This window comes from Anopheles marshallii, chromosome 2 (assembly GCF_943734725.1).
Source record: "Anopheles marshallii chromosome 2, idAnoMarsDA_429_01, whole genome shotgun sequence".
Classification (NCBI taxonomy): Eukaryota; Metazoa; Arthropoda; class Insecta; order Diptera; family Culicidae; genus Anopheles; species Anopheles marshallii.
The window spans coordinates 74,132,165-74,256,836 of record NC_071326.1 but is presented as its reverse complement, the minus strand read 5'-3'; the positions used below and the strand labels follow the sequence as shown (position 1 = coordinate 74,256,836).

Sequence of the window (124,672 nt, the reverse complement as noted above, 5' to 3'; positions counted from 1 at the left end):
GGAGGGAGTTAGGCACGCAAACCAAGAGAAACTTCTTCTCAAAAACCGGATGATGGATTTCCACGTTTTTCACCTGGTCTGGCCGTAAGACATTGTGCAAAAAGGGGAAGGCTGTACCGGAAATATCCGGCCAATGCATGGTGAACGGCTTTTCGGAAAAGTTTTTCGCTTTCGAGGGCTTTTAAAAATGGCTACCGAACCGTAGAGTTGCCACCGTAGAGGTTCGTGCGAGGTTTTGAGGCTGACTTCGGGCTCACCGGAACCGTAGCCTGGATGTGGTTAGAGGCATTAAAGAAAATGGCAGAATTGTAAGACCGAGCATAGTAAGAGGGGATAAGTGAATGGGTGTTAATGTTCGCTAAAGTGTTAGAGCACCCACGCCCCCCAACCGCGCTCCATCGTGCTGGAGACCCTTGTGGCCGCTCGTCAAATCTTAAAATCCATCCAAGTTTTTTCTCTGTTCCGTTTTTTGTTCCATTCACCAGAAGGAAAAGTGGAAATAAAGGAAGATTCCCGTGGGCCAATCGCTTGCTCGGCCGGCACCAACCGGAGACAAAAGTTTATTTCTCGGAGAAAATGATGAATCTTTGATTAAAAACACTAAAGTGCCTTATCTACGAATAGATCGAGAATGCTTTTGTCGCACCCCGAAAGCGGTGATTGGTGCGGGGAATCATGCGGAGAACTGGAGGGAGAAACTGCTTTTTTTACGGTGGAGATAAAAATCATTTCAATGGCTTGGGTGTTAGTGGTGATGCTTTCGAGCACTTTGTGCTTCGTGTTTTGCTGTCTTTAGTTGCTTAAAACAAGAACAGCTATTTTCAAACGATACAAACACAATAAAATGCTTGCTGATTGGTTTGATTATTTCCGTTGTCGCCAGGCAAATTGTATCGTTTTGCTGCTGCCACGCGAAGGAAACACATTTTCCGACCCATTTGTAAACCATAAGCTAGTCCCATCCGGGCGTCATAAGCCGTAAATCAAACATTTGGCTGCATCGCTAGTGCGGAACTCATCTCCTTGCCCTCCCATTGATCTCCTCTCAAAAACCCACCCACCCCTCCATCCGAGAGTCCAGTAGGGTATGCCATCGATAGGAAACAGTGGACGACTGTTTAATTGCGTCAACATTTGAACACATTTGTGTCCGGTAGACTCGCTCTGTACATAGGAAAACGAACAAATATCGTAAAACTGTCCCCATTCCTCATCGCTCCCAGAACGTAAGGCACCAGCAGATTTTTTTGTGTCCCCGAATGGACGTCCCCATTCCAGCACACTAGAAACATACGCGTAACTAGCCGTCTCTCGTAGCCGTAGCGTATTGCAACCGTGATCCATCCCGATCGAATGGTGGTAGATTGTAAATATTGATTGTAGCGCTAGGCGCCATTGGAACGTTCGATGGGGAGCGAGAATACTAAAAAAAAGAAACTGAACTAGACAGATCATGCAAAGTAGAAGAGGAGAAAGAGGAAGAAATAAACATGCAAATCGAATCTTAACTAAGCGAAATGCAAGGAGATAAAAGTCTTATACATAGTGCGAAGGAAACCCCGTCTAGCCGGTGTAAACGTAAACTTGTGTAAAATGTAACAGCCAATAGAAATAAATGAAGATACTAACGATTGGTTTTGATGTACGGGACGGTGAAACAACACTTACGAGAATATCACTTCGTCCGTGGTGGAAGAAAGTGGGTAAGTATATTAAATGATTAAGTAAATTTGATTATTTGCTATTTGAGAAACATCTGAAAACTGATTCCTGACTTCTAATTCATGTGCCGGTAGATGCCAAACATATCTGTTTTCATGCTTTTTACTTAAAAAATAGTTTAACAATTCGAAAACTTCACAAATTAAACCAAAGTCAAGAAGTCGTGAATACACTCCCAGTTCAATATAAAAGGTAATATTCATTTGAAATAAAAGCTAAAATGACAAATGACCAAAATTAAAGTGCTTTTAGAATAAGTGGTGGACAACGGATTTACTAAATATAATAAATGTTTTAAATTTCGCATGAATATTAACGAAATATAGCAAATGAAGTACTACGACAAGTGAATGAACAGTTGCAAACCGAAAACCAACTCAAACACACGCGAACAAAATCTCCTCCTTATTTAACGGATAGTGTAGATTTTACATAGGTCTTTTACGTTGTGCTCAATTCACGCATTCGTCCTCATTTACCTCATATTATTTGAAAGATAAGAAAATCTTTCATACTTCCCATCACAGGAGCCAACAGCGAGCCCTAGACGTTACAAATTTCCTTTTTGAGTTACGAATTGCATACTTTTAGGCGTTTATGCGTGTAACATAATGCCCGTTTAATAATGCGTTTGGGAAATATTTTACAGTTTCAGTTTAAACTAATGTATTATTTAAAAGAAATATTTAATGATAAGCTATATTACCCATTAAATTCATACTGTAAAAGTTTATGTTAAAATTAATATTTTACACCCCGAACCTGATACCGTTCCCCAATGCATAAATAATTACTCCCGGAAGGAATTGAAAAAAAAAACATTTTACTTCATATCGTCTAGAACGTGAGCAGATTTTCCATCCTATCACCATGTTTTACCATTTTTATTGCGATCTTACCATCCGCGAATTTGCGCCGATGAAATAAAACGCGGGTTCGACACGAAAAAAAAGGATTTTTGTGATGTTCGGGTAAGGTTTCCACGGTCTCTGGTACCCTCGCACTGATGTTCCCGCTCACTACCAAGGTGAAGCAATATGGTCATCATCTATCGACACGTTCTGTACCGGCTGCCGGCCTGCCATCGATCGAAAATGCTCCGATTACGAGCGTCGGTGCGTTGTGGGGTTTCGAAAAACTTCCTAATGACATTCATTTCGTGTGTCGGGAAAACGAGGCACCCGGCCCATAAAATGGGATGTATCTATTAAATCCTCTCGGTGCTCGTATTCAACCAGCCCCCATCTACTGGGGCCATTCATCGGCCTCGGGGGCTACGACGATGATGGAGGTAATTTTGATGCCGTCCTGCCCTTATATTCCGCCCACCCAATCGAAAGCTCGTCACAAATCGTACAGCAGGCGCGTTCCTGGTGGGTTGATTAGCCCATCGGCTAACCGGTCAACCGCGCACGATGGCGAAGGATCTGAATGGCAAATAAAACCCCCGCCCATAGTGGTGGGAAAAAAAACGAGAAAACCCCATGCAGATTATCCTGCAGCCTATAATTTATGGTTTGCAAATTACGTCCCGTGTAATTAAAGCTGGGGGCCGTGGGTAAGCACTAGCCGTGCTACCGTTGCACACGCTAATAGGTATGGAAAATGAGGCAAATAAAGCACAGCTTCTAACACCTCGAAACCTGGTGATTTGCCTTTTTTTTTTTTAGTTAAACGAGTGTTGGGTTGGTGTTTGAGAGGGATAAAGCGAGAACCTAAACGGTTGAGATGAGATTTTTGATGGCGCGCTTAAGGTACGGTTAGGGTTTTTCGGTGCGCTAGAGAAAGCAAACCCGGATGCATCATCTCAGGTTTTTGGGCAATGTTCCATTATTTCCGGCTTCCGTGGGATGACCGGCTGGCAACGCTATGTGCAATGTTGACGGAGAGGCAGAACATCACCGCAGCATGTCAGGGCAAGTACAGCGGGCGAGCAAGTGCAATGATTGTACTTGGTTTTATTCACATAATAAAATCCACTCCACGGCACAGCCGAGGCCCGGTATGCGTGGAAGCGTAAGATTACCGGTGATAAAATGAATTTTATGTACGCTAATAACTGTAAATAAATACTTCCCGCCCACATTGCTGGGCACCGGAGCACACGCTGGGCTGAAACATGACCGGGGGAAACTGTGTTCCTGTAAAATTTTACATAAAATTGCATCAACAGAAAAAAATACTCCCCACTCCGATGGTTGCGATCCTGCACCTGATCGAGTTACCGGCACGAAAGCAGTACCGATACCGAGCACTCGGTAGCTCAGTGTTCAATAATTAGATAAATTATGCCAATAAAAATTAATAATTGATTGCCCATTTCCAGTGGCGACAACCATGCCCCCGAAAAAGGTAGCAACAATTTAAGCAACCGGATATCGGACAAACCCGAAAACAACCAACATCCAATCCAATGCCTACTGCGCCACACACATACTGTGACCTGTTTTGCTCCAACAAAGCACAAAGGACGATTGCTTTCGGTTAATCAGAAATAATTTCAATTGATGTAATGGTAATAATTAAAGAACGAGCTTTTGCTGTTTTCGTTGTGGATTGGCTGTGTTTGTTTTTACCTATTAACCTCCATTGACCTCTTTTTCGGAGGGGTCCTTCGGTGTACAATATCATATTACATTTATCGAAATCGTTTGTTTCGCCCGTGTTTTTTTTTCGTGTTCAGGTTCAATACAATTATCCATATTGTTTGTGACCGGTTTGGGGGACAGTGTTGTAAATATTTGATGCACATTTCAGCGACCACATTATCGCTGTTTGATCCTTGTGAGCTGCTTGGTTTTTTATTCCTGAACGCCCCAACCCTCCCTCCTCCCATCCACCAAAATGAATTAACAATTATTGCCAATGATCGGTAAAATCGACTGCCGAAACGACTGTTTTGTTGCAAAGTTGCACACCTACAATGAATTGGCGTATTTTCGGTGTGAGTGATGACGTTTTCGTATTGTTTCGAGTGGCTAAATAATCGATTACGATTGTTTTCATCTCGATAGTTTTTGTGATCAAACGTATGCCAATCAATCTATTCATGTGCATAAAGTGTTATTTTGTTCAATATTTCATCGTAAATTGGTTCAGTTTATTCGTGATTAACTCGTTTTTGTAACAATCGTGTGTTACAGGGAGCATTAAACCGATTATCAGATGCTGAAACCGTATTCCACATTAATCTCTTATTGGTCGACAACAGCAGATATCATGGGATATCTCAATGGCAGTTTCGGCTTTAGGGATTTATAAGTATCATTGCAGGTGCTTTTGGATTAAAAGAATTCTACGTAGTTAATTATGCAAAAAAAAATTAACACAATACACGTACATACTTTAAAGGTTCACGCTATGCAGGACGCCTTCTAATGTAAAATTTTTTGCTTTATCTGACTTTTTATTGATTATTTTATATTTTACTTCAGTTATTCTTAATTTTGAATGGATTTTGTAGATTGAATTACTATTCGATCTTACATTGGTTTTGTAATTGAATTGCTTTGAATAGCATTAGAATATATTTTGTGTTTACTGAGAAAAGCGTGAGGTAATAACTCAATGTAAGTGAACTTGAAAACTTTTCGTTACAAAAATATAAAAAAAGAGTGAAAAGTGGTAGGAATTATTACATTATAAAGTATCCGATGTATAAGATATATAAGAGAACCATGTAACATATACAGGTAGCCACCAAGATATCTATACGAGAATTCGGCGATAGCCCAATTTGACTGATGTTGATTAACTCAAGCACAAACATTAAAATTTGGGTGATAAGGTTTTATATGCGATGCTTTTTACTATTTATTTACTGTATTTTTGTATTTTATATTGTACTATACTAGTAGTATTTATGTGTAAACTGGTGAGTATTTTTTGCGCAAGACAGAAAGTCCTTTTTATTCTTTTAAAGTATAAATGATATTGCACTCGCGTTTTGCAGTTTCTGCTGGAGGATTAATGTACATCGAAAAACTATGGTTTATGTTAGGGCTATCACAATTTTACAATTTTCATGCATAATAAGAAAAAAATAGTTAATAACATCAAAAGTTTTTATTAAATGTTCAGAAACGGAACAACGCTGTATTTAATGATACCATTGCAGGCAAACTCCTCTGAAGAATCTATTTGTGGGCAAGAAGCTCTGAAGAAGAACCACTATAAAAGAGAAAACCACAAACATAAAGGTTGATATTGTTTCAAGGGTGACATTGTAAAATGGTTGGAAATTTCGGAAAACATCCTGTTGATTAGAAGTTTTTGAATAGCATTGCTTTCCAATAGGTAATTAAACACACAAAAACACTAAAAATTAACGAAATTGAACGTAAATAATATACATCACACATCAGAACAGATCACATTTAGCAAACGTGCGAAAAAGTTGTTAATTCTGAAAAGAAAATGATACTTTCCATCTAAGAAGATTGGCAGATAGTGCATAATTACACTGAAGATTTTGGCTTTTTAGTTGACACTCAGAAAACTTCATTCAACAATCATCAAATTCAGAACATTCTGGGCTGGTGTTAAGGTTTATATGTTGGAGAAATTTAATTAAAGGAACACGCATTTAGTTCTGCATTTCCCACACAATACTATTGTGATTGAGTGTCCTTTGATATCTGTACCATTTCATTGCTATCGATGTCCCGTGTTTTACGTTTCTTAAGAAATTCACATAAATTCTTGCATGGCAGGGAAAATGCATGACATCTAGCTTACCAGAAGCACCTAATTCATTCCGGATGTTCCACGGACGAGCTTCATCCATGAACCGGGGTTCCGGAAAAGACCTCTACGACATACGGTTGCTTATCGCTGAGAGTCACGGGAATGCACGCAATCGCTCAGGAAACCCGGCAGGGGATTGATAAACCAAACCGAATCCCCCGAATTCCCTGTGGACACTCCCAAGGTACAGAGCGGCGCGGCTGAAATGATTGTTTTATGAAATTTTACGATGTTTATCTTCCGAACCATTCGTACCGTGTCCCGCTGGCCAGGTCCAAAATTCCACCGAAGGTACGCGAGGCTTTCTCCAACATTTCTGCTGGACGGTTTCACCGTTTTCCCTGTATCTCTCCTTTTCCCTCTGTTGCTTTCCTGTCCCAGCAGACCACCGGAGGGCAACCGATGATGGGCGGCGGTGTCGGCGGGTCCCCAGTTTTAACCTTTCTAACCGTTGTAAAAGTCAACGAAAATCAACGGAAAACAAGCGGGTCGTCGCCTTGTAACGCTTCAGCGGAAACTCAATTTTTCCGACCTACGAGCGGAATAACAAGCGGACCAAGCCATAAAACAACAAACCAAACCCTATGGTGCGCCTAGCAAACACCAATATCCGTTGTTAGGCTTTCAAGCTTCAAGATGGGCTCTTATCGTCTGGCATGATACGGCTAGCCGACAGAGTTGGCGAGCAAGAGAGAGAGAGAGAGCTGCTCTCCAATGGGAATCGAAAAGGATGATGGTGTTCTGGGTGTATGTTATGTGACTCCATCCAGTCTTTAAGTATGGGAAATGCTTTTTCGTGCTTCACGAACGCCTTTGGTGGGTATGGGTGAAAAATTTTACCACCCATAAATCATACCGAGTCCCCCGTTTATGAAGTCGTGTAGGATGACAGCGGCAAAAGTTGAGCACCTTTATCATCATCCCGATCGTAGCAAGCGTGTACCGGTACCTCAATCACATCGCCTACTCGTTCGGTGGTATCGTTGCTGTAGCACCAGTCGACCCATTATTCAAATTCCGTTGTTTTATTGAGGGACATCTTTGAAAGCACAGTTCATTCACAATATGTGCTGAAAATTTGTATAAAAATGTGCATAAATAAACGGTCCAAATATGGTCCAATTTTGAAAAAATTAAACCAATCGGAACTACATGTTGGGCAATTAAAAACTGGAGATAAACACATAACGATAGCTTGACAGCATGACTAGCGCAATCAGTACTCCGCTCGCAGCTCAGGTTGAACATTCCGATTTCAGCAAATCCTTCTGCTATCAATCAGAATGTATTAGCCTCAGAAAGCAAAACAAAACAACAACCCGTCCACGTCTAAGCCAGCGCATAAACAAATCATGAGTTGATTAATTTATTCCCGATACGCTGAAAAATCCTATCAACGATTCTGAATCGCTTTTCGAATTAACACTACCCACACCGTTTGCAGCGACGTTGCGAACCACACGGCACAATCCCGGGAGCCGGATTTGAGCGAACGTGTGGAGTGCGCCAATAAAAAACACGAAACACCACGCAACATAACCTTGTCACAACGGGCCTTTTATTTTGCCCGTGTCGGTGCATAATTCAGCTCGCGTGCCCGTATCAAATATTTAAGTTCAATCATACACCAACTACTTCCGGGTTTTCACTTCCACGGCACCATATCGCGTAAGTGCTGCAATATGTTTCGAGCGGGAAATAATTTATGGAAACGTTTTGCTTTTGCAGTAAAAAAAAAGGATTTTGTTTGTTGGTACGTTTGTGCACCGTGCTTACAGTTTCCGGAGTTTGTAAGCAAGTAAAACTGACATTTTGCAGGTTTAACAGAAATCTCCATCTTTTGAAGGAAAAAAATACAGAAAACATCCGGAAAAATTTAGCTATTAATTAAAAGCAAAACTTGATAAAACATTAGAAAAAGCTAAACATGAGTATGTGGTTCGCTTGCCTAGATTTAGGCGTTGAGATTGTGCCAGGGTTAAGACTTGCAATTCAAACCGTTATAAAAATCGTTATAAAATCTTTGTATTTATTTATGAGATAAATGTTTTGCAATGTTTTAGATGTCGTAACGACATGATTTTTTTCCAAATAATGATTATTACACAAACCAATGTGCTATTTCCTAAAACAACTCATCACATTTTTAATATATTTATTAATTATTAAAATTTATTAAATTATTAAATTTATAAATTTATTTATTTAATGCATTTAGTACCTAAATATACTTAAACAGTTAAAATTGATTATATTTCACTAGATTTTTCCTTTGCTTTACATGTTTACATCTCCATATATATAGCTTATTATTGTTAAACCTGCTTTAATTTGCCAATTGAAAATATATGCATGAGTCACTTTAAATTACGTGTGTTTTATTCGTTCAATAAAATCCACAGTCAAGATTGCTAAAAAAACCCCAATCTCGACTCCAAGCAGAAGATAAAAAACAAATTCTTGCGTCCCGCCTGGGCGACCGAATGACAAAGTTTGATTGGTTTTTGTTTGTGCATGTCAACTGAAATAATTACTCTTCAGATACGACCATTTAATCCCCAATCAATCGATCCCTTCAAAACAATAACTGATATTACTCGACATTCTTGAGCTGTATGTACACGAGAGTCACACGAAATCGCACACTTTGCATGTGAAATCGATACTTGTGATTTAATATTTAACAGTGGTTTTATTTTGCCAAAGCAATGGAAATGCTGACTTGTATGCTTTATAATTTAAAATAAGTATGTTTTACAACGCTGGGTTTGTCAGCCATTTTCTCAAACTTCGGACCTTGGAGCATTCGTTTTAATATTTTTATTTTTCAAAGTCCATTATTCAGGAATATAGAAAACGTAAGCTTTAATAACTCCGATAGCGATACATTTGCATGACCACTTTCTCCACATGCCCTTTTTTCTGCGGATCCGAAGTGGAGTGTCTTCAGCAAGAGCAAGGTAGAACCAACCGGAAAAGTGACCAACATTCGAAATCACCTTAGCGAACCGTGGTCTGTTGCTGCGGTACGACCGGATACCGCTTTCCCAGCACAAACGGTTGCAAGAAACCCGGGTTTCCTTGCCGTTCCGTACCGGCGAGGGCCCGTCACGTTCGCACAACCGGAACCGAGCAATAAATGTCACTACAAATACAGACACCAATATGTGACTGCGGAAGCAACCGAGGTGTAAGGAAGACGCACTGAAGCAACTTTCGCCCATCGAGCGGAAGGAAACGACGATTAAGGCGACCGCCTCGTCGAAGGCGCATAAGCCGATGGCAAATAAAATCGTTTTCTGATATATGACGCCATTATTCATTTTTATGAGGTCGTCCGAGCCCGCGCACCACACGACATCCGGGGGGAGGGCACGGGATGGGATTCTTGGACTTGGCTGCTGTTGGCCCGGGAAGACCGCCCGGTCACATTCGCCGGAACGCACAACCGCACAACTCCGGTTTGCGAATGCTGAAGCAGCAGTCTTGAGCGTGCTGGGTTTCCTTCGCGCTTCTCCCTCCGAGTGGCATCCCTGTGTCCCGGGAACGGTGAGTGGTTTTGTCACGATTCCGTGCCGAAACCACCCGTTGGCGTTGTGGCGAAAGTCACTCCACGCGCGAGTGAAACCGTGCAACCAGTCGTCGCCGTGGAAGGGGTTTTTGCGGTGCATCTGTGCCGTACCTGTGCTGTGGTACGTGATTCGATGCAGGCCACAAATTGAGTGGTGTAAGATTACCTGTGCGCATACGCTCGCCTCATTTCGTCATTTCGCGTCGAGCCATCGGATCATTTACATTCCGGCCAGGTGTGTTTTGAAGCAGGCACTTGGGATTGTACCAGCATCCGAAATGGTGCTTTTGGAATTGCGGTGGTAAACATGCCAATAGTACCGATTACAATTGCATGAGATTTTATTGCAAGTCCTGCTCGGAATTCGATAGAAAGTGTGTTTGAGTTTTTCTTCAATACACACATGTTACTCGCGCATCGAAAAATTATCCATTCCAGCAGTTCTTGTAAGTGTCATTTAAACATTAGTAAAAGATGTACACAGTCGAACCATAAAACTCCCGTGAAAACTCTCGACTTTTTCAATAGATGGTTACATAAATTTAAACATCGAGCTTAATTATTTCTTAATTATTTAAAAACATTTGTTTTTAAAATCCGTATAGTTTTACTTACATATCAGATGTTTGGCCTGCTGTAGATGTAGTCATCTAAATCATCCACGACGACACGCTGGCAAGGCCTACTACGCCTCTTTTGTCCATGTGGACGACCTAAAAGGATTTTACGGGGTGGGTTGTCCGGTGTCATTCTCATGACATGGCCAACCCACCGGAGACTGGCAAGTCTAATCTGCTGTACGAAAGAGCGTTCTTCATAAAGCTTGTCTTTGTAGCGGCCTTTTCATTGTCAATAATCCTTCCGAGCATCTTCTTCTCGAACGCGACTAAGAAGGGTTTGAACAAAGTTTACATAACAGGGGCGTATGTAAGAACTGGAACTATATAAGTTCTGCATACTTCCAGCTTCGTACGTCACGACAGGTGTTTTGAGTAGAGAAGTGTCCTTAGACTGTAGCCTGATCGGTTGGCGGCCAGCACCCTAGCGCTGAACTCAACAACAATGATATTGTCGGTGCTGTATTTTGACTTAAAGTAGGAGAAATTTTAAACTAATTCAAACGTGTGTTCATCGATTTCTAAAAGTTGTTCCATTTGTAACATGAACAGGGTGTCTAGTAAATCGTAAAATATGCTTACATTACAATAAACACACAGGCATCCTCGTTCTGTCAATGAAAAGTTCCGGTTAGAAACAAAAGCATCTAATACAATAATAAATACATACAGATACCTCAAAGTCAATAGAATAAAATACGTACAAGTTTCTATTTCAAATTGCTGTGATAAAGTCCCCAAGCTCTAGACTAGAACGGTCAATATTTCTGAGTTTGAAGGCAATATTGAGGATTAACATCTAACTTACATAACTTACTATTTAGGCTTAACCTCCTTGAAAACTAACAAGAATAATGATCATCCAGTTATTTTTCTATTGCTATTGTAATATTATATAATGTACTAAGCATTGGAATAAATCCTTCTATGTTGGGACATATACATTATATTGTTGATATGGAACATTAGTTTTTTTTAAAAGGTAGAAAAAAATGTTAAAATTAGTGGAAAAAACCCTTATTATCTTCAAATACAATTGTTTAAAGTTTTTACGTATGTGTTTTATGCTTGTATTTATGTTTTATTGTAACAAATTTGGTGTACTGTTTTCTTCTACTACTCAACGATTATAAATAATCATGAAAGCTATGTTAAGTTTTTTTTTGCTTGATTTTATATGAATATAAATAAAGCCATTCAATACTCGTTGCATCTTAAATTTATTGATAACAATTGTTTATGCTTAATGTTTACTTTATCACAGTGCGTATCGTTTCATCCGTTAGTCTCTGCTCGAGTGAGCCATTTCGTTCTATCGCCTAGTGCCCACTCCTAAACAGCTTGACCACCCGTTTGATGAGCTTGACAACAACTCGATAAACGACTTTTAGCGGTTTGCGTCTCCGGGACAGCTGCCGGTCAGCGGTCACAGCACTGGTGCAGCTGCGTATCCTAACGGAATGACCTAACAAGGATAGTAAAATGGAACGAAAATCGTTACTCTCTATGATGGTCTGTTTTGTTTGCTCATTGCTGCTTGTGTTGCCAACCTGCCACCCCTCTGTTCGGACTCCCCTGCCCCTGCACAACCACAACCCCGGGGCCGGGGCTGAAGTTGAGTAAGTGCTCGGATTTAAGATCCGACCAAGGATGGGTATGTTTTATGATAATTTACAAAACTCACCAGCACAACCAGGCAGCACTCCCCGCCTTTGGTACGAAACGGAAACGTTTCGGGTCCGTTTGCCGTTTGCCGGTCATCCATAAACGTGATGGGGGTTTTTCCTTTACCACCCTGGCGGTAGGAATCTCCTTCAATTTTACTCGTTCCTGGGCTATTCCGGAGCGAACTTATTACCACATTAAAGTCAACCAACTCTCATCGACGTTTTTATTTTATAACTTGTCGTGCGTTTCCACGGAGGCTGAGAGTCTGGGAGAGGGTTGTTTTTTCACAGATAGATCCTTGAGTGTGCGCGTGTGTGTGTGTTTTTATACCCCACAAACAAGGGGTGGTCCAAAAAAGTGCCACAAGAAACGCACGTCGTAAGAGTTGTCGCTGTTGACGTACACCGACCATAAAGACGTTTAATGGTATCGTTCCCCGATGTTCATTCGATTCTTGCACAGGCGTGTGTCACTAAATAACACGCAAAAATTACCGGTTGCCTGCCAAAGGATTGAAAAGGAACCCGGGGCGAATGAGAATGAAATGGTTTTACACGGCGCCGGGAAAAAGCTCGGTATCATCTAAAACCAAGCGTACCATTTCGACGTCTGCCGGTATTTGGACAATGGCGGGAAAATGGATACAGTTTCATCCCGGTTGCCCGGTTGCTGGGAAAATAATTCTTAATGGTTTGCGGTGCGGTCTCGGCCAGGCGGACCAGTTGCCGAAGGTAACCGGTTCCCTGAAATGCTTTTGTCAGGCGCTACGAATGAAACGAGAGCGAGTGGAGAATGCAATCAACAGGGAACATGGGGTTTATGTTTGTCGACTTCTGTCGCTCCTGCTGCCGGCAGCGGTTTTAATAAGAATGATTAATAATTGATCAGGAAGCATCTGTCACGCTGCGTTACGATTCGATTGTGTGCGATCGTGTTTTATGGTGCTGCAGGAACGCCATTTTCTTCGCCAGTTTATCGCCAGTGGAACGGGTCGGTTTGATACACATTTGTATTTGGAAGCGCTAGTGAGATCGTTGAAAATGTCGTTCGAGTGTCTTGAAGTGAGGCAAGAAAACACCGAACTAAACGCTTGAATGCTAAAAGTTCGTTGCACTGACAAAAAGAAACGTATAACACTGAATGATTTTTATACGTCTCAATGTCATAATTTTTAAACTTTTATGAAAATTAAAAAAGCATTTATAGTTAGTAGAACCTTCTAAGAATATTCAACTAGAGACCAGGATGTTTATGAAGGAAATGTTTCATCTGACAGTCTACTGACAACAGTGCCGACAAACAAGTAAAATTATTTATTGGGAAAGCACAGTAACACCAGTCGCCATGACAACGGACACAACATTTGGGATAAGGGAAACATGTTAGAACAGTTCAGAGTTTCTCTTTAATTTTTTTAAAACCCAGCGTTGGGACATTACTCAGTTGTGGATTGCGTTTGTGAATTTCAATTCGCCCAAAAATTGTTTGACTGTACATAGGTCATGAGAAGTGGCTTTACAATTGCGATTAAATAACTTCAAACGGTGTAGTCATTTCGAGATATTCTCATCTATATTTGCTACCAGAATTGTTGAGTATGGTTATCAATTTCTTGGATATTCCAAGGTCAAAAACTAGTATAAAGTGAAACAATGGAACCATTTATGGAATTTCACATATCTCAGGATGTGACCATACGAAGTAGGTAAGTTTCGTCTGTTGGGGTTTGATTTTCACACGTTCTTATCAATTCTTCAGTAGTGGGAATGATATCGACATCATTCGTATTTACCTAAACTGTTCCACGAGTCCTTAATCTTTTTTAAAGCTTAATGCGTACATGTTTGGTAGAGGTTTCAGTCTTAATTGGGTCCTATCTTTGGAGCCGAGAATCAACCGGCGGCGACCTTAAGGGTATGCAAAAGTTTCCTACAGGACACGAAGGACACACAAACACATCCGATAGTCCTGAGTCATGGACAATGTTGGCGGAAAACACCAACTGTCTGGTGGAGATATGTTGTCTAGCGGAGATATCCTGACATTAGTGAAGGTTCAATGTTGAGTCATGACACCAATCATACTTAATTGGTGCAGGCGTTAAGAAATACATTAAACCCGCCTGCTAGATCACGCGTAGTGTGTAAACTCCAGATTACGACAAACATTATAAGGTCATCATTTTGTGTCGGGTTTCCAGGAAAAGCATTACGTGAGCACGACATACTTAACCTTGAGCAGGTCAAAAAGAAGAAGTGGAAGAGAAAATGTGCTGTGCATGTCACAATGTTAAAAGAATTTTCCAATTTCCTTGTTTATTACTAAACAATCCACCACACTCACCATTCGCTTATAGAACACTCCTTGCAAAGGCATCTCCGTTCCAGCAATTACCCTACGTTAAAGTAATGTCTCTCCTTCAAAATAGAACTATTTGCTCATCGCATAACGCTTTAATGCAACGTTCGCATCAACGTTTCAAGTCAATTTAAGCGTCCCCTTTATCGCCCATCCTTACACTTGCTTGTATCAACTTTTAAAAAAGTGAATCATCGTTAACAGTGTTATTATAGCTGAAACTACTACCCACGTGCAACACCATTTCCGGCTTCCGATTTGCATCTATATTTCTACGGCTCGGTAGGAGTGGAGAAAATGCACCTTCCGATCTGTTACCCGTACAACCCCAAAACCACATCAAAAACAATAAAGCGTAACCGAGTTACTTGCCCGAAAACTCATGTTTTTGACAAACTTGTCGACAAATGTTTCTTTAAGGTGCAAGTTTTATGTGCAAAAAAAAGCCCTGCTGGCAGCTGGTGCTGGGATCGAAAAGCAAAACAAAACAAAAAACATAAACACCCCACCCCATTCACCGTATGAAACGGTCCCGGCGCAATGCTTTCCGTGCACTTTTGCCACGAGTAACGCAAAGGAACACACGGACGAAACTTTCGACCCGGCCCGGCACTGGCAACGAGCTACTTTAGAAGGTAACGACACTCCCCAGCGGCTGGTAAGTGGATGGAAGTAAGCGAGAGCAAAAAGCGGAAAGGAAATACGAGGGCAAAGGGAAGTTGTTTTAGTGCCGGTGCATTATGCACCGGTGGTAGCACCGGGGGCCACCACTAACGCCGCTGCATTGTGACATAAATCAAAAATGCAAATGACTTCAGTGCCGGTGGGCCGCTACTCAAATCATGGGAATGATGATTGCAACGGCCATCGTCATGTTTCTGCCGAGCTTGTGACGTCTGCCGATGGTGGTCCGGTCGTAAGCGGAGGCAAGGAACGAATCAAACCCACCGAAGATCCCGAGATAAGCTAGCTGCTATGCTAGCGGCTGGTAACGAGTGGAAGTACGTTACAAAACAGAACGGTGCAAGGAATAACGCAAAAAAAAACAACCTACTTTAAAAACATCCGCTCGATCCATCGCACAATCCGGAAGTGCAGTCCGGAACCCATTGTCCGGAGTACAAGTAGTTTTTTTACCCTCTTTTATGCATACACTCCGGCCCCGGCGTGTAACAAGTCCTCTTTGTCGATGGTTTGGTCGAGCCCGCACTGGGATGGTCCGGACTCCCAAAGCGTAAACGGAATCGAAATTGCTGCCGCGAAGCACAAAACACAATCATAATCGCTCATACCACGTGGCAGTGTAGTGCTGCAAGGGTGGATGTTGCGATATCGAGGTGGAGCCATTTATGCTTTACCTGCATCTGATGCACCCTGTCTGTTCGGGTAGCAGTTCCGCTACCAACCAAGTACACCTCCTGTGCCTGTTTCAGGCGGAGAGTAGATGGAGTTTTTCCTTATTCCCATGGTGAGTGACATAGGGACTAGACACATACACACACACGTCGCTTTTACAGCTCTAAAATGAGCCATCTGTGCCAACCGGGTTTTTCGGGGGGAGGGAGCAAGGATAGCATCAGATGAGCATCAGCCCCGAAAGAGGTGACTTTAAAATGATGTTAAATTTAAGCAAACATCCTTCATCAACCTCAAAGCTCAACTCTCTTACTCGCATTCCCATCGTTCCCAGAATGCCCCCTTAACCCTGCGTCGACCCGTTGCTCCGAGCCCGAGCCAAAATCCTTGCGCCGGCTATGGTACTCTGGGTGTGAGTCTGGTGTGATAGAGCTACCGTACCGTGTGGCGTGATGGAACGGCAAAAGTTATAAACATGCCTGACATAATCATAAATAATGAGTGTAGCATTATGCTGGGAGTGATATTTGTACCCCACACCAGGCATCGATACTGACCCATGACTGCTGGTGGGAAAAGAAGCAGGGAAGGGACAGGCCAAAAAGGGAACGCAGATGAGCCACCAGATTGTTCTCGGTGAACAATCCGCTCAAATGCCGTAGTGTGGCGTGGCGTGGCCTTTTCAAATACAATAAACTAGAGCTGCAGTTACGAGTGACAGTTTGGCAGAACGTTAAACAAGCAGCTGCCTACCGGAGATGACGGGCATGAGTTTCAGATTCCTTCCCTTCCGCAGTCCCCAATTTGGCTAGCCTCACACCGGGCAGGAAGAAAAGATGACTACCCACTCTCTCCCACGGGGGAATTGACTTTTGGGTGGGTTCGGTTGAAAACATGAAACATCATCGTCGTTTCAGGCGGCGGGTAAGTGTTGCCGGTCGGTTACAAAACCGAAATGGTACATGATTACCTAATCGGAGATTGTTGTACCCGAGGGAATTGATTTCCCCGATGCTTTTCCGAGTCCAGCAAACCCGGGCATGCCCGGCTTATCAGCCGTATGGTAAGGTTTTCGAAGCAGCTTGTCGCTCGATCACGACAAAAGTGAATTATGGTCGCAATGGTGAAAGAAAACTGTGTCACGTTCTGTCCGGAAACAGCTTAAAACAAGACATCCACATAAGAATCTACAAGGGTGAGGAGTCTGGTTGTTTTTTTTTTGTTTATAGCACAAGGTTCTCTGCTTTTTTGTTTGTTATTGTGGTACGAGAAATTATGAGAACCTTGGGAACGATTAATGGATGCGGTAGAATGGATCAACAGTGGCACACCGAGTGGATAATTGTGATAAGGTGCGGTCAGCTATGTACAGCAATTATTTACATTTGAATATTAGGCGGTGTCAATGTTCGACTTACATTGCGGCTTTGAGATGAAATGGTTAAGATGAAACCTTTTCCGGATTCTTTGTACTTCGAACTGGATTATTGATGGTGGCAGTGAAATCTTTCAACCGTTCTAAAAAATTTGCAATTAAAATTGATGTCAGTATAAAACTATCTTAACTGATATATTGGATGAGTTTTCTAGCATCGGGTCCATAAAGACTAAGTGCAGAAATAGTGTTGAAGAAATGCTTATTTAAAAAAATTAAAAATCAATCAAAAATCAGGATTTTTTGGATTTGATGTGGTATGAACTTCGATTTGTGTTCAATGTTGAGTTGAATATTAAATACTAATATTGAGATTTACAGGATGCTGATGCCAAGTTGACTTAGAATCTGTCAAATAATTCTGTCTGTCTGTCATAATTTATGAGTTTTACTGATATTGAACATTTACTGGATGTCTTAGAAGTCCTTTTGATACATTGAAACAGAACAAATGATTGGGGATAGCATAAGCTTTATGTTTTGAAATATTAAATAGTTGCTCGAAAATCCAAACAACATTGTGGAATAGTTAAAGCGCAAAATGTTTTAAAATATGTAGAAATTTACAAGAAAAACTGTAAAAAAACTGAAGCTCTGCAAACATTCGAACTGGCCCGGTACTGGTTTTTAGCAAACGTATGATCACCCTGAAAATAAAACTGATCTGGAGTAATGCAAAGTTTCGGTGTTACTCCACACATTGTCGAATTTGCAAGGAGTGTTCCGGAGTAGCCTAGCGTAACCGGAGTTCGCTTCAGTAGTCATGAATCGTTCAAAATAGACGGATCCGTCCTGAAAAGTCTGAAAAAAATCGGAAAGGCCTAAACCATCTCAAAGGCCCGAGTGACCTAAAGGTTATCAGAGCACTCGGTTGAGAAATTTTTCTTTAAGCCAAACCCAATTTTTCAGCCCTGGAGTTCGTGAAGAATGCAATCCGGATTTCACTTCGTTTGTTACTTATTTTTATATTTTTTTATGTATCGCTGTGTTAAAACATGGGGAGTAATTTCTTGTCTACTACTAACTAAATGCCGAAACTAATCAACTTAATTTTCATCTAGACAGTGTTAGATTTAGATAATTTATTGCTTGAACTCGAAGCTCCTGTATTATAAAATAAAATGTACCATTTAAATAACCGTTCAATAATCACTGCACATCAGAGAGCGATGGTTTATGATAAATCCTGGTCCGATATGATACTAATTTACTTTATCCACCCAGTACATGGATTAAAACATGTCAGTGTTCATAAATCTTTTTACGGTTGAATATTCCGGCGCAAATTTGTTTGCATATTTTTAACCCACCCTGTTTTACATCCCGAATTCCTGTACGGTACGGTAGACAGTATTCCAGGCGTGATGGATGTGCCGGTTGCTCCCCTTCCCAAAATGCACATCCCTTCACCTGATGCCACCTGATCTGGCTAGGTAAGATTTTCCCAAACTGGTGAAGGAATTTTCTCAAGCCAATCCCTTTTCCCAGTTAAAGGGAAAGTTTCTTCGGAGGACTGCGGATGGATAGATAGTCCCGAACGCTTTTTGGCCTCTGTCTGTTTTTATAAACCCCCCCGATCGAAGGACCTTTCTCTTAGCACCCGAGCGCCATTGCCAACCTCCCGTGGCGTCTAATCTCCTTAGCTCTGGCAAGCAAATCTCTTAATTCTCTCGCTCGCCCGAACGCTGCTCCTGGTTCTGCCACCACGCCGACGTCGTTCGTTTCCGTCATGCATAAATTATGGATAATAATTAAACTTAATTATACGGCAGCATTAAAACAATTTTCGAAACTATAAAACATCAACGAATAAATTTTCACTGGTACGAAAATTTGCCCACCCTGCCGGGAAACTATGTTCCCCCTGTAGTCGGTGTCGTTGTAGGCGACGGTACCGTTTTCTCACCGGACCTACCACATCTCCTTGAAGTACGAGTAGGCAAAGGTAGACGAGCACGGGAGTTGGGAGTTCGGAAGCGGTCCCAGAGGTTAGCGGATTGTCTTGGTTGCCGTTTTCCCATCGGCTCGCCCTTCCTGCACAATGAAGACGGATGTTACCGGTGTTTACCGGTTTTGAGGTGAGATCCGGTCGGGTTTCGGAGGTGTTAGCCAGCATATGTACCGTACCTTGACTAGAGTGTGTGAGAGTGTGAAATTTTACCCGTGTGTTGGGTGCATCTTCCCGTGGCTGCTTTGCCGTTATAGCACCAAACGAGCGGAAACGAATGCTGCGGGCATCGGCTTATGAAGTGAATATTCTTGGGAATTTAGACTCGATTGCGAAACTTTCGAAAGCACCAAATTACGAGCACCGATACCGAACAACCAAGCACTCCCGCACCCGGTCCGGGAGGGAATTAATTTACGATGACTTCGAACGGATATGATGGAGTTTATTGCAAAAGTTACCACCGCTGCATCATCCACTGGTCCTTGGTTTGCTGGAAAAGCGCCTTAAAATTAGCGCCTTATCCACATATATGCATGCATCTTGCAAAGTTATCGGAAGATCTCAATTTCCCGAGGAATTCAACGGTCCAGAAGAGAATCGGAGGGTTAGGTTAGCAATGCCGGTGCATCGACGCATAAATATATGCAAACTAATAAACTTGTCTGCTACGTCTGTGCACGTTCGCATCGTTGCGCGTTGTCAAAAAAGGGTGCCTGTTAGGAAAAGTTTTCCCGCACAACTAATGGACACACGCGCGCTCGCAAATCGCACAGCCGGTTTGTGGTGACACGCTGCAATTGCAATTTCACATTGACAGTCTACCGCTAAAGACGTTGCAGCATGACAAAAGGTTGAGTTTTTAGAAAACAAAAGGGAGGTACCACCCATCGCTGATTTACAGTCCATCCACTGTATGGGTTTGCTTGGGGAAAGAAGACTGATTCACACACACACTCACACACTCATAAAGGCACTGAGACATATGCTCCTCTACCTTAAAGTGGGTGTGAAAGATATATTAGCGCTGGTGAAGATTTATTGACGCTCCGGACGCAACAACTGGCCCAACGAAAAAGATGTTTCACTTTGCCGAAATAACACCCACCCTGTCCGGGCATTTTAAAGGGACCGGAGACAAGCGTTTCAAAGTCGGTGCTAATGTCAGCTGGATGGTGTTCTTGTCATTGTCAAGCATTAATTTTCTACCAAATACCGGCAGAGTGAAACAATACTGAGATGTAGTGAAAAATGGACGACAAGAACCAGCGAATAATAATAAAGAAAACACTAACGAAGATTCTACGTGAACTCACTCAGCCGAGTCGTATTAGAAATACTTTGTTACCTAAGGTAAGAGAATTATTGCTCTTAGCTTTGTAGGAAGAAAACTCTTTGTCTTTTCACCTCATGAAATGCTTTAATAGTTACAGGAGCTTCACTGTGTATGACCAGGGAAAGCTTTAAAGCAAATAATGGGTTTTTGTCATTATTTTGTGTTGTTTTATGCTTTTCTACCGTAACGTATACGTGCGTGCGTGAAGTGCGTAATTTGGCAAAAAAAACTAAATTTATAAATACCTACTGCTATCGCTGAACAATTATTAACCAAAGAATATTTAAACAGTGCTCAAACAAATTTGACAAAACAATAAGCATATCCCGATAACATCCTTATCGGGCTGCCCGATAACATCCTTATCGGGCTGCCCGATAACATCCTTATCGGGCTGCCCGATAACATCCTTATCGGGCTGCCCGATAACATCCTTATCGGGCTGCCCGATAACATCCTTATCGGGCTGCCCGATAACATCCTTATCGGGCTGCCCGATAACATCCTTATCGGGCTGCCCGATAACATCCTTATCGGGCTACCCGATAACATCCTTATCGGGCTGCCCGATAACATCCTTATCGGGCTGCCCGATAACATCCTTATCGGGCTGCCCGATAACATCCTTATCGGGCTGCCCGATAACATCCTTATCGGGCTGCCCGATAACATCCTTATCGGGCTGCCCGATAACATCCTTATCGGGCTGCCCGATAACATCCTTATCGGGCTGCCCGATAACATCCTTATCGGGCTGCCCGATAACATCCTTATCGGGCTGCCCGATAACATCCTTATCGGGCTGCCCGATAACATCCTTATCAGGCTGCCCAATAGCAATCCTCCGATAAGGATGTTATCGAGCTCCTTTAAACGACGGTAGAAACACCCACTCAACACTGAAAAATGCATATTGACACCATTAGCATACAAGCGTTTGGCCAACAACTGTAACTTGCCTCGTGGGATCGTTGCCATTGGCCCAAACAAAGCTAGAATTTCGATACGGTCTGACCAACGGTGCCTGACACCACCGTAAACGGTCAACGCTCAACCATTAGCATGCATCAGCGTGGTGCAATATTATTGCGTAGCACGACCCATTGCAAACAGTTCTACGTCTGATTTTTTTTCATCCAGCATTTTCTCTCGCTATGCCTTAAGAAATGAATAAATCTCAGCATCACATTAAGCATCCTTCTGAAAAATGGATCAATTGAGCAACCAATAAGCTACGACAATCCAGCATGGGCGCGCACGAGCCAAAGCTAATGGTGTAACATATACCGCACAATAAACAACAACACCGATCACTCCAGGGTTGGGTTTGATGGAGACATGAGCAACACACATCCGACACACCGACACACATAGAAACATCTTAAAAATGTACATTTATCCTGGCTCCAGCTTTCTCAAGTCACGCTATCATTCCCGAACCAAAAAAAAAAAACTGACAGACGAAAAACGCCCCCAATCCAAAATTCAACGTTTATGCCCCAAAAAAAAAAAAATCCCGAACCGCCCGGCACGGTTGGGTGCCGCAACAACAAATTCTTCTTTCTACCGTGGCCCCAGGCTTTCACGGCTGGCAGATGAAGAAAAATGTTGACGATTATTAATCACAAAATGTATTTTCATCCGCGTGTTAGCATGTGGCACTTTATTTCCACTCTTAGCCCCGGGGAAAGAACGGTTCGCACGGTACGACGACGTTGTCTCTTACGCTGCTGGAGCTAGATCTATCTTAGATTTACCCCGTGCTTGTATCCTACCCCAAGATATCCCCCCTTTTCCTTCCCCTCTCCTATCCCTCCAACCGCCAACACCACCCGGGGGTTGTTCTTAGTGGGGTTGTTCATTCATTATTCTCTCTGTCAGACATGTTCCGGTTTTGTTTGGGACCCGCCGGTCTCTCATATGCGGGCGAATGGCGGGACAGGACCAAAGAAAAAAAAAACCCCCCGCTCGAAATGCTTTACATTCTCCTTCGCACATTTTTCCTGCACCATCTCGGGGCCGGGCAGAGTGCACATTTTTCCCGAGCTTTTCATCACCAGCCAGCACAACATAAGCGTGAGTTAAACGCTTTGACTCCGCACGAACCATAAGCCGGCGTGTGCGGGCAGGAACCGGGCCAAGATTTACCGTACCAGGCGGAGTGCGCGCGTCAAGCCACGGCTGGGGCATGGCTGTATTCTGTAGAATTTTGATTTATTTCTCAACGGTGACAAATTTTGTACGATGCGGTGAAATGGAAATGTGTGTAAGCGGCTCACGGTGCCATCTTCGCCGTGGCTCGTAACGGGAAGGCATGCGAGAGCATCCTTCTGCTGATGGTAGTTTACTAGAAAATTTACGACAAATTGTTAACGCTTTGCTATTTTCATTAATGCGCAACATTATACCCCGGATGGATGGAACCGAACGAAGAGCCAAAAATAAAATGGGACCAGAAGAAAAAAAAAGACACATCAACCGAGCCTCGATCGAAAAGGAAAGTTAACAGTTTTCGAACGTGGGCAAGGACAAGAAATGCTAACCTATGCAGTTTTAGCAGAATATCCCATTGCAAAGCGGGTTCGGTTGGTTTGGGGATGAAATATTACACCACCATTCTGGTTCAGCATTGATGAATGTATTACCGCACCAATCCGACCCGAAAGAAAGTAAGCGAAAACACATCAAACTTCTATTGCAACTTTTAGTAGGAAATATATTATTTTACAGTTTTGTTGTGCAGTGCTTTTAATTGCTTCGAACTGGATAGAAATAACCTCAATCGGTTTGCCATTTGCATTAATGGGAAGGATCAATGATGACCCGAGCTTAAAAGATTAACATGTTTAATCTGGTTGTGATATTAAAATGTTGCTACTGGTACGAACGTATATTTAATATTACAATTAAAACCTCCATTTTTAGCACATAGCAATGAGTACATAGCTTTGCCGCTAGCTATGAATATCACTATGCTTTTTGATCCTTTCTATTTGGTGGTAAAAAGCCACCAAGAGACGTGTACATCAAACAGAAACATAATACTGGGAATAGTCTTGCAATGAAACGCTGAGCTTTCATTGGAAATGTATTTATTAGTAAAACACTATGATGTATGATCGAAATTTCGCGACAAATATTTGCTTGCTTCATGATTTAAATAACTTACCTGGGATTTAATATTTGAAGTTTCCTTTTTCTATATCCAATTTAATCGAGTTATTTGCAGAATGCTTCTAGTGTTGAAACAAAGAACTGCAAGTGACAGAAAATGCCAACTCGAGCTCAAAAAGTGAAGTGATAGACAGTAAAAAAATACGCGGAAAAACAGTAGTGCAAAAAGTCAGTCGCAACCGATGAAATGATGCCATTTAACAAAATACATATAAATTACTCGGTCTAAAATTACATATGGATGGAACAGATGGAATTTCTGAATATTGTCGAGAACTACAAGAAGGGTTTTACTGTTTCGAAGAAGGTTATCACCCCTATCGCTTGGGTAGAGTATTTTTCCTACAAATGAATAGTATTTGGTTTCCATTTATTTCATTCGAATTACTAAATATTCCCGACAGACTGTGTGGTAGTCTCTAACAGGGGAATTCCATCTAAAGTCAGGTATCGGTCATCGTAGAAAACTATCGTGTTTCAAAGAGATGTTGCAGATATTCACTGCCGTCCTGCATCAAAACCAGCTTCATTGGAAGGAAATTGAGATGAAGAGCAGACCTACCCTTAGTGTGGGCGTTGATTCATTCTAAAATAAAAGGTTTATCATTTCGTCATAAATCTTCACTTCCGAAAATCGATACAGTTATTTAGAAATTTCTCCGCATTGGACTGCAACAAAGACAAAACAAAGATCAATTATTTTTAAACAAACTCTGTAGACGTTCTCTCATATTTGTTTACCTGTTTGCGGTTTTGATGCAATCCATGCTTGTTACAGCCTAAAGTTAGGCAATCTTCTGTACACGATATTTGGTACTTGGGTCAAACTAGCGAGGTGGACCGAAGTAGATTTATTAGTGTTAGTTTTAGTTGGTAACCAATATATTGTAGGCATTTAGAAATATAAGTTCTCTTCCGCTTTAACCGTCGTACGAGTCGAATGTGTCCCTCACCGCTAACAGTTTCATAAACAATGCCTATCAGTAGTAAATGGCACCCTAAATAAATGAGTGCACAACAACCCAATACGTCCGTCTCCCAATATGTTCTTCTCTCAATCTGGAAGAAATGATCTTCCAGAGCTATGCATGATCATGAAAGCAAGATCTTTGTAAGAGTCTCCAAAGTTTGCTGACCAAACCACGGTTGTCACTCGACATTGCCTAACAGGCTTTCGAGGGTTCATTTTCTTATATTCACGACTTGGTTGGTCAAAATTAATTTTATTTCGTTTTATTTATTTTTTATCTTTTTATTGAGCTTGACTAATACAATACAATAATCATTTAACTTATTTTACATTTTACATTTTTGTTTGTTTTGTATTACACACAGATGCATACAAATGGATCTTCAAATCGACACAAGAACTCGCCTTTGCCTTAATTATCACGAGCACATTTCAATAAAACTAAATTACAACAATCAATTTTTCAACTTTATAATCACTGTCAAACAAACGATTAAACAAATTGCATGTACTGTCCGATTGCACTACACCAACACTCCATCGCACCGCCGGCACTCACATTTCACGCTACTGCTAAGAATAATTGTTTTCCATCAGGCCGATCGGGCCGGTACAGCAGTCGCGGGGGCCAATATTTTATCCCTGGAAAATGTTCGTTTCCTTTATCTTCTCACGAATGTTTGTTTGCCACCCACTTTGCGTTACTGCTTCGCGTTTGCGAATCATCAGCGATAAATTAATTTTTCTTCGGGCCCAACACACACAAAAAAAAACCCGCTCCGTCCAGCCGATCACGGTCGGAAAGTTCATCCATTTGCAGGAAAGCCAACAAGGAAAACAATCACCGAAAGGAACTCGCCTTTCTTTTGGTACCACACAACACACGCGCTCGTCTACGTCGCAAGGGTACCTGCGAGTAATTTCACGGTGACGTAATTTATGATTCGCATAACTTACATTTCCGGCCGTGCAAAACGGGCGTACGACGAGTCACCGCGGGAAATACCGGAAATTGAAGTAGAGGGAAAAGAAACACAAGAAGAGCGAAAGCGGCCGGAGCAAGAAACGTGCCAACGGAAGTGGAAAGATTTTTTTCACCCCCACAGCTGCCGGTGCGTTGTTCTGGCTTTTTTTCCCCCCGTCCAAGAAGTTGCTCGACGGTTTGCGGGTTTTGTGGGGCCAAAGTGGAGTGAGTTCCGGTTTTCTTATTTGCTGCCGCATTCACCTGGGTTCCATCAATTAAAAATTGAACAAAGCATCACCACGAAGCCACGACGGTTTCGGCATCGATCCCATCCCGAGCAAAAAGGGATGGGATACTTATTTCCCAAGGAAAAAGCACACGAGCTAGCGAGAATACCGAAAAAAAATAATACCCCCTTGATTGGAACAGATGATACAGAACACGAACAAAAAAGCTGAGCCTTGTCCCGGTACGCACGACAATGGGTCGAAAAATTGGTTCCCAACGGTGGAGTGACGCAGGTGGGCACTACGGAAGGTACGGCGATGACCAGGGTTGCGGGAACTTACCCGGAAACCGGAAACGAAAACTTCAATATTGTAAAAGCGATCACTACGACTACGGGTATCGTTGCGTTAGTTCAAAAACTTTTTCCCAACCGCTTCGTCCTCGTGTGTTATCCTTTTTTCCAACCAGCACCGTACTGCCAGTGTCGATAAAGCTCATACGCAAGAAGACGGTAGCACAGCTTGCCGGTGCCACAGTTGGGTAACTTGCCTCGTAGGTTCTTCCGTCTCCTTTTTTTTTATTTCGGAAAAGCAGCTCTACGATACCATTTAAGCAGTTTTCCACCGGCGTAGGTTTTGTTAAAAAGAATGTCGATGGACCTCTTTCAATAGATACGGTGCGGTGGATTGGCGGGACCGGGTAGGAAACGCTGGTCTGAATGGCCACTAGGACAAAGAATGCTTTGGCAGGGCGTATGCGTATGTTTGAGTAAAAGTTAGTCAGTCGAGCCGTTACTCTATCCGGACCCTATGTTCGACCGCGATCGACGCACCCAGAGCCTTGGGCAATTGTGTACCGTGGGTAGGCGAGACAGAGGACGGAAATGCACATGTATCGGGGTAGTAGGGGAACAGGTCGGGCTTTGGTGCAGACGGTTCCTTTACAACCGTGTGCCACAACATCTCTCGGAAGATGGAGTATGTACCGACAAACACATGCCCTTGGTTCCGGCGCTGAATGTCCTAGCTTTGCCGAGCGCATTTCAGCGCTTGCAGTTGCTCGAATTCAGTGGCAAGTGGCACACAAAAAAGTGACTTCCAAACTTCGACAAAGCAGCGTATCAGAGAGATAAGAAAAACAACAAACGAAACGAGGGAGCAACGGGAGCGATACAAAGAATGTAGTGGAAGTGTGGCGGATACCGAAAAAAAAACTTACTGACCAAACGTTAGCAACGCTTTTCATTGCCCGATTCCGTAAGTGAAACGGACGAACTTCATAACTTTGATAGAGCGCCCACCGAAAAACCTCCAAACTACCACCACGCGACATGGCATGGCGAAGATGACTGGACGGCGGGGAGTAAAAATGATGCGAGTAAAATTCTTGTGGAGAATAAAAGCCCATTCATAGGCAAAGAAGGTCACCCGAGGAAGCAGCTTCCCGGGGTACTGAATGCGTCCTTTACGAAGTACAAGAAGAAAGAAGTACAATCAACCAAAAAAAAAGGCACCATCTCAAACCAGCTTGAGGAATCCTTTCCCGTACACAGAAAAATAGAGTCCCCCACCCAGACATTGGGAAGTCGAAATCCGGAAGCGAACCTGCATTTGGCACTCCGTTACGGACAGTACCCGATTTTTTCGTCCCGAGGTTGTACAGAAGGCGCAACGGTGTGAAAAAGGTGATTGGAAGGATAGGAAAGCGAGCATGAGAAGGAAGGGAAGGGAAGTAGAGAAACTTTTTCAAATAAATTTGAAGAAAATTGTTTTTGGCATAAACCCTCAAATAGAGCTGCACCGGAAAGGGGTTTAGTGTGTGTGAGTGTGAGAGTGAAGGCAGCCTAAACCCGAAACGACGGATGAGTAGTAAAAAGCCGGTAAGAATTCTTAAGAAAACTCCCCAAACTCCTAGCACATTCCATTCGTATGTATATGACGAGGTCCAGGCGAGCAAAATGGTAAAACTTTTTTTTCCCTTCCTCCCGACGCTATTGAAAATGTGTGTGATTCAATTGGGACGAGCGTAGAAAAATTAACCTCACACAAATAGACAACACCAACAAAAAAGGAGAGGATCGCTGGTTTATTTCACGCAGGACTAAACAAGGAAAGAAAAGCGGATGTGCAAATAGGACGAATGATCGATGAAGAAAGGAAAGGTTTGAAAGCAATTCCACAACAATAACACAAAAAAAAACACAGGAAGACAAAAGAAAGACAAAGAAAGCACAAAACGAGCAAAGATAATGAAAACGACAAAATCGAAATCAACATAGACAAACTAAATCAACTGCCAACGACTTCGGCACGCAGCGGTCCTGGTTGGCGGAAGTCACAAAAATCCTTCCCCAGTAAATTAATCCTGCACACGGAATGAAAAATTATACTCGCTTTCTCCGAAGGAAAAAATAATTCCTTAGAAATTAAGAAAAAAAAAGCAAACCCGAACTGGCAGAAAGTTTGATTTCCTCCACACTTTTCTTATGCCGCCGACACTCCATGCCCTTGCTCCTGGACAGCAATTATTTTAAAATAATTCCCACCACCGCAAGTAATCCCAACGCGTTCAAACATAATTAAAAACGACGATGATTTGCCGGCTGGTGTTGGTTGGCGTGGAAGATAATGACGGCATCGGTGCGGGGTGGAAGCGGCCGGTGTGACATTAGTGTTCAACCTTCCCCGTTGTCCGGCCCTGTTGGTTGCGGAGGTTTTTGTGAAGTTCGAAAGCAATTTCGGTGAATCTAACTAACAGCTACTAATTAAACCGAGTGATTATTTCACCGTCAGTGCGATTAGAGGGGTTCGATAATTGAAGATGAAGATTTTAATAAAATCGAACTACGATTTTGATTATGCTGAAGCACATCAAACATTTAGGAAGGAACAGCAAACACTAATGTTGCGGAAGAATCATCAATAGCGAATTCTTTCGATCGTATTGTGCTTCGAATTGGTTGTCGGTTTGTGATGAGTGTCATGCAACTTCGTTCAATGCTTTGGCGACAATCCAAGAGACAAACAGCTCATGGACGATACAAACCGAATCGTTAAAAATGCTAAATTGCTTTCCCTACACGAATGTTACACGCATGTTAAGATACGTGATGGAGTACTACCATCAATATACGCTTCAAAGGTATTCGGTAGGGACCATTCCCTTGGAAACATTAAGTCAGAATTGTACAAAGAAACGCACTTAGACGAGTGAGTACGGTTACTTGAAGGTTGCTTTATTGATTGTTTTACCCAATCTTCAGGTTTACACTAATTAAGTTTTAAATTATGTGATTGTTTCGGGTATGACAGGTGTAGATATGTCATGTCTGAACTATTCAGAAGCTTCCTCTGGTTGATATACGACGTTATTACAAGCGCGTCTGCCACTGGATCTTCTTCAGAAAAGACTTACTCCGAGTAGGACTCTATCCTGCACTGGCTGTCTCAGTCGGGATTCTAGGAACATAGAACTTTCATCTTGAATGTCGCATCGGGTAAATACGCCCTGTCCTGTTATAGCGGATTCATTAAATTTTAAATCTCCTACTGACCAAACTTTCCACAATCGATCTATTAGGATCTTTCAAAATTTTATCAAGGTCAGTAATGTGCTTATAGCAGTGCGTTTACAGATTAAAAGTACTGTCTGCGCCCTTCGCTGCATAAAATATCTTCAATCAGTGGGGACTTTTTCGTATTTTGCTAGTCGATATGGTCGTTAAATTATATATTGGAAGCTAAAACTGAGGACGACTTGAGCGAATTAAATGCACTGTGGACTTATTCTTATAATTTAACTACCTCAGTATGCCCTGGGCAGTCAAAGACTGTGTGATTTTTATATAGTGCTACAGAACTCGGCAATGAATCAAACCCTTCATTCGTAACACACAGCGACAAAAAAGCTTCCGATAGGCCACGGATCATATTTCCTCTGGCTGTATTATCAATGACAGTAAACAAAACTTATTCAAATGGTTGACTACTACCAATCGGCAGTTTCTTTTTCACATGCAAGTTTTTCCTGCTAAAATCAGAATTCATTTTCGAAATATCAAGATGGTTTTGATGTATTTGATGTATCCTTTACAAAAACCATGCGCGATAGCTAAAGCACCTTGAGACCTATGTAACCTTCTTTACGAGTCCCTTCCTGAGCTATTTAACGGCCTACACCTAAATCATGCATCACAAGTTCTCTCGTCTTGTGCGTCTTTCGGAGTTGTGTTATTTAGTTACCAAGAACTTCCTTTCTTATGTTAGCTCTGTGTCTGTCGGGACTGTGTTATTTAGTTACCAAGAACTTCCTTTCTTATGTTAGGTACTTCGATGATGAAAGAATGCCAACTCTTAAGCATATTTTTACGGACGCCATCAGATCGAATAGGGTTTAATCGTAGACCTAAAAGCGAATGCCGCTTATATAAAACGTTCGAGAACCTATAGAGAGTGTTCAACACAAGCAAAATATTGCTTACCATATTTAAGCTTAACCGGTTTGCATTCAGCTTTGACTTTCATTTTTGATTCTTAAACACTACGATCAGCCATTTATGGATTCTCACAGATCGCTAGAACAGCTGACAAGCATTGAACAAGCAGCATACAGCATTTCGGAACTGTATTTTTTATCTACAAATAAAGTACTCTTCACTTCAAACGATCATTAGCCCAAACTTCGAATTGATACCAATAATTCAAAGCTCACATCAAACACCATCTAGCAAATGGTATGAGCATAATTAATTACCCACCACACACTCCATCAACAACTACTAAGCAACAGAAGAGCAAGCACGACGACAAAAAAAAACCATTCCTTTGCACGCATCAACACTTGAAACCCATAAAGCACTGGACGCGGTCAAGGCACGGTGCGACTTGCTTGCAGGGCGGGAAAATTTCTCATTTCGTCCGTAAATTTATTACAAAACTTGTATAATCCTTGACCCTTTCCGGGTGTCCGCATTCGCATTCGTACGCCTTCTGCTGTCACTGTTCTATTCATCTTGCGTACTGTGCCGTGCGCTGCGCGCTATAAAACATAGCACCGATGCGAACGCTTTGCCTCCAACTGGTGCGATGGTGAGATGAGCAAAAGTAATGCAAAAAATATTAAAAACCACAGGAAAAGAAATGAAGAACTCTTCCACACATTTACACAAACCGCACAAACATGCTTTGCCTCCCGAGGTTCACGGGGGAAAAAATAATATTAGAAGTGGACAAGTTTACGCAAAAGACATTTTTCTAGTGCATTGAATAGAAAATGGGTTCACTTCTTGTTTTTTTGTGCGTTCTCTCTCGCATGTGTGTGTGTGTGTTTTTCCCCAACCTAAAGGGACTTTCCTGGACTGAATCTTCACCACCGGCAACATTGAAGCCCGGTCGGTCTGCATCCCTTCTGCCGGATGAAATATCACCTACATTTGAATGGGAATATTACACTAGTTTTACCCGCTGAAAGCCCGGGAGTTGTTCCGCGTTCCGGGGCAAGCAGATGGTACCATCTTTATGATTTGTATTTCTTTTTTCCCCCCCAACCGCTCTGTCCCGCTCTCTCGGTTAGTTTTCTCTCGGTACATTCCTTGTGTAAAGGATGCAAAAAACCACAAGTGTAAACCGTGCCACTTCAATCTTCACACTCCACGGCTTCCCAGCCCGGAGTTGCTGGAATTGCTGGCAGAGTAGGAAATTATGCTTTAATGCAAGTACGCTCTGCTAATTAAGTTCATGCAATGCGGCACCTCGCGTGCATCGCAGTTTGTGTGAAGCGTTGGCGTCAAAGCGCATTGTGACATTACGGGGAGGGTAAGTGGAGTTCCATTTTTCCAACCGGTGCGCTACAACGTTCCATTTCCTGCAGCTACAGCATTCCCGGCGCTAATGCCGAATGCTTCACACTCCGGAATGCGATGGTGAGAACAAAAAGAGCAAGGGAAGGAAAAATCTTTTATAGCAAAATATTAAAATAAACCAAATCTAATGTACCCGCTAGGAGAAGAGTTAAAGAAAACTTTGAGAGGGAGAGAGAGAAAAAAAACCTCCCCCGGCCCCGTCCAACATTCACACAAAAAAGGTTTTGTGCCGTAGCGCAATGAAAGATCGTTTGGGCGATAGGAAATGAGCTTTCGACCTACGGCGAAAATGAAATGTCATCAGAATAAAACTTTTCTTCGAGATCGCCCTTCCATTTTTCCCACCCCCCCGGTCGGGCACGGTAGGGTTGGTAAGGTGGTTTTTTGAAAAATTTGATTTTTCCACACCAACACTTCCACGAGCACGGGACATTCAACCAACCAAACCAAACCAACAACCAGTCGCATTAGTTGCGCCTGGCCGGGAACCGACGGTTCCCAGTGCATTTCGGAACTGTGCACAGTTGGCACTCGCAGTTGGAGAGCGAATAGGAACAAAAAAAGAAAAACCCGGACGAGACTTCACCGTTTTCTCGCAATACTTTCCGCAAACGCCTCCAGAAGGGTGCTTGTTGCTAGGCGGAAGTCCTTCTGCGAGTAGGTGCAGTTCACTTGTCACAAGTGCAAAACCTCCGAACCAGCTGATGCCGTGTAATGTGCTCTCCGCTCCGTATTGCCGATAGGTAAAGCGCAAGAACTCGGTGAGTGTGGGGATATATGCACCCGACAAAATGCACTTACACGGGTTTGCACACAACAGAAGACGTAGAAAGTTGGGAGGTATTACGACCAATAAAAAAAAAACACACACACACATTGTAAGGAAAATGGGCAAAAAGGCACCACATTCCGGATGAAAATCACTCCATTCGTTATACGACCAACCGTCACCTTTCGTTCGGTCGTTGCGTTTCCTACTCGTCCGCCCCTTCCCTCTCGTCTAGATCCAGGATTTGAATTTTCTTGAGCCGCTTCATATCGCTTTTCGCCTATTTTTTGTCCCCAATTTCTTCGAAAACTCCTTACTGCATCGCTCAAATTTTTCCTGCATGGCAGCGCTTCAAAGCCAAGAATTTTTGCCTGATTCAATAAAACATTCTACGCTCGGGCGTTCTCCCTTTTCCGAGTCTGTGAGCCGAGAAATTCGTCAGCGAACGGTTCGTGTTCCGACAACCGGCAGCCCCGCATATTACTCGGCATCCCCCTGTTACTATCCCGCACTTAGAACAATCCCTCCCCCCGAACGCCAACCCACCACCCCGAGATGGGTTGTGTCCAATCAAAATGGCATCATAGTTTGCTAGTGAACAGTGATCAAATAAGCATACAAACAGGCAAACAAGCGAGCACAAATATGGGCTGCTGGTACTGCTGCTTTTGCACTGTGTCTCCGGGTTCCCACATTGAGAAATGCTAGCAATACGCGTAGGACACTGTTCCGCCGGCTACAACAAAGCGGAGTCGAGTGGGAAAGCAGCAACGTTTGGGTAAATATTTGTCCGTTACACTCCGGGGAGTCATGCAGAAGGAGGCAGCTGTGCACTGCACTGGCGAGCTTTCCTTCTTAGATGTAGAAAAGTGTAACTCGTTAAGAAGATGCAACTTCTGAAGAAGGACAATAAAATGGAGGTAAACAATGCGACATTTTCGGTCGCTGATCAACCCTGGGCAAGATACGTGAGGCTTGGCCGTGTGGTGCCAACGGAAAATTTGCATCTTTTCTGCATCTCATCGATAAAGGCAAAAGGGCTAAGCAGAGATTTGGATTCCAGTCTTAACGTTGTCCAAAACGCTTACTCTTCCTTTTGTTGGTGAATTTTAAAACATGCGTTTCAGGGTTGCTTTGAACCCTGCGTTACTGCAGTTAAATCGCTCTTGATCGTTAGCATTCGTTTTGCGGTTATATCCTTAGCCGCGTTGGTTCGCACACTAATGCACTGGACTGCACAGCTGCAGCACCTGACACACGGTTGACACGGAAAATGTTTTGTAACACCCACTTGGTCCCCAACGGTACGGTACTTAGCCGTACGGAAATTGTCCAATTAATCGTGCCCACTCGACAATGCTGAGGCCCACCTGTACCGATGACCAACCGAAAACAGCCCCCCACCCCGGGTGGAATGGCCCAGATGAAAAGTCGAGTTGACTTTTAGACCCTAAACCTAAAACCCCGGTAAACCGACACGCGAAGGAAAAGGGTTTCGAGTGGTGTACCTTTTTCCGTTTGTTCAACAACGACAAGTCTAACATGAAAAAAAGGCACACAACACAAACAGGAACGTTAATACTAACAAGCAACATCATCGCGCGGGAGTGTTGGATCCCCGGTTACGGCCCGAGTGACACCAGGTGTTTATAACAAATGGTAGCGAAAATGATTAATCGTTCCCGGGCTTTTACCCCGGGAGTCTGTGGTGGCCGGTGGGTCCGTTTCTGGTTTTTACCGAAACCGGGAGTTCTCCCAGTAGCCTGGGCAGCTCATTTGCGATTGCCGTGTGCTCGTTGGATTGCATTCGCTGTTTTGTGCACGACCTGGTGCTTTTATTGTGTTTTGCAACACACAACAGCAAAAAAAAAGCCCCCGTACCCATACCCATTCCGGGATAATTTGCTGTTTTACGAGATGCAGCGAGAGCAACAGTGGCATGGCTTTGTTCGAAACATTAACGATTATTATTACCAAACACCGGGGGCACGGTAATGATGTTAAATTATGGTGTTCTTTAACGGGTCAGTGGTCGATCAGGCGACCAGATGTAGTCTTCGGTTGGTCCCATCAAGCCATCTACCAAGGCTTAGGAAGATGTTATGTTGGTTGTTACGAGGCAAAGCTACATGCAGCTTCTTGATGTAGATGGGAGATGATTTACGATGGTAGGATTAGCACGAAAGAGTAATAATATTTGATTTAAATGTTGTATTATTTAAATGAAACTAGGGAAAACAAATTATTTTATGAAATATTTTATAAATTATTTAAGGCAGGTTATCATGTTCACTTTTTCATTAACAGGTTTCATTTTCTGAACATCTAAATATTTTAAGTACGAATGTAATGTTATCTGATTATCCGTCCACATGTTCATATTCAGTCCAGAAACCTACAAGGCCGTAATACCAAGAAGAAAAAGAAGGCAATTAAATATTTATAGCTTTCTTTTCTAAGTCAATTCTGGACTACAATAAAACATTGCTCCATAATTTTAATATACCTTTTAAACTGATACAACAACAGTGCATTCAACAACAAAACTTCCCCTTCGTTCTGTGGCGCATGCGTGATTTTTGTCTAATGCTTTACGCGAATTCCAACAGATGGCGCTGAACAGCAGCTGGTGGTAGTCCAGGATAGGTTTGAATAATGCCAACGGTTTTTTTAAAGGATACAAGGATTTTTTATTTGATTGATCACCAATGCAAAGAAAATAATATCATTGTTGAGACTTTTGATTTGGTTAGGAAGGCTTTTCAGCTTTACAAGAAAACTTTACCATAATTTTTAAACATTTTATTCAGTGTATCACTATTACGAGTTTTAACTGTGTTATAGTCGACTATCAGGTAATTCCAAAAGGACGATAGGAATTAGATCAGAAGAAAGAAATAATAAAGTAAGGGTTAAGGGAAAGAAAAGAAGAAAAGAACATTAAAGAAGTACATAATAATGAAGTAAACTCTTTGATTTAAAATTCAATGTTAATGAACAGCTTTGAGAAAAATGAGAAAAGGGCACATCGTATAAACGGAAAGGCAAAAATCATAATCTAAAATATCTTCAAGGTCAATTTATGCTTGGTTTTACTATGACTCATCCGATTCGATATTTATTTACGTACTGGAACAAATTGCTGACCAGACAATTGGAACCGATGATGAATGGTTTTACGCATCGTGTCTGTGTGTAATAAATAAACTCCAAATTTCTATCAACTCTGAAACATGCACTTATATTTCCCCGGCGAAGATTACTGTTTCAATCTTTATTTTATTCTTACGTGAATGTTTCTTGCCCATCGTTCAAACTGGTTTAAATATGCAACCCCATTATGGAGCTGATCGGACCATACATTACGTTAGACGCTGGCGCACTGTTAGCATTGCTAATTCATAACAATTGTACAAACCATATATAAACAATCAATTACCGCATCGAATCCAACGGTTGTCGCAATGGCAAGCGAATGAGATTATGCGTACGAGCGGGTTGTCGCACCACCAGTCCACCAGTGCTGTCGGTATCCGTCGCGTCCATCGAAACAATTTCTCAACCATCTTTCCGGTACATTTCCGTCAAAGAACGCATAAAACTGTCATACATTCGATCATAAATTTCAATTTCAAACCCGAACCACTGACGCGGTCCGGGTACGGGAACGGGACCGGGTCGGTCATGGGGAAGCAAGCTCGATACGCTCCATATCAGCTGGAACAACTATTTCTCCTACGCATTTGCTTCGAATTATCCCGCACGTCAAAACAAATCATCCTCCCGTAATCGGAGGGGTAAAAATGGTCGCCTCACAACGAGCACCAAACGCGCACGGGCCCGAGGTTTTTCGAACGGTTTCGTCGGAGTTCATGCCAACCCCACGGACCGGACGGTAAAGGAAATTCGCAACGTCGCTAGCTGTTGGGTTTTTTTGGGGAGGGGAGAAAAAAAAATCACTCTCGCAAGGGTGCAAAATTGAAAAGCCAGAGCTGACATTTCTGATTTTGTGCATCGTCGTCAGGCCGTCGTACCGTCTTTCCGTCAGCCCCGTCCGAGCTGCCATTCAACGTCACACAGCCCAACGCCGTCCTTGACGCAATGAAGGACAGGACGACGTTCTCCTTCAGCCAGAATGGAAAGGCCATTGCGCTGCACTTTCCCTTTTGTTCTCCTTCCTCCAGGTCGGCTGCCGCTTGTGTGTGTTTCTTGTTGTTATACCGTTTACCACTCCGTGATTCATTAATGTTTTAATACTTCCCTTTCACTGCCAGGAACGCTTGCTATATTTGCTTTCCATTTCATTCACTTCATTTCGTGAGGTTCATTTTTCTTACGGATGCTCGTGCTGTTTTTTCCGCTATTTTGTCTTGGTTTCCCATCCCATCGGTACGGTAGCATTTTCTTGGCACTATCCTTTTTTATTTTCTTGTTTGGCAGTTTGGTTGCATTCAACGCCAAGAACACATTGGAATTCCTTTTCCTTTCAGGTTGTTGGTTCATGGTTGGAAGCTGTTAAAGCATGGTTAGAAGAAACATCCTTCCAGTTTCTTTTTTTAGTGCTGTTGCGCATCAATGCCTCAAAAATTTATGGTTTGCTTAAATTCTTGGGCGAATCACTCGGAAGCCTTAGTCATCGTTGAGGAATCAGCAGGGGCTGTGGATTTAATAAAGTGAATGCAATTTCGTAATTGCTTGGTTACAATTATTTATGTCCTGTTGTATTGAAGTATTTGATGTTTCCGGCAAAAAATAAAATCTTTCTACGGCATATTATGTTTCCGTCCGATGTATGCATTGACGAAACGTGACTTGAAACTAAAGATAATAAATTATGTAAATAGAGTAAATTTGTTTCTCTTCTCTTTTGTAATTACGCAATTATGCAAGTCGAAGAAAAAATAAGTATTCTATTGTTAAAGTCAAGCAAATGTTAAATATTGTACAATAAATTCCAAGTTTCTCTTACAACTGAATAGTAAATACTCCGAATGAAAAAAAAGAAAATTTGCAAAAAAATAACGATATATCTCCTTCCTTGATGTATCATATGTCAAAGAGTAAGAAACACATGTAAAAAAAAACATACATACAAAACAAATGATGTAACGGATTCAATAGTTATGTCTAGCCATAATTAATCATCGAAGTAGAAGTAAAAAATGACAAACAAATACAAATGTTTCGTCCCTTTTCATTACTTTTCTGAACCAGATACACTAAAACACACATGTGTAACAGAGCATGCAGAAGACTTCATACTTCTATTTTGCAAACAAACAAGAAAACTGTCCATAAGCGTATGAACCATCCGGAACCTAATCCATCATGATTTGTTCGATAATTGTAGTCACATAAACGCTTAGCGAAACAAGGTAAACAATTTATCATTGCTTACGCCGAAAAAAAAGGTAAAAAAGGGAGAAAATATGAGCAGAAAGCACCCGAAACCGTTTGCCAAAATTCACCCTCTAAACAGTCGGGCATGAGCGTGCCAACCCTACTGTGGCTCCATTACGGTTGTGTGAAGGATCCGTTTCATACGGCCCGAAACGGTCCAGCCTCTTAGGCCGCTTGCTGTACGCTGGATAGATTCAATTGCAACAAATCACCCAAGTACATACAAGCCATCCACACAAGCCGGGCCGCCACTGGGCGACCCGTTTCGGCGTCCCTTCGGATGCCTAGGGGAATATTTATTTTCGATTTCCCTATTGTCGTCCCTCGGGGGACGTGTTTGGAAGCGAAGAAAAAACGGAACACTCCGCCCTTATATCTGGTAAAACGGCTGGATCGGAGAATAAGAAAACATGGGACGTCCCACCGTGTGCCCGTGAATGGTATTATTTTTCGATTATTCAATTTTCAAGTAGCTTGTTGAACACGCTGTTTATTTTCCGTGTAACTTCCCTGACGGGATTAAGTCTCGGTGAAAGTGTGTACATATTTTTCATCCCTTTGCATTATTTTTGCTTCGCTTTTTGTTCTTCCTTATCGTTTCCGCTTTAGAAGAGTCCTTGTTCTTCCCGGTTGAGGTCCGTCGTGTTTCGTTCTTTATCGTCCTGTCCGGCACATAGTTCCTTCACCCACATTTCGACAAACCATCAGAAAAGGTCGTATGGGCACCGCATCAAACATGTTGAACACAACCCACCACCCTAGAGCTGACCCCTCCATAGAAAAGGCGTCACATTTGGTGGTTATTTGATTTTTATGTAAATCGACCAAATTGTCGCCAGACGCGCTTGCACCGCGTCTGCAGTTCACGGGGTGGGTGTTACCCTTGTTTGGGCCCGACGAGTTTTCGCTTCTGGCCCGAAGAAAATTACAACCGAAATTGATTTTTCACGCCTCATGAAGATGCAAGATAAACATCCATTTGTTTGAAGCGGGCCACAAATCAGAGCACCGTAGCTAAAAAGCCAAAGCGAAGTTTTGCTTGCTGGGTGATCGAAGGGGTATAAGAGGAAAGGATGGGTGGTTGGAAGAAAGGCAAGGAACATTTTATGACGCCCTGATTTATTGTACGAATGTATTGAACTCATTAGCAAGATAGCAAAACATGGCTCTGCTAGGATAGGATCTTTCGCTGAGTTGCTTGATAACAGGCAATAAATATGAAATAGATACTTGGGGACGATTTATGCAATCGAAATGAAATATGAGTAAAAACAACGGAAAATAGAAGAATTTAAAATCATTCTCTATTTTTCTTAAACACTAAACACAAACGAAATAAACAGCTGAATGTTGAGAACAGAATAACAAAATGTCGAAGGAAAGATCATCTCACTAGTGTTTTTCAACTTCAGAGAATCATCGTTCTATTCGTCTCATATTAAACATAGTATCAAACCCCAAATTAATTTTTAAATTTGATATTTTTGAATTGTGGTAAAAGTAGTAAGTTAAAGCAGCTAGTGTGTACAATAACATCAGAACCGATGTTCCATTCTTATTTGGAACGGAGCTAGGATTCGCTCACTCTTACAGATCCTACCCATCACCGGTACATGAACTATAAATATGCGTATTACTTGGTTTTCTCGAGCATATTACAAAATATAAAGATCAGTGTAATAGAGTGTTGTTCACCCGTTACTACAAAATGCTATGATCTGGAACTGAAGGATTTAGCTTCAATGTGTAAAAGCCACTTTCAAGTATATCCAGCACAGACTCTCCTGCACTGTAATACGCGCTGCCTTCTCGGTCACCTTTTAGTCTACTTAAACCTAATGAAGTTCGGGTAATGTTTATAAAAACAGAAAATGTTTGGCCTGATGTTTAGGAGTAACAGTCAATCTGCAAGCTCCTCAAAATTCCTCGACGACTTCGTCTACTAATGGATGACTATAAGCAGCTAATTTTAACTAATCCAACTAGCTATGGATCGATTGTAGATCTTCTAACATCAATGTCCACAGTTTTCATTGAAATTTGTCATCTTTTTGACTTCCATACGTCATACGTAGACTTAACGTCATCTTTGGAATCGTTGATATCCTTCAAATCCCATCCACCTATCCATTAGTTTACTTAATTTCAAACTATATTAGTAAAATGTTCCATAGCAGCTTTAAATTGTACAAAAAAGCACACATTATGCAATAGATAATTCACATATAACGTGAACATTACAACGAGAATTTTGTATGGTGTCTAATTACGGCCGAAAAAATCAAGTTCAATGAACCCCTTAAGCCGTAACCATCTTAAGCGATCGTATCTAGCATACAAAATGCCATCCCACGGCAACTTCGCTGTGAACAGCGGCTTTAATCGCCATTCCGCTCCACAATAACATTCTACGTAAAGTATCGTTTTTATCGCACCATTAGTGCATGAACAGTTACATAAACTTGGGTCGCTAAAGCATCGCTAACCAACCGATTCTCGCATACCCTTCAATATTTGGGGAAAGAAATTACCCCGAAAAACGAATGGCAAAACTTTCGCCAAATCTCGTTGCTATCTCCCTCCCAGTTCTCGGTACATGCCGCCCTGATAGTCGAGTGCCGTCGCTCGAGGCACGATAATTAATAAACCATCCTCAAACCACACAACCACCGGCAACCCATTAACATATGTTCGACACGTGGCTAATTGAGCGACGCGGCAAAACGTAAAAACCGGCCGGTATCTCTGGAGAAAAGTTTCAGCACCGGCCGATGAGCGGTTCTGATAGCGCAAATGAGGACATCGGTATCTGCATGAGGATGTGCTCGATGTGTGTGTGTGTGTGTTTTTTTTCCTCTGCCGTTTGCATGGCACCGCATTAACGTTGGGTTGAATTATCGTTAGCGTAAGGATTCGTTCCCACATGGCGCAATCATCGTTTGCAACGTGTGTGTTTTTTCTTCTTTCCCACTCTCAGACGTTCACCCAAAAATGAACTTCAACCCGTATGTTCACTCCCTTTCGATTAAAGGGTTGACCTTCTGTGCTAGGGTTAACCAATTCACAAAAAAAAAGAAAACAGTACCGGATCTGTGCTAAATAAATCTTCTCAAAAACCACACACACAAAAAAGGGGAAACCAAAAAACGAGTCAACAGCTTTGATTGGTACGGCAAAAGGCAGGACTACTGCTGGAATTGCTTCCCAGCAAATCACTCGTACGGATGGACTTACTCGCATTGAGCTCTAAAATCATTGGAAAAATATATGTAAAGAAGAAAAACCTAAATCCGCATCGCTTTCCACCACCGGGCGCAACTTAACTCCAGGGCGAAAGAGAGTGAACAAACATCCACGACCAGTGGCAAATCCAAATCCACCCAGCCATTTTGGTCCAGCGTCTCTATCTGCCCGCGGTAATGGTAAACAAAGCTTGGAATTTAAATTCTCACTGATTTATTGGGCAAATATGTCGCCATTTAGCAGGACCTTTACCATCCTCTTCTGGGTGGCTGTTATTGCCCCACCCGAGCTGCCACCCTCCTTCTCATACCCCCTGGAGAGGTGAATCGTATCGTTTTGCGGTCACTCCTCTTTGCCGTTTTTTTGTGTTTTTACTCCGTCCCTTTTCCCCCAACTCCCAATGGTTTGGATGGTAATTTTCATCACAATACCGCTTCTTCCAGGTTCGGGGTACCCCGGCTATCCTTTCTAGTGGACACTTGCAACATCCCACTGGTAAGGGAAGCAAACAAAACCAACAGCCGCAATTGAGAGTTTGAAAAAGAACCACACAATGTAGCACGGAATAGAAACAAAACGACACAAAAAATGTCCACATTTTGCCTCTTTCTGCTTCATTTGGCAATTCTTGAGGTCATCCTTGCAGTGGCTTAACTCAGTAGGGTGGAAAGATATCGCATCGAATGCAACTGTGGTGCCCTTGTTTCTACCCTTACCCAAGGGTGACCCAGGACGGTAAGTGTATATTATCTGTTGACAAATGATGGGCTATCTAGTGCAGTAGGAAACACCATTTGCGCTCCGTGCCCCGGTTTCGATGGTAAAGCCACCAAAATGGGATACTGGCTGCAGGTCCAGATTCTGTTTTTCCCTGGTATTTACCCTTCGAATATTCCTCGTGTTCGACCGGTGGCGTGGGGCAAACCGGGAAGCAAATGAAACGGAACGAGAAATATTAATTTACCAACTTTCCAAACTGCCCGTTACTGAACTATGGTGGACAATTTTCCCGCTTCCGTTGGGATTTGACGGCCAGTTTAGCTATATTGCTGCAGTTTCCGTACGTTTTAGGGTGTACACAAAAGGGGTGGAATATGCACTTGTTACGATAATGGAATGGGGAGTAGTTGGTTATGCAATATAGGGAGGAAATGAAAGGCATTAAGGGTGAACTATCAGCAACGTAGCGATGGAAGTAGTGATTGAGAAAATTATCTGATTCCAAACGCAATTAAACGAGTAAATGCAACATAGCAATAAATAATGATCATTTGCTTTGCTTCGTGCCGTATTCTGGTACATTTATCAATACGAAGCTGGTACGAAGTGTCTTGAAATATCCCAAAACAAATCAGATCAAATGGCAGCAAACTAGACTAGATGGATCCTCGGCAACATCTGGGTTGAAACGCTTTTTCAAATTTAGTATTCATGCGTATATCATGCGACTTTTTGGAAAACGATACAGAACAACATTAAAAATAAGTGAAATTATACTAAGCTTAGTATGTTTACTACGTCGTTTTCCGAGAAAAACTTTCCAGTTTTTCTTTTTTTTCTGGCAGAATTGTTCATCAAACATTTCAAAAAAGAATTTTAAAATTTCATAGCATTGTTAAGCATATTAAAACATAGCTACAATTTGACCAAATCCAAGTGCAAAATTTCACAACTATCTACATTTTACAATTCGCATAAATCGAGTTTCACATAAGTGGGGAAAATATTGTATTTTAAATCTCATTTCATTAGTTAGATTCACTTTTAACGAATGAGAAATAATGTGTGCTTCTCAATTGCAAGATAGCTTAAAATACAAGCTGTCAAAATAAAAAGCGTTTGCGCTGTATTTCATTTGCATGATTTTGTCACTTAATGATATATCAGCTATTTTAAACTGACTGCCAGTGCTGAAATGGTTCAGAGAAATGTTCAGATAAGCGAGATCAATTGTTGTCAATTACATTTTATTATTGAAGAAAGCTTTTTTTTCTAAGATATTCAATTTTGAATGGAAATTCTCAGCTGTTTTGATGCAACTGTAATAGAGTCTGAAAGTTTCTCCCTGACATCCTTCCATTCAGGTGTCACTTATCTCAATCATGAAAATGTACATTAAGCTGAATCAAAAATTGTTTATCAGATCTTCCGCAATAATACTTCGGTGCAATAGTGTTATCGTCTTTTTTGTTGTGAATGTCAAACTCATCTCATTGGAATGCTTGGATGAGTTTTCTAAAATAAAGGTGAGTTTAAATCTTGGAGATCAATTTAGGATTATAATCCTTTTAGAACGAAAAATATTGGCATACGGCCTTAAAACTTTCCATCAAGGCTCTACGGTTTTCATTTTTTTACATACTTCAACAATTTGAGAGGTATTATAACAGTTCTGACCTGTAAAGACTCCCCACAATTAAACCACCAGGCGTCCCCATGTGAACGCGTGAGGTTTATTTAAAAAAAAGTCTTTATTTTAGTGGTAAGCCTAAATCCACAAGGCATAATAAGAGCTGAACAATTACTAAGGCACAACAAGCTTAATTGTAAACTCGAAAATCTACTTACCTACAAACTACCATTCTGTTCTCTATTAACTCTTCATCTATTTGAAACGTTAAGTTATAGTTTAATCCTCGGTATACGTCAAAACAAACTTTATCCCATGTGTTTATCTACACACACACACACACGCAATGCTTCGAAGTTGTATGTTCCCACACCTCTTGTTGTGGGTGTGTGTGATTTTAAAACGTTAACATCCTTCATCTTTACCCTTATGAAGCTGTTCTCAAAACAACTCTCGCACACACATACAGGGTACCGGGCAGCAAGATCAAAGCAGCCAACGCATCTCCGCTGCGAAAGGCTTGTTTATGTGCTGAATTCCAAAGAAAAACGAACTATTACGTCGATTAAAACTTCAACAATGTAGGCACTTTGAGCTTCAACTTTCACCATGGCAACCGAAAAGCTTCGGGTGCCGTTCCCGTCAGTTCATCGCTGCGAAAAAGTGTGTACCACCACCGGAGTGTATAACAAAGCGAAGGAAATAAGAAGTGTACAAAAACAACAACAATAGATAGGAACTAAGCGTTAGAAGAAGGATAACTTCACTAAAAGTTGGTGTACTTGTACGTCAGGATGCAAAGACCATCCACACATACCCACGTACGCTGGGTAGAAGACTTTTCGCACAAGACATTGTGTGTGCTTTGAAGGTGTTTGTTTGGCGGCGTGTGTGTTTGAGTCAGCACGGCTTGCGCGAACGTCTCAACACGCTCGTCCTCATAACCGTCCGGAAGTGAAGCGTTTTGTTCGCCAGTCACGTTTAGCTTCCGGTGCTTTGCGAACTTCCGACATTTTGCCGCGTGCACACACTCTGGTGCCCGGATTTTTTGCCCACATCCCCTCCCCTCCCGAAACGCCCAAACATCCGCGATCCCATAAACACCATAAACATTGGGCGGTTATGCTATTTTGCAGCCGGGGCCCAGGGTTTGGTTTGGGTTCGGTTTCGGCACATTCGCTGCTCACTGCTCTGGCTTATCAAAGGCCAAACGGCAGTAAAATGCAGCCCTGCGGTGTATGTGTGTGTGTATGTGTCGGAAAACTGAATTGCAAAGAAAAGTGTGGCGAGTTTTTGGAAGTCTTCAGAACCGCGAACCGTGTTGCTGGTGGGGTTGGCAGTATTCTTTTATTTTTTCCGTCGCTGATGATGATGCTGTGAGTAAGGTAACGCTTCCCCTTCGTTGCGTTGGGCTCGAACCCAACCAATTGATGTGTGCACAAGTGTCTTCGAAAAAGAAACCGAACTTGTCGAAACCATCGTGCACATCCTCACACGTTTGCTCGTCCCTCACCATCGGCGTAATGTTTTTATTTTGCTCGATTTTCCGTTTTTCCCCAACCCCAATCGACCGGTTATCATATCGGGCCACCAGCTTCCGTGTGTGTGTTTTTTTTTGTTATCCATATTCGAAATTGGAACATGCCGTATTGGCATGCTCGGATGGGTATTTGTTCGGGACAGTGGTAAAGGGTGCAGGCCACATAAAAACGTAGCACGGTGCATGAATGATTTTGGTAGAAATGCAAGCCTTCTGGAGGATTGTGTTTGAACGATTTGGAAGAAAATATGAAAAAGGAGGAAAAAGGAAAGCAAAAATAGGAAGAACTTACTCAGATAGTTAGCAAATACACTACTGGAAATAAAAAAAAAACTTCTCGGAAATAAAAGCAATATAAAGATCTTCGATTATTGAGCGAAAAAAAAAAATTCTTGCAAGTTCAAAATATTGTTGATTCTCACAGTACCAAAACACGTTGAACTCTTAACTTAATGAGTTTACACTTAACAGCAGTTCCCATGTTCATTTTTAGTATTCCGCCATACACCTTATCAGATCTCTCTTAAACTCTCTTAAATTTTATTAAAATAATACCGGCAGCTGCATTAAAATATCCCTAGAAAAACTTGATCTTTAATGATGATGATAAATATTCTCTTATATTCTCTCGTTAGTTAAAACAGAACTAGCAGAGCATAGCACCAAACCTAAATCAGTCGCTAAATTCGTTTTCGGTCAAATTGAAAGTTCTTCTGTCTTTTATCAAGCAAAGCATTCGTACACTGGAAGTACCATCTTGACATAGAACCTTTGCACAACGACCAACCTACGATTTATCAAACATTAAACCCTTTCAAATCTGTTTCCAACGATAACGACGCATCTGTTTATGCTAATGAAATAATTTAATCGTTTATCGTTATTTAATCGTTAAATAATTATTTTATCGTTACAATAACTACCGCATTATTTAAATTTCAACAATGTTATAAAATGAGACTTAATATTAAATATGTGTTGAAAACTAAACATAAATTAAAAGCATTTACAAAAGGAGGTTAAACTATTATAACTCTTAAATCACCTCATTGCTACTAATTTCACCTGCACCACAGTAGAGATAAAGCAGTTCTACCTTTATTGCCAGCACTGTTGCACCATACAATTTTCTCCAGCGCCAGTGGCAATGAGCGGCATCGCGACTTTGCAAGCTCAGTGCACCGTGCGGAATTCCTTTATGTCGAACAATGAGCAACGAACAGCGAACTCGTACGTACCCTGAACCGACAGTGGGAAGTTTCGTGTTTTTCGTGCCATTCTTTTTTTCTATTTGCTCTCTTGATTTTTAGCTTTTTGCCATAGTTTTGTGCCGATGTTGGTGTTTTCTTTTTTTGCCAAAACGCTTGAGATGATTTTTGCCACTGGATCAACCAGCAAGATCGATGGATGAGCATGTATATCTGTCTGCTTTTTTTATTGGGTAATTCCGTTCGTTGACGCGTGATATAAGGTACCGAAATCCAAACGGGACAGATTCTGCGACGGAATAACCACAACATGCCAATGTCTTCCATTGACGCATCGTTTCGCACCGGAAATCATTGCTAAATGGGAAAAAACACAGCTGCCCCGGCACAATACATAATCCGACCGGTTAATGTCTGTTGCAAAAGGTGGGCAAAAGACTGAAACAACGCAAAGAAAGGACTAATGTATCAGCAGGTTGCGACAAACACAATCGTCCGCCTGCTTCTTCGCCGCTTACCTGCTCTGGGGAGTATTTTGGCGCACATTTGTTTACCTTTCATTTTTGTTCGCGCTAATAGGTGCGCCCAAGCATGTTTTTCGCTCGTACGCTCGTATCGTCATTATGCACCCTGGTGTCTTGCACATGATCCGGCATTGTCTTAAGACATTTCAATGGAAGCTTGGCATTGCGCGACGACCATGCCACTCATAAGCTTTCATAAATGATTAAGGTGCAAAGCTGTCGGTGTGAGTTTTAGGACCCGGGCCCGATGTCCTTTGCTCGGTTTTGCGTGCGTTTTGTTGGTGGGTGTGTACAGTGACGACCCATTCCGGGACCGGGTGTTGACGACAGCTGGTGTGAAGATTATTCAAATAATACCCGGCACACAGCGTGCAAGGCCACACCGGGCCATACGGAAATGGTACATACACATACGGCGCTGTTTCAGTCCGTGCCATACCGGTGGGAGCTGCTCACTATTGCTCCCCTGATGATGATGATGTTGCTTGTGATTGTTGTGTGCTAGGAAGTGCGAATAGTGTGTAGAAAAAAATGTACAGTTTTTTTTTATCCTATTTGCTAAGTGTAACTTTAACGTAAAGCGTACGCTTATGCATATTCAAAACCGTGACAAACAAAGACAAATAGGAGGACAAAAGAGAGTTTTACTTAAATACACTCTTCTCGAATGCATCGTCAGCATGTTCATGTTCGCATTGTTGCTCATTAATGTCAAAATCCTCATCTTATAAATGGTCTCTCTTTTTACTATTGCCTTTCCACTACACTTGTAACATTATAATTTCTTTTTATTGTTTTTGTTCTCTTGAACATTCACTTCTTATTCGTGAAGTTCAGACAAAAAATCAAATCAAATCAAAATAAATGTAATCAAATAAATGTACAGCAAAGTAAGTAAATGATTAATTAAATTGATTCATAAATAAGAAATGAAACAAACATTCAAACTGAATGGCTATTAATAGAAATAAACAAATAAATACCTAACTACCAAAAAAGCAGTTGAATATCAAAATCAAACAAACAAAAAGGTGATAAATTTTCACAAAATCACTGAAGCACTAAAAGCACAAAGGAATCATATGAAGTGGTCCATTTTTAAGTTTTAAACAATATTATTATTATTTAAATAGTCCTGCTGTTGTATCACCGCTAGCCTGTGCCGATCGCTCGATGTTGAATCACCTTTAGCAACGTTTTACTACAGGTAAAACTATCATATTGCTGAAGTGTTCATTATACTAGCATACACTTTATAAATCATGCACAGTCCACCTGTTTGTCAGTTTCCCTCTTGCCATCCCGGGCACAACACTTTGCAAGCAAACTGGATGAAAAATTCATCCCATCCCTGCAACCTTATTTTCACACCCTTACCGATACGATGCGCCATTTTGCCGTGATTTGGCGATGCAGCAGGACACAGGACCTACTGCTCCCGAGAGGATGAAAGCGACCGGTTTCCATTTTCATCCGAACTTTCCATCGGTACCAGGCAAACAATAAACATCCCTCTCCGGTTCTTACCATGACTCTGTATCTGTGATCCAAGAGGAGTCCTTCCAGAGTTTTCCTGCAATCTCAAGAAAATGGTCTTAATTTGTACAATTTTACACTCATCTCCCCGGTGGTACACTTTTCTGCATTAAAGAGGCAAAGAAAAGCGAGACAGTACACAACAGCCACATAAATCCTGCACGTTTCCGGACGCTAGCGGACACCTTCGGCGGTTTGGTGGTTAGCGTGATGAGCTCGTATTTTTTCACACCCGCCTCTACGAAAGTGCAAACGACCCCACCGGCCTACGGGATGGTGTGTGGGTGTTTGCAAAATGTTTTCCCACAGCCCATTCGCCAATGTCACGACACACTTCGGACACTGGCAGTGACTGGATACATGGAACCCACACGGTTTGCCATCGGCGCTCACCAGCGTGTAGCGTGGGGCGAAGATAATCACAATCATCTTGCTGCTAGTATCCTGCAGGCCGACAACTTCTCGGAAGCACGCCGTTTTTGCTAAGCGGAAATGGTATTCAAGATGTTGTTCCCAAAATGTTCATAGCCAACCGTGTACGCCTTCACGTGCGGTACGACCAGACGTCGTATCATGCACTCATGCTTGCTGGTGATGCTCGCGGTAAAGCGACTACAGAAGGATCGGGCAAACGGGCGAGAGCAATAGCAGCTAGAGGAAAGAAAATAGAAGAATAACACACTTTCCCCTTCCGATTCTGAGTGTGAAAGCATCCGAAATAGGATTAGGCAATATTCATGAGGATGAACTTGGATGTAATCCGCTTAAATTCCGCACACGACACAAACAATTCGATCGCAAAGGCAATCGGCGAAGCTGATGGAACGATGTTGTACAACGATTTGCTTCCAGTGATGATGTTTACCGATCGATCTGTTTAAATGGCAGTTGAAGTGGTTGTTCGCGTTTTACGTCCATGTGTCCCAAAACTCACCAACGTAACCGCATACATTGTAAAGCGGCTCGTCGTATGCATCGCGTACACGATTAGGCCCACGGTGCCCGGTGTCTGATGGATGCGATGCTTAAATGGCATTCCTTTAAAGCTCACCGCAATGGTGACAGACCGGCCCGTGCCCGGCACGGATCGATAATGATTTGAATAATTGATTGCAAAACTTCTACTGTCGTGAGTCACACACCACGGCTAGCGACACGCGTTGCATGCCAGCCACCCGGCAAAAGGTGCTTTAACAACAGTGACGAGTGTCGGAAAAACTTCCGGCCATTCCAGCAACTTGCAATTATCGGTCGATGTAAATCATATTAATTAGTCACCGGCGCTATGTTGCATCGGGTGCCACTGTCCCGAGTGCCTTAACAGCCCTCTTCAGGAAGTCCAGCAATGTTGGTTGGTGCAAGTGTGAATCGTCACCGAACGTTCCGGCTACCGGGAAGGATGTGAGTTCCGCAGTGGCTGAGATTGAGGCTCGCCGTCCTCCCCCCATTCAAGCCTTTTTTATTCCTTACCATGTGTTTGGCCAGGTCTCTTGGGTGACTCCATTAAATCCCTCCACTCAACCGACACGGGTGAAAATTATCGTCACGAGCTGTGCCAACTTCCTTGCTCCGGGAAACTGCTGCCACTGTTGCTCCTTTCATCGAACCCGGGACTTGCGTGTAAACCAATGAGAAATTGTTCATGTACCGAAGACCGAGCGTAATTAATTTAGATTGATGTGCGGAAATTAGAACGATACAGGTGCAGAACGCTTCGCAAGGCAGTTGTTTCACCTTCCTTGCAGATGCAGAGCACCATTTCCGTTGGCTTCAAGCAGCACCGATGTTTGTTTGAGTTCGGTTGCATGGTGAGCTTTAACATTGCATTATCTCATGAAAGAATCTTTGAAGAATCATTAATAACCAGCTTATTTTTCATTCCGTATTAATTAACCGACAAATTATATGCTATTTTCAATATATATTCTTTTGTATATTTGATTACGTTGATTTTACATGATGGTTCATTCATTTCCTTTGATTATCGTGATCATTAACATGTCTGGATCATTATGCAATTCCCATCGATAGCTCGAAACAGGTTTTAATTTAGTTAAAACTATATAACTAAATTACTTGGTTATTTTGATCCCGTATCTATATTAATTCTCTTTACAATCTGTCACATTCATTAGTTTTTTTAGCTTTTATTTTGATTAAAATCCTTGTAGCTTAGTTACTTCTATTGGGTTATACGTTGCTAGATGCGCTTCTTCGTTAGCTATGTATGTAATAAAATCCATTATTTATTAAATTATTGTATTATAGTATTTTACCTTTTTTTTATGTCATGATTTATTTTGACGATTTTACTTTCAGCTTTTCATTGAAATAATTTGTTTTAAAGCCTTTTTGATTTTACCCCTGCTCTTCTTCCTTTTCCTCTTCGTTATCGTTTATTCATGTTTTGTTCTTTTATACTTTTTCTCACCTTACTATTTCGTTTTTTTTTCTTATGATCCTTGTTTACGGTTGTTCTTAATATTTTTTTGTCAAATTTTCCATCAACATTAGAGCCATATGTTTACGAAACAACGGCCACCTGGTAGCATCAAACAATGTTTTTTTTATCCTTTTAAAATGGTCCTTTTCATTTTTCTCTCTGTAAAGCAGTTATCATCATAACTAACAGTGTAATATGAGAGAGAAAAACGGCCGGAAAAGCCGAACCGTGCCAACGTAACGAACAACCACGTGTCGGATCGGATGAATCCTGACCGTTTCGGGAACTCACGGGGTGTTCATTTCCGCCGTCCATCACCGTTCGGCATCAGCACGCGCAACAAACACCCGGCACGCCGGTGAGTTAAACAGGACGAAAGAAACCAAAACAATCGGAACCCATGAGCGGCGTGAAAACGTGGAAGCGCAACACCAACCCTTGTAAAGGTTCGGCTACAGTTTTTGCTCCGGATGAGTGCCGCACGCTGGGCCGAAGAATGCATTCCTTTTTTCCCGACTCGTGCGATTTTTGCACGCGCCACGCAAACCCCGCACTAGGGTTGGCGCTTTTTCGGGTTTTTCTGATCAGTTGCGTTTCGGTGCTGGGTGAGTTTGGCAGTGTGTGCGCCTTTGGCTCGCGGATGTGATAAGCTTTTTTTTCTATCACTGGTGGTAGTAAAGTAACACATTTTCAACGCAGAAAGATAATTGTGTAATGTGAGTGAATGAAATTTCGCTTTATGTGTTGATAACGAGTGATAAATATTAAACCAAAATTATTCAAGTGTCATATAACGAAATTGGGAAATGTCAAATTGTTCCTTTCATAACGGATTTAACGACTATTTCGTGCCACGCGATTCAACTGTCAGTGTATCGGAGTGATGCAAATTAGTGCAGTGGCATTATAATTGGAAAACAGCAAAAATTCAACCCGTTACTGTTAAATCCCATCCCCGGCTGTTGTGCATAAAATCGGTACAATATGGATGCCAGTGCACTGCAAGGCACAGTGCAACTAATAATTACGCTACCAAATAGGTGAACACATTGCTCGAATGCAGTAACACGGAAGCATTCCGATGGGCCGAAAATCGACCGTTCCGGGTTCGAAGGGGTCACGGGAGTGCATCTGAAAGAAGTTGCTATCCAAGTGTATCGATGAATGGAACGCAACATCAACATACGTGCCGTGAAATGGGGAATAATTAAAAATACACACACACACACACAGAAATATAACCTGACTCCCAGTGCAACGAAGAGATAGCAGAAGAAGCAAAAAAAAAACGGAATCTGATTCGACGAGACTTACAGCCATTTTTCGAGCACCAATATCCAATTGTTACGACCGTTGGGGCCTCATGGGCTGGGTGATATTGCGGGGATATTGAGATTGATAATAAAAAAAAAGTGCTGCGGATACACTGTGCAAGTGTGTGCAAGTGATCGGTAACGATGCGGCGAACGAACCGGCACCGTGGAAAGTGGACAGATCGGTTTGATATATGCGCGATTGCAATGTTCCACATTTTCCGCTTTTCATTCCACATATTGCTACATGGAAATGTGAACCCGCATTGCATTGTTGCAGGCTTTTGTCTGTTTTGTGCTTACCAGCAACCAGCGGATCAGCGGAACGATTTCATGCGTTAAATCAATATGCAGGTTTTTAATTACTGTTTTATTTTATTCCAAATGGGCCAGCGTGTGTTTCGCGCGAAACTAACCAGATGATGATGAGTCATAGGGTTGAGATATAGTTTTCTCACTGTAAAACTTTTTTCTTGCTAAATGATGGTTTATTGTTTAATTTATACACATAAATTGTTCTTTTTAAATTAAAAGCAAAAGAGAAAGCTTAATGCATGTTAGATAACATATATCCTGCAATTTTGATGTACTTAAGACAAAATATGTAACTATATATTTTATAACTATATAACTTGTATAACTTTGTAGGTACCTTCACAATATGCAATAGTACACAATTACAAAAACCGCCAGATTGTATGTAACTGCCTGAATATATGCAAGTAACATTGCATCCGAGGACTTTTCATTCAGTTTGAATCTAACCCTGAATTATTTCCAATCCTTGTGCTGTATGATGACTTAAGAGAGGATGCCAAACCTAATATCTTTTCGAATAAACTAGAATGAAAGTTATTGTTTGAACTAGTTGTTTTGAAAATCGTCCAACAAAAATAACATACACTTTTTAAGGTTTTTAGACGGAAGAAAAACCCATTAAACGGCTGATCTAGCCTGCAATTTTGTTCGAAAACAAATCAATGTACAAAAAATCAAAATGCATAGCAAAATACAGATTAAAACCAATAATGATCCACTGAATAGGGAACAATGAATATTTAAAATTCAATTGCATACTTTGAGGCGCTTTTTGCAACATAAATTGTTACAGCATTGTACAGTATTGAACAAACACTTAAAACACACACAAAAAATGCTTTTAAATTATCATAAATGTCTTACTATCGCTTTTTAAAAAGCAAATGAAACAATATTTAATCATTTATCAAACATTTGTAATAAAAGCTTTTATAAACGATCGGTCAGAAAAAAAGTTCCATCATGATCGATTGAAGCTTTGAGCCATTATCAAAATGTGCAATGATTGTGAATATAAATGGTTCATTTCAGCCCTCCGGAGTTTCAGGGGGTAGATTTTCCCCTTAGGTTGCCATTTTTCTTTCTTTTAACGAACGTTTTCATCCCACTGCGCGCTACCCATTATCGGTGTGCGTTTATCTTCAATCCCCATATCCTGTCTGCTCAATCTTTAGATCTCTCAAGTGGTGGATCTTCCCATCCCCCAGCCCAGTATGCATTACATCGTTAAAAGCATGGAAAATGCTGCCATGAGAGAATGGCAGAGGGGTTTTCCAGCCTGCCCAACAGCAGTCTGCGAAAGATCCATCATTTACTCTCGCCGACACTGCCCTGTGTTGTGCCGTCTTCATTCGAAATGTTGGCACGGCGGTGGGAATCGATCGTGCCACTAAGTTGACACCGTTATCCGATGTTGTCTCGGTTGGTTGATTGATGACGATAAAATCCTAATGCTTCGTAAAAGCAAACTTGCGGCGCGAGGGAGTTGAAACGTGCGCGTCGGGTGTAAATTATAGAACGGCACTTCACTCGACAAATCATTGTCTTTTTTCTTCCATTTCACCATATTTATGTCAGGCTGGTACGTTGGATGCCGACGGTTTTGTCCGATTCGAAGACAATTGATCCGTCACGGTATGCAGGGGAGCGTGGACGTATGGATCGGAAGGAAGGAAGCAGGCATGCATGCTGATGCTGTCGCCATTCTATCAATATTCATGAAGGCGCAAATCAAGACCAACGTAAGCACGAGGAAAGAGCGCGGAACGAGCATGGAACAAAGCCGAAATAAAAAAGACATAAGCGGATGCTGTTCCCCCCCCCCCCCCCCAACGGGCCCCCGTTTTGGATACCTTCCCATTCGGCGCAAAGGGAAAATGATGGACAATTGTCCTGCGAGCTACTAAATACACCGATTCTCATGTGCACGGTTTCGCTGAACCGTACTCGAATCAAACGGCCTCCGGGGTATGAGAGAGAGAGCGAGAGAGTGAGAAGAAAAGGTGTATAAAAAACATTGAAACAAAAACTTTCACACAGAGAGCTTCATTTGTTTCATCCCCATCTGTGAACTCCATCGGGAGTTGGACGATGGGGTGTATGTGTATTTGTTGATTTTTCTCGTGCACCATGTTTGACTTGCGACAAAACTATGCACTGTCGCATAACTCCCCGAACGAGGTCTCGTTTTGGATTTCAATAGTGGGTTTTCCTTCGTTGGCATGAAGGTTCATCCCACCGAAAAGCACCATGGCATCAAGCCGGTTCGTGCTAGTACAAATGGGCGACTATCATCCCCCATTTCGATTCGAGTGACATTCCGACTGGCATTGACGAATGCTTCCGCTGAATGCACTAATGCACTCACCCCATCACTAGCGACAAACCCAAACGGCCGCCACCAAAAAGTTGGAGGGAAAGAAAAGAAAATTTGTCACGGATTTGTGTCTGTTGTTTTGTTTTGTTTTTTTTTTCACCTTCAGCACACGGTTATTCTGAACGCGTTGCCTATGAATCGCTGCAATTGTGCGCAATTGTAAAGCCTGCAAAATGGGCTATTGTTCCGGGATGTGCTACAACGATGCATAGAACAAATGCGCTAACTATTCAGCAACAAACACTTGGTGTGCACTTTTTATCATTCTCATTTTTGAATGTCGCTAAACATAAAAAGTTCCCATACATAATTTAAAAGCAGAAACTTACTATATTGTTTTTCAAATCTGCTGCACAATTTGATACACATAGATTTAGTTTTTCACATTTTTAACATTTTACACTCATTCCATATTGTAATATTACTAATTCACGTTTTAGACGAACGATTCTTGTGTTAATGCCAAATTGTTTGTTTTGATTACAAAACTATTTTCCTAATATAAATATACAGTGTGTAGTATTACTTAAAGTTTAAGGGTTTAAATAAGAGTGGAAAAATCAAAATGCGTTATTTTTAATAGAATATGGACATATTTTTAACAACGAGTAAGTGGCGAAAATATTCACCAAGTAGAAAATAATTCCACTTGACATAACCATATAGTCAGTCGTAAACATTATTGTTTTCAATGCAAAAAGTCAGTTTGGTCCACGATTTAAATTATAATCAATTTGAAATCTGTCAATATCGCATGTAGTTTTTTTTTACTTTAGGGATCTTGTCGAACAATATCCAATTGTCGAGATTCTAATACAATTCTTACATTCAGCAATGATTATTCTAGTGAAGAAAACTTTGTAGCAGCACTTGTTTTTTTATATATATAATATTACAAAAAACAACATATTTACCTATATTTACAACTGTTTCGTAATACATCTTAATACGGGTTGTAAAGTCTAGAGAGTCTTATATATAAGACATACTTATATAAGCTCAGTTTTTAAACAACTGGAATAAAAGAAGAGCTCAACAGCAAAAGTTAAGCTTGACATTGGTATATTCACCTTTTCAGAGGTTCGTTACTGAGAATGGTAGCATACTGAAGAGTACATTCTCTACCAAATGAATCTGGTGCTTTCCGTATAAAGTAATCCTTCGTTCAGGGAAATCCCCAGTACTTTCTTCATATTGATTCTGCATATTTCTTAAGATTGTTTTACATTGAAATAGCGATTTATGATTAGAAATTTGTTATCATTTTACCTTTGACAATAAAACAAATGCGATTTTCTCGAAAAACTGTCACGAAATTTAGGAGCAAACATTTTCTAGCGAAGTTTCCAAACTGTTTAGTATATGGGGTTTCAAGATATTCTGCGAGATATTGTAGCGAAAACACATTGTACATATGTACACTCTTTGGGACGATTCAATTTCGATTCGAAATCGATTCTATTCATGCAAACTAAACTGCGATATACTTCCCAGCTAAACACAACTACACACAGCCGCTGGGTATGGAAAAGTTGCAAGCATAAAACATTACTTTCCCTCCAAAGCACGCTGGGAAAACTTCTACTTCCCAGTAAACAACAAAACAACGAAACCACTCGCAAAGTGCAAACTAAAGCGAGAAACTTATCAAATACGTCGAAACAATCACTCGATCCTGGGGATCAAAAGATGAGTAATGGTTTGTTGCTGCTTTATAGCGCTCACCGTACATCATCATAACAACAACATCGAACAACACTTCACTGTTGATTGCGCTTTGGTGGTTTTGCAGCAGCAGCAGCAGCAGCACCAGCGACGGTATTTTATTTTCTTGCTGCCCTGCTTGAAAACATTTCACCCGAACCGAACCTCCTTACCTTAACTGTGGTGCGTGTTGCTGCTGTGGATGCCGACTGGTAGCTCAAACTTTGTTTCCTCAAGTTTTCGAAACTTTCCACCGTCAGGCAGTCGTTCCGTTGGTTGTCGTTTCCAGTGGCTGCCAAAGACGTTACACGCCATCACAGACAGTATTCGGGCCATTCGATACGCCTGGTCGGGTACGCTTCAGCTCCCGATAATCAATCAAACTGGTCGCTCGTTATGCCGATTGATTGTTTGCCGAAGTCTTATTGAGTGTGAAATTAACCATAAAGCGTTCGAATGTTCTTATGATTCAACACAAACGAAAAAAAAGCAAATTTCACTCGTAATAATAGCTTCTCACCTCAACCAAAGGATAAAGCTATTGAAAATGAATTGAAGTTCACAGTGGCGCAATGGGGGGGGGGGGGGGAAAAAAGCCGGGAACTAATCAATAATGGCTGTCGCACCGTTTCGCTCAAGTCACGCGCTTTGCTTTGATGAGCCGGTACCACTCAATCCGCACAATTTACTCCTTCCTGCCATCGTTTGCCGGGAAAATTCGCGCCCAGCATAAAAGGGCTCATGATTGGTTGCTATTTCCAGGCACGGTTGAATTGATTCAAAACGGCCCGGAAAATCTTCACTCACATCTTTGCCGTTTTGCGTACATATCTACCGGCACACACCGTTGACATAATTCATAAGCAAAATATTTGTTTAATCAATTCCAACTTCAACCTTTGCCGAACGCGTCCTCACCGTCCGTCTGGCCACGTTTCGCGTGAGCTCGTGACATTGCGCGAACTTGTACGGAACTTTTCTTCTTTTCATAAACTTTTCGTCAAAAAAAAAAAAAATACACACACACCAACCTTTCCCGCCGACCATTTCCAATTTGGGTTTGCAAATGCTGGTGCTCTTTTCGTAGTAGCCGCGAACTGCCGGAGCCCTCGTTCGCATCACACTGTCTGATCAGCGGCCGTGTCGTGACGTTTTGAGGAGCTTGACTGAAGCTTGAGAAAAGAGTAAAATAAAAACAAAAAAACGTTGAAGGCAATGCCAGCTCAGACACGCTCCTAGCTACAAGAAGACGTTCTTGCTCAGGATATACCCATTTGATTGGATCTAACCTCCTTTTAGGTCTCTGTGAGCGTGTGTGTGTGTGGGTTGGTAGCCAAAATTGGGACGTCAGCTATGCAGGTTTTTGCTACCCTTAACGATCTCATTGCCTATCCCTCCCCATAATGGTGGACCCCATTTTTCGACCCCTAGACAGTGAGCGGGAGGGGGAGCAAACTTTCCAAGCCCCAGCCCTTTGCTCACCGGTCGAAACGAAAGGTTTTTTTTTTCGGGGCCCGTTTCCCCGTTCGATGCGCGCTTGCATGGATGAGTGTAAAAATTCAATTACGTTTGATTATGTTTCCGTAAATTGAGGCGATGGTAAGAGCAATGAGAATGTAAGCAAGTGGGAGGGCAAAAATATGCCCCTACCAAACAAAAATTCCCCGAAGAGGCTTTTTTTACACCTTCCAGTACCAGTACGATGGGACGCTTTTATGTTAGAACATATGTGCGTTTACGTGTGTGTTTTGGAACGGATTGGATGAAGCTTATGCAACATTGCGTTCATCAGCCGACTAAATAGATTGCCGGTTCGTCAACAAAAACCGTGTGCCGATGCGTATAAAATCTGATCAGCGAAGGAAAATGGAATGGAGAAATTAGGTTTTTTACGCATCAATACCAGAAATGTGAAAAGATTTTCTATTCTTGGCAGATTTTCCAGCCTGGCGTATAAGCGAATTGCTTTTGCGTGCGTTTCCTTAGCAAATTAAAATTGGTTCAAAGGTTTTAAAAAGCGAATAGCAGAATATTATACCTTTTATCATTTATCATCTGCCAAATAAGACAACTTAATCACATCATTTATCTTCTTCGTCGCTTGAAAGGCTCATTAATGCTGCCAAATGGTCTTTCCAAGAATACGGAATCAGGAAAAGCCATTACTGCATCGTAAAGAACCTCTGCTTAACGATCACTCCCATACGATAATGATGTTCGATCGATCGGTAAGGATGCAAATGCGCCATCATGTGGGCAAATAAAATATGATGCATTCAGCTTGATTGGCACACTACGCTAATCAGCGACAGTTTTGCCCGTTTTTTTCCAAATGTTTGTCAATATTGCCTTCCCGGAAGTCATCGTGGAATGTAAGATGTGGAAGAGGAGAAAAAATTCCAATCATTACCGTAACGATTCCATTCGATCCTCGTGGATACCGAAACGAAACAGAACAAACGATGCACTTTGGGACAGACGGCGGACATTTAGAGGCGAAAAAAAGTCTTCATATAGTAAGATACGTAAAAAGAAAGTTGTTCCAGTTGTTGTGTGATATTATAAGCTCGGAACAGTTATTCGCTTAGCTTTGGTCGACTTATTCCTATCGATAGGCTGGAACATTTCACATTAGATGGTAAAGATTTTTAGTTGATTTTTTGGAGATATCGAGGTCTTACCTTGGGTAAATTGTTGTTGTTGGACTTTTTTTTAGAGCTGTAGAGGTATTTAGTGGCGTTATCTAGGCGACTAAGTTTTACACTGTACTTAGTTATCTATTTGTTATTCAAATGCATTAAAAATAGGAGCATATTTCATACAAAAATATGTATAAATGTCCACCTTTTGGTACCTTGCTGCCCCACCGTGTCATGAACACCGTGCAGCACTCGTGAAGAAACCGTACACATCGTCTTGAGAGCTCCCGCGCGTGTTCCGTGGACAAACAAATCTTCAAACCCATCCCGATAGCCGCTTCCACCGGGGTGTACTCGAACAAGGATGCCTCATTACCGGGTGATTTTCGGCTGGTGGGTGCTCTTATCATTTAATGAAAGTTTTCTCTCGCCGGTTTGACTTTGGTCAGTGTGCAATTTTTAGAGCACCGGCTTTCAGAAGCGTACCGGAATCTGGCTGCTGAGTGGAACGGTCCACGGGAAATCGAAACCGAAGCACCATTAAAAGTTGCTCTTTACTGATTTCCTGTGCCACAATCAAAGGGAGGGAGTGTGGTCCCCGGAATGGTAGTGTAACTGGTTGGGCAAAAACATCGCCGTACAAGAAAAGTTAGTTTTGTGTGTGAGAGAGCGGGAGAGAATGAGCGCTTTTGGAAGGATGAATTCACACAAGAAAGTATTAGTTTTGTGTGAGTTTTGAATCATTGCCGGTAGCCTGCGAAGTCGTAAAACTATTCAGTCGAATTGGTTTTGAGGTGTACCGGATTGGGAAAACATTCATTTGTAGTTCGGAAAGGAAAATTAACTCTCTCGTTTCAGTTTTCTAGTGCGGGAGTTGCAACGCATTTCAAGGACTTTGTTTCAACATTTAGCCCACGTTTTTACATTCGTCTTGTACATTTCTCCATACTTTAAAGTATCGAAACTCTGCATCATTATATCTCATCTACCGTGTAGCGCTACATCCGGCGAATACCAAAACACTTATCAGGGCTCCTGACGTTACCTGAAAATTTAATCGTCACAGATCGTAACACCAAGTTACCGATCTCTGATGGGGGAAAATGGATGCCCCGGCCAGGCAGTGAAAGTCCACCGCCGGCAAAAAGGATACTCAGTTTCGGGTGTCATCTTACACAAAAGGTAAACAAATTCAAAGAAATCCTACCGATCCGTTCCCGAAAAGCCCCATTGCAGTGCACAACCAGTAAGCTCAGCTTGCGGAAAAGTGGCGTAAAGTCCGGCACAGGAAGGTACAGCTTAATTCCCATTCAATCAGCAGGACACGCAAAACCAACCGAACGCTATTGATTGAATCGGGTAGATTATTTGCCGACCAACGAAACCATGCTGGTTGGGAATCGGCCATGTCGAATGGTGGAATTTGTTTCCGGGACATTCAACCAGGATTTGCCGGTTGGTCCTTTCGGTGCGCAAACCATTCGATACGGATCATGATTGTAAAACGTTGTGGGCAGATGTGAATGGTGCGATTTTGGGTGTATTTTGCAGTGTGCTTGTTGTGCAAATTTCTGTCAAACGAATGCAAACTTACTCCAAATTGTGTGATTGAACGATTCAAATTGTAGCAAAAAGGTTTTCAATTTACAGTAGAAGATTAAAATGGTTTCTTTTTTGTGTTAATAAGAGCCACGATTGATTATGTGTTTTAAGTGCTGATGGTACTTTGTTGTTTTTCTTTGGAAATCACCCCATTAAAACGCAATATGCTGTACATACCATTTTTCATTGAAAGTTTACAGGTCGTTAAAATTATACGCTGAAAAGCTGAAAGGAACAAAATAATGGTCCTGTTTTCAATATATGAATTCCTCACTGTATTGCGATTTCAATCATTGAAGCAAAGCATTCGAGCAAATGAACACCGAGAGTCAACATATATTTATATTACTTCGGGTGTCTTCGATCAAATTTCTTTATTTAAAAGATTCTTAAAACAATTATCAGTATGGATTTTTTTTTGTTTTGTTAGTAGCCATGAAGCCATTTTGTAGCAGTCATGAATCAACACGAACTGGCTAAAAATATTTGTAATTTAGAATATCATTTTCATACAACGTAACTTCTTCTCTTATCGTTTATAAACAATAAACCTATTGTCACGTTACACACTGTACGTGGATGCATAAAACATAAACAAAGTTCTACATTTAAACGCATCTAAAAGAAAAAAAATCCTTGCAAAAAAAAGGAATACATTGAAATGCTTTGATTGCTTTATGCGTACCGTTCAACGCAAATACGGAAATAAACCCTTCGAACGATTACAAAGTAAAGCGCTCCTTAAGCTAAAGACCGTATCGTACCTCACCCTATCAACACCCAGGACGTAACGCTCGCTTTCCTTCTTTCTATTGCAAATTTTCATACCGGCGTGACAAAATTCGCACGCACGCTCCGCAGCTGCTTGTTAGTGTGGAAAATAATGAATTTACACACGTCGCTACACCGCCGTTGTTGGATAAATACGCAACCGAAATGAACCGCCGTCCATTTGTGTCCCCACACACACACACGCAAGCCGCATTGCATCGTATCGCAAAGGACAGTTACTTTAATCCTGCGATAAAACCTCTTCAAACGAAAGCGGCTCATCTAGGCGTGTGGCTGCGGTAAGCGAAGGGGACAGTCTCATCAGGGAGAAAAGAGTGGGGAGGCTGCGAGGGACGACTGGCATCTTCCGGGTCTGCCAGTCCAACACGTGCCCATCATTTACTGCACTGGAGTGGATTTTGCGAATTGTTCAAGCGTTAGCAAATTGCTTCCTACGGCCAACTTCCGTGTAGCGTAACGGTTTGCGCTTTCCCGGAGTCTTTTTTTAGTGCCTTTTCTCCCTTTTCAATATTAGGGGGTGTAAGTGTCGGCCCGGGCCCTTGTAGCATTCGTTCGCATCGTACGGAGCAGTGTATATGCCAAGGGTAGCTACCGATTGATTCCTTCTTCAAGCCGCGTCAAAGCCAGTAGTGTGCAATTTTAATCCTGCCAAGCACTATCCTCGACGTTCCAATTGGGGCCCGGGATAGCGAGAGGTCCGTTGGACGGAAATGGATTAGATGGCAAATTGCGGAAATTCATTGACTTTCATTGGCCTCAAATATGGGAACAAAGTCTGCCGGGAGGAGACGGCTACGGAATGTTGATTACGGGAGGACAATGGTGTTTCCATGTATCCGGAAGGAAGATTACTCAGCCAAACGCCCACCCGCCCATGCTGCTGCATGCCGAGCTGAGTGTAAATACGACGCAAAAGAAGCCGAAGCTCTGATTCATAATTTATTGCTTTAAAATCTGTAGACCGTTTCGATGGACATGACACTAAATTGACGTTGAACAATTTCGAGTTCAATGGTGATTACTGCCGTAGTTTCGGGCCAGTTTAACATGCTGCAAATTAATGACAATTCATTTAACTAGGTGAACTTTGTAATATTGTTGGAGAGTTACTCGCCAAAAGCGTTTCCCGTTAATTAATTTCCGCTTGAAGGCATATTAATAGTCACTTAGGTATAGTACAAAATTCTCATGACCACTGATCTGATAGTAGAGGATATTTGATACTTTATGCAATTAGTGAAAAAGTTCAACTAATTAGAGTCGTACTCTACAAACTGCAAAGTCCTATATCTTAGGTTTTTTAATCATACCGTCCTATAAAGATAGCTAAGAAAAAACATAAATACACTGAAATGAAAAGATTTCGCGAAGACAATAAATGAATAACTTGATAGATTCGTTTAGAAATAATTGCAGCTATATTTGATCTATTGTGAACAAACAGGAATTCTCAAGAATTGTTTAGAATCTCTGTCGGCAACTCCAAGGTCCTGTAAAGGTTTCGTCTAGTCTATATTATTCATAGTAGTTGTTGAACTAGTATTGCGTAATATTTTTATATCAAATTAAGGTCTGGTGAAACTGTCTTACGGTAAATTCTCAGAGCAGTTGTCTGACATGCATGACTGAAGGTATCTTACTGCTTAACAAAATGCTCTAGAAATGGTTGTGAAGATTCGAACGTACTGTAAAGATTCCCAAGATGGTGATGAATTTTTCACATTGTATATGTGTTGTTCAATGGGTCAATCAAACCAGTTACTAATATCATATCTGCTCAATAGTTCGAATAGTTGAATTGAAGAGTTCTTTTTTTTTAGAATTACAATCTGATTTTACTAACATATGGACATCTGGCTTGACATCTGGAAAGATATTAGAGTAAAGATTCTTGAAATGTTGTTGGCAAATCTGTAAACGGTAATTGTTTCTAATAGCATCGGGGAGATATTCTGCTACTATGTATTATGCTTGACCTCGTACAACTTTGAATGATTTCCATGGCGTTTTTGCATAAAATATTTTTAATTATTAAGATATTTGTAGATGAAATAATGAAAATACGAAGTCACATACTTCCTATTTGAAGAAATTATGCTATCGTTTAACAACTCTTTTCTTTCTTTCAATGCAGTGGTTGAATTAACCTTTTTGTAAGCTGAAAATTGTTAATTGGACTTACATCTGACTACCATTATTTTGAAGACACATTGTTGTATTCCACAGCATTTGTATTACATCTTGTTGTACAAAATGCGAGTATATAAGTTAAAATTGAGATAGATATCTCGATTGGATAGTCAAACAAAATCAACTGGAAAATATCAAATAACCGTTAACAATATCAGCTCGTAACACAATTACCATATTTTGCCAACATTTCATACATTTGCAAGAATTTCATTAATAATGTAACCGACTTTCCATTGCTCGCCACGCAAGTTTGCCATTAATTTAATCTGCTACTTGCTTTGCCTACCCATCGCTATAAAGTAGCAAATTTCAAATTTGTTTTGCAATAAATACCTTCCCAAAAACAAAAACCTTAATAAAATGCCGTCGCGTCCAAAAGGCGGTCAGGAATTTGCTTCAAAACTTGTTTTTTTTTCTCGATCGCTAGATCCTCCACATTCGCCTTCCATGATAATAGTACTAGGTAGAGGGATTGTTTTTATTCGTGTTCTTGCTGCTTTTTGTCATGCCAGCGTTTTTCTTTTGATTGAGCCTTCCAGTCAGTCCTACGCAATAAATTCCTGCTGGGCGCGTGCTAAAGATTATCTACCCGGCAGGGTCGGTTATTAAATTCTTCCCCCAGAAAGCGCAATGATTAAAATACTAGCTTCCAAACATTCCACTACATATCTTCACCGAACGGACATTTCTGACAATTGGCCCCGGCTAGGGATCAACCGTAACCGTGTGCCCAAAAGATTGAAGTCACTAAAAGGCCTCGTCTAACGTTTGCCGTGTGCTTAGTGCTAATTTTCAACAATGCTAGCCACGAAACAGTTCCTCAGGAAACACGTTGTCTAAGTGACCGGATTACGACAGTTGCTGCAAAAAGTGAAAAACAGTCACTCGCAAAGTACACGTGGAAAAGAATGGAATTAAATCTGCTTAAAATTACGAAAGCACCTTACAACAAGATCAATGCAACGTCCCGCATGCGCTACATCAGGGAAGGACCAAAAATTAGGCAACCTTAAATCTCGCCTAGGTCACGGCCCGGAGGGTCACGATGTGACTGTACGATATCATAATTCTTCCCCATTAATGTGCTCGACCGTCGTTTCCATACCGAGCAGTTGGTTTTGCTATGGAAGGCCCGCGAATTTTTCTACCAATCCCAGCCACGTTTCGATGGCGATATTATAGCACATCCGTTGCAGACGGCACGACGCTAAAGTGTGTTGGTATGTGAAAGTATGCTGGATTTCCATTCTGTGTGATGGTTTTTTTTCTAGGTTAATGCATTTAAACTGCTGATAACGATGGGGAAGTTCGTGCCAAATTATTCCGCAACCCGGCTATAACACCAACCCGGAAGGCAATGCCGAGGTGAGTCCAGTCCAGTGTCTGCCAAACCAGTTGTAACCGTATTTTGCGCTGCACGGTTTATTTTTACTTCTATAAAAAACGAATACCGACGTACCGAAAACGATCGATGATCGCCGGAAGTGCCACCGGTGAACTTTCACATTCCGCCAAAATCAACTGCCAAAGTCAGATCTAGCAAGCCATCAACGAAGTATGCAGAAGATTTAAGGCCTGCTTCCGGTAAATCAAGCGCCACATGGTTTGCGTTGAAGGTTAGCGTTATTGTACCACACACGAAAAAAGAAAACATACACACGCACACGAACGCTGCTACATAAAGGATAATCGCCATTATTTATTACCACCATGCGCGAAACTTCAAAGTCCTTAACATCAGCTTTGAGCACTTTTTAACTGGGAACTCATAAACGCGGCCGCCCTCGAAAAACTTTGGCCCCGTTTTGAGGGCTAACAAACCGGCGATAGCTCCCAAACACGTGCCGAAACTTGCAACATATGCAGGGGCGGTTTAAGCAAAATCAAAATCGAAAAAGAAAAAAACACACCGCGGCCTGCTGTGCTGCAACTAAATCATCATAAATTTTCACCACACTCGCTCGCACACATTTAGCGCTGCCGGCAATCGAAGCAACAGTGGCGTTGAAAGGAAAACCTCTACTGCTGCCGGTACCGGTGCGTTTAGTAGTGCAACGCCCGTCTTCATGGCAAGTGAGACAAATTATCCATAAGCCATAAGCAAACGAAGCTAAACGGTGCTAAGAATCGTCGTGTGTTCTTTACCTACCTCCAGTAGCATAAAGTACACGCCCTAGTGTCAGATAATGGGGGGGCGAAGAAAACGGGGAAAAAACAATAGCAAACAGCCGTGCACAACAAAAGCGGACAAATGAACACAAACAAAAAAAAAACAACAAAGGTAAATATAGCAGCTAAAGCGAAAATAATAGTCTCCAAGCAAAACAAAAGCCTGAAGATCATCCGGCCCCCCATTAGTGTGTGAGGATAAGCAAGGGGGTGTGTGTATGTGTTTGTAAGTGAGTGTTGAGTGTCCTTTCCCTGCCCGGTGCTCAGCAGTTAGAACGGTCATCCTGTCTTTAGCCGTAGGGCAATGGGAATGTGATGCCATTTGCCTTCTGATGTGATTTTTTCTTTATTTGTTTTTAATGGTTTTTCTTTTCATTCTTCCTTAGTGCCTGTTTATACTTCCGAGTTATAGTAGAACGGTGAATCGGTGTGTGCGTTAGTGCAAAATTTCCATTTTCCTCAGGACGACGGTGTGCGTGGTACGTTCCAGTGAGCAGCTTCTGCTACGGTAGTCCTTGCTCAAAGTACCTTCCAAAGGAGATCATGCAAGGTAGAAAATGGCCTTAAGCAACCCCCCGGGAGTGTTCGGAAATTAGTGCTCTTCAGTGGGTAAAATCACCAAACACTTAGCAGGCATCCCTCTATCCCTCCATCCCTCCCCCGGTCCCATTGTCCCCCCAGGCGAAAGGTCCCGCGGGTGAAAGCCGGCCTCTTCACGGAAGCCCGGTACTTTTCAGGTGCGCCAGCTGAATGCACTGATGTGCGCGCGGAGTGTTTGTGCGAGTGACGGTTAAAAGTGCCAGCGCAGGAAGCCCGTAAATCCAGCCCCCGGTGAGACCGGCCGTGGAAAAGTATTTCCCATCACCCGACCAGCAAGGGATCCATCCCCGTCCAGCCCGCTACGCAGCATCGCAACACGATAAAGCAGCAGTATGGCCGGCTTCGTTTGCCATATTCTGCTGGTTTTCCTCTTCACCCGGGAAACGGCTTACGGTAAGGGAAAAGCTTACTTTTATCATTTCATTATTTATGACGAAGCGAATCGGAGAATTTGGTTTGGGCAAAAAAAGACAGAGGCGAATGAACTCCATCACTGCCGTACTTGGCACGTGAAAATTCCAAGACTTCATGGCCCGCTCCTGTGCTGTGAGCTTTTCTGTTCATCTCGTCGATCTGTGGCAGACGTTTGATTGATGTATGTGTATGTGTGTATTTACCGGGGGGGTTCGAATGTTGGTCGTGTTTGCTATCTTGCGGCAAACGACGGAATATTATGGTCGCAGGCAAGCAAAGCATCAGTACGGTACGGTTACCGTGGCCCAAACAATAACTTATTGACAGGTTTCGGCAAGTAATGCCAGAAGCCACCGCAGGTTTCTGGCAGTTTTATTTCCGCTGCCCGGGAACTTTAGTGTGCCCTATTGTGCGGATTTTATGTGCGGCAGGATGCTCCAAGGTTGATTGGCTAGCGGAATCCGCACCGATACTGTGGTAAATGATGCTGTTTGTAACAAAATGGCAGGAAGTTTTACTGTGTACAACAATCACTATGCAGGAATATGTAATTACTACAACTAACAGAGTTCCCTTTCCTATTTTCCATTCGTATATGCAAAATATCTCGTTCCAATTAGCCAAGAATCGGTTGGCAAGATGTCACTGGCATTTGTTTCAGTTCAATAAAATCATTCTCCAACGAGCACGGTATGCTCTAATGCATCTCGGTACATCGATTTCAACAAACTGTCGAATGCTGTTCCAACCTCCTCCATCAGGGACATGTCATCGCAAACGAGAATATCTGTCAACTGATCCGTAATTGACAACGGCATGTTGATAGTTGGTTGCCATCGATTACAATTTGTTCGATTCCGAAACCCGTCCCGGTGCGAGCTCGTCTTCGAGCTCGTAATTCGTAATCAGCTTCCGTTTCCAGCCGGATATCGATAGCCCAGAGCGGCTACGAAGACGTTGGATGGCAATTCCAATAACCTAATCAAAAGTCAACAGAACCAGAAGTCTACGGGGCAACGGTTGGACATCTTCATCATAAACTGCTGTGCCCTTTTCACGTTCTGGTTCGTTCGCACAGTACGATGTTTTCTTAGCTTTGTCACAGTACAAGGTCCGTGGCGACGTTTCAGACGCGTATGTGTACGACCAGTCTGGATCGTGCCGGCGGGGCAAAGGATAAACGATGTCTTCGTAGTCATGACTCTTAATCAACTTTTGTTTGCGTTTTCCCAGAGCGTCTTTGGTTTGGTAATCGATGTGCTACAACGTCCCAGCACACCGGGCAGTCTGGTATCTCCGTTCGGACCAGAATGCTGGGAGATGGGTCCGTGGTTGTCACACCGGAACGGAAGGTGTACCAACAGTACCGGTTGTCTCGAAGTGATTTCCACCCCCAAACCCAATGTGACAATGTGTTGAGATTTTGTACGAACCGGTCCGGTCTGACGTATGTGTAAACCGGCTACGGATCCATTCTAAATGGCGCTCGGCCACAAAGACTCCAATCAGCAGACGGTTGCTGTCGGTGTGCATATTCGTGCGTGTGATTTGCATCAGCCGGCCTTGTTGCTCTGCTTCTGTTACGAAAAGTGAAATTAAAGTCCATTATCGACCGATTTTCATTGGCACTTAATTGAAATGAAAGAGCATCGCTTGTGCCTTCATGACCGTGGCTGCCTCTCGGGGGGGGGTGTTTCTCTGTGTGGTGTTACGGATAGCGGATAGCGTAAAACTACCCCGAGATGCTTGCCATCCATCATCAGTCGAATCTCTCCGGAGAATGAACGATACTTCCCGACGACAACAACCCCCAACTCCCATCGGAGGATAACTCCAAAATCCTCCTCTCGTCCATCGGGACGGTTTGGTACGATGCATTTGCATCGTCAAACAATGACCCACCGGAAAAAGGTGCTTTGATGCAGATGTTTTTCAAATGGTGCAGCACAAAAAAACATTTACCATCCTTCTCTTCGCCTCTTACCTCTCGCTCACTCCCAGTCTTGTTTGCTAACGACTGACTTCCTCGTGATGTGCACGTGATGGTAAAATATTTGCATTTCAAATTAGCCGGACCTCTTTGGCCGCTCTGCTGCTAGATATCCGACGTTTGCAATAGCGCACCGATCCAGAAAGGAACATCGAACACAGTGTGGCTTATGCAAATGGCTTGTGCAAACCTTACCTGTCTAGTGTAAACCGGACCGATAGTAAACACCCGACAAGACAAGGAAATAAAGGAGCCGTTCCATAGTGGCATCCGTAACGAACTGGATCGGAATCGGTTTATTATTATACTCTCTTTCGGTGCAAGAACAAGAAACAACCGTGGTAGAAATTGGTGAAAATAAATATATTAAAACCATTTAAGCATCCAGTGGGATCCCGGAAACGGTGACGTTCGGTGCTAGTTTATGTCTTACGTCGTATCTTTATTAGCGTTCTTGGGTGCATCACCAAGTACGATATGATACACCACACATTATTACAGTTAATTGGATTGGAACAAAGTTGCCTGGTGGTAAATTACTCGTCTACCAGCGTCGTGTCAGCTATAAACGGGTACAAGATAAATCTTTGATACTGCTCCAGGGTAATACTTTCGTGTTTTCCTTCCCCGAACTATCACTGTAACCGCCTGGTAACTTCAACCGAGTTTTTGCCATCGATACACAGCCTTCTTCACGATATTTCCATTGATTGCTTTTCCGAGCTACCCAGTCGCGCGCTAATGAAAGTTTCGCTTTTTGTTGAGATAGGGTTAAAACTCGATTCTCGATTATCAGCCATTTCTTTCTCTACATCCATTATGCGGTTTGCCTTTCATTCTGCGTTCCGCTCCGACGTTTCTATTCTTCTGCATCCACTCTCCACAAGGGGCAATATGCTCAAAATTAGAAATGACACAACTTTGCCAAACTTCATCCTCTCCTACAACGCTGCACACTGGAAGTGTTTGCTTGGCGCAACAGGACACGGAAGTGGATGCACAAACCACCCGGCATATTAGCTCGTATATCACGTACGAAGGATTTACCAGCAGAAAACGTGATAATTAGCTGTAGATTTCCGATTTTTCGCTCTGTCTCAACGATGTGTCCGCTGTCCAAGTTGTTGCTGTTTAATTTTCTTTACAGTACACACCATAATCAGGCACGTTTCGATTCAGTGTGACAACTTGTTTTGCTCTTGTCGCTTGTAATGCTGCTTTACCCTCATTAGCGTTTTAGTTTCCTTTTTTGCTTTCGACACAGTGGAACGATAGTACTTTTAAACTGTGTAAGTAAATGGTCGTGTTACATTACGGAATACAACACATTATAACAAGTAAAGCCATTAAATGGGGTTATTGATACCCTCCGCCACAATGCCTAGCCGACTCAAATGGCATACAAGGAGGGTTGTTATTGTTGCTCATCGTTGAACAAAATCAAACATCGATAAATCTTCCCATTAAGATTACGACAAAGGCGGGAAAACGGCCAGATCACATCACGTACGCTCTATCTGTCAGCCTGGCGCCATCGAGTTGCAAAAATTCATGAGCTCAGCGATCTCATAGAAATACTCACCCCGGGCTGCTGAGGGCAATTGCAATAAAAACGGCACCGAAGCTGCCGGTGTTCATAAATCAAAACATTCCAACAAAACATAAATGGAGTTCGGTGAAGCAAAAACCGTGGGGTGAGGGGGAGGAGGGGTAGAAAATATTCTTATCAGATGAAAAAGTGGTCGGCCTTTGGAAGGGATCCGGTTCGATCGTTCGGAAAACGGGAGGAAAAACTATTTTCACCTTATGAAACACGCACTACCACATCTGCCTGGAATGGAAAGCTTGTTATCCGGGATTGGTTTTTCCTGCCGGCTGGAACTAAAGTTTATTTGTCTTTTGTTTTCAATAACTTAGCCTACAGCTTACAGCTTAATTTAATTTTTCAACATACCGTTTGACAATTTCTTCTGGAATTGCAAAACAAAGCCCAATTAATTACTTGAGCCCAGTTACTACACAGCCGATTTTTCCTTTTTCCCTCGAATCTATTTTGATACTGAATTTCAAATGAATACTCCTAATTATGCCGCTGGGATCTCTTTCACGGTAAAATCATTTTCCTGGAACTCCGGGAGCGTCCTGTTTGGCTTCCCGGCATTCACAACTTAACGGAATCCATCGCAAATGTCGAATGAGTTATGACTTGTGACATGAAAATGAAATAGTTTTCAGGCCACGTTTTGCTTTAAACGAAAACTAAACCATGCACATTTTTTTTTCTTTTCTATCAAATTCTTGAATATCTACGACAATGTTTGGTTGGAACCAAAAAAAAATGTGGAAGTTCATCAATAGGTTTCGAAAGTTTTTCGTCTGTTCTATCACGCGTCGATTCCCCGAAATGCCTGATAAATATTCATACCTAAGTTTTTCGGACCGAGAACCAAAGTTTTCCATCAACCCAATGGCAAAGAAGCAAGCACCGAAACCCGCACCCACCGCGATAGCCTTGAAAATTGTTGCTTCCGTTCCATTTACGAATTGGTGGCGCATTTTAAGCGTCACCGGCGGAAAAGGGAAAACTTATCCCCGCTTTACCCGACGGCATCCGACTTGTTGGAGTTGTTTGGAAACCGGGTTTCAGAAAGGAACTCGTCCAAAATAATGGGAAACGCTTTTCTGCAAACAGCAACTTCGTCTGCTTCATATTACGGAAAAATTCGTTGCATTTTTCCCTGCGATTTAATTCCCGCTGATGGCATGTATGCCAGTGAAGACGCACCCGTCCCGGGTCCATTGTCCGCTCTGGCACTTTTGCTCAATCGCTTCCATTTGCGGCATTCCCCTGGTGGATTTCCAAACGGCCCCAGCGCAATTGAAAATGTGTGCTCGTTCCCTCAGCAGCAGTCGACAGTCGGCTGCCGTTTGATTTAGTTTTTCCCAACAGGGAGGATAGATGGCAATAAAAGAAAGACACAAAAAATGAGGGAAAATCCAAACCTTGCAAACAAAAGTCACTATCGGTAATCTAATAAATTTATTGGTTTTCTTCATTTAACTTACTGAAACTACGCAGAACGGGAACAATAGCAAAGTGGATAGGGATAGTTCCGTCGGAAGCCAACATTAGTTTTTTCCCCCACGAGCGCAGCATAGTTCGTAATTTCGCCAATTGTTGATTAGATCTTCAGTGCCAAAGATTCGAAACCGTACGCACATGCTTGCGTACGAAAGATGCGTTATCGTTGTCCCGTGTTGTCCTGCTCGTTGCGTAATTCACATGGCCATTATCCCATCGCTACATGATGAAAGCTACATCAGCGCTACCGGGCTTCATCATTTCCCACTCTACGCACAAGGGCAAATTGGAACCCCGACGGACCCTTCGCATTGAAGCTAAAGGTACGGTCACATCCCGTGTGCGGCTATCGGGCTCGCATCGGTATCGCTTTGATCACTTTGCGTATTAACGGTTTAATGCTACCGCACGAGCTGCCTCTCGAATCAATCCTCTCTCCAGCCTGGAAGAGGGATGTATTTATTTTTTCCCCATTTTTAACAACGAACCTCTCGGGGTTCACATAATCGAATTCGGAAACAGAACTCACACACACACATACACACTCGATGCCGAGGGATAGATCGTACCGGGAAGATACCGGCAGCCGCCTGGCGAAGGGTGGGATGGTGGGATCCAATTTTGCGTTTGATTAACTATACTGATCGACCGCAAAAACTGTAACCGGCACCCGGAGGGTTGAAAAATATAACTGACCTGTCTGCCCTGGGAGAAATCTGCTTCTGTCATCATCAAACGGTCCGAACGCACGGGGAATGGGGTGCGAAGATGCGATTGACCGCAATGATGGTCGTTACTGGAGGAAATATTACTGCATTTAATCACTGCTTCGCATATGGCTTCCGTTCGCATCAATTTGTCTCATTTAAGTCGCTATCTTGATTGCTGTAAGTTGCCTCGGGTTGTCAAATTAATCCCGTTTGTGTTCGAATATTTCTTGGTGAATGATTTGCGTGATGTTTGTGATGGTAAATTTGAAGGAAACCATTAAACATTTGCATGTTTCACATTTACTTCCTAGTAAGTTTCAATCTAGTACGGTAAAACTTTGGACCAATATTCAATGTTATGCAATTCCTGCTATTCACTCATTATGTTTGCATCAAACGGCCATAATATAGTTCATTTGATAATTCATGTATAACTACGTTATTACCTTTAAACTAAAATAATTTAACTTAAGGCGCAAATAATTCATCCATTAGAAACACGTATTCTTTTCCTTTAATCTTCCAATATAACATTTTGGGTGTTTCGATCAATTCGACTGCTGCTTTAACTAGATTAATTTTACATTCGCATATTTGGAAGTATTGTGGCAGTTGAGTTTAAAATAGTTTTGAAAATAAATTGTTGCTAATATAAAAAATATAAAGATTATATTTAACCAACCGTAGTTCAATTTCTTTAAAAAAAACTTTACTCTCTGACTCTTAAAACTCTGATTAAATTAAAGCCTTTTAATTCTAAATCATTGTAATGAAGTTATACGCAGGATATCATTGTGTCGTACGCCAGACTGATTATCCAGCTACATGAAGAAAAAATGTTAATAATATAATGACACTGCCCAATAAAGTAATTTGAGCCTGGAATACAAGATTTAGTAAGAAAGATTACCTCCATTTCCTTATCTAATCTATTGCGTTTTCATTTCTAGGTTTTATGCCCTACCGGTGAAGTAGGAATGATGTTAAAAAATAATCTCGTTTCGTAATCAATTTGTTACCATTTTGTTATCCTCCATAAATCATGAATCCTTCACCCCATAGGGTTGGTGAACAGATTTTCAACAACTTGTGTAAACAATATTTTGCCTTTAACGTTACACCCTTTATGCGTTGGATTATTGTTACAATTTTTTACCATCTAAATCGCTTTAAAAAAAACCTCCACTCGTCGTCCTCAAACCGACATTTCTAAGCTCGTCAGTTAAGCCAAGCCATCTGTTTGACGATTATTATCCGCCCGTTCCCCTTTTTGTTCGCATTATGCTCTGTCTTTCGCTACCTTTTATTATTGAATTTCACTGCGGTTGCGGTATCGTCCCGGCGGCCGCCTTTCCGACCGAACTCCGTTCCCCTCCCCGGAGTTGCATTTGCTCTCGGTCCGGTTCGGGGTGAGATGAAGTCAAACATTGTCGCTGTACCGTGTACCGCAAAACGATTGTCCCTTCGCATACACCCCGTAGTCCTTTTGTCGTGGAAAAGGTTCCGGTACGGTCCATGCCTCGGGTCTCTTTTTCCATTATGTAGCCGATAGTCGGGTGTTCCGGTTTGAAAATCGATTGTTCGGGTTTATTTTTGGACGATTGCTCTAACATCTGTCGAAGATGGTTTGCGAATCGGTGCGCCTTCTACACGCAGTAAAACGGTAAACGATGAAAGTTACGCCAGCGACAAGCGATAACCATTGGATAAAGATTTCTGTCTCTAGGGTTCATATTTACCAAACATCCGCTTTCACTTTCTACTTCTCATCTATTTTGTTTCAGCACTTTCTTCATCACCAAATTTCATTGAAACCAGTCAATGCACTAAGGAAAGATTTTAATCCATCCCTTGCAAACTCTTTGCAATCCAAAAAAAGGTTTTAATTTTAGGATAATGAAGGCCACTTCGATGGATAACTTTTTAAATTAAAGACAACCCTACGCTACGGTGTACCATGGGACCAGTCCCATTCCTCGTTTTGCTGTGGACGGTCACGTGACGTGATTAAAAGTTGAAAATTGAAACACTTCTCACCTTGCTCGAGAAACCGCAAAACCTAGTCAACCCGTTTTGCTACAATCGGAAACCATTTCCGCGCTCGTGAAATAAAAACAAACTCACACAGAGTACCGGTTTCAATGGTGTAATCAGAAACCAACGAGCAACGGCAAATCAGCGCAGGTGACAAGTGAAAGTGTCAACATCAAAGAGAAACCTTGCCACAACTGCGCTGCCAAGGGACGGTAAATGACCGAGGCTTGTCTAGGGGTGGAAATTGCGATGCGCATTCTGTAAAGGTATGGCTACGTCATCAGCGCTAATCACGTTTCTAGACCGTTAAAGGGTTTCCGAAATGTGTTGCGAAATAAATTTGCACACCGAAAGCAACACATTGTTCAAACGCTTCATCGCCGTTCGGCAGTCACCTTTTGCACTCTTTTCGATGGTGCGAAACCGTAGAAGCGGGAGCAAATCATAAACTGTTGCTATGGAAGCGAGCAACTTCCGTTGCGAGCATTGTGTTTGTTTATCATAAAATGATGCTGCTACCAATTTCGTTGATTTATCTACACGAGAGCGCAATTAGCATGGTTCGAAAAAAAAGCATTCGAATGCTGGGTGGAACCATCTCCCGTGGCAACTGAGTTAATGGTTAAACTACTCTAAAGGCCTTATGTTGAAAAGTATTTCAATGCTTGGTTATTGATTTTGGCTTACGTTTTTCCAAGAACACTATATTCCATAAAACAAAACATAGTTCCAGAGATGCAAAGGTATTTTATACACGTGAATTTATAGATACGTGGAATTTGAATCTAAGGTATTTTCAACCATTTTGTTTTTAACCATTTTGCCTAGATTTTGATCTATGAGCTAACTTAGCTGTAAAATTTCCAAAAACTGCGTATTTCCGCACCTGCGTTTAAAAGGAACCGTCTATCTAGAGGACTTGTGCTACACGCGAAAATTCTAGATAAGTGGACATTTTGCTGATTATATGCCATTACAAAGTAGGGTATTACAAATTATTACAAAGTATACAAATATCCTGATAAAAAAAATACGGCATGCATGTAAACTGTAATCCCTATATATCGGTGAAAAAAATGATTACTTTAACACGGTAAAAATTACGAAAATTGAACAGTCATATAAAAAGAGTGATGGCATATTATTTCACTAAATAACTATAAAATTTGCTCATCGTCTGATGCCATCCTTCATAATCAAGCACGTCAACCGACGCTAAAGTTCATTCAAGTAATCTCAACTATTAATTATGTTTTCTTGCTTGCTTCCGCTTCAAAGCGCTCTGCATTCTTTAAAACCGATGGAGAAGTTGTTGGTGTTCTCCAGTGTTTGCTCCCATTCCGATACCTTAATTACCAGTGAGTAATACACTTTTTCGCTTGTCTCAGTGCACAACCGCAATATTTTTTTTTATATCCCCCACTTAACAACAGCTCAATGTCAACCATCTTTTCATTTGATGACAAGAAACACTGGTGTTGTATTCCTTTCCCCCTCGCGTGCCCTCACCACACTACGGTTACATGCCCATGCCATAAAGTAGGATGTGTATTTTTTTTTCTCTTCCCATTTTCTTTAATCCACCTTTTCTCTTGTCGTTATCTGCCGGAAACGGTGGTCACATTGTTGTGCCACCCGTGCAATGGCAGCAGCAGTAGTGGCCCGTCTGCTTCTCTGCTTCTCAATTGCTAAAGTGCTCCTTAAGCCTCCTTAACTGCACTCAATTATTTTCCCTCTCTTGACTTTTGCACTTTGGCTCTCCCTTCCTTCAACGGCGTACAATCCCAGTACGGGCACCCATCCTTCAACGATTTGCCGCCCCCAGTGTCTACCATGTCTGGACGGGTCTCGCAAGGGCCATTCCGACCGAAAAGGACTCAAAACAAAAGGGAGCGAATTTTATGGGGTAGTTTCATGCGATTATTACAACGTTTAGTTTGAACGGAAAATTAATAGAACTCAATTACTAACCTTCCCCTTTGTTCGGGGCACGCCGAATGCCGAGGGTGTACAGACGGACGAATATCCACTCCACGGCGCGGTACTTAGGGGCGTCCTGAGAGACGTTTCCGCTTGCTGCTAGCACCGGCACGCATGGATGTCGCCGTTTTGGGCCGTATCGGTGTTCGTTGGTTGGCACTCTGGCAAGCCTAACGTTATGGCAAGATGATTGATTTTTAACAGGATTATTACAATTAACTGCAAAAGCATTTCCCTTCGTGTGACTCCAAGCTTACCATCGCGTGGCTTTACCTAAACGGGAGCTCGAAACACATCGGCTTTGATTTATTTTCAATTTCTTTGCCCTCTCTTATTCCGGGCGGCTCAGAAGGGAGTACATTTATCATGTGGCTTTTATCGCACCTTCACCGTCAACGGGCGGCCCCAATTTGGTTTCTTTGTGACGTTGATTGGAGTGTTTGGTAGTTTTATTTCGGAACAAAATACGTACGCAATGGATCTCCTCCAAAGCGTGTCGTTAGATATTCCAAACTTCGTCATCGCGGTTTTATTTAATCTGGACGACAACGACTCGTTTTTATTTCTTTGTTGAAATTTTAACTGCAAATTTTGTAAGTCCTAATTAACTCTAATTTTTGTTGCAATAATGGAACTAGAACAAAATTTTATAATTAATTCGTCAAAAAATCATATTTTTGTATAAACTTGGAAACATTCACAAGCTTTGTAAAATTATTAAATAAAAGTATAGGGCGTAGAGGACCATTTTCTAACAGGACGTACACTTGTAATACGATACTCCATTCCATCAGCGTATGTAAATTCTGCCATTCAGCATTATTCTGCACCCAAACACCCTTTTCCCAGTTAGAATACTTTACCGTAAGCTGTTTACGTATAATAACAGTGCTTGGGTGGCTATTTTGACATGTTGATTTATTGTTTGACCAGCATTTTAGGCTACGCTACGCCTTATGATTGATGGTACACCCTTGAGGAAATATGCAAACCACACGGTTCAAGCGGTTTGTTCACTTCGGAACCATGTTATCTTACCATTTGTATCGATGGTAAATTAAACATAATTTTTACCACTTTCGGTTGAACGGTTTGGGCAAGGGAATGAGGTAGTTTCGGTTGGATCGTGTTTATAAATAACCGTCATTTTGATATAGAGTTTCGGTGCAGCGTTGGGTGAATCTGATTCAAATTCATGAATCTGAACCTCTTTTCTAAAGATCAGAACCAAAAATAAATAACAATTAACCCAAAACCGTGCTCCAAAAAGTTCAAAAATTTTGCAAAACTTGAGGGAACCGGTTCCAGGTTTCAATGACTCCTCACTAAAAATGCAATTGAGTGACTCTTCTCAAAATATTGTTCAAGCATAACATCAATTCGAAGCATTGCAATGTAAAGAAAATAAAAGTTATATGCAAAATTGAAAAAAGAAATTCGTTATCAAATACTTTCTTTTTTTATTTTAACCCATAAAAAACATCATCTTGTTCCGAACCAACAGCATCCTTCTAGTGTGCACGTCTCGTTCCGGCCCATGATTGCGGTTAGGTTTTGTAAAAAAAAGGATACCAACCAATGTGAAATCACTTTTCCCTTCCATGTTCCATTTTTCATCACTCGCAGCCACGCTCACAGCTGACGCTGCGGTGGCCTACAGGATGCCGGTCCAATCCGTGCCCGGGAGCCCTGCCGTCAATAAACGATGGCGGCCACTCTGAAATAACAAGTTCAAACCAAATGAATCATTAATCCGTCATATCACTCATACATATAAATTGATTCATTATTTATGCTATTAAAATTAATGAAACTGTCACCCGGTGAACAGAGTCAATCGGTGCGTCATCTTCAACGCTGCCGCTTCAACACCCGATGGATGGAATGGAAACTTCGATAGCGAACGAAAACCTATCGACGGTGAGCGTGGCCGTGTCTTGCGCTTCCGTTCAACCGCACGGCAAACCGGAACCGCAAAAGTGGAGGTTTCACCGTACCGAAACGGGTTAACTTTTGCACAACAGAAACTCATTCAATAAGTGGCATTGAAAGGATTCGACTTCGCATACTTTAGCAAAAAACCCAAGTTTATTCGCAAAACAAAATCATTTTCAGTATTCTGAAAACAATACCCAATTTTTACCGTAAAAAAAAAGTACCAGTCCTTGCTGGAATGGCTGTCAACATCGTTTTTCCGCAAAGTCATTACCATGACCAAAGGGAATTTTGCACCAGTTTTTCCTTCACCCTGGGAATGCTATTCAATCGAATGTCTGAGATTGTTGGCAGATTGTTTACAACCTTTTGCCAAGCCCGTGCTTCTTATTTTGTGAAAAACAATATTCCACACTTTTAATGTTCCAACGAAGAAGTGGCAAAAGTTGCCGGAGCTGCAAAACAACCCAAATCAGATCAATATTTTTACCGATGCCTCGATATGGTGCGCTGCTTAAATCCGTACCGTCTCTAGTGGGAATCTTTCTAGGAGCTGATTATGTTTTCTGCCGAAAAAGCGGCCTGATCTGTGTTGGTATAGGAAGTATCAAATATTTACGGATTTAAGGATTTCCCTAGAACAGCAGCACATCATTTCGGTTTCGGTGGAAAGTTTCGGGGTCGTCGGGCCGTGTGATCTTCAGCCGTCCTTAGGTAAGCGATTAAACTCGTCAGTTTTTCGTCCTGCGTCGGCAGGCGCTGCACAAAGGCGGCTCACAAAGCTAACAAGCCGCCCGTAAAACCTTGTGGCATCATTACAGAGCACCACAGTATCACATCAGCCTTCCGTTCATTTAACACAATGTTATCTTTCGATTACGCTTATCGTTTCGCTGATTTGAGGCTGAATAGATGGAGGCACCCAAGAGTTTCTTTACCGCTTCAGTCACTCCAAACGCGTGCACACACACACACACCGAGTGAAGTGTGGCGTGTCTCGGCAATTAATATTCATAAGCCGCTGACGAAGCCGCGGCGCTTGAGGACGAACGCGGCAAAGGGCAGCATTTGGGCGAGGAAACAGATTGTTAGGGGATGATAAAAAATTAACTCACCTTGCCACCGATCAGCTGGGAATAGAGGCATTCTGGTCGGAACGGGAAAAAATGAAGACATCCATCCAGCGCTGGCACGTTTCGCCTGGCTGGCTGGCTACGATAGAGGCATAAACAGTCACTCCAGGTCCGTTGACAACGTCGACAACGCAAGGACATGCCACCTAATTTATGTATGGTTTTGATCATTAATTTATATTAGTACTCCAGGATATCGGCCTGGCGCTTTGGTGGCATCAGTGGCACCCGAAGCAGTACGCCGACATTCTTTTGCCAAGTGAAGGATTCTTTTTTTTTTTCAAAGGAAATCATCCTTCTTGAAGAAAGTGACAAAGCGATGGCTTAATGGGAAGGGAAAGTTGGGAATTTTCCTATTCAAACCTAAGGTGGGCTTTTGTGGGTTCTACACACAGCACATGGCCAGAGATGCCTAAGAAGCTCTACGTTTCCTCGTTCGTTTTCTTTTCTCGCTTTTTTTTCTCGTTTGTTTTTGTTCGCCTCCATTGATAGGCAGTGCTTTTAGGCTGATGAATATCTGTATTGGGCTTTTTCTTTCCATCTTGTCGTTCTGAATAGCGTAATACTATCAGTCTTGTCTATTCATGCTTTTATCTACATGTTGCTCTGGTAATTACTTTATGCTTTGAGCTTGCTGTCAGAGCTTGAGAATGGAAAAAACGAAGCGAAAATATTAAACATGATAGACATTATTTTGGAAGATATCTTATAGATGTCCAAGAACAGAATAAGAAAATTTGTTAATTGAATATTAAAGGACGGTGAATGATGGATTGATGCTAATAAATTTAAAAAAATATATACTTAAAAAAAAAACTCCACTTATTGCACCTGAATAACACTTACCTATGATCTCCACGCACACATGATAATGCTTCCACACCATCGAGAGGTCATTTAGGCGATAATAAACATTACCATTCCACTTTACCTTTGCTTGTTTGCGCGGTTCCGCAAACGAGCAACAAAAACACACCCAGAGCTTCGTTCAACCACTTGATATAAGCGTTCCTGCATAAATATTTAAGATGACATTTACGTAGAAATAGCAAAAACGCAAACATTTACTAGCCATCGTTCACGGCTAGAACTTTATGGTCTAACCTTTTTGCAAATATCATTTGTAACGCATTTGGAAAATTTATCTCCTGTGTATTCTCGCTCTCGTTACGCTTTCCACCGCACTTGCCCGTAGGATGTCTGGCCATCACCCCCGTACGGTAGCATACTTATCAACCGCATCACACAACAAAACCGTTAACTATTCCCCTTATCCAAATGGTTTTTGACAGTTCATCGTCGTTACGCTGAATGTGTGCCAATAGTAGTAGGCGAACCGTTAGCCCGGAACCGTGTGCAGCTGCTGTTACACGGGTCCAGACCAAACGGTTCGACGTGCGCCGTGCCGAGCAGGGAAATCATGCTCAGTGGTCCCAACGGGATCGGGCCTCTGTAATAATGTTCCAATTTTCTCGGACAATAAAAAGCTCATTTCACCGAATTGTTCCATTCAGCTCGTCCCGGGGCCCTCGGGTCCGCTCTCCTAAACTCCAGGAAGCCAGTTTTTCACCAGTGCCGCACGATACCCGGAGGAAATTTCGAACTTCATCCATCCATCTATTCGGTTCCGACTGTTGGTATTCCCAGGCAAAATGAGGTGGCTTTGTTTGGGTTGGGTGTGGAGTGTGTATCGAGGGAAAGGGTATTACATCCACCGGTGAGGAGTCGGACGATGACGCTATTCGCACACGTGTGCACGTTTGATAATGAATAATTAATCGCTTATGAAGTGGCTCGGTCCTTCTTCCTGCGTGCTTTCCATCCAACCCGCTTGTGCTTGGTGCCTTTCTGTGGCCAATAAATTTCCCACTTTTGGTGGAGCTACCCTTTTTAACGGGACCTTACGAACTCGATTGCACAATGATAAATATTTTTTGCAGCAGTGATTGTATTGCAGGGAGATCAGCAACAAATACCTGTCCTATATTTAAAGCTAAAACAAAAAGGAACATGTAATGAATAATATAAAGCTTGTTTTTTTTTCTGGCAAAAAGATAATCTACTATCAAAATCATTTATAAAACCCCACTGCACGCAATCTCAACCACAAAAATCTACCAGAGCGATCTCATACACTGTATCACCGTCAATGGTTCGCACAGATGACAGATTTGCGCTGACTGCCGATGTGAAAAAATCGTCCTTGATTATGTTGCGGCCATTTTTTTTTGCGTGCGCCTACCAACCAGTGTTGGTAAGGCAGCTCGCAAAGCTCCCGCAGCCCCCACAAACGCCGGCGTCACGTTTGCTGCATCCATCAAAAGGCTTAATTGAAGAGACAAAGTGGGCTGCGGATTGATCTTTTACTACACCGCTCGGTTACACTGATAATGCTTCCCAAAGCCCTTCAGACCGGCCCCAAAACGGATGTACAGGACCCCCAAATGTGTGCGACCTTTCCGATTCAATTATGTTGCGGAATGGATATGGATTACCGCAAATCTTGATACATCACCTTGCGTTTGCTGTGGAAATGGCCTCGTTTTCTCTGATCCTTCGGCGGTCTCCTGAGAAGATATTTCCGAGAGACAAAGATAAAAAAAAGAAAGCTAAATCTACTATCCGTAAAATATTTTCTCCATGAGTATTGAGGTAAGCTTTTTTTAATAAATAAGCAAATTAGTATGAAAAAATATTTAACGATAATGGAGGTTCCTTACAAAGTATGGAAACATGTAAAAATTATTCAAAATCCTACCAAGTACTATTATTCATCCTTTATGAATGAGAGTCCTGTGAAACGTCTGATCCGACAGACTTTTGTCCAAGAGAACTATTTACCAACCAAAAAATATCTTCAAAATCATGACGAATCTCTATCTGAATAATTTTACTGGGTAAGATAACATAAACAATGAAGCTATAGATTTATCTATATAGTGAAAATAACATATAGTTGATATGAAAGCAATTGTCAAATATTATCATGACCTAGAATATTTCCTAACAAAGTTAAAAAAAAATATTTGTAATTTTTGCCATCACCAAACCGGGAAATGATGGTTTCCCGTTCCTTACAGCCAACTGTAGACCCGAAACTTTTTTCTATTGTAGTTAACTTAAGCAGGTGTACCACCATATTTATTATAATGAAGTTTTTCAGTTAACATGTCTGACATACGCAAAATCAAGAATTGCATCAGATATTTTTTTGCTGCCAATATTACAATTGGTTTCAAAAGTTGTGTCTCTACTAATTTAGTAGAAATTTTCTACTTCTAGTTTTCTTCTTTTACTTCTACGTTCTACTTTAGTAGAAATTTGTTTTAATTCTCACAAACAATTGAGCTTACTGCTAGTTATTGCATATTTTATCTTGTTAATAAATAAGTATTTGTAACAACTTTTTTTTGTGTTTAAGGAATGCCTGTATTGCTTTTTATACTACATCCACAACTACTTTAACCATTTGTTTCGCTTCGTAAGCAAATTGGAACACAAAGCAAGCATGAATACCACTCTATTTTTCTACCATTTAGAAACTCACTCAATACACAACAATATGCAACACGAATCAACAAAGGACAAATTGTGTTCCCGAAATAAACCAACCAACACAAAAACCTCCTCACACACACACACGCTCGCAAAAAAATCAACCTTCTACAACACTATCAAAAGTATAATAACAAAAAAAGTCAAACGATGTGTTAAATGGCTCCTCGTTCCATGTTCGGTTCTCCTTCCGTCGTTCCGCTTCTTTGTTTTCTCTTTCCTTCCTGTTTTTTCCCGCGTTTCCGTATGTACATTTTTTCACCCCAAAAGGAGGGAAAAAATTCGATTTAGCACCCGCTTCAACACCGACCATAACCATCGTTTCACGCGCTACAGACCCCAACCAGAGTCTATTATTCGGTGGAACAAGGCGCGAAACGGAATAAAAACCAAATGAAGGATTCGAGAAGAACGGACAAACACACACGCAAAACGGAACTGATGATGGTGTGCGCCCTAATCTCTAATTGAAATAAAAACAAACCGGTGGCGGTGTGGCCCAATCGCGAGATCCCACAACATTTGCTACGTTTCGAGGCTTGGTTCTCTTTGTCGCCTTCGTTTTTGGTTTGGTTTGGGTGAATAAAAACCTCGTGACAAAGCAGTGGCCTGAAAAAAAAAAACAACACCATCGACCGGAGATCCTCATATAAAACAAAACAATACGGTGATTATCATTCGAGCGTATCCTTACAACACGATTTTGCACCGGCGTTCTGGTGCAAGGTATGGTTGGTATAGTCGGTTTCCTTTTTTTTTTTGCTGCTCGGTAGGACGTAAATTGTGTTTTTCCACCGGTACCGTCATCATCATCTCCAACAACACCCGGGACAGGGGTGATCGTTATCGGCCCACAGCCAGCCTGCCCCGTTTCGGCAGACATTTGTCGCTGGGGTCGTTATCGTACGCCCCAAAAAAAAAATGGGGAGAAGCGCGCTGAGTGTTTGGGGCTATCCAATTTGTTGCCGCGTGGAAAACCATCCCGGGGAAAACGGGGTGCACCGTGTGGGGTTTTTGGGGGGTGGAAAAATGCGACACGCGACCTTTTCCGGCCATTTGAACGATGGTCGCCTGCCTGTCGTCACCGCCGTGGACGAGCCGCCGCGCCATATTTTATCTAAATTAAACCAATATTTAGCGGAGTCTTTTAATGACGGTCAATCATGAATGGTTGAAAACTTTTCACCGCCTGTCACCGTCACCACCTGCGTGCCTGTGCAGCGTTGGCCAAATCTTCGTGACGAAGGAACATCATGAATATATACGCACCCTAGAATCGGCTGACTGCAAATCATAATGCAGCGCAAGACCGGCTTTACCGACGGGGTTTTTGTCCGAGTGATATCAGCACGACGCCACGGTCGTACGGTTGCTGCCACGTCAACATGTTTTATTAATACCCAATAGCAATGTTGGCTACCCCACCGAACAATACGATTCTGTCGGTTAACGTCGGAGGTCGTCAAAAAATTCCATTAAAATTTTGCTTCCCACAAAACCCGAACCGCAGCTACCTTGTGTGGAGGGCCTTAGCTGAAGGATTCGAGGGTGACCTCTTTTTTTCCATTTGGTGGTTATCCCTGTCACTGGCCCTAACACCTGCTAAGCGTGCATCAAAGCTCAACCAGCCATTGGCTCGTTGTATCATCTGAGTGTGAGCGTGTGAGAGAGAGAGAGAAAGAGAGCACATTATGAAGATGTTCATGATACTCCTAAAAAAAGTAACTGGAAAACTGAAACAGCATCCGGATTCATAAAAACTCTTTTCAACCGTGAACTCATTTCACCGACTTTGATGAGCCCGGGTTAAGGCGGGGATGGGTTTTTTGTCCCCTTGTATGACAACTTCTGGTACATTATTTAGCAGTTCATTGTAGGCTGACGATCCTGACGAGCACTGACACCATCGTGCTGCGAGGCACTGCGTTCGTGTACGAGAAGAAAGAAAACGTGTCTCCTGCTGTCACATTCCGAAACCGGAACCTTGTCAGCCTGGTCCGTTTCACACACGTACGGCCCCCACAACGTTCCCGCGTATGGAACCGGTTGGATCGTTTGGGTACGTGCAGCCCGGCACAGCGGTAGCCAACAAAACGGACACCCAAACATTCATTTTGCCAGCTTGTTTTGCCAAACGGACAATGTGTCAACCAGGGTACATTCTACCCGCTCTACCCACGGTGATGGGTTCCACCAGCACCGAAGGACACGCTCGTGAGCAGATCGGACACTTTTGCGTCCTTCGGACAAGATGAATGGATCGGTAGGTGTTTGCACTTAACGCGATATGGTCAACAAACGACCGGCCATAGTGTGTGTGTGTGTGTTTCAGTGCATGGGAGCGTGCTGCTTCATACACCCTCCCGTGAAGGGCACCAACCCAACATCCGGCGGCTGTCCTGGGAGACGTTTTTTGTTTGGCTCACACCCTCGCATGTAACCGGTTGGCATCTGTTGCAGCCGTACCGGCAGCAACAGCAGCAAACTGGAAGCGGCCATATTTTACGTCCCGGTACAGGCTGGCAATGACAGTGACGATAACGATGCTTACCGATACTACTGATGCGGTCAGCACTGCTTTTCCAGTTGATGCTGAGAGTGATGATGATAGATTTACAAAACTCGTGTGCCAGCGCAAATGGAGAAGGATGGCAAAACATTCTTATCGAAGAATAAATGCACGATCATGTTGAAGGTTTTGTTGTGGTTTCTGATCGCTCCAGGTGGCTGCATTTCTTTTGTATCAATCATGGTTACTTATTAGCCACAACCAAGGACGGCATTTCAACGATAAAACCGATGCAAACCATCAGTAATATCTTTGAATTCGTTCGCTGTCGGAACGTTCGTAGTGCTGGGGCATAAACGGTTACTCAATTTTTGAAAATGGGGTATAAATTGGAGTTATATTCGAAATGGGGTTACTTACAAAATAATTCCCTAAAGTAAAGTTCAGATCAGACAAAGTTGCGCCTCAAACGGCGCAATGGAGGCGCCTAGTCACAACTACGGACCGACCATATTGTTTCCATTGTTAATAAGAAGCACTGAGACTCGTTTGAGGACATCTGAGAAAATGTTTTAGTAGATCTTAAGTACTTCTTAATGAACCCCTACCGTGATGTCTTCAAGATTTACAAAACCCGTCTCCAAAAATGTATAGATTCTAGAAATGCCTCGACGATGTTTGCGACGATTATTGAACTACTTAATTTTGGGCTCACCTTGGATGAAGGACAATGGAAGAGTTGCAACAATCACGAATTCACTATCGTGCACCGTATTTGACTCGCAAGATTCCGGTGGGCTGCTCATGTTATTAGAATGACACCGGACGACCTAGCCCGTAAAGTTCTTTTGGGTCATCCATATGGACAGGCGACGCGAAGTAGACCCTTATTTGATACGGAGTGATCACGTTGATGCGTCTGCCATAAAGGTCGGAATAACAGATTCGCAGACGATGGTGCTCGACCATAAGCGGCCTCCATTCAAATTTCTCCATCTTGCGCAAAGGAGGGACAGCGAATGAGATAGAATGATGAAATCGTATAACTTGTTCAATGCATTTGTTATACTGTCATTTTGAAGTAAGCGACAAACGTGTGCAGATCTTATGTTATAAGATAAAACCACAAATAATAAACATTAATATCAAAACATATCTCCGGATAAGCTTAAAACATTTCCAACATTAAGAGAAACGACTAAAATGATTATTCCGATGTACAATTTAACGCGTGCACATTATGTCGGCACCGAAACGTTATACGAATCCATAATAGAACAGTTTTTATTTCCTGATACATTTTATATGCGGTGAAACAAAACTCAACATCAACACGGTAACCGTGATGCCGCCATAAAGCAGCGTAAATTGGAAAAAAACGAAACCCGTTTTGCAGATTTCGTCATTCAAAAATGTTAAATGAATTTACGATCGGGCCACATTTGTCCAGCAGCAGCATCGTGCGCCAAAAAAATAACCACCGGAACCAGCAGGGAATCCGTTGGAACCGCAGCTAAGCTATCATTTTCAGCGCTCTTCTAGGAAGCGAGAAAGGCAACCAACCAACGTCAACAAAAAAATATCATTTTACGCCAGCAAACCCGAAATCGAGAACCATTGGGCTGGCATGGACAATAATTTGATTTTTATGCTACCCACGTCAAGCGTGTGTTTTTTTTTTGTATCTTCCTTTTACTATTTTTATATTTGCACCATGGTTTCCACCTTATTGCTGACTTTTTTTTCAAATTCCGATCCACTTGGGGTACGGTTTCTTGGACGGTGGTAGCGTCAGATTTCGGGCCAACGTGGAGCTGTCCATCGACCGTCGTCTGGGACTGATGAAAAATAAAAACCCCAAACACCTACTTTACCCGGACCGCGTTTGCCGGACTGGCGTACGGGAAGGATAACGATCAAATCAACGACGAATAAAATCTAATTTAAATAAAGAAGGATCGGTCGTTCTTCTGATTCCCTCAGACCCGATCTTTGGCCGTGGGAATATCGTGTTTATAAATGGCCAATCGGAGTAGATACGTAGGGCTAACGAAATGGAGCATTTTTTGAAGCTTCCAAACTCTCGTTTCACATTCTCGTTGTCCAGTTTTGGTTGCCATTACACGCCAGCATAGCCAGCACCAGCAGTTATGACAGCATCAGCACCATTGCAATCGATTGACGTCCCCGACCCGATGGTTGATGATGAATCCGGTGGCTACTCAGCGTTCCGTTCCGAAAGTAGCGTTCGGGAGAAATAAAAACCTAAAATAAACCACACGGATGGAACGACCCTTTGCCTGTGCTTGGTTACATATCCCATTCTCCCATTCGGCTCATCAAATTTATGACAGTCGCGAACGACCGACGGGAACAATTTACAAACCGGTTGCGAATTTCTGGCGGATCCGCACGCGGGCGCTAGGATACGGGTGAAAATGGCTCCATAAAACCAACCAGGAATCTTTCGCTTCTTACTGTGGTAGTAAAAAGGGTGTAACGTACGGGTGTGCTACGGCAAACAACAAAAAATCAGTACCCAGCGTCGGAATGCACTCACATTGATAAGAGGAATCGCACACATGTAGGTGAGCTGAAGCAACATCTACGATGATAATGTTCTCCCATTGGTCGCGTTTCCACCGTTTCGAATGACGAACATTTTCCGCATGGTCGTTGATAAAAGCCGTTCACTTTTATATGGTCCCCAGTGGCAACGGAACGTTGCGTCGGGTTATGCCCAACTATCGATGGTGCAAAGATGGGCCAATATTTGCACTGCAAGGTGAAGAGCGAACGCAAAAAAAATCAGCAACGCATATAATATTCAATCTTTCCCCAAGCTATTGGAATATTCCATTCAACAGTCAATTCAAATCGAGAGAAAGAGGACCAAAAGAATTCCTTACATTTCTTACATGCTAAGTTGTATGCTCGCTTCGAACCATTTACGGAATATTGATTTTTGAATCACAATTATAGAAAGTGTCAAAGCATCTCATCCAACGGCATCCAGCGGAGGCTTCGTGCCGGTACCATCAAATCGCATTTGAATGTCTCGACTCGGGTCGGCAAAAGTGTGCCGGGCGTAACATCGCTGCACAGACACACACACACACCCGTTGCCCATCCCCTTTGGCGTACTGCATAATGATGCACTTTCTCGACTTCTCCCGTCAAGACGCCGGCCACTGCCACTGGGTAAGTGCAATCTCTACGCCCGATAATAACTTCCTGGCACTGCTGTTGGTGTTAGATCGGGTAAGCGATGCGAACCGGGGTTTGAGACACCCCGGGGTTGACTGACACGACCAGCCATTCGGTGGGGTGGAAGACCCAAACGAAAACATTGGCGCAGGTGGAAAAGACAAAACGTGGCGCACGTTAAGGGGGCATGTCGTTCGCTCGTCGAAGGAAGAGACTCAGCACCCAACAGTGTGAAAGAGCAGCCATTTACGAGGGATGCAAGGAAGAAAAAATCTATTCACCATTTATCCCTCCCGTTCTCCCATGTCCCCCACCTCCCCATCAATTGGCAGAGTGCCGTTGTCTCACCCTATGCTCGGTAGAAGTAGCATAATTTCCTTCCGCGCGTAGAAGAACACGTGCAAAAGTCGGCGCGCACTGGCACCCGTTGAGATAGTGAGGGAAGCATAATGGATGAAACACTTTACGGATGTAGGAGGAACATCATTGGCGATAAAAATCCTTTGTTACGCCTCGCACAGAAAATGAGTAGAAGCGGTGTTCGGGAAAAAAGGAAGGCTGATTTTGAGTAAAAAGTTATAAAAGCGTTTGAGTTTTGCTCCATGAAGTGTGTATTCGCGAACTTTAGCATTAAAGCTGTTGCCGATATTAAAGTGTTTAGAAATCTGCTCCACAAAATTATGTTTTCAACTGTTTATGTAAGTAATCTATACTTACAGTCACAAACAATTCAACAAATTTCAACAATACAAGAAATTGGAACTGGAATACAGTGACTCAAACACAAATTTTGACAATCATTCATTGTTGGACAGAAGTCCGCTCGATTGTGCTTAGTTTCAAGATCCACTATATCATTATGATGAGGCAAATATCCTTATCGTTTAACTGGGATATTAATACAAGAATCAGATGACTTAACAACTTAAAAAAAATCTCTACTAGTCAGAAATGAATAATTTTAATCCAACAAAACTAAAACATTATTTTGGAGAGGGAATGGGATTTGATTTAACCTAACATACATGTAAAAAATGTAAAACATATCATTAAAAAAAACTTTACCTAGCAAATCAAACACCCCCCAATAAAGTTCAAATTGCCGTTCAACTGATAGTCGTCTAGATTTGTGTTTGTGTCACTGTACATTACTCACATCCAACACACTTCGTCATCTTACATTCAGTAAACGAAGAAAATCCACTTCCCTAAACAAACGACAGCGGTACAATGTTGTCGGGATTGAAATCTCTGCCCGGTTTCACTGCTGGCAATGCATTCGACGCCTGCCTGTGCAACAGTTGTGGCACAGATGAAACGACACAGAAACGATGCCAAACACGTACCTTCGCACGCTCGCTATAAGAACTCGCTGCATCAATGGGCGTCTGCTTCTCCGCGCTTCGTTCGTTCCCCATCGGTGTCCAATTTGTTGCAAGTGCGTTGGCTGCATTTCATCCGAATGGGGGCGGGGAACCCTTTTTCATCCCTTTTTCCGCGGTAGCATTGTTTCCGGACCTGTTACAAAACGTAACATAAGCCAGTCTTCCCCAACGGGTCGAGTACGGGAATACGGTCTTGTACGACTTCTGAAATTAATTGCTAGGCTCCTGCTGAAAACAAGCACTCAGAAGAGACATTATAGCTAAAATTAGTAGGAAATTGTAACCAGCGCCAGTAAATTTGCTGTCATTCATTGCGGCCACCGTTTGCAGTGCCACTTGCAGGTTGATATACTGCTGCAACTTCCCGCTGCAACATAATCTTGCTAAACAATGTACTACGGACGCAGTTCCGACAACAAGCTGCTTTACAAATTTCGTACTTTTCTCCATTTACCGGAGCTGGAAAATTTTATTCAAGAAATGCTCTACATTGATGCAGTAGTAAACGAGCGCGAAATAAAAAGTGACTAATTTTTCAACCGGTGTAATCCATCAGCGTCATGTGTTCTGAAGGTGCCTCAGATAAAACTGAAAAATTCTTGAACAATTTCAGTTATACTGAATAAAATTATAATTCATTAAAGATTTAAAAATCGCTAAAGATAAAAGATTGGCTTAAAATTAATAAATTTTGTGATAGTTCATAAATCGTAAATCAGAATCAATAATTCCAAAGACTGATGTTTCAATAACAATGAATAAATCCCCGAGGAACTACGAAACTCCAACGATTCCCTAAGGATTCGTATATCTCTAAAGATTAAAATTTTGCTCTTTTTCTTTCTGTATCTCTGAATATTTCTCTCTCTTTGTCTCTCTCGATTTACTTAAATAAAATTTTAAAAAATAGATCAATGAATCTTTAGATATTCATTTTCAATAGACTTCAATCATAGAGTCGACGCATGATGCAAATGGCTCTTTAATAATGTTTATGGTTCTTCTTCAAATGTCCGTTAAATACAACACTTTGTTTAAAGGAATATGGACGATTATAGACGAAGAACTCGAATGAAAATAGTTTCACGTGTAAAAGATTGCGCTTTTCTGCACCCTGACCCATCTACTTCTGACAGAGTATTATTTCACATTTGATTACACCCACATTAGCCCTTCAACCATCAAAAAACCACAAAGGCTCCGATAACGAGTTGAGTCCATTTTCATACGTGCTCATTCATCAATCAATACCTCGCCAACATTTGTTAGCAACCGGGCTGCCAACTAGCATTCCCTGACCGGTCGGGAATCACTAATTCAAAGCGGTGCTACATTCGATGAAGCCACACTGGTTTCATCTTCGATTAGCTACGATCGAACCGTTCGATCCGTCTTACCGTTCAGGAAAAATGAGACCACCCTACCGAAGCACGGGTGCGTCATGTCACACATATACCTTCACCATCGAAATGATACGTCTGTGTATCTTTAACTAAATTAATTAACCCACCCACTGACTGGTTCGAGCCACCGACGCCCGACGGTCCCAATCATTTCAGGGAGTGAAAAAAAAACCTGATCGAACGAGGAAAAATAGACTCCAAACAGTGTGCACACGTACATCGCAATCCGTAATCATACACACAAGCAAAAAGCCCTTCCCTTCCCTCCCAAAATGAAACAAAAAGGCCTAACCCAATAAACCAAAGCACCCCAAACTGCGAACCTCCCGAACTTTGATCGATTATCTGCCAAAAGCTGCTGTTTCACATTTTCCACCACATTTTCCCGCGCTTCCAACAGGCTTACGAGCTTCGGGGCCACCTACCATACGAACGTCAATCTGGACAAAGGGCGAGCTAGTGGTACGGAAGGATAAAGCGAAAAGCGAACCGAAACGACACATGAAAAAGAGATACTTCTTCGGTGAGAATGGATGGCGGGTGGAGGAATCGAGGAATTCGGGTGTGCCCGAACAAAGCCCGTTAGTCGGTGCGCAAATGCGAGCGGCATAAAAAGTACATAAGCCGGCGGGATTTCCAATTTCCCATCGGTCATTTGAACTTCTGGGGTACCCGGGATTAGGGATTACAGAATCAGATCCTAGCTGGTGTCCCAGACCTACACCCGATATCAATGTTGCGTACTGCATTTTGCATTCGGTAGTTTCGGGCAGCGTTTTTCCATTCCGCCTTTGCACAACAACCCGACAGGAGATTATGCGCCGGTGAGGATGAGTTTTCCGACTGCTTCCGTACGGAGGCATCAACATCATCGTTATCGAGTGTCGGAGTTGCAGTTTTCCCCGTGGTTGGTTCACTGGAGCATTGTGTCAGTGGGCCACTGGGAAACTTCAATCTCCCACCGTGTTCCCATGGCACCGGGACACCTGAAAGAAACTTTTCCTTCTATTTCCACAATATGATGGTTCGTTCTGTAAGCCTTCGTTGCATACCGTTGCTTCCGGCCTGGGGCGGCCGCGTACCGGGAAAACAGGATGGCAATGTAAGCCCCAGTTGTATCAGTTCCTTTGTATCCTCTGTATCGCTGCCGTGGTACGCTTTCATCCTCACATGGGTATGATCCTTCAAGCGATACTCATTTTCCACCAGTGTTACCTGGCAAACAGCGACATTTGGTAACCGTTTGATATGGTGTTGTAAATTTTTAATTCACTCCCAATTTCCCACCCGGTTCAAGTTTTTCGTGCCTTGCCTAGCGTGTCGGTGGAACGGCGAAATGAAAGCAGCTACCGCTCGCTACGCTCCGAAATTAATGACCCGGAAGTGAGTAAATAAATTTATTAACTACACCATTTGGTAATTTTACACAGGCACAAAACGCCACGCGGGTAAGGCACAAAGCGGTCGGTTTTTGGAATGGGAAATAAAAGTAAACCTTGTAATCCCGGGCATTCCCGGATATGGTGGAGTTATGGCAAAAGATTTGCTACTGTTTAACCTTGGCCTATTGTTTTTGTTTTCATCCCCCCCCATTCCTTTTCGTGATATGTGCCCCAAATGATATTTGTGTTTGTGTACCATCATTTAAAACGGCTGAATACGTATCATCATCAAAATTTATTGCAAACGTTATGTTTCGCATACGGTTGAAGTATGATTGAAATTTATCTGTTGTTGCTTAAAGCAACCCTCTACGAAAAACAACAACAACGCACGATTTTTATAAAGAAGTGGTTAATTTTTTTCTTGCAACACTTTGTGTTGCTACAGTTTGTGACATAGTTATAAGCCCTACACTAGATTAAAAAAGTCAAATTTGGGTTACATAATGTTGATGTTCTATGAAGTTAAACCCAAATATGACTGACGCTCTTCTGCAGTTAAAATAAATTTTCGTTAGCAGTTTCGATAGGGAATCAATTGAACAAACTCCTTAGCACCAGTTTTCAACTTACTTCATTTTCATAAAATTCTTAACCTTGAGTATTTATGATACCAAGCAGTTTACGTATAGTCATACCACGCACTGCTGAATAAAGGAGTGTTTCGAGTATTAGAGCATTAAAAATACATCAAATTCATTTGCGCATCACAAACCAGACGCCCAACAGTTTCATAAAATTGATCAATACACACAAAACTGTTTGATTGTACGGCCTAATCTTGATAACGAATTTTTTACTTCCCAAACGTAAATTCATTTGATGACCCTTTTTTCCTTCCTCTATCGGAATTTAAAGATGGCACTTTACAGAACCCACCAAAGCACAAAACACACAAATCGCTCAGCAGTTTCGGGTATATCGATTATTCTGTCGGCCAAACTCATCTGTAGCCTTTCTGTGCGGGAGAATTTTCGCAAACCTCACCGGTTGGAGGAAAATCTAATTTCATTGCTCCGTTCCCAACCTAACCCTTATACCCTTCCCTTACCCGGAAGTCATTTTTCCGATCCTTTTTTATCTTGTGTCCTTGGACCGAGAGATACCGCGAAGTTTTGTGTTATAACGCGCTTTCTACTATCTTCCTGCCGAAAACAAATATTGACACCGGAATGTTCATCCGTCTTCCGGGGGTGTAGGTTGAGTTTGTGGGTCGTTTTTGCCTTTTGCTTTTTCTGGCAAACCAATCGTTCCCGGTAGCGATAATTGCTCCCAGCTAACTGATGCGGACGTCAGAAGTGACGCAGCCGGTGACATTGTGCCGTGCGCGTCAGTTGGAAGTGGTACGGTACGGTTGTGCTAATGTTGTTTGTCCAAAGTCAGCCCGCCAGATAAACACTCACCGGTTGCCCCGGAATCCCGGGGACCGGTGCAGTGTACAGTACAAACACTCTCTGCTATGCCTGCTCCCTTGCTAACAAGCAAACAAATCAAACACCATCAATTTCCGAAGGCGCTAGTCGCGCGTTTTTGTGCGGAAAAAACGGGCGTGAACCTGCTTCAAAAAGAGACCGTTCCGGTTCTTACATATTTCGTTTGCCTCAAGGCGACATTCTTACACGCTAGCTAACGCGAACTGCATGCAGCTTGTGGGAGCTTTTGAAGAATAAGACAGCAAAGATAACGAATAAAAATTGTCATCCATACGCCACCCCTGCGTACGCTTCATCGGGGAATCGTCGAGCGCCGGCATCTCATTTATTTCGAACATGATTTATGAAAAGGTACGAAGCCAATATAATGGAGCTCCCGCAGGGACGTTAGCGCCTATCGTTCCAGTGTTCCCTGGGAGTAGGCATGGTTTTCTACTCCAATTCGCCAAGCGCTTCGAATCAACGCCGGTTAAATCATGATAATGGCCCCGTCAACCTGGCACACAGGGGACGCACTTCACGTAGATGAGGCACCATCCAACAGTCGCACTGAGCCACCTCACCTTTAGGCCCTGCTGCTATCTTCATAATAAAGCCTGGCGAAGAAGGATCTCAAGCAAAAAAAGCGAGCTTTTCCTTCCAGACGAGAACCAAAACAATCTATCATTATTTGCCCATCACGCCTTCCGTACCGTGTGCTCCGTGGATTTCTTCCCTGAAACACAATCTTACCAGGCTTTGGGTAACGCGTGGAAACTTTAGCCTTATTATCGGTAAAACCATTACCCACGACAGGCGGATTTTTTTCTCTAACAATCACTGAGATGGTTTCCAAACAACAATTAATCCGTTAACACTAACGAACGGTTCCATCTTGTAACGCTGAGACGGTTCTGATAAATATTTTAATTAGAGTGTACAGACCCTCTCATATGCCACAATTATACTAAATATTATCTTACTTTCACTAATAGCATAACTTCATCAACAGCAGCACAGTCTGCAGGCCTGTTCCACGATCACAAATGAGTGAGCACTGCCACTTTAGATCATTAATTTTACCCAATGTCATAAATGCAGGGCAAGGTGAACGAGAATACAATACACCTCCACGCTTCTGAGACGCACACTGCCTTCCGAGAACTTTACGGCTTTACGGCAGACGAATGGCAGCCATTTTGGGGTGACGTTGAAAGACAGCGCTGTATTTTGGTGCCCCACGAAGCCCTGTAGGCTTTCGTCATCATTAACGTCACCTGATGAACGCGGTGACGCGGCGAAGAACCAAATCTATAAACTTCCGGGTTCTTTCCACTCCCACAGATGGTTCTTGCGTTCCGGACGTGTGGGACGAAAGAAAAAAAATGTACGAGCTATTTTCTGCAACAGAAGAAAAGTTTGGAGTGAACTTGGGGTGAAGACAAAAAAAAACTGGGAGTAAAATTTCTATTTTCACTTAGCTAGATTGACAATCTATTGTGTGAGATGTAATGAGCTTATGTTGTGGAAAAAGCTGTTCGCTCTTTTGTTTTATTCTTGATGCTGAAACAAATCACTGTCTAGCACCGACTGCAGGAAACGCGAAACTTTAATGTGGATTTGAAAAAAAAAACACCTTGAAGTTCTAATTTCTATCACACTTTTCACTGAACATTTGTAGAATATAAAAAAAAAAAACAATTGAAATTAGTCCACCATGTCACTTCTTGTGAAGCTGCTAATTCTATGCCTTCCTTTGACTTATTTCCAACACAACAAAACAAAACCTCCGACAATCGACCCTTTTAAAATGGGGCCCCACTTTGTCGATACGGGGGCCTCAACCGAAGCACTAATTGAATGTTCGCGTGCACCGTAACAATCATGCTGTCAATTTTGATCTCGCTCGGGTCATTTCGCACACTTACCGGTAGGGGCCGCCAACCGGTAACTCGCTACGTGCACGCCAACGATTGAACGGAAAATCAGCCTCTGAGGGAAAAACCATCGAACACCGAACCTTTGCAAACCGGAAGGTATTTTAATTGAAGATAAATGTTTGCTCGGTGCAAATTTATTTACAGCGTGTACCCCACGGCATGAGTGATTGCCACTGTCGCTTCTAAAAGGTTATTTTGACCCTCTCGCGTCAAACTTGCTGATTGGTACACCTGGTCCACTTTTCAGCTATCTATGCGCGGACCGTCCCTCGCTGGTCATGTTAGGGTTAACGAGATTGAGGATAAATTCAGCCTAAGCTGTATTACGATTTTTCTCATTGCGGCAATTTAGGCGCAAAAGGGGTCTCGCATGCTCAGCACCACTGCGACAAGACCTGGCGTGCTGTGATCCTTTCTGGCGGTGTACGCAAACGGGTGTTTTACGACTAATTGTCATTTTCCCAACCTGTGACCCTGCGTGCGTGAAAGTACGCTGTCCGCCTAAAGAAATAAAGCTAATGAAAAAAAAAAAACGAATCCTTCCTGCAATCCTCGCCCATAATCGCGTCGCAACACATCTGCGGTTGAGTCATGCTAGTCGTCACCATGTCACACGGGTTTACCCTTCAGGGATGCGTGGATTGAAACACCCCAGGAATTCTAACGCGTGCCTTTGCCCTTTTTCCAACAACTACCTACCAGCAACCAGGCAAACTTGCACTAAGTCGCTAAGCTTGTAAAAATCATCCACACCGGGCGAGCGCTATGTTTGGGGGAAAACTGTTTGTTTGTCTTGCGACAATCGGGTTGCGTAAGCCGGTTGCCTAAAATACCGAAAGAAATTTCACGACACGACAACGGCATTCGAACAGGCAACAGTCAGAACAACAACGAACGCACACACACAAAAAAAAAACATGGCACAGCCTCCACCGTAACACAACCCACGGCAAGTTCCACGTAATGGTGGCCTTCATCATCATCGTCCCACTGACGTGTTGGTAAAATTTGAAGAATTTCAGCAAGAAATGAGAATCACGTGTTGTGCAAATATTTACAAAATAAAAGGATTACATTTCACGCCGAGCAACGGAACAGGCAGCTGCTGCTGCTACTGCCTTCTTTCAGTTCTTTTCGCCCGGACCGGGGTTTTGTTTGGCTCATGTTCCATCGTTTGCTACCAGCCTGGCCAAACAGTTTTTACCCCCCCGAATGCACGGCGTAACGAATACGACCGGCAAGCACATCGAATTACTAAAATTCTCTTACCGTCGCCGTCCTCCCGCAATACAGCGCTGGAAGTATCTTCAAGTGTGTAAAGACTACCGTGTTACGACGATTCGCCATTCGTCGGTAGAAAGTATCTCACGCCTCTCGGCCATCATTCCAGAACGCTTCGGGGCAATGGCGCCGCTTCGGTACCGTTTTCTGTTCTGATGGAATGGATAGTGAAGGAAGTTTAACATTTCTCGTCAGTGCTGGAAGCCGTACCGTCGGGCCACAATGTGCCGGGATTCAATCTCGCAACCACGAGCAACGGACCGATATGGCAGCGATGGATGGAATAATATTTCCCCATACACGTACACAGCCCAACGTATTTCGGTACGGGATGCACTATCAAGCCACACACTTTGCAGAATAATCAGTCTATCGAATGCTGCCCCTTCAATATCGCACTGGCACGGCTACCATTTTCCGTTGGTCGGTAGATAGCTCATCACACACTGCCTGATGCGATCGGCTACCGGAATGACGGTTCCGTATCAAATTGCCACTGTTTTCGATTATGAACATTTTACCATTTACTACGGCACTAATGGAAACTATTCACCACTGCATTATCGATTTCGCAGAATGGTTCGTGCAGGTTCGTGTCAGGAAATAGACGTCTTATGGCTTATTTTATGTGGTTGCTAAAACATCTACTCTTGGCCTTCGTTTATCTAAAGCTTTGGATATTAATTGAGGAATATTTGCACAAGCGAACAAAGGGCGAAGATTTCGACGCTTCATTAACAATGCATTCCATGTTATACATCTTCCGTGGATATCAGAACGGAACGGACGGAAATTTCGATGTCATAAAGGTCATCAAACAGGTTAAATTAAGCAAGCCAACTAGCATTGTTGAAGAATGGTAACAGAAATCGTTAAGATGCGCCGGCTAAAGCTAAAGATTTGCTAATGCTAAGGAAACTAATAAAATATACTCACTATAAATGAACGGTAACAACCTGGACTTAGCGAAAACCTTTTCGAAATTTCCTGATTTTTTTAATGCAGATTTGTATCTCTTGCTACTCATTTCGCCTGAAGCTGGTTTTTTGGTACGAAAGGTCCAGCATTGAACACATTGTCACATTGCAGCAGATCAGTAGTACTTCGAACACCACATACAGATTGGAATGCTTGTGTGGCTATGAAGATGTATGTGTGGCTATGAAGGCGTTTAAGAGTTCTTAGACAATAGAATTTACTCTTTTGTGTGTTAATCACCATAGCCATAGGAGATGTTATTCAGCAACTATCCTGAGATGTAAGAGAAATTTTTCAATCTTGATATCTAAGCAGTTAAATCCGGAGGCACATTGTTTTTGGGAATCATGCGAGTAAGCTATGTTCCACAAAAACTCCTACGATTCCAACTGCTAGATTAGTCTACTCCAGACATAGAAGGAGTGACTTGCCCAACAGAGTTAACATGGAGCTTGAAACATGAGCTGGAGCAGATATTTCAACGCTATCCCAAAGATCGTGGCTACAACGTAACAATGACGTTCGCAAAATAATGTTCATGAGCAGAGTAGCCTATTCGGCACAAGGTGTCGAATACTACAGCGCGCTCGTTGATTGCGTGTAGCCGAGGATGAAGAAAAATAGTCAAAACTCCCAACTTGTCTGGAAAGCTGAGCTGATGATCCGGCTGTTCTAACTATCAATCAGTAACCATTAGTGATCTGGCACAAGGTTTTTGGAATAACTATCAATCATTAAATCTCATCACCTCAATAGAATAAGATTTAATCTCCACAAGTACCTCATGGAACTGATTCGTTAACACGGTAACCCTCTCGCTCATATTAACAAACATCAATTGTTATGAATCGATGTATTCCCTGGTACCTGTTTTCATTTCATGTAAAATCGAGCGATTTCATCGGCAACCCTATTATACGGCAAATAAATCTTGCTCACCGGAACTGCCGGGTGTCAAACCATCACAACTGGCCCCCTCCCCGCAACTCCCACTTCCCGCCTGCCCAACCCAACCAAAACACGCATGTAAACGCGCGCGGATAATTCGACCGGAAAATGCGCTCGACCCAGTTTCCATGAAGTGGCAATAAATTTGAAGCAACATTTCCCACCGGACTGGGGATGTTTGTTTTCCATAAACCTCGGGTGCTCGGCCGGTGCAAAACTTGTTTGGTGTGCGTGCGTGCGTGCATAATAAAAATTTATTCATTATTGAATATAAATATTAATTTCAATATTTAATTAACCCACCTCGGTACTGGCCGGAGCGCTGTACGCTGTGTACGGACGCGCAAACAAAGCTGCGCAGTGGCACCAATAGAACCAAAAATTATAACAAAAGCCCCGCACTCAATGCGGGGCAAATGGTTAATCAATTCAATCGTGTGTGTGTGTGTGTGTGTGTCGTTGCTACACTGCACAATGGAAGAAATACGCACGGAACACAAAACTTTTCCACAGCAGCAGCATATGCCATGACAGAAACGTACGTCAGCATACGTTACGATACCGGGCGAAAAGGAAATCGAAAAATGGTTCCGCTCAGTGTTTGGATGGGTTTTATTTTCTCGATTAAACGGGGACACTTTAAGGTGGTGCTGGGAGTGGCGAGAGAGCAACGGAATTTTCCCACCCGATTCAGAAAGCCACTTGGAGGCGAATGGAGCCAGCAGCGCAAAGGTATGGAAACAGTTGTTCCGATTGTCACGCTTTCACAATCGAAGCCGAAGTTATAACCAGCGAAATTAACATTTAAATAATTTAACAGGAAAAGACAAACCAACACAATCAAGCACTCAATTTTCGTCCGCCTTGTTTGGTTAACTTGGGCACTGGAGGCACGCAATAGGGTGCTAAGAGCAGGAAATGAAAGAATCGAACAACCTTCGCCACGGTGAGAAAACGAAGCCTTCTAACCTTCGCGTGATTATGTTGGTTTCGATGTTGCTCTGTCGAAGTATCGAAAGTCTAACTCCCTCTCCACCCACCACCCTCACACCACCACCCACTCCCTCCACCCACCCATTTTACTCCATTTGCTTTTCCTCAATTTCGAATCGAGTCGAGTGTGATAATGGAAATATTTATAGCCCAACGTGTACAGCACGGGGCCTTGTGTTTTCTGGGGGCCGCCCCGATCGGTGGTGGGACTTGCTTCACCAAGGGGGAAACAAAAAACACAAACCTTCGCCGGGTTGGACGAGTAAAATATTATGTTGTTCAAATTGATAGCACCGAGCTTAATGCATGCGGAAAGGTTTTTCAATTTATTTCACACCCAGCACATATTATGGAAAACCCCGGCAGTTGATCAAGGAAGCATGGTTCGGGTGGTTTGATGGAAATTGGACGAGAGAGCGGTGGCAGGTAAACAAAGTCCCCCATCGAGTGCAGCACAATTTAACGCCCGAAGAACCACTGCAAACCACTGTGAGCTTGCACTTCGGACGGAGCTTTTTTCCAGGTGTCACGGACCTTTTTTGTGAAAGCTGCGTTTTCTGCAACCGTTTGCATTCGGTTCGGCAAGGGTATGGGGCAGTTGAACCGGAGCACACTGCACTGTGCCGTTGCCCGGTGTGTTGTTTGCGCACCGTTTGGCTACTCTTTGAAGGCTGAAAGCACACATGGCACACAACCGGTGAATGTGTAGAATTTAGAATCAGCCAAATCAAACCATCCAGCTGCGAAATTCAGTTTCAGGATCGGGCGTTGCAGCCGAACCCTTGATCAACCAGCAGTGGATGCAGTTTGCTGTGTTGGGGAGGAGGGTGTACCCGTTTGCTCTTTCTGGTTTTACCGGGAAAGGGAGGATAATTCTTTTTTCTTTGCGAGCCTTTAACGACAAAATGAAAAATCTTGTTTGCTTTCTTTTGTCCCGATTCAGCATCATTCGGGCAGGATGGTTGAAGACTCTTTTTTTTGTTGTTGCTTTGCTTGATTACAGTTTAGTCTTGTCCATATGCTATTAAACCAAACACTCTAGTCTAGCCACCTAGTAGAGATGGTACTTTTATACGACGAGACACATCTTGTCTTCATTTTGTTGCTGACCTGGTTTTACGATGTTGATATCCAGAACATTGATATTGTTCGACGAGCTTTCCCATGTTCAAGCTTATATGTAGGGAGTAATTTGAGAAGTTGTTGTTTGGTATTGTTGAATAACTAGAAAACAATCTCGAAGAAGTATTGGGCAACTTGTCGAATCATGCTTTCTGGAGTTTGGGGAGATGCCGAGAAGATGCGAAACGACATGCTTCTGCTATTCGCTTTGAGGTTAATCAAATTGGTAGCAATGGCGAACTTCATCCAAAACAATTTTGTTAACCGCAAGCTAGTCAAAATATTGAACATTAAGCCATATTGACTGCAAGAAAGACTACTAGCGTATCTATCTCCTGAACTGATAGCATTAAGCTGTCTCCCGAGAGCTCAGAATTGTTGTCAATGTTTAAGAAAAAAGTTTGAATGAATCAGACGGGAATAGAGATGTGGGCTTAAAATATTTGAAAAGGAGGTCTGGAACATTTCAGAAGAAGTTCTTGAAACATGTCAAAAGTGATCTTTCTAATGAGCGGATCGAACCGCTTTAGTTCACTTCGCAGAGCGCCAGATAACGTCGCTCTGAGCGAATTACGCTCCAAAGAGCGCGTTGAACGCTCTAAACCAATAAGAATAGTATGCTCTCTCGTTCTGGCTAACCTCCAACCATACCGGCAAACTACACAAACTAATTCCCAAGGCATATTGCTCGATGCTTAAATATGTCCATTTCTTTCCGACGGACAAAAACTAATGTGTTACGTTGACGTACGTGCTCATTCGTAAAATATAAAGTTTAGTCATTTCAAACTGTTATAAAATGTAAAGTAATATAGATGTAAAGTAATATATAGTGGAATTCTGAGCCCTTTTCATTTAGTTAAGCGGAGTGAAGAAGGTGGCTCTATCGCTAAGGACGCAACACTAACCCCTGTTCTTCAAACTTCTGGATTTGAAAGATACTGCAACAATATTACCAAAAATTAACTCGTTATACAGTAATCAATGGAGCTTATTGCTAACAGTTTATTGCGTCACTTGCCCTAGTATCTCTTTTTTAATCTAAAATATAGAAGGATTTTAATACCCGAGAAAATTGGAATCTTGGAAGATCATTAATTCAAATTAAGAACAGCAAAACTTACTCAAGACGCACATCCAAAAACCAGCCATACTTTGCCCATTCCAGAACGTACTGCAATATTGTTATCATTCAACAGAAGAAATTAAATTCCCTTTCTAACTTCAATTATGCTGCTCCATTTTGAATGGAACATAACACAAAGAAATTCATCATAGCACGTCACGCGGGAAGATGCAAACGTTCCACCGACGGTAAAAGTAAAATTTCCTATCATCAGCAAACGAACATCAAACCTGATTGCAATGGTAGACGGAAAATTGCCATTTTGTATTATTAAGTGCCTCATCTTTGCTGCCCATTTCATGATTCACACTGTCCGCTATTCCCACTCGTTCTCGTACTCACAATGCTGAATGTATCCCGAACTCGTGCAGCTCGTTTTCCTGCTACGATAAGTGGGCGTCGGTGGCAAATAGTCGATATGGAATTGAATCAAATTTTTGTGACACTTTTTTCTTGGTCCCCGTTTTTTTATTGAACGTTGGCGCACTTTTTAGCATGGGGCAAGCCGAGAGCGAGAGAGAAACCATTTCAACCGGAAATGGTCCCCGTTTGCGATTGCCAAGCACTAAAAAAGGGCGAAAAGTGGAAAAGAATTAACAGAGAGTCGCGTGGCTCACTCGGCCCCACTACCACCATCAAAGTGGCCATCAAAAGCGCGTGGCGGAATAAAATGAAATGAAACATTTTAAAATGGCATTCAACCACTTCCGTGCACCACCACTAACCCGTCCAACCGCTTGTTGGATCGTTCCTATTCACCCACCGTAAAACGCTTACAAATAATGCACCCTGCTTTGTACGGACGACGAACGCTTTGTGCGACGACACGCAAACACACCGCCATCATGCCAGTACACGGAATCGTGTTCCATCGCTGGAAAATGTGGGCCAAGAAGAGTGCAAAATAGTTTCAGCGAAAAAGAGAGCGAAGGCAGAACTAGAAAATTGAATTCGATGTCAAATAGTAGTTCGGTGCGCCGCTTCTCTTCCTACGCTCCGTGACACAAATCGTCCGATTGGAAGGCACCCACCGTGGTGGGAACTCGGTGTCGAACGCCGACAGTGCAGTGGAACACTCGTGAATTATTTGATTGAAAAATTTGGCCTACGTTTCGGTGAATTAGCGCTAACTTCTCACGTCAATCGATCGTGTCAACGTTTGGAAGGGTGCTTTTTCTCGGAACAGTAAGTTAGCGGAAAACTCTGCTTGCTTCAGAGTGGAAAATCGAACGTTTTTTAGTCCGTAGTCCTTCGGAATCGTGGCGAGTACTTCCTAAAAAAAATCCCGCACAGATCTCACGAATGCCTCCACCGTTTGGCGCGATATTACAAGCGCAAAAACGGCGACCCAACCATCTCTCTCCCTTTCGCCAACTCATTTCATAGCCGCGAAACGGTTCCGAACGTACACACCGGCAGATCGAACTGTTCCGTGGGTTGATATCGTGGGTAGTTGCGTGAATGTGAACGATTTTCCCGTTTTGCACGCTCGCAGCTATTTATGCGCCGGGTAAGGTTTTTGAGAAATGCTCCACACCAGCGAAACGAAGTTAAACATCATCAGCGTTCAAATATTGACAAACTAACCGGCTTCCACATGCACTCGGTACTTGGACCGTGATCGGCAGCACGGGGTGAAACAAGCGCGCGCGTCTCGGTGGTACTGTGCCATGGTTGGGCGGTGAACATGGTGAACGTGTGACAAACGGGGATCGGATCGGACTTCACTTTTATATTTGCCGTGCGACCAAACTAGTGCCAATTAACTTCACCCTACGTGGTTTGGTGGCTTTGGTGACCGTCGCCAACACGGACACACGCTACGGTGCTACGACTCCATGAAAGAACTCCGGTACGAATGCGGCGCATGGTCGCCCAATTGGGGAATGGTAGGAAGATTGTTTCACAGTGTCTCACCGAAAGGCAGGCTATGTCGATTTTAACGAGCATCGAGCTCCGAGCTCGCTGAAACTGTTCGGTACGTTGCAGCGCACCGAGAATTGACCGTCCTACCGTGTTGGTACATTGGGCTACACATTTTTGGGGTACATGACATTCGGCGCTGAAAATAGATTATCACGAATATACTGATACGACGGTTTTTGGACATAAAGAAGGAACGTTCCTACAATGCTGCAATGCCATTACTCTTCATCAATAAAATTGGTGCCAACTACTTTCCGGTTGGTTACTGTTTATTTTAGGATGCAATAAAAGGAAGTACCATAGCTCCCCGGGTATTACATAGGTTTAAAGAATAATGTATACTAAAAGACTTCTTGAATATTGAATTCTAATTTGACCTGGAAATCAATAGAACAATGACCTGGAACATTACTTACAGTGAGACTTCTAAAAATAGGCCACGATCTATTTCATGCACCGAAGACAAACATTCCCTGGGATCGATCAACACCAATGATAGCAAAAAATCGCTTGAAAAGGGTTTAAATCTGTCGACTTGTCGAATCATCCACCGGTGCACGTTACCTTAATTCTGTTTCACAAATAAAATCACGTACCGATTCATTCTCCCCAATTCAACTCCGTTGAATGTTTCGAATCCTTCGACAGAATCGCAGTATCTGAAACCTGTCACTACTTGACTTATCACGCAGCCACGCCGATACGACAGCATGCCGGAGGTATCATGCTCACCTTGGCGTACACCGTAACAGCAAGTACCGTCGGGCGGTTCCCTTTTTTTTTGCGCTGTAGCTCACCCACGCTTTATTCCGAACCGGTTCGCTTCGCACACAAAACGTGACGCATTCAATTTTAATTAGAACATCACTGCCACCGAAACACTGAGCCCCAATCGTACGGATCACCCGGTCGCCAGTGGAAACGGTGATCGATTATAGGGCACTGATGCAATTTTTGCCCAATTTTTCCGCCCGAAACTGTACTGACTTCCTCTCTGTGTTTTATGTTTCATTTCAGGCACTTCATTCGGAAACAGTCTGTCCGATCCGCTGCTAGATCCGGACTTTATCGACAGTCCGCCGATGGTGCAGCCGAAGTTCACCTCCCGGTCGCAGTCGGTCCGTGCCGTCATTGGCGATACGATTACGCTTCCCTGCGAGGTGGAAAATCTAGGTGAGTTCCCGTCGTGTTTTCTTTCTTTTTTTTGTGTGTGTTTTCCAAACGCTTCCCGAGGCAGTTTCATCTCTGTTCATGTTGAAAAGCATCTCCGTTCAGGTATTTGGGTAAGCTAAAATAGGTTGAAAAACCCGGAGTTTCAACAATTTCGCCCTTGCTTGTCTTTGGCGTTGGACTCTTCTGACAGATAGAATGAAAACCCGCCCGAGGGACACACTAAGCTAAGGTGTACTGAGGGGTTTTTTTATGTACCGGTGTGTGGGTAAGGAACTTTCTTTGCCGTACCGAAAGACACATTCAAATAAATCGTACCAAGCTAGAATGTACGTATCATGTTGAAATTGGTTACCGTTCTCATCTTGTTAAGCTCGTTACTCTTTTTTGTTCCAGTTTTGATTCACTTTAAACTCCCCCAGAAAGGTCTCTGGGAAGTATGGTGGTTTTGTGCAGGTGGGGCACGTGGAAATGAACAAGTGGAAACATTTCTAAAACTGTTGGATTTCCCAGGCAGAGGGAAATGTTCTCGACATGTGGCTTGAAAGGCAGGTTGAAGGTTTGCTATGCTCGAAGTTTATCCCGGTTAGTTGCTGCTTACCTGGTTCGCCCGAGCAAGACACATTCCTTCGCCCGAAATCATGCTATGTCGTCTAATCTGGCCGATTACAGGATCCCATCAATCTACATGATTATGTTCGGGGAGCGGCATGGGTAAAATGGATTGAAGAATTACACGCCTGGGAAGGCGATTACAAGGAATCTTTGTGATTTGCCTGTTATTTAGGAAATTAAATTCACCAGACAACATAACCCGGCGCCGCATAACCATCATGCTGATTAAAGGGAGATCGAGAGCCATCAGCTCACACAGCATTATTTTAATGGAATTGATAATTGAGCGCAATCCAATTTAAAGAACGTGTTTTAGTAAAAAAAAAAACATATCTAATTTATCAGTGTATTTTTTTTTTATTGGATCGACAAAGCGAGGAAATATTTATCAGCAGCAACGAACAAAAAAAAGCTAACCTCACCTGTTGCATTATGCCACATTATGCGCTCCGGTTCAAATCGGTGCTTCCGGGCAATGGGATGGAATAAAAACCCGATTTTCTGTTCCAGCAAACGCAACTAAATGCACCACCGGGAGCACATTTGGTACGTGCGTTTAAGTTGTTATTTTAATTGAATCATCGTTCCCCATGCCCGGATGTAGCTCATTTGCTGCACCGGCCGATTGCCGCAGACGATGCGTAAAAATATACACGCATTTACTAAATCAAATAGCATGATAATTAATTTTTCACTTCCTTTACCTCACCGCTTCGCCAGATCAGATTCGTAATGGACTTTCACGCTCACTTATTGCGCACACTTATTAGCCATTTTGTTTTTCACGTGTACCTGCACCGAAAAATGAACCCTCCGACACTCAGCGCTGCAATTGCTCACTATGCCACCCTGCCGTGCGATGAGGGTTGGTGAAGTGGGGTGTTAAATTCGCTCGCTTCATCCTCCGGTACGCTTGTGTAAGTGTGTGTGTGTGTGCGTGGTTGTATAAATTATTTCCACCTGGAACACCGGCACGATCGTGCGGCATCAGAATGCATACCTTTACACTGTTCGAACATTCGTATGTCCAAACCGAATTCATCCATCTAACAGTGGGCTTTGGACACAAGCAGGCACACTACCCTTGCCACACACCACGTGCTGATGCACGTGGATGCATCCCACTGCAATCGAACGGCAAATAAATGAACCCAATCCGGTGGCGTAAGCCTCTGCCGTACTGTTGTTGGGGGTGTTTTACGAGGACCCACAGCTGCATACTGCACAGTGGGTAGTAGCGAAAAGGTTTTGAAGTCCAAAACTTTTTTTATCTCCAGAAACAAGTTTAACAATGGAACAAACCAGCTTAGTAGTTCTCGAAATGAAAGATATGCACGTCTCAAACTTTTCTATTTTCCTTATTCAATTGTTTTATTTTCCATTTGTTTTAAATTTTTCAACTTTGAGCAGCTGTCAAAGATACGAGGCGAATGTCAGTCTATAGGCTCTCCTCTAGAGGCCAAAACCTCTAGAAAATTAATAAAAAACTGTCAAAGTTAAAGTTTTGAAAAATTTATAAATCTGTTGTAGCTTGAAAGTTATTATCCTATATACAATTTTGTTTGTATTTGGAAGGGTTTTTGGAAAGGGTTAGAACTTCCGTAAGCACTGAACACGTAGGACTGCTATGCAATTTGTAACAATTTGTCTGAAATATGAAGCCGTTTCAAAGCGCCACTAACCACTATGGATGTCTTTTATTTTGATCTTCCATTATACTTGTAATATTTCTCTTTTACTAACTCTTATACTAATATTTCTGACATTAACCATCTGCTTAAACTGGTTTGCTTTTAAAATTTTTACATTGTTTGTTAGTGTTTTTTATTTGTACAATCTACTGGGCGCCTCCATAATTCTTGTTTTGCAGCGTTCAGAACTAATTTGAGATTAAAATCTTTCTTCAGTAGGAAATCAAACATTCGGTTTTTTTTTAATAATTCTCTTGAATGGCAAAATAAATTAGATTAATTTGTAATCTAAAATCTTATCTTAATATTATAACACAATTTATCATAAAAAAAATTCTCCACAAAGCGAATATTTTATCCCGAGATTTGTTCCAAAATGCCAACAGTGCACTGCCACAAAATGCACGAATGCGATTTATATACATCTATGTGAGTGTACTCGTATGTGTGTAAGAGTGTGTGTTTAGGTGGTATTTCAAATTTAATCCTACCGCCCCGTCCCATCGGTATTCACTAGCCGTAAAATAGATCCCACTGCAATCAAATGAGCATCGAAAATATGCTCAACCCAGGCATCTACAAAAGGTTCGGTCGATTCGTACGCACGTCCTGCGCAACAAACAAGCTGCCCCTTTTGGTGGTTTTCACCATCACGGCACCCACCGACCCGATTTCAATGCATTTTCAATGTACCTTCATCAACGCACTAGTTTTTTTTTCCTTTCTTTGTTGAATACGAGTTTGGGAGTAGTTTTTGGGGATAGGTACATCAAGCCCAATCATACCACCCATCACCCGATTCACTCAAACCCACCAGAATGGCTGCTTTTTGTTTTGTGGAACCGTGTTTAGTTTAAAAGCACCAGTTTCCACCCAACACCCCCAACGCGGTGCGCGGTCTCGCCTTCTGGTTTGATTGTACTATGCGCGAGCTAATTGTAATTGCAGTTCAAATCATTACTATTTTTTTCCCACTTTTTTTGCTCATGCTCACGATTTTCCACCATTGTTCGGCCCATTTACAGTGGGTTTGGTGAAGTTAATTTTCTCCCGGTACTGCTATGGAGCATGTACAACGAGGTTTCATCATTTCCATTATTTTATCGCACATATTATGTTGCCTACATACACCGTGTTGTTGCGAAAATGCGTCATTGGCATACTCGGAACTGCAAAACCATATTAACGCAATGGATGAAATGTAATTTCATATTATTCTTAGAACAAACCTAAACATGCTACATCCATTTGTCCATTATTATCAGGGTTTTGATAAGCTCTTGATGAAAATTGGCTTGTTCAAATACACGTGGTGCATCGTACAAATTTCCTTTCGGAACTTACAATTTTTATAGAGCTTACATAATAATAATAATATAATCTACACAAAACGATTAAAAAAACACACTGAGAGCTGTATGTTTAAGAAGGCGAAGTCTCTCAATAACTATTATGCTCCCTGCCCTACAATGATTTCTTTCTTATTATCTCCCGTCACATTCATGATTTTCGCTATCTCGTTGATTTATTCATATTAAACATATGCAGCGTTTTTTGTTCGAGTCCAATGGGTCCAACATCCTTTCCTGAGATCTGTCTTCAGTCATTACTATTATTCTGATTTTGGGATAATCAACTAAAAGCCCTGTAATCCATATCCAACACTCGGAGGTGAAGTATTTATCCTTTCCGTAAAGTATTTATGGGTTATTATTTGACATCAAACAAATTGGTTCGTACTCTTAAGAAATAGGAGAACCTAGGGAAACAGCAAAATTGGACATGAAAACTGAGACAGATACTTTAAAACAATGAACAGAACAGAACAGAACAGAACTAAAGCTAAAATAAAAATACGCTACGCACGCGATAATCCGATCAGGACTCGCTTAGTACACTCGAATCACTCAACTATAAACGTCAACGTCGTCGAAAGTCTTTCTGGCCGTAACGCACCTACTCGAAAAACCATACCAACAATTTATTAATTTAAAAACTTTTACCCACTCATTACTCGTCGTAGCTTAGGTTTTACTTTGTAAATACATAACATAATGCAAATTACGGTCCAAAGCCTTCGCAGAACAAGCGCACATGTAAAACATTCTTTTCCGTCTGTCTGTGTGTGCGCTAAATTTTTGCATCCCAAACTTTTGCTCCACAAACATGATGGCCTGGTTCCAGCATGCACCGTTCCACCGCGCTGATGTTTGTTGTTGGCATTTCTCGGCACTGTACCGAGCGGACATAATAAACAACCGGCGGCAGTACAACGCAATGAACGCGCCTTTTGATAAAACACAGTTTGCCGTAGACGGGCAAAATGTAAGAGCAGTTGCCTTCGGTACGGCAAGAGACGGAGAGTGGAATCCTAAAAACTAACAAAAAAAAGGCAGTGCAAAAGCGAGAGCCAATTGCCACACGCGGCTAAGGCATTGTTATTATGCTGCCGAACCGAAACACCATGCACCGCAGAAACAAAACTGCGAATTCGTGCCAAATGCCAATGCAGCCCAGTCGGTCGTCCTTGCATTACTACTGCCACGCGTGCCTTACTGCCATTTTCAACATGTCGACCCGCAGCCCGCATCGCCCGTTTTGTTCGGGCCGTGCACTTGCTGCTGGCAATTTTCGCGAAATTAGCAATCCTATTTCCATTTCGGTTGCAGAACTGCCGGCCATCATCTGCAAGCGCGTTGTTCGCGTGTGCCAGGATGCGGAATAATGCTTCAGTGAGTGGCAAAGTGGAAGGGCGAAGATTTGTGTGTGTGTGAGAGTGTATATGTGTATGTGTGCGAGTTGGGGTACTCAGCATCGCGCAACATGAAAGAGATGATTTTAAATTAAGTTTTAAATTCATTTGCCAAACGGCAAAATGATTCTTTACCGCACGACTCCGACCGAAGATTGCAATTTTTCCTCTTCGCTCTTTTCTGACCATTTTCATTTCCTTTCGCTGGAATGTGATTCGTTGTTCTCGTACATTTTTTTTGCGATATTCTATCTTGCGCTTATGCTACAGTTTCCTTTCGGACCAAAACGATACAACGATAGAGTTCCCGAGCGGTATCGTTCGACATCGGTTGCCAGTACCACCGGGTTGAAATGAGCTTCATTTTCACCGAGTTAATGTCTTCTTCACTCATTATCGCATGTCTGCCCAGCAAACTGTGGGATCGCGCGCTGATCGTCTTTGTGTGTGTGTGTTTTTTTTTTTTTGTGCATCACTTCTTTAGTCCCGGTACTTGCTTTATTGGCCAAATGCGGCAAGCGTACCCGCACGGTTCTAATGAGCCTGATGGCTTACAGCGGCCCTACCGCCTAACGAACAGACAAAGAGGAAAGTGCATTTTAATTCGCTCATTAACATTAAACTATTCAATTATACATTTGCAACGATGATGTATGCTAATGGTAAAAGTTCCAATCCAATTTTGCCAAGTGTAGATCAAGTTAGCCGTGGGTGGTTCTTTGCCGTTGCTTGCATCTTCATCGTACCAACCGCAAGTGGCCAAAATTGGCGTCGAACAAAAAAAACATCGTGAGTGAAAAGCCATACACCGCGTGGGAAGGAAGGAAAAAGTGCCAGCCGGGATGGTGTCGTACTTCGCGTTGAATCTTTAACAGGTGTTACTCATGGGTTCGTGAAGACTGTAGACAGATTTAAGATAAATTTGCCGATTCAACTAACATATGGTCGTTGATATGCAGCTATTCATGAAGTTATGAGGCGGGAAAGACAATGGAGCAAAAAAAACTACTTTACTATAATGACAAACTCTGGCATACAGACACCCAAGAAACTAAGGCACATATGTTTAAATTATTCTCAAGAAATTTTTGGATACATTACCGATTTCAGAAAACTGGTTTTTAAGCAATACGACAGTTGTTTATGAATAAAATATGGTTGATGATTATAATAATAAAATACCAATGCCATTACCGAGAACTATGCCAGTGGTTTGAAAAATTAGTGGTGCTCTCAAAGTGTACTAATAACTTATCTTTTAAAAAAACATATGTCTTGCAAGGTTTATTACTATGGTTTAATGATATGAATATATATTCGATAAGGTTCATTATTCATAATTTTAAAGCTTTCATTTTTTACGGAAAGCCGTTCTGAATAGAGTTGGGTAAAATCCATTTGGCACCGATTCATTAATCCACTCCGAAAATTGGAATTATGATAATTGGAAAATTATCAATAAGCTTGTGGTATGCATTTTAAGATATCTATGATGTCCTTCAAAATTTCTCGGAACGAATTCTGATGGATACTGGGACATAGTCGAACAATCTTGGGAAACCGTTAATGAACATTGGGATAACCTCTGGCATTGTGAATACTTATTTTTTTCATTCATGTATAATGACCATTCCGCTTATTACTAATGATAACTTAACCTAAACTACGATTCACATTGGTTGAGAGACACTTTCTTTCTATGAAACGTGAAAGGTCATCTAAAAACAAATATGTTATATTGTGCGTACGAGTACAAAAATACTTACCTCACTCTTTACAACAGATAAACAAATAAATTTACGATCATCGGTTAGTATCAAAAAGGGTAACATTTTCGCTAAGAATTTTGTTAGCGTTTAATGTCAGCGATACCTATCATGCAAACTTTTTTACCTCCCCAGAGGCTCTACCATTACAAGGAAATCGATACTGTGAAACTTTCCGTAAGAACAAAACAAACCAGCCCTTAGACGATGTTCTCGCTCGCTAGTACGCAACACGATTCTATCGCACCCTGGTGTCCTTCATGCCAGGTAGCTCAGTTTGTAGCCAGTTTGAACAAACTCCATCGGCCCTGGTGGAACGTTTTTTTTCTAGCGTGTTTTTCATTTCCCAAACGGCATTCGATACATTCGCCGCTTATCCTTTCGCACACATTCATTCCACGCAGGTCGCAACATACTGCTCTGGCGTCGAGGGAGTGCCGTCGTAACGGCGGCCAATCTTATCATTACCCGCGACACACGGTTCAAGCTGCTCGAGGGCTACAGTTTGCAGATTAAAAACGTACGCCCGCAGGACGCCGGGGATTACAATTGCCAAATCGGTGACCACGACAACCGGGATCTGGTGCACACGGTCGAGATACTGGTGCCGCCCTCGGTACGCTCCAACCCGGAAACCGGCCACGTCACCGTCCGGAAGGGTGGTACCGCGACGCTCGAGTGCAAAGCCTCCGGCAACCCCGTGCCGAGCATCAGCTGGACAAGGAAGGTAAGCGCAAACGACCGATTCCGTGGAAAATCATGTTTTCCCGCTTCCATTGCTGATTTCCGATTCTGGCTTTTGTTCCCGTCTCCCGCAGGATTCGATACACGGCTCTCCGCATCTCTCCGAGGGACCCACACTCACGCTGGAAAATGTGAACCGGCAGGACAGTGGAACGTACCGGTGCTACGCAGACAACGGCATCCGGGAGCCGGTCTTCGTCGACATGCAGCTGATTGTCCTGTGTGAGTAATTGATTCGGCCGAGCGACACTGCGCCAACTCGCTTCCAACAACTCCGGCCCGATTGTGCCGGAAGCAATCAGTCACTAATTGTGAAATGATTCGACAAAACACACCCGTACTGCCGGGCCATCGGGATTCGTTTGTCCTCTGCTTTGCCGGTCCGGGTACCATTATGAAGTTCGGGCTTTGCGTTTCCAAATCTCACCGGTCGAACAAGCCCATCCGATCGAACCAGATTTGGATTGGATTAAAAATACATTTCTCAATTATTCTCCAATGAAGCGCCGCAACATGGCCGGCATTAGACAGAGGAGGAAGCGAGTTCGCTTTTTCCGGTCAATTTTTGTGTGTTTCATTAAGATTACGAATGTTTCATGTCACACTTACCAGCAGAATGCTGATTTTGTGAAACCACTCGTTTAATTATGTTCTTTTGTAGTGTAACGGCTGTATTTATTTGCGGTTTCATTCTATTTGCAGCGTTTCAAAAAAGGAATCAGAATTTATTTAATTTTCAAAAAATTGTAGCGTTTCCTTTGTTGCGTATATTAATTAAATCGTTTTTTTTTTGTTATCCTCTTTTACTTATGAAACTTCAAATTTAATTTTTTTTATATTTTTGTCGTGGTAAAAAGAATGAAAAAAGTAGATGTCGAACATTTTCATCTTTTTTGTAACTCTTGCTCTAAAAAATTGCTTCTATTCCAAGCATTCTCCACTCACACAATTGCTGTTATTTCATTTTTTTCATACACAAATGGTATATGCATAATAACGTTGTACATAATCAATTCCAAATTTTCCTCGGAAGTTTTGCAGATCCAGAAAATGGTGAATTCTTCTTCTTCTTCCAAATATTCCACTTCTTCCACTTCTACTTCCATATTATCCAATTCAACTAGAAAAGCATAAAAAATAAACGTAGCTTTCGCATCTTAAGTGGAAAACCCTGTAACAACCTTCAACCTAGCAATTCTTGCATTTTACGTTTTATAGTTTATGTATTTTATCATGTTTAAATAAGAACGCATCCAACCCTCATATCAACAGGCCTTCGCTCGCATTCCAGCACAGGCACCTTGTGCTCTTTTGGGACGGGAAAACTCCAGTGCCTATTCCACATAACCAAGCGAACTGATCATAATAATTGTATCATAGCTGCACTAATGCTAATCCCATTAAGGGTCGAGAAATGAACCCGCACCGACGAACACTTGTTTTGCGTCCGAACAAAACGCAATAAAGAAAACGATACACTAACTGTTTTGTGTAAAAATGGAATGTGCTACTTCCCGGAAGCGGCACTTGGGCCAGTTTGAGTGAATGTGCCGCAAAAGCCGGTGGAGTTTTCCCCTACCTTGGTTCCCCCAAGCTGATTTTGATGGATTAAACTGCTGGCTGTTTGATAAATGTATGTATTTCTCCCGTTTTCTTCTTCTGTCAGCTCCGCCGGAAATCACGGTCGAAAAATCCTGGGTACACGCGGGCGAAGGATACGAGGCACAGCTAGTCTGCACCGTACACGGAGATGCTAATCCAGAGGTAAGCTCGTACGAAAATATAACCAACTTCGACTACACACCAGAGTTGAAACGGGGAACGTATTCAGCCTCAATTTGAACGTTTTTTAAGCTCGTTAAAACAAGGTCTTAAAATGTTTTTATTTTCTTCATTTTTATCTGATTGGATGAAGATGACTATGGACCTGAATTCCGGTAATCGCTAATAATCATGTTAAAATCGTTAGAATGAATTTTGTTAAGCTAGCGCTACTTGCACTTTAAATGTTTTCAGCACTCTAATCAGAGTTTCTTCAATACCTTAGCTAGCTTCTTTCTACGTGATCAAGGATGCTAGGGTTGTTGCTAACCTTAGTCGGATCAATAATGTTAATATTCTTAAAGAACTGTTGTACATATCTTTCTTTCTTATCTAAAAGAACAAAAAAGAATTCGTAAAGCAACCTCGCATGAAAGGGAACAAGTAACACGTAGCTCCGAGCGGGCACAGAATCTACCGGAAGTGTGCTGCAAGTGCGCTGCATAAGTCCATAGTCACCGCTTGCATAATGCATTCGGCAAAGCAGCACTGAAAAATGAAACCAATAAATCAATCTCACTGCACCGTGCACGCCGCTTCAAGGTCGGTAATGATGCTGGGAGTGGCGCTCCCAGGTTCGCATTCCCGCAACTAACACCAACCGGGCAAAAGAAAAGCGATACCGGGTCGGTAAAATTATGGAAAGCTCCCATTGCGGCACGACAACGAAGGGAATACATTATCCGTAATGGCGTTGGGATAAAAGCAAATCTTTTAGAATAAAACGAATGCTTGACGGTGCGGGGGGATGGATCTTAAGCACACGGGGTGCAGGATGGGGCGAAACATCGATCTTCCATCGTTGGTTTCTGATAATGGAAAAGCTTTAGAAAAAAAACGCACACTTACATGGGAAATCCCTCAATGTTTTTACCAAACCATTATGTTATGGTTGTATGCTAATTAATGGTTTTCTTTAATAGTGTTTCTCTTTTGTTCCGATTAAGTTTGAGAGAAGAAATAAATAAAATGTTTCTTTTTTCAACTACTGACATGATACAACATAAGGTGGCTTCATCACTTACCGGTTTATCGGATCGCTTTAAAGTAACGTGTTTCTTTCTCTTTAGCGGCACAACGAACTCATAAGGCCTAGGCCTGTCATTTCTGGCTTTCTTTGACTTTACTTACCAGCAGCCAGATAGTCAGTAAGGCGTAAGGAGGAATGGTCCAAATGACAAATATCATACACTTATTAAACTTGGTGGCGACAAAAGTAAATTTACGGTATAACCGTAGAGTTCGGTTACCTAATGTCCCGGGTCGACAAACAAATCGAAATAAGCATAAATAAACGATGTTCCTCATTATTTACAGCTACTTCAACATTCGTCCTTTTAATTTAATATACAGTACTATAAAATATCTATCCAATTAAGGAATTATGCTGTTCTTAGCTAACGCTATCTTCGATGCAGTGAATTGGAATCCTTCAAACAGATAATCCAATCGATCGAAACATTTTCAACTATTTAGTTTTCTTTGCGTTACCTTCATCGCAAAGTTCATGCCTGCGATTTCGATACTGTCGAATTGTGCACAGTTCGTACCCAAAGCTGCACGCCGTTAGCGAGAAGTTTTGCAGAAGGGCAACTATTGATGGAAAACCATTATGCTGAGTAAAATTGAGTTAGGCGATCCATTTCCGAATTGAACTGAACTGTCAACTGTGTGGCAAGATAGAAACCATTGGATAAGAATCGACCCTTTCACAAAACTAACGCTTGATTACTTACTCGTCTCGGGATGGGTTTTCATTTCTTGCTTCTTTTTTTTTTGTAGGTTATGTGGTACCAGGACTCCTTTCTGTTGCATCCCAACGACAGACGTACGATGGATACTCGCGGCGAAAAGCACTATCTAACCGTCCGGAACGTTCGAGCATCTGATTTTGGCAATTATAGGTAATATTTCATAACTTCTTTACTGCGCGCGTTGTATGCGCAGCGTAACGCATTACGGAAAAATGGAATTTTATTACTTTTTTCCATAAATTGAATTATTTTCTTCAAATACAAGTACCGCTTCAGTGCGATTTTTATTCTTTTTTTTAACGTTTTTTGTGTCGTATTGTCTTTTTACTCCCCATTCACTTAGCTGCGTGGCGGAAAATTCACTCGGACGCGCAAAAAAGTACATCGAAGTATCGGGCCGGCCCGGTCCCGCTCAGTTCCATTCACCGATGTACAGCAGATATCGGGAAATGTATAACCTAACATGGAGCATTGAATCATTCCCGCTGATAGAGGAAATAAGATTACTTTACAGAAAATTAATGGTAAGTAACTCGGTACCGCCCGGTACGGCGTGCAGGGAAAATTCACCCCGAACTCGCTACGGTACGTCTTATCACCTCATTCGGGAACGCCTTCCAACCCCCCTGCGATAGTTGGATGGTTTGTGGTCGCTTAAGAAAACCGGTAAACTTATCTTCTGTTACAAATTTATTCCCCATCCACCCGACTGTTGCCGGCAGTCCATGCTGCTCGGGACACGGTGTGCATTGCTATGCAATACCATGCTCCACCTTTGGGAGAAAGTGCATGCAACAGCGAGCATACGAGTTTACGGCTGGATGCTGAATTCTACCCGGCTAGCATAATTTATTATGGCAAAGCAATGATTTCACGCTCGGCACCGTTACCGAACCACTGTGCATCGCGGGTGGGTTTGGTTATGTATAAGTAATTATTGATATTACTGCTGTTCTTTGTTATACGGTTAAATATTCTCATACAAAAGTTTGCAAGCGAAACATTCTTTTGTTGGATGAAACTGAGTGAGAATCTTGAATCTAAATGAATCTTTAAACCGAGCAAATGACTCTGATTCACTGTTATGAACATTCATGAATCCTTCAAATCAACGAATCAAAGAATTACTAGAATTCGCCAAGAATCTTCAGAAAATCATGATTCTAAAGAGTCTTCAGAGATTCAAGAATCTTTTGGGATTTTTAAAGATTCACTAAATTCCAATACTATATGAATCATAAGGAATTAATAAAAATTCAGAATCCTCTCGAAACTTCATGATCTTCTTTCATGATTCTTAGGAATTAAAACGAGATTTAGGGTGGAATGCGTTAACGTGGGTATTATGAATTACACCAGTGCCTTGTAACGTTCAAGTTCAAGATTAACTCAATTCCATGCTAATTCTTCCCTCTTTCCTCAATTCAAAACACAATTAAATTATCTTCCACGCTAACCAGGAGGTGTGTGTGTATAGATAAAAATGAATTAAAACACCCAATCCCCAAACAATAGCCAAGCCTGTCTAGGCGCTAAATTTTTCTCCAAGCGTTTCGTCATCTTTATAAGCCAACCATTGCCGTTGAGGCAATTCGGTTTCATACCTCGTCCAATACATCCATCGAATGATTTCCTTCCTTTTAATTGTATCCTTCCTTCGGTTTTATCAACGCGCACCGAATGCAGATGAACGAGTCTTATCAACATCCGGGCAGATGGCACGACATCATCCTGAACCCACCGTCAACGAGATCGGAATCCTTTCGGCACATCATGACATACACCATCAAGGGGCTTGATCCGAACTCGGTCTACGAAACGATTGTACAGGCGAAAAATCGCTACGGTTGGAATGAGGTAGGTTTTTTTTTCATTCCCGACCCATAATCTTAGTTATAGTGAAAAGATTGTAACGCAATTATAGTTTTATTATGATGGAAAAACGGCGCTTCGTTTGTGTTAAACTGAACGATTATTTCAATCCACTGTCCGTGAACTTCCAGGTCACAACCATTCGCCATATTTGCTATTAAACGATCATAAAAGCACTCAATTAGGATAGCAATTTGTGCCGATGTATTATAATCACAAGCACCACCAGTACACTCTTCCCACTGCTTTACCTTGCCCAGGGTGAACCATTTCCCTCTATCAGTTAATTACATCGCAAATAGAGAATTTGAATGCCACTCATTAATAGGGGGGTAGAAATGTGTACATCAATTACAGTGGCGACCTATGGTGGACGCTTGAATTTACGGTGAAATTTCCTAACCGGTCACCGCCAACATTGGTGCTTGTTGGTTCGTTACAACCAAACAAAAAATACCACTACACGAATCACTACTAGAGGAACCAATTCAGCGAACCACAGAAATGAGCGATAAAATCCCAACCATAACCACCTATACACGGCGCAAACCTGTTTACTTCGGCGAATGTTCGAATGCAATAAAAATGCACACAATCGAATCGCAACGGTGCGGACACTCTGGCCAAGTACGCATACGCACAATCTATCCCAGTGTGTGAGTGTGTGTGCCGAAGTGTGTGCCCGGTGGGGTCGAAATAATTTACATAACATTTTTAATTACCTCATTCAGCGAAAATGTAAATTATCGCCGTATTCCAATTGGAGCTTTCCGGGAGACCACTGACAGAGACAGGAGGAGAGTGACTGGGAACTTCGTTGGGTTGGGAAGGAGCGAATTTTTTGTTTTGTTTTTTGCTCCGAGTATTGTTGTACGTCTCTTGACCGATTTTGCTACAATTTCCAACTGATAGGCTGATTAAAATTGATTGCACACTCGCATTTTTCGCTAACGAGATTCACTGCACTGCAGCACAACATTCGGCTGCTGTCGTGCCCATGTGCGCATTTGTGGAGCGACCCCACTCAGCGGGGCGTAGATTAAAACAAAAGAACGCCGGCGTAAAAAATCACAAATTAACAATGAAACGAAGCAGCAACGGAGAAGAAAAAACTGGAACAGGATAAAAATAGAAAACGATCGTTCAGTGTCAGCATTCCATTCCGTAGATTTCAAGTTATTTCGCACAACAATTGGATCCGAAACCGATGCGAAAAGCGTCTATTTGATCGGATTGTAGTGTATACTGGGAGAATTTAAAATCAACCACCCGCAGCTATACGAGATGTGTGGCACTGTTTAATTACGCGCGACAGTATGGAAACGCACTACGGTGCACACCTGCTCAGCTGTGTCTGGTTCGTGCAATTTCATTATCGCTACATCGAGCGAGGCTACGGGGAAACAATGAATTTTCCGCCAAATTTTGTCACAGTAATGAAACCACCCGCATTCGCATATGTAACCGATTAAATTGCGTCAGTTTCTGCTGTTATTAAATTATAGCAAACCACTTTTTTCGAGTGAGAAATTTGCTTTTTTCTCTCTCATTGCTCATACCGTTTTTTAATCCACCCCCATTGCAGGTGAGCGACATTTTCCAGTTTTACACCCTCAGTACGGACATGCCGAACGAAGACGTGGAGCAAACGCTCGGTTCGACAGCATACGGCAACAACTACCGGGCACTGAATCATTGCACCACACTCAGGAGCGAACTAATCCTGGGAACGATTATTCTGAGCTTAGCGTCGGCCGTTTGGCGATTGGTAAGAACATAAACACTTGCTCCGTAGTGTGTAGGACATGGAAGGCAAACCGAAACCAGGGAACATTTCCCTCTAGATGTGTATTTTAATTTTTGCAAAAAAAAAACAACAGATTAATAGCGTTTTTTGTTTTTCATTCGGGAGTTTAGTTTTAATCACTATGAATACAAAACCAAAAGAAAAATCCACCATAATGTTAGAGTGTGTGAGTGTTAAAAGGCGCTGACGTGAGGCGGGACATTTAAACCATCCATAAACCAATAAGCCTGTCCATCTTGTCCATATGGCAAGGGCGTTCTTTGTCACGAATTTCTACTATAACTATACTTACAACAAGTACGGTTAGAACAAAAAAATTACTGCATGGTTCATGGTATTAAACATTGTGCTCAATGGATGAAAAATTCATGCGAGGCGCATGACATCAATGTAATGATATTGTCAACTGACTTTCAAAACGAAAAAAAAAAAACAATTTTGTAGCAAAACCAAAACAAAACACAAGAAAACACACACACACATAAACAAAAAGGATTGTAATGTAGCATGTAAGAGCATGTAAGTGTAGGGTAAGACAAAAAATAAAAGCTGTTTAACTGACGATTAGATAAGCCATTCAAACGATACACCTGTAAAAGTGAAAGAAGCAAAATAACAAAAAAAAAACAGAAGCAAGTGCACGTAAAAATGATATACCACGAGTTGAAGCCAAAGACAACACAACTGACGATACTGTAGTAAAAGGGAGAGGGAAACAATATTTACCTTGCTGGCAGAATATAAATTCCATTCCTTTGCCCAGTTTCGGGTATATCCTGTCCACCGGAGAAACGAACAGCAACAAAAAAGCGATTGAATAGAAGAAATTGAGCCAGTCATAAGATTCGATTTGTTTCACACATTTTGTTAGGATAATCGACAAAATAAAACAATGTAAATGTGAAATAAACCAAACGATCGAAGGACTTAACTGTCACTGTACATTAAGATTTTATTTTTAAGAAATTACTTTCCGCATGCGCATAACGTTCTCGATCGATTGGCGATCGCCTGCCTGCATCCTAAATATGTAATGTACCAGTGCTACGATGAAAATAAACTTTATTTTACTCCAACCATGCTGTCGAATGAACCGGCGATGTAATCTTTTGCAAGAGCCGAAATTGATCGTTTTTTTATTTTCTTTTGGTTTTGTCCCACGCTTTAAATACACTAATAATTTTATCAGGGATTATTTCATTCTAATGATCGATTACTTCAAATTTAAATGCTTCTGTTTATTTAAATTTAATTTAAAACGAAAGAAATTCATTTCAATTTGAACTCCTACAATAAAATTCTTCGAACTTAACACTAGAATCTATTATACGTGTTTACAGGTGGGTCCTCAATCAACAGGTTCGATTAGCAACATTATGGTTTACTGTTTTCGGAGTATATGAAATATAACAGCTAAGTAGCTCGGAAGGATTTTTGGCCCTATGAATAGTACAATGAACTCATTATCGTAAAGACTTGTTACGAGCTCGGAAACTCGCCATGCTCCAATAACACCAGGAACGTCATGAGAATGACACCGGACGACCCAGCCCATAAAGACCTTTAAGGTCGTCCATTTGGACAGAGGAGGCGTGATATGCCCATATTGAGATGGAATGATGGCGTCCACGTATCCGTCATAAAGGCCGGTATATTGGATTGGCTGACGACGGTGCTCGACTGTAGACCGGTTTGGAGAACTCCTGCAGCAAACCAAGACCGTGAATCGATTGTAGCTCCTGCTAAGTCATTAAATAGCATCTTCTAGTATCTAAAAATGCTGTTTTGTAGCTTTTGGAATTTAATTATATATTTTTTGAACAACGTTTAAATTCAGAACTTGAGCCTTTGAATTTTGTCTCTTATTTTCTTGATTGAAGAGATTTTTTTTTACTGACACTGATTAATTGTAAAATGAGTGGGATGGCGAACACTACTTTGCCGAGGATATAAGCATCTTTGATTTCCATATAAATATTCTTAAGAAGTTCCTTTTTTGTTATAGTTGACGATCAGGAAAATGGAAATATTCGTTTGTTTTCTAGACATGTAATGAACTGGTATGTAGTAACAAAGTGTCTTCCCGAATTCCACCACTTATAACATGAAGTTTCTCATATCAAGCATATGATCGCACTCATTCACTAAAGTCGACTGACGAGTTAAAGATATACATTTTACCGAGCATCGCCATTCTGCTCAATGGCACTCAGATGTGTTCAAGAGACCTTTTGTGCGAAAACCTCAAACGGACGTTCGTCTCTGTCGACTTCGAGGCTAAACATATTAAAGATTAGATCTGTTGCATTCTTACGCAAGTAGGTGTACAATTTATGGCGTATTTGTTAGATATTTGCAAATGTTTTGCGATTAATCTAAGATGCCGTACTGTTTATTACACCATAACCAAAGCATAAATAAGAACACAACGCAAAATTTGACTTAGTGAAATATTAATCCTAACTCACCTATGTCTCCATAATGTGTCTTACGTATTCCTCAAACATGAAGCATTATAAATTTATCAATCTGGCAATCTCCTACCGCTTTTGAAGCGATAGAATGCGATTTTGTTGCTTCTAGCTACGAAGCAAATCACTCAAAATGACATCCAAAACATACAACCAGTAGTACACTGGAAAAAGAACCCTTTTCACTTCCTCTCCATTTGTGGAGGCTCCCTTGCTGGGGTATTCATGTGCTTGTTTTTTTCCATTTCTACACTTTGTATTCGCATAACCAAAACCCGCTTCGAACTTTCCATTTGATGCATGAAAATTGGAACTCTGAACTACGCTTCCGGTGAGGTGTTGCAAAGTAGTAGCACCAAAAAATGGCCAAACCAAAAAAGTAAGAAACCCAAACTCTAATGGATGGGATTTTTGTTATACTCGTTCACTCTTGCCCGGCGAATGGCGTACAAACGTAAACAGCATTCACTACCGGCAGCAGCACAAACCATCAGTAGCGCACAAGCAGCAAAATGAGTTAAGTAAAAATGGGAAACACTGAAATGAAATTTACCCATTCACCATGTGTTTCGTATCGCTCTTTGTCTTTCCGCTGCTCAGCGGTCTGTTCCGCTCTCGTTCCGGCGCCCAATATTTTTCCACTCCCGGTCACCTCTTCCCTTCAAGTCCGAGCGACTCGAGAACCGTTCGGGGTCCTTATGCCCCACCCCCGAAAAATTGGAGCACCCGGCGAAAAATACATTCTGCTACAAGTATTGCGCAAACAGCCCACTTCAAACCGCACCGCTTGCCACCTACTTTGCCACCTTCCCAACCCGGCACAGTCGTTAAGGATATGAAACTTATAAAAACGCGGAAGAAAAATTACGCTCAACGTTGACCTGACGGGGCAGAGCACCGGGAAAGTCGATTTGAGTTATGGCAAGTGAACCTCCAAGCCAGCCAAGCTTTTGTGAAGAATCACTGAAGCGGCTGTCTGTGTGTGTGTGTGTGCGTGTGCGGAGGGCAGCGTGCTAAATGAATTGCAACGC

General features: G+C 42.2%; 1 protein-coding gene across 1 annotated transcript; it reads left to right on the top strand.

The window, feature by feature from the left end:
* Window positions 1-67,005: 67,005 nt before the first annotated feature.
* On the top strand, window positions 67,006-121,143 carry LOC128710387 (protein amalgam-like). Its single transcript, XM_053805440.1, has 9 exons — window positions 67,006-67,066; window positions 106,196-106,351; window positions 113,577-113,899; window positions 113,991-114,138; window positions 115,583-115,680; window positions 117,520-117,641; window positions 117,835-118,015; window positions 119,178-119,348; window positions 120,949-121,143. The coding sequence occupies exons 1-9, from the start codon at window positions 67,006-67,008 to the stop codon at window positions 121,141-121,143; spliced, it is 1,455 nt and encodes a 484-aa protein (XP_053661415.1).
* Window positions 121,144-124,672: the final 3,529 nt, after the last annotated feature.

Coding starts and splice junctions, on each gene's coding strand:
- LOC128710387 (XM_053805440.1), top strand. CDS start 67,006: ATGGCCGGCTTCGTTTGCCATATTCTGCTGGTTTTCCTCTTCACCCGG. Junction 113,900..113,990: donor GCATCAGCTGGACAAGGAAG/GTAAGCGCAAAC, acceptor CGTCTCCCGCAG/GATTCGATACACGGCTCTCC. Junction 119,349..120,948: donor ATCGCTACGGTTGGAATGAG/GTAGGTTTTTTT, acceptor CCCCCATTGCAG/GTGAGCGACATTTTCCAGTT.